The sequence below is a fragment of the Carassius carassius genome, chromosome 47 (genome assembly GCF_963082965.1).
Source record: "Carassius carassius chromosome 47, fCarCar2.1, whole genome shotgun sequence".
Taxonomy (NCBI): domain Eukaryota; kingdom Metazoa; phylum Chordata; class Actinopteri; order Cypriniformes; family Cyprinidae; genus Carassius; species Carassius carassius.
Genome location: NC_081801.1, coordinates 25935123 through 26079301, shown reverse-complemented (window position 1 = coordinate 26079301; position 144179 = coordinate 25935123).

The window sequence follows — 144179 nt, the reverse complement described above, 5'->3', positions numbered from 1 at the left end:
TTATGGATTATTAGATTGGTGTGATGAAATGTGGAAAGACATAGAAGCTTTCATGCAGGGAACAAGCCTCTCGCTGAATAAACTCAATTTCCACTAGTAATACAACAGGGACATGGCGCTAGCATCAGAGCTAATAAAAAAGCTAAAAAGTAATTTGTTCTTTCCCCCCTAGAGGTGAATATTCTCATACATTTTTTTTTCTTATACTTGTTGGGAACTATTTAACATATAACCCCAGAAAAAATTCCCAAAAGTGCAGAAGTGAGAAGTCTTATGATTACTAAGGAATTAGGACAATATCTTATGAAATGTTAACATTTATACTGTTTACAGTGCACATGGAGATTTATCCTCATGTTTTCCAGGAAAGGGAACAAAGGGATTATCCATTGCCAGTTTGTGGCCCAGAACTGGATTAAAGACAAGGACCACACATGGGCCATAACCGGCCCAAATCTCAGCCATTTAATCACCCTTAACTGGCTCTGAACTGGGCCAAAACAGATTTTATTATTGGTGCCAACTCTCAGCCTTTAGTAAACCAGAATCCCCAAAGCTGAACCACACCTGAGCCTTATTTATATACCTGTCTTTTGTAATTATTTTTTATTTATTAATACTACCTTTTTCTCAAGTATTATGTAAATACTAAATTTTATATATATATATATATATATATATATATATATATATATAAAATGGTTAGAGAGTTGGACTTGTAACCCGAAGGTTGCAGGTTCGAATCTCAGTGCTGGCAGGAGTTGTAGTGACAAATGTCACGACTTTCACTTTCAGCTCTATATATACAGTAAATAAATAAAATAAAATAAAAATAGTTCTTCACATTTGTTTTTATTTATGTTATTTATCTTAACATTTATTAGACTTTTATAAATAACACAAACCCATTATAATAAATATCATATTTAGCTACCTGTGCCCTTCAGTAATTAGGAAATATACAGAAATGGAATAAAAGTATCAAACACTAAATAATAAAATTGAATACAGATGAATCCTTAAAGCTACAAAAGTTATTGATTTCCTCTTTTGTTCTTTGATGAAGAGTCATCACAGCAGCTGCTTATCAGGTTATTACGGCTGCTTTAAGAGCTGCTGCTGCTGAACATGACGTGGCTCTGACACGCATCATAGTTTCTCATAACTCTTTGCCTTTTCTAAATGCCGCCGCATTTGTGCATGCAACTGAATAAGCACACGCAACACAGTATTACCGGATGACAGGACAGGAAAATTGTTTTTTACTGGCATACAGTACGTCCTGACAATATCTCATCTAACCGCAGTTCACAGTAGTTCTACTGAAGCTCCTTGTCACCTGTAGCTTTTCTGCACCTGTTTGACTTGTGCCAGTGCTTAGGTGAGTTGGAGTGCGGGTTTGAAAGTCTCCCATTTACTGTGGTCTTAAAGATGTTCTGCGTCTAAATAAATGTGATTCTTGTCAAGATAAAAGAGACAGCAGCAGTTGTGAGTGTGGTGGCCAACTCTAGCTCCGCATTAAACTGAAAAAAATATATAATTAAATAAAATAGTTGCATGCGTTAACGTGCTAACATATATATCATCCTATATCCTTTATGGTTTCATCCTATATTTTTCAGTTACAGTAATAATTTATGTACATATTTATACAAGCACATGTAATCTGGATGACGTAATCTGATTCCAAAAATGAAGTATGTGCAGTTAGATTATGTTACGTTTTAAAATACTAGTAATCTTTTTTATTGATGACAGTTTTGATTACATATTAGTCAAACAATAGCAAGAGCATCAGGCTTAGGCTTTACTTGTAGAACACCTGAGATTTTCATGTAATTATTACATTTGCATGTTCACTATTCTCTAAGGTTAATAATCACATAACATGACATTTTTAGCAAGTGTATTACTTTGTTGTTATTTTATTATTATTATTATTATTATTATTATTATTATTTAATTCATAGCTTTCCATTAAACTCACAAAACCCCTGCAGTTCCTTCATGTAGTTCCTTCACCCCCAGTTTGGTAAACTTTGATGCAATATAATATTTTATATTATTAGTTAATAACAATGCATGGTAAATATTTTCTTTCTTTTTTATTTTTATATCAAGATTATCTTATTTAAATAAATGTGATAAGCTAGTTAGGTCAAAGTAATTTAAAAGTATGCGCAATGTAATGGATTACTTTGCTAACTACAATTTTAGTCATTTAATCTGGAATCAGCACCCTGGACACAAATCCGAAAAGCATACTGTATTCTCCTTCAAGTGTGCATTTATTTATATTCCTTTTTTTATTTGTTTATTTATCAGGCTTGTACCTGCAAAACCGAGCTGCCTTGTTGAGCTGATCATGTCTAGCTCTCGATTAATGTGCTTTCATGCTCAGTGCTTTCATATGACAGTAAAAGTCATTAGCATGCTGCTGTTCTGATCCATTTTTAGAGAGTAAGGAAAAACATTGATTTTCCTCACCCACGTATTGGCTCCTTCATGACACATGAAGTTCTGCTAATGTCTCAGTCATTATGGAGACTGAGGGATATCACAAGAGACAGACAACACTACTGACAGCAGCAGTAAACCCCGCAGCCAAAAATGATGAGCTCTAATTCACAGTAACAGTCTTGGACATTCATATATATTTGCTTTTATTTAAGCTCATTGTTTATAATATTTAACATTTCTTTTTAAGAACTCTGTTTATGTTGTGCTGGATTTTGACTGCAGGTATTTACTGAGGCTGAATGAAATTAAGTGAATGAAGTAAATATATAAAAATAACAAAAGTTATCCTTTATTTGACATGTAAGTAAAGTCTGTCAACAATTAGAAATGAGAGACCTGAAATGTACTTTCCAAATTGAGAAAACTATTTGGCCTGTGGTGTGCATTTTGACAGCCTGGATTAGACGGAAATGAACTTCCTTTGAGAAGACAAAGGATGGTATCTGAATTAAACATGAATAGGCAACATTACAACAATACGATTTTAATTCATTCTATAAATTATTAATTTAATGTATTCATGGAAGCAAATCAGCTTTTTATTTACAGATTTTATGCAAGTTGCTTGTCATGTTTTAATCAGAATTAAGTCATGTTTAAAGAACTCATTTATTTACTATTAATTTATTTATTAAGTGACACTGTCTGCAATCATCATTAAACCATCTGTGATCTGATGAGCAATATCATGAAACTGAATACTAATATCCAATGTTAATATCAACAAATTAAAAGAAATGTGTTTATTTGCTTACTATCTCGCTGTAGTTTAATTCGAAGCAATGGGTTTTAATGTGACTTAAAAGATCTTTTAAAGATTTTAAAATATCAATGTCCCAATTTCTCGAAGTGTATTTAAACTTTTGGCTCTTGGTGCACAATATTAAACTTCTTTACATATAAAAACAGAAAGAGTAATCTAGATCAATATCACTCCATAAAGTGCAGATGTTGCAGTTATTATCTCTCAGTATGCAGCATGTACTGCTAATAAAATTATCTATGAAGCATTTAAGAACGATCTCCCCATTTTGACATGGTATCAGAAAAAGAAGAAGAAGAAGAAGAAGAGTCAGGATGTTCTGCTCCTTCTCTGAGTTAAAGAAAATCTTTATGCATATTGCCGTGACTATTACAGGATTAAGTGTTCAATGTACCATAACAATTTCAGAACACATACGGTACATCAAATAAACAACAGGACAAACTATGGGTCAACAAATAAACCACAAAAAGCAAATAAACAACAGGACAAACTAAGGGTCCAGAAACAACCTTCCTAGCTGTAATGGGACAGGCGAAGCGGTCTCCTTGGACATGTCAGGGTAATCAAAGAGCTCAAATAATAATAGAGCAAACAGAGAGTTCAGGAAAGGCCTCATTGAACAGGACAGTCACAGAGTTCATTAGTGGGCACCCCTGTCTTAGGAAGAGCTAAAGCAAGCACCACCACCACCAATGGAAGTTCTGCCGCAGTAGAATTAGGAGCTATAACAAGCACAGGGAGTTCAGAGACAGCACTTTTGGGGGGGGGGGGGGGGGGTGCTGCTTTGGTCTCGGAAGGAGTTGGAGTGGATATTTCCACCGTGTAAGGTTTGCCACCTTAGAGAAAACTGGAATGGACTCAGGGACAAGAAAGGCATCTGCAGACACTGGGCATTAGGAGCTTTTTAGGACAAACTCGGGATCAGGAGCTCTCTCTGGGCTAAACTCGGGAACAGGAACCCTCTCTGGGTTGAAATTGGGAACAGAAGCCTTCTCTGGACTAAACTTGAGATCAAGAGCCTTCTCTGGGCTAGACTTGGAATCAAATTTGGAGAACAGAATGGTCACCACCTCTTCGGGAGGTTCTGCGGTGATGTGAGAGGCCCAAACACACAGAACAGAGAATACAATGTCTATTACTGGGACTGACTGCTAGATCGATATAAATGTCCAAAGTCCAATTTGGGTCTGCTAGGCCACTCCAAAAAATATTATCAGTCAAGTAACAAAGACCACAAAAATAATCCTCAATAGGATGATTTCCTTGGCAAAGACGCATTATTTGGACTACTGTAGTCGTACCTGGTCTGGATAAAGCCATAAAAGCTGCTGGATCTGGGTGTGGCTGATGATTCTGTATCGTTGGAGTCATGACTCCAGAGTTGTGGATCTGAATGCTAGCTTTATAAAAAGAGTGTGGTCAAACAGGCAGGGCAAATCACCAGCAAAAATTAACGTAAAAAAATAATCCAAGAGAGTAATCCAAAAAATCCAACAAACAGGCGCAAGGTCAGGGCAGGCAGCAAACAATCAAAACACAGAAACAGTCCAAGAACAAAAAAACACTAGGGAAATAAGGGAACACGGAAACTGGAAAAATGTTACAGGCTTATGCTGTGTTCACACCAAACGTGAATAGAGCGTCTGGCGTGAATGATTTCAATGTTAAGTCAATGCAAAGGCGCGTATACGCGCGTCTGGAGGTCTCACGGCGTGAATGAGGCGTTTAGCGCGTCACGGAAGATGCGAATTCGCCTCATTCATGCATCTAGTTCGCGCAAATTGTACTTTTGTGCATTTATGTGTTTGACGCGAATTCGTAATTCGAATGTTGTAAATACACATTTAACTTTTGAGTCACGTACACGTTTATCGACCCGCGGCCTTCCCGCTGTTTTTTTACAACTATTGTCCCCCTAATATAGCCTACAGCTACTTTTCGCTAACAAGATAATGTGTTTATTCAGAGGACGTGTGCAGGAAAAAGTGGAAAAGACCCGAGTGCTCGATCAACATCAGCCATCTTGCAAACAGACAATCTCTAGTACTTGCCCTTCCCACAAGAAGTGAATTTCGCCACACAGACGCACGTCAATTTCGCTTCAAACTTTTGCTTTCTATGCGTGTCTATTTCGCTCTAGATGTGCGAATGCATTCAAAATGTTTAAGTGGCAAACTAGACGCGGTAGACGCGAATTTGACGCTCTATTCGCGTTTGGTGTGAACACAGCATTAGAATCATCAGCAGTGTGTGTGTGTGTGTGTGTGTGTGTGTGTGTGTGTGTGTGTGTGTGTGTGTGTGTGCGCGCGCGTGCGTGTGTGTGTGTGTGTTTGTGTGTGTGTGTGTGTCATTCTTTTGGTGAGTGACTGATGAGGTGATGAGAGACAGATGCCTGCAATCGATGAGTGCTGATGAGTCCAGACAAAGAATTATGGGAAATGAAGTCCAGGGTAAAATGGCAAGAGTCTGTAATGGAAGGCCATCTAGCAAAACTCGCGTCAGATGTTCAATGTTTATGTAAAATCCTGTCAAGTAAGATTCCTCCATGGAGTGGGTAAAAGCATACAGTTACATGAAAGGTTTATTTTTTTTATTTTTTTTTATAATGATTATTTTTCTGCCAAGATAATATGTTGAGTTGTAATCAAACACTTATTTTAGTGTCCTTGTTCCATATCACATGTGCTTAGCAGTAAATTATGCCAGCCTGATCTCACAATCAAAACGTACATATTTAGACGTACATTAAAACTGTCCAATACGTATGTGCCTTTACGTATTTACAGTGTCGTTTACGTATTATCTGGAAGTAATTACAGGTTCGATACATATCTACATTTACGTAAAAACAACCTCAAATACGTACAGATAGAACGTGTTCTCTGACCTGTCAGTTATCCATAGAAATTTGCTCATGAAGCTGCTTTTCAATGCGTATCTGATTTTTTTTTTTAAATATTTATGTATATTTTCCCTTTTTATAATTTTTTAAAAAAATGTAAGATCCCTTAACCCCACCCGAACCTAAACCTACCCATTTTATAAAGAATGTTAAAAGAATAAAACATAATAAAACACAATTTTAGCAAAAATATAACATTAAAATGTTATTTTGAGCCACTAACCTTAATCCTACACCTAAACCTACCTATAACCATTTCTTAAAACTACATAATGTTACTGTTATAAATAAACAAATAACAGACAAGTAAATGTAACGTTAATCATTTATTTTTTGCGAAAATATCAAAAGTGGTACCAAAAGTAGTTCTAATGATAATGAGTTCCAGTCGCAGTCCTCTCTGGAGGTAAATTTTTATAGGCTACAGAGCAGAATCTAATTTATTAATCCGTGAAATTATGTATCTGTCTTCTCTCCATGAAGGCGCACTGGCTTTCAAATGTCTATCAACTGAAACACGGCATGTCGCAATCTGTGACGAATTAGGTGAGAACCAATGAGATTTCGATATCAGTGCCGTAAACCATGTCGTAACGTTTCTCGAGGGTGGCGCACTGGCGCTATTTTCAAATTCGAATCATAACGAGCGCAGGCTTTGACTGTGACGGTCGCTGTTGCTGAGAATGAAGATGAAGATCGATTGATAAAGAGCTGAATTTAGATATGTTCCTTGCAAACATCTGGATTCTAAAGATATGGAGTACAGCAAACAAATAAAATGGATGTGATGTTTTATGCTGTGCTTTTGTGTATCTATGGTTGTATTGTCAGTCATTGGATAGGAGAAAATCGCACAGCAAAATATTACAAAATGGTTAAACAATTACATAAATTGTATTCATTTTAAGGTTTCAAGGTGTAGTCTCGTTTAACATTATGTAATTCCCCGAAAGGAGTTTGCAGCATTAAATGAGTAAACTGCTTTCAATAAATTCAATAAAAACATGTATTGATATGACCATTAAATACAACAGATTTAAATCATTAAAGCCACGATTTTAATATTAATACATGGGAATTCATATACATTCACACTTTACGTTAGATTATTTTTAGCTGCTAACACGTAAGTATTTGTATGTTTTACTACTATAAATACGTCAAATTTGTCCGTTTTTATGTGCATGAAAACGTAAGGAAATGTATGTATGGTAGAACCACATTTACCATAAAAATACACACGTATTCTCATGAGATCACGTTGATTATGCACAATTACATGCAACAACCTTAAACCAGACCCTAATTCTATCCCTAACCCTATAGTTAGTACACGTTGTTAATTAATATTACTCAGTACTTGTACAATGTAACAAGAACACCGTAAAATAAAGTGTAACCAATATTTGCTTGGTTATGTCTAAAGCTGATTTTCTTTAAGATCATTTGTCACAATGATAATGTGTACATATTAATAATGACAATAATAATGGGTCTTGCAGTTTTCTCAGGAGAGGCCTTTCATACAAAAAACACAATCTGTGACTGAACAGCAAGGCATCTGCCTTCGTGTTTTGTCACAGTCTTCGGGTGTCTCACTAATCTGACACACCAAATTCAAGTCATGTTGCATTTACTAACGAGTTGAGCTGAAACACTTTTGTCATATCCAATGTGCAGAGCTGAGGAACAGAGAAAATGTATGTCATATGACAGTGATTACATGCACCATATTCTAATTAAGGTTAAGCCTTTATTATTGAAAAAAATAAATACATTGTCTGCTCTACTGCTATTGGAATATTCCTGAAGCCTACATGGATTGTTATTTTATTTTTATTTTTTTTTACCTTTCACTTCCAGTGTCTCATACCTTTGCTTAAACATTCACAGCGTTGACTCTTTTACAATTGATGCTCGAAATAAGGTGTTTACATGACAGTAATACAGGCATATGCCAGCTGTTTTATTCATAAATATTCAGTTGCATTATCTGTTTAGCAGTCAGATGAATGCATCCAAATGCCATTTAATATCACATTCTTGTTCAGGTAAAAATAGTCATTGACTCACAGACACATACTACTTATACAACCCCCCCCCCCCCCCCCCCCACCAAAAAAAAGACTACAGTGTGGCATTATGCATATTACATCCACAACAAAATGCTGATACTAAATTATCAATAAATAAATAAAAAGGAAAAGTATATGCATACTTCTGTCAAAGTATTTATGACTAACACAGTGCAAAGACACCACTTAAGACATTACATAACCAGGTTGATTGATTATACTTAATTGGTGTAAGCTTGTGCATGCAAATGTGTTCACTGTTAATCGGCAGTATTATTGAGCTGTAAAATACATCTGTGACGAGTGGGGCGGGGCCGATGGACATGGGAGCGAGGCCGGGGGAGTGATTGGAGATGAACTACACCTGTTCGTCCCACCGGTCTCGAGGCCCATGGAGGAGATGGAAGGATATAAAACTGGAGCGACGACAGTGAAGGACGAGAGAGGACCAGGCCTGGGCTTTTAGTTGTGTTTTGGTTTTTATTTTATGCGCACCAGTCGTCCGTGAGGGGCTGGTGGGCTGTTTTGTGTTTATTTTGTTATTAAAATGTTTTTGATTGTCCGCCGGTTCCCGCCTCCTTCTTCCGGATGAATATGAAGGTTTTTATCGTTACAACATCATTTATCACTTTGATCTGTGCAATTTGTTAGCAACTTGAGGCAACATAAGGCCAAAACGTCAGTGGGCAGTCAGTCTCATGTGAATAATAAAGACTGAAGATTGCACTACAGGACCAAGTTAAGCTTAGTTCATCTGGTGAAGTGTATTATCAAACTTACTGTAGGTTGAACAAATGTAAGTGCATATTTTATTACAGGTAATTATGACGGGATGCTGATGTTAAACTGCGGTTATGCTTGCAGGCAATATTTAATGACTTCTGTTTTCAAACCCAACACAAACTCACAAATCCATCACAGTGCAGCTGTAGCTAGGACAATGGCATGATTTGAAATGATCTTCGTCCAACTGAAGGGTAGATTTTTTTGAAGCTATATATTTACTGTTTATGATGCTAAGGGTGTTGTCCAGTGACACACAGAATCATTGAGTTAAGCGGTCATAGCCGTGCTTTATCATGCATAAAACACAGCATTTGACCAATCAGAATCAAGAACCATAACTAACTATTTTATAAACATTGCTACAGTATTGAAATTGCTACAGTATTGAAATGCCTGCACATTTGTGTTGTTTTCATGCCTGGCTTTTTTGAAACATTTGTTTCAGAACCTGACTCATGTTCTCCTTTACTTTGGTTTGTTTTGGAAAGTGGCAATCATGCTTAAATCCACCCCAAAAATCACCTGAATGGGGTGTCTGTAAATTGATTGAAAACTAACTCTGATGTGGTTCACTTGTGGTGAGAAAAAGTACTCTGACCCAACAGATCAATGAACAAAGCTGTAAAATAAATCATAATAAAAATGCATGCAATAAAAAGCAGCAGTGTCTAATTCTGTGGGTAAGCACATTAATTATTGCAGATGAAAACCAACAAAGCATTGATTCCCATTCTAACTGATACATTTTGAACTGTTGCATTGTGAGAACCAAGCCAATCAGAAATTGCAACATTGTAACGCTGCAATATTGAAATTACTGTTTTATAACAAAGCAAATGATGTCCAGGTCTGGCCAGTTCTAGATAACACCTTGTGCTATCTATTAAAGAGTTGTCTAGACAAGACTACAATGAATTTTCTAAATAAGACTTGTGAATTGGTCATAGGCCTCTGGAATTTGTGCTGTGCAAAACATCTGTGCATCTGTGTCTTCATCCAATCACTCTGTTGATGATCACCGTTTTGCGCTGTGATCAATATACCATTTTTAATCAACATGCGAATGTACAATCATCTCAAGTCAAGCCAGCTATTCTCATCAAATTTGCATGTGTGTTCAATTAGCAAGATAGGAATTGGCAAAATTAGAAGATCTTGCATGATTCATTCGATCCCACATTTCATAAGCAAAATACAAAAAAGAGGAGCAAGGTTGGGCTTGTTTGGTTTGTTATGTTGTCATGTATCTACAGTAATAACCTATTTTGAAGAAAGTGCTGAAGGAATGTGAAGTGAATTTATACCAATCGCAATCGTTTCACCTATTGATGGGAACTAGTGTTATATTAGGTCGCTCCTAATGTTGTGGTAATTTCAATCACAATCAGATTACTTTTTCAAGTTTCTAGTAAAGTAACAAATTACATTTTAGTTTTATTATCATTTGGATAATTAGGAAAATATCTAATATTAGTGATGCATTTGTTTTAAAAATAACTTTCCCCAAATCTGGTTACTATTATGTGCTGTTATGTTTTGTACGGTCTTATGCTATGAAGCCAGTATATTCTGAGGTTTTTTCTGTGTCAGGAAAGATCATCTTCTACTCACCGCTCTAACTATTAACACTTCTCCTTAACTCTCTTTTAATCGATTTTTTTGTTAAAGCCCCTTGGTGAGCAGCCCCTTTGAAATGACCTTTTGCAAATTGGATATGACTGGGAAAATGTTGCTTGTCAAAATCTGCAGGACTTTCTTAGATGGAAGATAATTTTGAAATGTTCTTTATTACAATATGTCCAAAAAAAAAAAAAAAAGAAGCCATTAATGCCATTTTACAGAGAGAAACCTTTGGAGACGGGGTCAGACTGGGAGAAGAGTTTTAGAAATGGGACTGCACACCCATCCTCAGTAATCCATCAGCATCTTTGTCTCCACAGCTGTCAGGCTGCCATTTCTCCAGTGGACGGCAATGAACAGATGCAAGCAGATCCCCTGAGATGCAAGACTTCCTTTGAGTTATAAAAGTCAGGAAGCTTTGGCAAATGTCTCAGAGCAGTGATTCTGGAGTCAAGTAACCCAGTGAAAGGAAGGCGTGACTATTATGGGCTGTATCCAGAGATGCTGTGTCCCATGAGTGGAAGACTCAAGTATCTACTGAATGGGGTATGTGCTTCACGATGTTTGATAAATGTATAGAAGGATATTCCTGAATGTTTTTTTAAAAGGAATTGCAAAATGTATTTTCAATTGCATGTTCCATGTGTGGACGTAAAATTGTGACATAATCCAAACGCAACTGCAAATTTTGCATTTTTGTTTGCGTTTTCGCTTTTGTGAACACAGAGTGACTGTCAAATTTCCAATGCAAAGGCAAACTCCATTTGCATCTGTATTTCCCATGTCATAATTACCACGAGGGTTTTTCACTCTCTCTGCATCCCGCATGTAACCTGCCAAAATTAAATGGAATCACAATTGCTTTAGCATTCAAATTTTTGATGCCTCACACAAAGACCTGTTAACCAGTGTCAGGGGGAAGACTAAACTATGGGGCGTGTTTTTATTAGGCAGTGCAGCGACTATCCCCTGCTAACAGTCTGACTTCAGAGGATCATGGCCACTCACTATAAATGCAAACCTGCAGACAGCTGCAAGCCCCAACCAATCGGTTTTGACCCAGACAGAAAGCAAAGGATCAGAAATGAAATGATCAAACTCTCTGCTGCAGCTTGTGAGTGTGCAAATCCTGTTAACATGCTAATGGAGAATCAGTCCAACCATTCAAAGAGCTGCAAGCAGGGACATGAGCAAAACAAGCCTAAATACAACTCTAAGAAAGATTAAAGGGTGGTTCACTGGCACTTTTTAAATAGTTATTGATCAGAGATGCATTTAGTCTGAGGAAATACATTTGTGCTTCTCGATTTTAAATGATTAGGAAGTATATTTCAAATTCTCCTATAAATAAAAGAAAATAAAGGACTTATATTTTTGTTAGTGCAAATTGAAGTCAAAATAATAATCTTTCCAGCAGCATCAGATACAGCCAAAGGTCGATTCAATTTCAACCACTAAAATCTGAACCATTAAAGAAGGATTTCTCAAGGAGGATTAACTTATTGATCAGTGAGAGTCTGACACTCAAAAAGGAATACTTATCGGACCACAGCAAATCTTCTTGGAGAAAGAGTTTCAATGAGTTCCACCAGACTTTGTAACATCAGGAAAACTCGATGAAGGCCTGCTCTGAAACTATCGGTTTCTAAAGGCCATATATTGAAAACATTTAACTCCATATGGTGTATTAGTTTTTATGCAGTAAACGTGAATCTATGTTCTTCTGGTCTTTCGACAGATATGATCCACAGACCTGGTCTGGAAGCGTTTCTGTGTGTGTGGGATATAAACTTCTATGTTGTGCTAAGCCTTCAGAAGTGATGCCAATTGGAAGGTAAACTGCAGAGACCATCTGCTTATGGACTCATTCAGGAGAAGCGAATCATACAGCATGAGATGACAAAGGCTGTATTGTGTGAGTGAGAGCAAAATAAATCTCACCAAATGACAGTGAGTGGGTGTCTTTGAAACTCTTTTGACGTTATGTGTTAGCGTCTGCCCACAAGCTCCGCGGGGTGGATCTTCACAATTATTTGACATATTCTCTCTCTTTTGAGAGGAAAAACTGACAAAAAGAACAAGAAACTGTAAGGATTAATTGTGTTGTGCAGTTTAATGACGTCAAATTGTGCAGTGATTGTGAGGCAACATACAATACAGTATTGTATCAAATGCAGTAACTAGGTCTGCATGTTTTGGTATATGATTATTTAATTAGTTATTTAATTGTCATAATAATAATAATATTAATAATAATAAATTTAAACATACAGGTTCTGAAAAATATAAATAAAAACAAAAAGTTTTCATAAAGGAGGTCAAGATTGATTATTTATGCATTTGTTGTTTGTTAATGACATGTAATAACTTGGCAGTCAATGGATTAGTCAAGATGCTTGATTTCATATTATAGAAAAGACAATTATATATTTGCAAAATATATTATTTTTTTAATTACTATTTAAATAATATTTTTTTCTTATATTAATACTTTAGGTATTCACAATTTTTTAGCTGTATTTGGAATTATTTTTGTCAAACTATAATATCTGTCTATCTATCTATCTATCTATCTATCTGAAAGTTCATTCTTAATCTCTAGGGAAAAAAATCATTTTTATCTCTCATTCAGGTCATACATTTTTGGGTTAAATTGGTAATTTATTTTATTTTTTTTTTATTATATTTTTATTTTATTTATTTATTTATTTATTTATTTTTTTTGAGGAAAGGTAACAACAAATATTGTCATATCAGTAACACAATTTGTGCCAAAGTTGCAAGTGAAAAAAAGAACAATAAAATGCATGTGCAATATTTGTAAATATTTGTATGAGTACTAAAGAGGGACACAGACAACACCAAAACAATAAATAAACAGTTAGCTTTTAGTTAACATCAATACTCACAGAAAGTTAACAAATAAATTAATAAAATCTTCAGCTAAATTACTCTGACTAACCAAAGCACAAACATCTAGCCTCTAAGTTAGTGTGTGTAATATATGAATCCTGAATGCTGAATCCTGCATGTTTTCACTTTATTTTGATTAGTTGTGCAATTCTAGGATTTAAAGTTTTACAAAAAGAAAACAATTTAAACCCGGACATTCGAGTCTGCTTTTTGCTGACCTACTGCTGCTTTTGAAACACTTCTAGGTTTGTTTGTTTTGGTGTTTTATGGCATCAGATGTATAAAGTGTGGAGGTTTCCTGTTTTGTGTCCACATTATTTCAGCTGATTAAGAACCTTTAGTCCCGGTGCACTTTGAAGACATTAAAGTTAGATGTGTTTGCAACTTTTGGCTCAGGTTTAGCCGGAGTGATCAATGGGGGCTGCCGGCATCTGTGACATTATGTCCTGAGCTGTAATTTTCTAGTTTCTCTGGGGACGCATTACACAGATATAATTACCAGCTTGAAGACACACATTACTGTTTGCACCTATGCTAAGCATTCATCATGCTGCCGTTTGCCTGTGGTCTCTGTTGACGTCTTGCGTTTGCGAGAAGCATTCAGCGTTAGTAATGGGATTGCGATGCTTGACAGAGGTTTGGTTCATAATTTATTGCGCCACTGCATCCAGTCTCATGTTTTATGAACCTTGCCTCTCTTATTTAGCTCAAGGGTCGATGCCACACTTTAGCATTTAATCTTTTTGCTACTGATGATTTTATACGGCTGTTTGGCAGATCATCCGGTTCAATAGCGGGCCATTCCCAACAACGTGTCAGTGTTACGAAGTACCTTTTGAATTACCGAACTTAAAAAAAAATTACAAAACAAAATATGGTTTTGTTGAAATGTAACATGCAGACTGTGGTCAAGCTCAGGCACTTTACTAAATTGATATACTACTGTAAGAAGGAATTTCTTTACATAAGACTGTCAGATTGAAGGTATAGCATTATTATTATTTTTATAAACAGACGTGAAGGTAATACTAAGCGATGACTGTACTTTTGTCACCAAAAATTATGTCACTTCCTGGATGATAATTATGGTCATTATTAAGGGCCAGGCTATTGAACGTTAAGGGGATATTGCAAAAATAGCTATGTTTACATCCATCAGAAGAAGCCATTAATAATTGAAATGATGGCTCAATCAGACTAAACAGCCTTCATGTAAAAACTGCAGTCAATCTCATTGAGCTCAAGCTACAAATTTATTTATATATATATATATTATTTCAAGGATTGTGAAAAATGTTGATGGTAATTGTTGGAGTTAGCATTTCCTGGAAAGGACATCAACTGCTGAAGAGTTTAATACAAGCTAACGGTCTCCTCTTTGCCCTTTTCCCGGTGGCATGGCCATCAGATGACCACCTCTATAAACACTGATGCCTAAACCACTGATTCCTAGACGAAAACTCTGCTCCAATCCTTTTTATGTCAGGCTAGGGCAACAGCCCCATTTATTGTCTCTATTTGTGTTTCCCTACCCCACTTTCTTGTCCATATATAGCGTGTAGTCTAAACCAATCCATTGAGGAAAAGCCACAAAAAGTATTGTGAAAACTGTTGAATTTTATTAGCAGCATCTGCTTAAAGACCATAGCTGGTTTTCTCAAAATAATTGTAAACCCAAGTATTACCATTGACACTAATGGTCATCAGCATATCAGTCACTAGTTACCAAAAGAACTAAAGACCATAGCTGGTTTTCTCAAAATAATTGTAAACCCAAGTATTACCATTGACACTAATGGTCATCAGCATATTAGTCACTAGTTACCAAAAGAACTAAAGACCATAGCTGGTTTTCTCAAAATAATTGTAAACCCAAGTATTACCATTGACACTAATGGTCATCAGCATATCAGTCACTAGTTACCAAAAGAACTAAAGACCATAGCTGGTTCTCTTACGAGAGCTCTCTCGTACTGCGTCTTAGCTAAGACGCTACGGGAAAAGTCTCTTTTCACGAAATACTGAAGCAAAAAATTATCCTTAATTTTGTATTTTTGTAAAGCGCATTTGCAGCAGTACACAGCCATAGGCGAGACGGCTCGTTCGGCTTCGCGCCCTTCTTGCCACTTCCCGCCGAAACGGGTGTGGCCCAACCTATAAAAGGAGCACGAAAAGGCTGACTCACCTGATTTTTCATCCCTTCAGCGAAGCTCACGCATCGCTGGATCACGGAGGAAGCAAGCGCCGTCTGAGAAAGCATATCAGCAGGACGAGCCATTCTGAAGCTGCTGGCATCGCCGCCTTCCACTACCGTTCCTGCTGCGCTATCCGGCGCCTATATCCTTTCAATTCTGTTATATCCAGCTGTTCTTTATGTGTGTGTGTGTGTTCGCCCTGCGACACACACTCGTAAAAGAGCTCGCGTCTTTTTTAAGATGCCTTCCTGCGGCTCGTCAGAGCCCCACTCAGCGAGGGAGACCGGTACGTCATCTGTTTCTCCTGCCTGGGTGAAGATCATGCAGCGCTCGCTGACGGCGGATGCCCCCACTGCGAGCTGTTGCCGTGGTGACTCTGAGGACTCACCTGGCCTTTTTCTCTGAGCCTGCATTCTCCGCTGCGCTGAGGCACCATAAAAGCATCGCTTCCAGCGGATTCCGGAACCGTCTTCAGCTCAACCGAGCTCGCCGGTTCGCCCTGCTTCACCGCCCCCCCCTGCATCGCTTCCCGGTGGGAAGCGCCCGCTGTTTGCCGGCGCGTCGTCCGAGGAAGTCGATCTCAGGGCCGCGTCGGGGGAAGAGGACATGCGCTCTCTGCTAGCTTCGGGCAGTGAGGGCTGGGCGAGCTCCGAGGATCTCGCGCCTTCTGCTCAGAAGCCCAGCAGATGAGCTGACATCGAGAAGGAGACGGGGCGAATGCTCGCGTTGGCTGCGATGAGTCTCGGCCGCGAGTGGTTTGCACCAGCGCCCCCCCTCTCGTTCCTGGCTGGATGGTATTTCCCTTTCGGATGAGCGTACTTCTCAAAGCCCGCCTCATTTCTTCCTGAGCTTCACGAAGAGGTGGCGAAGGCTTGGAACGATCCATATTCAGCGCGAACTCGTTCGTCTGTCTCACTAGCATTCTCCACACTGATAATGCTAAAAAACAGGAACTACCAGTCACTTCCGCCGGTGGAACAGGCGATAGCGAAGCACCTTTGTCCGCCCTCTGCTGGACGGCGGCAAAAGCGGTGTTGCCATCTAAAGCCTGCTGTGTGACGCTGCGGCTGCACTACTCGCGATGGCTGCTTCATCGAAGCGCAGGTGTACGAGTTCCGCTGTGGCCGAGCTCTCACCCAAGCGCGCCGCTGTTTCAGTTCCAGGAATTGTGACTGTCTCAGCGTTTTCTGCAACGCGCAAGCCTGCACAGTTGCCCGCTTGCCTGCACACAAAAGCCGTTATCACAACAGCTTCAGCAACGCAGCTCGAGACCCCCGTTCTCGGTCTACCGGCCGTCGCCCCGCGCCGCGGGGACCGCGGCAGAGGATTACGGTGAGGCCGGGAGCCCCGAAGCCGTCCTAGGAAAGCTATCTATGCATGCTGCATGACGCTGCGTCTGCACTACACACGATGGCTGCTTCATCGAAGCGCCGGTGTACGAGTTCCACTGTGGCCGGGCTCTCACCTAAGCGCGCCGCTGTTTCAGTTCCAGAGATTGTGACTGTTTCAGCGTCTTTTGCAATGCGCAAGCCTGTACGGTTGCGGGCTTGCCTGCACACAAAAACCGTTATCACGGCTACCCAGATATTTCCCGAAAAGGTGTAATTTCTGGTGTCCCGCCCACCGCCGATGGTGCTATAAATGTAGTGACGATGCCCACTGCTCAGTGCCCATCTCCACATATAAGCACAGCCCTTCACACAGGGCTCGTGCCCATAAAAGCGACTCAAGTCGATCGCGCACACTGCATAGTAAGCGTGCCCACCCCTCAGTGCCCACAATTACTATGTCACACGCGTCATGTGGTTTCTGTAAAAACAAAACCCGTGCACGCTCATCCGGCCACGGCCGATGGTGCTATAAATGCAGTGATGATGCCCACTCCTCAGTGCCCATCTCCACATGTAAGCACAGCCCTGCACACAGGGCTCGCGCACATAAGATCGACACAGATCGGTCGAGCGCGCCGCATAGTAAACGTGCCCACTCCCCAGTGCCCACATACACTATGTCACATACGGCGCGTGGCTTCTGTAAAAACGAGGCCCGTGCACGTACGCTCTGCACAGGCAGACAGCGAGTTGAAAGTGGTAAATGTGCACATATGCAGCCCACAGTTACTCGCAGACATATCGAGTCCCACGGGACCTGCTCAGCCTTCCCCCAGTCGGTTAAGCGCCGGGACGGGGTCGAGGAGGAGCGATCTGCCCGCTGTGATCAGCGCGCTCCCCGCCTCAAATGCGCAGCACACCCGAGCGCCGCCGTTGCCCAGTCAACAGAGCGTGCTTCGCATCCAGCCCTTAGCCATTCATGCAGATGCATGGTCACCGCTTCCAGGGGTTTCGGATTGGGTGCTAGGCATTATAAAGAGAGGCTACTCGCTACAGTTTTTTCGACGCCCTCCGCGCTTTTCAGCGCGCGTCGAAACTACGGTTAAAACAGAAGTAGCACGCATACTTCGGGCCGAAATATCAAAACTGTTGAGCAAAGGGGCTGTAGAACCTGTGTCTCAAGCTCAAAGCGAGGGGGGGCTGTACAGCAGATACTTTCTGGTGCCCAAGAGAGACGGGGGTCTCAGGCCCATACTGGATCTAAGACAGCTGAACAAGGCATTGATGAAAAGCAGTTTCAAAATGCTTACTACCAGGAAACTCCTCGCACAGATTCGCAGAGGAGACTGGTTCATGTCAATAGATCTGAGGGACGCGTATTTTCAAATACAGATAGCGTCAAACCACAGGCGATATTTGAGATTCGCCTTCGAGGGCCAGGCATACCAGTTTACAGTCCTCCGTGGCTCCTCGTACGTTTACGAGGTGCATGGATGCAGCGCTCGCTCCTCTCAGACTCAGAGGCCTGCGAGTGCTGGATTATTTGGACGACTGGCTGGTTCTGGCCCGATCACGAGCGGAGCTCGTGGACCACAGGGCCGTTTTACTCGATCACCTCGAGAAGCTCGGCCTCAGTGTCAATTGGGCGAAGAGTTCGCTGAACCCCAGTCAGACGATTCTGTTTCTGGGTATAGTTCTGAACTCGTGTTCCATAACGGCGCGGCTGTCACCACAGCGCGTGATGGGCATTCAGCGCGCAGCGAGTTCTTTCCGCTGCGGCACGACCCTGTCGCTCAAACACTGTCAGAAGATGCTGGGCCTCATGGCCTCAGCATCTCCGGCTCTGCAGCTGGGCCTGCTCCGCATGCGCCCCCTGCAGTTCTGGCTGAAGACGCGGGTGCCGCGCAGAGCGTGGGCGTCTGGCCGGTGGCATCTCAAGGTCAATCAGAGCTGTGTCACAGCTCTGGCACCTTGGACAGCGAACGGCTGGTACCGATCAGGTGTAAGCCTGGGGACTTCCCCGAATGTGAAGATGGTGTCGACGGACGCCTCCACTTCGGGATGGGGAGCGCTGCTCGAGGGCAGACCGTCCTTTGGCCTATGGTCAAAACGGGAAAAGCTCCATCATATCAACTGTCTGGAAATGCTGGCAGTGGAGAACGCGCTGATGCGCTTTTGTCAATGTCAATGTCAATGTCACCTTTACTTATATAGCGCTTTAAACAAAATACATTGCGTCAAAGCAACTGAACAACATTCATTAGGAAAACAGTGTCAATAATGCAAAAATGATAGTTAAAGGCAGTTCATCATTGGATTCAGTTATGTCATCTCTGTTCAGTTAAACAGTGTCTGTGCATTTATTTGCAATCAAGTCAACGATATCGCTGTAGATGAAGTGTCCCCAACTAAGCAAGCCAGAGGCGACAGCGGCAAGGAACCGAAACTCCATCGGTGACAGAATGGAGAAAAAAACCTTGGGAGAAACCAGGCTCAGTTGGGGGGCCAGTTCTCCTCTGACCAGACGAAACCAGTAGTTCAATTCCAGGCTGCAGCAAAGTCAGATTGTGCAGAAGAATCATCTGTTTCCTGTGGTCTTGTACTGGTGCTCCTCTGAGACAAGGTCTTTACAGGGGATCTGTATCTGGGGCTCTAGTTGTCCTGGTCTCCGCTGTCTTTCAGGGATGTAGAGGTCCTTTCTAGGTGCTGATCCACCATCTGGTCTGGATACGTACTGGATCCGGGTGACTGCAGTGACCCTCTGATCTGGACACAGACTGGATCTGGTGGCCACGGTGACCTCGGAACAAGAGAGAAACAGACAAATATTAGCGTAGATGCCATTCTTCTAATGATGTAGCAAGTACATAGGTTGCTATGGGAAGTGTTTCCGGTTCCGGTTTAACTAATTAACGCATAATCCTTTAACGGATTTGGATAATAAAAGCATATTAGTATGTTATGTGTATGCCAGGTTAAAGAGATGGGTCTTTAATCTAGATTTAAACTGCAAGAGTGTGTCTGCCTCCCGAACAATGTTAGGTAGGTTATTCCAGAGTTTGGGCGCCAAATAGGAAAAGGATCTGCCGCCTGCAGTTGATTTTGATATTCTAGGTATTATCAAATTGCCTGAGTTTTGAGAACGTAGCGGACGTAGAGGATTATAATGTAAAAGGAGCTCATTCAAATACTGAGGTGCTAAACCATTCAGGGCTTTATAAGTAATAAGCAATATTTTAAAATCTATGCGATGCTTGATAGGGAGCCAGTGCATTGTTGACAGGACCGGGCTAATATGGTCATACCTGGTTCTAGTAAGAACTCTTGCTGCTGCATTTTGGACTAGCTGTAGTTTGTTTACTAAGCGTGCAGAACAATCACCCAATAAAGCATTACAATAATCTAACCTTGAGGTCATAAATGCATGGATTAACATTTCTGCATTTGACATTGAGAGCATAGGCCGTAATTTAGATATATTTTTGAGATTGAAAAATGCAGTTTTACAAATGCTAGAAACGTGGCTTTCTAAGGAAAGATTGCGATCAAGTAGCACACCTAGGTTCCTAACTGATGACGAAGAATTGACAGAGCAACCATCAAGTCTTAGACAGTGTTCTAGGTTATTACAAGCAGAGTTTTTAGGTCCTATAATTAACACCTCTGTTTTTTCAGAATTTAGCAGTAAGAAATTACTCCTCATCCAGTTTTTTATATCGACTATGCAATCCATTAGTTTTTCAAATTGGTGTGTTTCACCGGGCTGCGAAGAAATATAGAGCTGAGTATCATCAGCATAACAGTGAAAGCTAACACCATGTTTCCTGATGATATCTCCCAAGGGTAACATATAAAGCGTGAAGAGTTGCGGCCCTAGTACTGAGCCTTGAGGTACTCCATACTGCACTTGTGATCGATAGGATACATCTTCATTCACTGCTACGAACTGATGGCGGTCATATAAGTACGATTTAAACCATGCTAATGCACTTCCACTGGTGCCAACAAAGTATTCAAGTCTATGCAAAAGAATGTTGTGGTCAATTGTGTCAAACGCAGCACTAAGATCCAATAAAACTAATAGAGAGATACACCCACGATCAGATGATAAGAGCAGATCATTTGTAACTCTAAGAAGAGCAGTCTCAGTACTATGATACGGTCTAAATCCTGACTGGAAATCCTCACATATACCATTTTTCTCTAAGAAGGAATATAATTGTGTGGATACCACCTTTTCTAGTATCTTGGACAGAAAAGGGAGATTCGAGATTGGTCTATAATTAACTAGTTCTTTGGGGTCAAGTTGTGGTTTTTTGATGAGAGGCTTAATAACAGCCAGTTTGAAGGTTTTGGGGACATGTCCTAATGACAATGAGGAATTAATAATAGTCAGAAGAGGATCTATGACTTCTGGAAGCACCTCTTTCAGGAGCTTAGATGGTATAGGGTCTAACATACATGTTGTTGGTTTAGATGATTTAACAAGTTTATACAATTCTTCCTCTCCTATAGTAGAGAATGAGTGGAACTGTTCCTCAGGGGGTCTATAGTGCACTGTCTGATGTGATACTGTAGCTGACGGCTGAATGGTTGCAATTTTATCTCTAATAGTATCGATTTTAGAAGTAAAGTAGTTCATAAACTCATTACTGCTGTGGTGTTGGGAAATGTCAACACTTGTTGAGGCTTTATTTTTCGTTAATTTAGCCACTGTATTGAATAAATACCTGGGGTTATGTTTGTTTTCTTCTAAAAGAGAAGAAAAGTAATCGGATCTAGCAGTTTTTAATGCTTTTCTGTAGGATATGTTACTTTCCCGCCAAGCAATACGAAATACCTCTAGTTTTGTTTTCCTCCAGCTGCGCTCCATTTTTCGGGCTGCTCTCTTTAGGGTGCGAGTATGCTCATTATACCATGGTGTCAAACTGTTTTCCTTAACCTTCCTTAAGCATAAAGGAGCAATTTTATTTAAAGTGCTAGAAAAGAGAGAGTCCATAGTTTCTGTTACATCATCAAGTTCTTCTGAGGTTTTGGATATGCTAAGGAATTTGGATACATCAGGAAGATAACTTAAAAAGCAGTCTTTTGTGGTAGAAGTGATGGTTTTTCCATACTTGTAACAAGAAGTAGAATTTACAATTTTGGCTATATGAATTTTGCAAAGAACTAAATAATGATCTGAGATATCATCACTTGGCTGAATAATTTCAACACCATCAACATCAATTCCATGTGACAGTATTAAATCTAGAGTATGATTTCGACAATGAGTAGGTCCTGAAACGTGTTGTCTAACACCAATAGAGTTCAGAATGTCTATAAATGCTGATCCCAATGCATCGTTTTCATTATCAACATGGATATTAAAATCACCAACTATTAAAACTTTATCTGCAGCCAGAACTAACTCGGATGTAAAATCACCAAACTCTTTAATAAAGTCTGTATGGTGCCCTGGTGGCCTGTATACAGTAGCCAGTACAAACATAACAGGGGATTTATCATTAACATTTGTTTCTTTGGATAATGTTATATGAAGTACCATTACTTCAAACGAGTTATACTTGTAGCCTGCCCTCTGAGAAATCCTGAAAACGTTGTTATAAATTGAAGCAACACCTCCACCTTTGCCTTTTAGACATGGCTCATGTTTATAACAGTAATTTTGGGGGGTGGACTCATTTAAAATAATGTAATCATCAGGTTTTAGCCAGGTTTCTGTCAAACAGAGTACATCTATATTATGATCAGTGATCATATTATTTAAAAAAAGTGTTTTTGTAGAAAGGGATCTGATATTCAATAAGCCAAGCTTTATCATTTGTTTATCCATATTGCTTCTGTTTTTTATTTGTTGAACCTCAATTAAATTGTTAATCTTAACTTGGTTTGGACGTTTTTTGTATTTTCTAGTTCGGGGAACAGACACAGTCTCTATAGTGTGATATCTAGGTGAAAGAGTCTCTATGTGCTGAGAATTAACTGACCTCTGTGACGGGAGGCAGCTAGAAGACGGTCGGTTTAGCCAGTCTGTCTGCTTCCTGACCTGGGCCCCAGTTAGTCAAGTATAAACACTAAGACTATTTGCCATATTTCTAGAGAGAAGAGTGGCGCCACCCCAGGAGGGATGAAGACCATCTCTTTTAAACAGGTCAGGTCTGCCCCAAAAGCTCGTCCAATTGTCTATGAAACCTATGTTATTCTGTGGGCACCACTTAGACATCCAGCCATTGAGTGATGACAATCTGCTATGCATCTCATCACCACGGTAAGCAGGGAGGGGACCAGAGCATATTACAGTGTCTGACATTGTGCTTGCAAGTTCACACACCTCTTTAATGTTATTTTTAGTGAAGTCGAACATCATTAGCGCCGGCATGAATAACAATCTTACTGTATTTACGTTTAGCATTAGCCAGCACTTTTAAATTTGCCAAGATGTCAGGCGCTCTGGCTCCCGGTAAACATTTGACTATGGTGGCTGGTGTCTCTATATTCACGTTCCGTACAATAGAATCACCAATAACTAGAGCACTTTCATCAGGTTTCTCAGTGGGTGCATCACTGAGTGGGGAGAACCTGTTTAATGTTTTGATCGGAACAGAGGAGCGGTGTTTTGACCCACAACTACGCTGCCTCACCGTCACCCAGTTGCCCTGCTGCTGGGGCTCTGTTTTTTCGGAACCGAACAATGTACAGGAATCCCTGAGCTAGACGCATCCAAAGCCGTATCTAGAGCCCTAACATTTTTACTGTCCTCAATTAAAGTTTGGATGCGTGTCTCTAATTCTGAAATCTTCTCTGTCAGCCTAACTATTTCCCTGCATTTATCACATGTGAATCCCTCATCAGCGACAGAGATAGATAAACTGTACATGTGGCAAGAGGTGCAAGAAACAATGATAGGAGAAGCCATTACTCACCGTGCTTGATGAAAATTCTTACTGCGGTTGTTTGATGAACTTGTGAAAAACTGGAGCGAGGGAGAGGAGAAAAGAAAACCAAGGATCAAGGATCACCACGTCTTAGTCCGTTTGGGCAACATGTCTGTGGTGTCCTACATAAATCGCCAGGGCGGTCTCGGGTCCTGAAACCTGTACAGGCTAGCGGAACTCCTCCTGGTTTGGGCTCAGCGCAACGTGCGTTCGCTGAGGGCAGTGCATGTGCCTGGGCTACAGAATCTGGGTCCAGACAGGCTGTCCAGAGGCAATGTTCCTACGGGCGAATGGTCTGTACACCCGCAAACTGTCCGGCTGTTGTGGGAGAGATTTGGCAGGGCGGAGGTGGACCTCTTCGCGTCCCACGAAAACTCTCACTGCCCTGCGTTCTTTTCCAAGAACGAAAGCGCGCTGTCACGGGAATGGCCGTGCTGCCCGCTTTATGCTTTCCCTCCCGTCTCCCTCCTTCCGCAGGTGATAGAACGGGTGAGAGAAACGAGATGTTCAATACTGCTTGTAGCACCTCTTTGGATGAACCAACCATGGTTCCCAGATTTGATGCAGTTAGCAGATATCGCCCCATGGCCGGTACCGTTGAGGAGGGACCTCCTCTTGCAGGCCAGGGGCTCGATTTGGCACCCTCAACCGGAGTTGTGGTCCCTCCATGTGTGGGCGCTCAACGGTTACCCGCTGATCTCGCAGTGGGAGTGCTAAATACCATCACTCAGGCTAGAGCTCCGTCGACACGACGTCTGTATGCCTCGAAGTGGTCGGTGTTCTCCAGCTGGTGCACAGCTCGAGGTTATTCACCCCTTAGTTGTGAGGTGACGGAGGTCCTCTCCTTCCTACAGGTGCTGTTGGATAAGGGCAGAACCCCATCCACGCTCAAAGTTTATGTGACGGCCATCACGGCGTTTTCTGAAACGGCGCTCAGTCAGTCAATAGGAAGGAATGATTTAGTCATCCGGTTCCTCAGAGGAGCTAGGAGGCTGAATCCTCCCAGACCCCCGTCAGTCCCTATGTGGGACCTCGCGGCGGTTTTGGAGGCCTTGAAGGGTCCCCCTTTTGAGCCTATCCAATCGGTTAGCCTTCAGCATCTGTCATTCAAGACAGTATTCTTGTTGGCTCTCGCTTCGGTGAAGCGTGTGGGTGATTTGCACGCACTCTCGGTGAGCCAGTCGTGCTTGGAGTTTGGGCCCAATGACTCAAGGGTCATACTCAAACCTAGGCACGGTTATGTGCCGAAATCCCTCAACACACCGTTTCGGGCTCAGGTTATTGCCCTGTCTGCCCTGCCGGTGTCAGGAGAGGATAGAGACTCGAGTCTTCTTTGCCCTGTCAGGGTTTTAAGAGCTTATGTGTCTCGCTCTGCTGCCTTTCGGCAGACGGAGCAGCTGTTTGTCTCGTTCGGTGGACGTTCCAAGGGAATGGCTGTTTCGAGACAGACTCTATCCAGATGGATAGTTGACGCCATAGCGTTAGCTTACGCTTCCAGGGGCCTTCAGTGCCCGTTGGGCGTCAGAGCACACTCCACAAGAGGCGTCGCCTCGTCGTGGGCGTGGTCTACTGGGATCTCCTTGCAGGATATATGTATGGCGGCAGGCTGGGCCTCGCCGTCTACATTTATCAGGTTCTATAACCTGGAGGTTCCCGCCTTGCAAGCAAGGCTGCTGTCGGTATAGTCGAATCAGGGCCCTGAGGGGAATTCTGAGTTCACGAGCGCTATGCGCTGCCGACTGTTATATGGGCAGTATTGCGTAATACCCGCATTGCCACATTGGTCAGGCCTTGCCTCGGCTGTGTGATGTCATATTGCCGCATCTACGGATGCTGCTAGATATGGGACGGAGGGCTTTCCCCCTTTCTGTCCTGGACTCTTTGTGAGTCCCTCAGGTGACTGTGCACTGTAAATCCTGGGCGTTGCTTCAGGTTTATTGGTGTGATCCCTGCGCGCACGGCGTTTTACATTGGGTTCCCGTAGTGTCTTAGCTAAGACGCAGTACGAGAGAGCTCTCGTAAGAGAACGTACTCGGTTACTAAACGTAACCTCGGTTCTCTCTAGAAGAGCGAACGAGTACTGAGTTCTCTGCCGTGCGTACGATTCACTCTGGTTCGGTTCGGCGATGAAATAAATCCGGTGAGTCAGCCTTTTCGAGCTCCTTTTATAGGTTGGGCCACACCCGTTTCGGCGGGAAGTTGGTCTCAGTGGTCTGATGTTGCATCAGCCTGCGCTCGATAGACTGTGCAGTTGCCGCAGAACAAGCCAATGAGCGAACGAGCCGTCTCGCCTATGGCTGTGTACTGCTGCAAATGTGCTTTACAAAAATACAAAATTAAAGATACTTTTTTGCTTCAGTATTTCGTGAAAAGAGACTTTTCCCGTAGCGTCTTAGCTAAGACGCAGTACTCGTTCGCTCTTCTAGAGAGAACCGAGGTTACGTTTAGTAACCGAGTACGTTTTCTCAAAATAATTGTAAACCCAAGTATTACCATTGACACTTATGGTCATCAGCATATTAGTCACTAGTTACCAAAAGAACTAAAGACCATAGTTGGTTTTCTCAAAATAATTGTAAACCCAAGTATTACCATTGACACTAATGGTCATCAGCATATCAGTCACTAGTTACCAAAAGAACTAAAGACCATAGCTGGTTTTCTCAAAATAATTGTAAACGTCTCAGGTTACGAATGTAACCATGGTTCCCTGAGAGGGAACGAGACACTGCGTCCTCTAGGGGCCGCTATGGGGAACACCTTGTTGTGACCCGTGTCTGAAGCATACTGTACTTTGAAAAACTCCAACGTGTTGGCCGGCGACAGCCTCTGACCCGTAACCTGAGACGTTCCCTTTCAAGGGAACTTCGAACTGCGTCCTCTAGGGGCCGCTATGGGGAACAGTACACCCACGCCACCGTGCTAAGGGGAGTGCAGGCCAGAATCATGGCAAACACTAAGTACCAACTCTATCATTTCACTGGGAGTTGCCCCTGGGACGGTTGGACGGCTGTCCATGACATTATCCCTTACGGCCAAAGGTCTAAGCTACATACCCAACTTACCTGTAGGGCCTCGGCCCGGGGTAGAGCTGAAGGCTTGGAATCACGACAGATTCCTTTAAAGGGATACGGCTAAGAACCTAGCATGTTATACCAAGTCTTGCCTGTCACACAGGGGCTACCACTAGCTTTTGCATAAGCTTGCCGAAAGAGCTGTCTCAACAGTTCTCTAGTAACAACGCCCTCTTTTAGATAGGTATCAGAGGATACATGGGTGGAGTGGCGCCCAAGATGAACGGGGCTTTAACAGACTCAAGAAAGGGCACGAAGCAACCGTGCAAAGCCCTCACCATATAGGATTTTAGAAAGAACGCAGAGTACTAGCGTGCTAACTTACCACATTGTGGATTTCAGAAAGTGTGCAAAGACTTCACGTGCACACTTACCATAGCATGGATTTACAAATACTGTTCTAAGGAGGGGCTCTCGTGGCACTCTGATAGAGCAGCTCATAAATGCAATGGCCTGGGAGCAGAGCAATTGGAGGAAGAAATGTACAGATGAAGCCTCGGCCACGCCTGTACCATGGCGTCCAGCCCCAGTGGAGCTGGATGAGTCAGAGGAAGCCATAGGGGCGATGTTCGAGTTGCAAACAGATCCACCTGAGTCTGGCCAACCTCTCCAACTCTGCTTCATCACCTCGGTGTGCAGCCGCCATTCCCCTAGCCTCAGCCCCTGCCTCAACAGGATGTCTACTCTCACAGTGCATCTCAAAACAGTATGTTTGAGAGTCATCAACTCAATCTATGGAAACAATACTGGAGCGCTCTGGTGAAAAAACAGAGAATTCAGTCTAATATGATGTTTTATAACAAAGTTCGGGAGGAGCAGTCGCAGTTCATAAACCTGATTAACACAAGTGGACACAAATCAGTAATCAACTCATGACAAGGTATAAATAACAGCAGAACCTACCTCTGTTCATTGACAGTTTTCAGCATCCCTCCTCCACCCCATTTCTCTTCACTTATAGATCCATCTACTCTTACCACAACCGGGGGGAGTTCTCTGGGTTCGGGCCACATCCCGAGCTCGGAGCCCTCCACCCGGACAGCACGCCAAATACGCATAACCTTACTGTATTAAATATACGTAGATGTGAACTCGTGAAATGAGAGGAGGACTCCGAGCTCTGAGTAGCGCGCTCATAATAGACCCTTCTTGAAAAAAGGGGAGCGCTGATAAACTACCACGAGAATCGCCCAAACAGCCCCTCATGTTGAGAGAAGCGATGTTTGAGGTGTATAACAAATACACACTGGCTTAATGAAGCCCAAGGAACCCATCTCAAAAAAGGGAACGAAGTGGAGCGCATAACCCTTACCATACAGGATTTCAGAAAGTGCGCAGAGTCTTGCGTGCACACTTACCACTTACGTGGGTTTCAAACAGTGCGCAAAGTGTTCACGTGCACACTGACCACCATGTGGTTTTGAGAAAGTACACAAAGCTTAGCGTGTGTACTTAACCCTTGTGGATTGTTCAAATTCACTACCCTTTCGAGTTGTTCGGGATGAAAACATCCACTCAATTAAACTGCTGTAAAAATGTATCAGATTCGTATTTTTTTTTTTCAATTTTTCTTGCATAAATCTGTTAATCAACGTCAGTCCTGATCAAAACTACCAAATGTTTTTAAAAAAATCCAAGATTTTAACTCTTTAATTGCCAAGTTCATAAATGTAATTGATTTGGGGGGAAAAAAACACACAAAATGACTTATTTTCAATATAAATGTAATTGTGGCTGGATTTTTTTTTTTACTTTTTATAACAGTCTTGGGCATGTCAAAGATTAGTAGCAACATTGGCTTTGATGCATTTTTAGTTTTTGTGCAACATTACATTTATTTTTTTTCTCCCTAATTTGTTGTAGGTGGCTGTTTTTGCCCTATTGACTTCCATTAAAACAACATTTTTTGATTGCAAAGCCATGACACCATGTAATCATGCATTCTTGATTGTTTGTGGTTTTCCCTTTTGGGAAGAGGTAAAATTTGTTAATTTTACAGTTGATCACTAGGTGGGACCATTAACCCTTTAGATAGGCCTGTGCAAAAAAAGGCTTAGTTTCTGGCTTGTATATGGAGTTTTATGGAGTATAACAGCAAATTATAGTGTTTGTGTGTGTGTGAGATTCTTGATTGTTGGTGGTTTTCCCTGTTGGGAAGAGGTAACATTTGTTATTTTTACAGTTGATCACTAGGTGGGACCATTAACCATTTAGATAGGCCTGTGCAAAAAAAGCTTAGTTTCTGACTTGTATATGAAGCTATATGGAGTATAACAGCATATTATATTGAGTGTGTATGTGTGTGTGTGTGAGAAAGAGAGAGAGTGTGTGTGTGAGAGAGACCTTTGCGCACTTACCTTAATGTATTTCAGAAAATCACAATGTACACCTCAGCTCTTAGAACTACATGGAGTAAACAAAAGTGTATTTATGCACCTGCTGCCTTTTAATGGTGGTGAAAGTATTCGGTTGTTAAGTGATGACGTAAGAAGCGCTGTTTCCGGGTCCAGGCCTCAACTCACTTCACTTGAGAATATGACCTCAGCAGCCGTTTATGAGCACTGTTTATTCATATTTATAATTTAAGTTGAACGCTTTCAAACTTACGGTATACACTACAGTCTCCGTGCTCACAGCGTCCCAAACACAAATTATTTTTATATATTTTTTTTATATTTATATTTTCATTGTCTGGCTAACTGGTACTTCGGTATGGAGTTAAAGGTTAATATTATAACTTTTTCGCTAGTATTCTATCACATTGTGAGTTTATATTAGCACCTTTTGTTGTTTTCTCGTGGTAACTGATAGAGCGTTTGGACACTGAAGCGCTGCTATGTGACGTCAGACTTAACAAGCGAATAGACTAAACAAAAGCAAAGTACGTGGATTTAAACACTTGCATGCCATCGTGCTGGATATTTAATGGTGAGAAGAGCAGCAAGCAACACGAAAAAGGGCTTGACTTGTACCAAAGTTTTAGAAATGATTATGTAGCGTGACCTCTCCAGCGAGCTGCAGTTTATTTGAAGTTGGTATTGCATTTTGGTTCATAATACATTGTTCATAAATTTGATGCGAAGTAGCTTTTTTACAGGATTTTAAGGTTTTAAACTGGCTTTACCATCAAGAAAAGAGGAGCATTTCACATATAGGCCATCTGTACTTTTCACCATCAAAAGGAGGCAGGTGCATAAACACACTTCTTTTTTTATTGTTTAATCCATGTAGTTCTAAGAGCATGAGGTTTATATTTTTATTTTTTCAGATACTGTACATTAAGGTAAGTGCACAAAGGTCTCTCTCACACCCTCTCTTTCTCTCTCTCTCTCTATCACACACACACTATAATTTACTATTATACTCCATATAACTCCATACAAGCCAGAAACTAAGCCTTTTTTTGCACAGGCCTATCTAAAGGGTTAATGGTCCCACCTAGTGATCAACTGTAAAAAAAAATAACAAATGTTACCTCTTCCCAACAGGGAAAACCACCAACAATCAAGAATCTCACACAAACACTATAATTTGCTGTTATACTCCATATAACTCCATATACAAGCCAGAAATCAAGCCTTTTTCGCACAGGCCTATTTAAAGGGTTAATGGTCCCACCTAGTGATCAACTGTAAAAATATATTTTTTTTTAACTCTTCCCAAAAGTGAAAACCACAAACAATCAAGAATGCATGATTATACGGTGTCATGGCTTTGCAATCAAAAAATGTCGTTATAATGGAAGTCAATGGGGCAAAAACAGCCACCAACAACAAATTAGGGAGAAAAAGAAATTTAATCTAATACTGCACATAAACTAACAATGCATCAAAGCCAATCTTGTTACCAATCTTTGACATGCCCAAGACTGTGATAAAAGGTTAAAAAAAATCCAGTCCACAATCACTTTTTATATTGAAAATATGTAATTTTGTGTGTTTTTTTCCCCAAATCACTGACATCATTTATGAACTTGGAAATTAAAAAGTTAAAATCTTGGATTTTTTTTTTATTTGGTAGTTTTGATCAGGACTGAGGTTGATTAATAGATTTATGCAAAAGAAATTGAAAAAAATATTTATCTGATACATTTTTACAGCAGTTTAATTTAGTGGATGTTTTCATCCACGAACATCCCGAAAGGGTAGTGAATTTGCCCACAGTGTACTGTTGAGTTTTTGAAAAATTTCAAAAGTTGTGGCCAAAATAAGACTCAACTTTACCCCCTAGTGGACAAAAACGTCCCCAACAACGCACAAGGGTTAAAGGTTCCTAAGCATCGCAGAGGCGCTGGATCGCACGGGAGAGGCCAGCTCCAATTTTACAAACCTCAAGCGAGGGGAGCATCACCTGAGGCAGTATATACAGGAAAACTTCTGTAACTACCACCTCCAGCTTCCCATTGGACGTTCCATCTGCTCTCATATTCACACTAAGTGGCCAGGAAGCCCCTCAGAGTGACCTGGCCGAACATCCCGCCGGATGCGCTAAGCGGCCAGGAGGCACCTCAGGGTGACCTGGCCGGACATCCATGAAATTCCCTGCAGTGCTGTGCCAGTTCTGATGATCAGCCAGGCTCCCGCAGAAAGCCTGTGATCTCAGCCACCTAATATACCAGAGCACGAGGCAGAACTGGGTAGAACCCAGCAGAGCACTAACTTCAGTATCAGAGAGAGTTAATGACAACGCATCTTCCTCCTGAAGTTCAATCTCGTTTGCCGCCAAAGAGTGTGAAAGGAAAAGTCCCTCTCTAAACTCCTCTGCGAGATCCACCTGTGATCCCCATGAGCTCATTCTCCTCCATGCCTCGGCAACGGTGGGTCCTGAACTGCGGGAAACAGATGGCTGTCCCGCTTTCCTCGAAAAGAGAGACAAACGAGAGCGGAGCTTTTTCATAGAAAAACTCTCGCAGTGCACTCAGATTGCCCCCTCAAGGACATCGCGTGCATGCTCTTCGCCCAAACAAGAGAAGCAAAGACTGTGTGTGTCATCAGGTGTCAAATAACGCCGACACGGATGTTCACACTGTTTAAACGCCTTGCTAGTGGATGCCATGATAACAATGAAAGATCGCTCTTACCGTGGTCGTTTCTCAGATGTACGCTTCAAACAAAACAGTCAATGAAGACGAAGAAGATAAATGACGGGTCCTACTGGCGCTTATTTATAGTCACGCCGGTAGTGACGTCAGAGGCTGTCGCTGGCCAACACGTTGAAGTTTTTCAAAGTATGCTTCAGACACAGGTCACGACGATGTGTTCCCCATTGCGGCCCCTAGAGGACACAGTTCGAAGTTCCCTTGAAAGGGACCCCAAGTATTACCATTGACACTAATGGTCATCAGCATATTAGTCACTAGTTACCAAAAGAACTAAAGACCATAGCTGGTTTTCTCAAAATAATTGTAAACCCAAGTATTACCATTGACACTAATGGTCATCAGCATATTAGTCACTATTTACCAAAAGAACACCTGGTGTCGGTGGCTTCTTGTCAGTCTTATTCAGCAAGACTTACTTGGTGTCACGGGGGACACAGACCAGAGAGATGGTAAGTAAAGCGCGCAAACAAAACCCGTTCTCGTCTCAGGGCGTCATATAAGGCCGTTTTGTCACGTCCTTCTGCGTTTTTTGCCCACGCATATAGCACCCTTTTACGTATAGATGACACGCATATGGCTTTCAACCAACTTCAATGTAAAACCATCCGCGATGTTATTACACGCTAAGGGCTTTGCCAGTCATAAATTCACCTCATCACTGACTAAACGTAACAGGCGTTTCCAGCAACGACTTACGTTTGCTCTATGATTAGGATTGCCTGCACCTAACATAAGAGGTCAACGTTTTCCATTATTTATCTTTCAAAAGGAGTCTATTTGACATTTCCAACGCCCTTTGTCGTCTGTGAGAGACGCTCGGCTTAACCACCTCTTAATGCAACCCACCCGCGTATTACAGGATGCAGTTGGACTTTGCCAGCCAATCCAAGTGCGTGATATCAGACGCTTTCAGCAACAGTAGAGTGCGTAGGCTACAATTTCGTTTAGTTTTAAATTAGCCTGTGGTAGCCTACTCAATTTAAACGTGAACGTGTTCTAGGTATCCTAACTAAAAACACGACAATATAGGTTCCATCATCCCTTAATTTCCCGCAGGAGTATATTGGCCAAATTCAACACACGCCCTTTATCGTGTGTGAGAGACTCTCATGGCTTTCAACCATCAATGCAACCCACAGGCGTTTAACAGGACGGAGTTGGACTTTGCAAGCCAATTCAGGTGCGTGATATCTGACGCTTTCAGCAAATGCAATGTGCAGAACATTTGTTTTTTAATAACCTGCCTACTTTATCAGCCTTTGGCTTATCTGCGGCACTGCGGACAAAGAAATACACCTTCATTGTTGGCAGTAAGCTAACTTCATTTATTTCTTTTGAACGTTTCATATTAGCAAAAGTGTCTGTGTCTGTCTTGAATGAATGATGTCCGCCAACGTCATTCATTTCATTGGATCACTTGCTGGTGACGGTGCAGAGTCCACACGTGGGTTAGAAGCCGCTGATTGGCTTAGAAGCTTTCACTCAAAGCTTTCCTCGGGCTGCTTATTGGATGAACCGCTAGAATGAAAATCACTCACTACTCATAGGCCTGGGCCAAAATGTGTGCTTGGTAGGCCTACTTAAACTCTACCATATTATCCCTTAATAGCGAGACTGTCCTCCTCCTAAAAACGACCACATATGTCGTTTGTGCAAGCAGCGTATTACGACCTATTATTACGTTTTCAAATCAGGCGTCCTCTAACGGCCTTATTACGACAGTCTCATTTGTTGGTTGTGTCGTCATCAAATGACCTTTGACTGTCGTTACCATCGTTACCACTCAAAAAAAGGAGTGACCCAACAGTTCGCAGAGCGTTGTTGTCCAAGTGTGTAAACCATTTTATTTTATGGTTTATTTTTTAAGGTACTGTTCTGATTTTCTGCAATTAATGTGGAAGTACGTTATAAGTGCAGTTTGACGTTTTCTTTACAAATCTGTTGCGAATGCCTGTAAACTAATTTGTGAAATGCCCAGTGACCACAACACTTACCATATTATAAACCATGATACTATATAGTTTTGCTGTGGTATTTGTAGTTAAAGAAAATTAACCACAGTGCCATGCCTTTAATACCTTTTTGTAATGTAAGTGTAATTCAGTGTTTTTCTTTTCTTTTCTGTTTTGCAGTTTCTTCATATCATACACATCTCCAGCTCCTACAACATTCAGTGTCCAGCAGCTCTTTATGAAGCTCTCTCTCTCTCTCTCTCTCTCTCTCTCTCTGATGTTCCTTCCCTATTTTTCTAAACTGTAATTTTATAATTCAGTCACACATGTTTATTTCTTTCTCTTGTTCGTCATGGCACATTTCCAAAGCTCAGAATCAGATTTGGATCAGTTCTGTCAGAAAGCTGCTAGTATTAACAGGGAACTTGAACTCAAAGCTCAATGCTGAACTTGAAGAAGTTGTCAGGGAAGCTGAAGTCCTTCACAGGTTCAACACTTGACAGGTAATATTGAAGACATTTAGTTATACCTAATTTACTTTAATTCATTTATTATGTGTTAATAACCTTCCTTATAGTCCTTCCTTTCAAATATTTTGTTCACAGATAATTTCTAACACACTGTCTCAACATGTATGTATTAAAACAACAACAACTTTTCCTTTTTCTGTATTTCAGTTGAAAAGGAAGACCAAAGGAAGACCTGTAAAACTCTTTTCAAACTGGTCTTGTTTGTAGAGAAGGATGAATTTGACCATCTTGTGTGTTTATGGAGAAGACCAAAAGCTGCTAAACCAGATATTTCCAGTGGTACGTCTGTGTCGGTCTGAGCACCTCGACAGAACTTTACTGCAGTTACATTTTGCACCGAATTTGATGTTTTTTTTTACATACCCCACGACCCCATCTGTACGAGCCCTGAGCTTTTTCTCCTGCTGTCATTGATCATCGCCTCGCCTCTCATGCAGCCTGTGTCCATTGATGATACTCAGCTCTATATTTCTTCGCGGCCCGGTGAAACACACCAATTTGAAAAACTAATGGAATGCATAGTCGATATAAAAAAACTGGATGACGAGTAATTTCTTACTGCTAAATTCTGAAAAAAAAAACAGAGGTGTTAATTATAGGACCTAAAAACTCTGCATGTAATAACCCAGAACACTGTCTAAGACTTGATGGCTGCTTTGTCAATTCTTCGTCATCAGTTAGGAACCTAGGTGTGCTATTTGATAGCAATCTTTCCTTAGAAAGCCACGTTTCTAGAATTTGTAAAACTGCATTTTTCCATCTCTCAAATATATATAAATTACGGCCTATGCTCTCAATGTCAAATGCAGGAATGTTAATCCAAGGTTAGATTATTGGGTAACACTTTATAATAATGTTCTGTTATAAATTATTTATAAATTCTTAGTTAATGATGAACTAATAATTTACAAAACATGAATATACTTTTATAAATTAATAATACGTAATAAGTTAACATTTTAGTAATGTTTTATTAATTCTGTTATAAGTCACTTATACGTAAGTTATTAATTAATGATGAATGAATCATTAATAAAACAATAATAATTTGTAACAGGTAATAAAGGTCTACAAGTGATATGTAACACATTTACAAGTGATGAACAGTTTACACTTTAGATTAGGGGATGCAGAAAGCTTTGTAAATTATTTATTCATGCATTTACACATCATCTATAACAGGTGTTGAACACTTTGTGGTGTGTACTAAGTACTGACTGGTGAGGGTATAGACAGCTGTCTTCTCTGACACACATGAAGTCTTTAACTCTGTGCACCTGATGTGAGCTTCAGTGGAAGGTAAATCTGGTCCAGAGGTTCACTTTATCACTAGATCCCACACACTCCACACAGATCACAAGTCTGTGCTGATGAGTGAAAGGATATAACACAACTCACTGGAATCACCTGACTAAGGCATTTATAAATGTTTATCCACTTCAAAACAAATGAATTACTCTTCTTAAAAATAGTGCTTTAGCATACCTGCATGTTTGTGCTTAATAACACAAACCATCTTAAAACATCATCAAATCATAATTTACTAATGGTTTATTCATCATTTGGTCATGATTAACAATTGTTTACTGAGACAATTACACAAAACAATGTTGGCATAAGTACTTCAATGATTTATAAGTGATAAATAATGTATCAACTAATAACTTATAAACAATCTACTAATGATCAGTTTGATTTATTTCATGATTTGAACTTTTTAAGATAACTTATAACACATTTGTAAATCATTAGCATACCACTCATAAATCATTTATGAACATATAGTCATGTTTTGTAAATGATTTGTTCATCAATAATTTATAATTTATAAGTGACTTATAACTGAATTAATAAAACATTACTAAAATGTTAACTTATTACTTATTAATCATTTATGGAAGTATATTCATGTTTTGTAAATGATTACTTCATCATTAACTAATTATTTATAAATGACTTATAACAGAACAGTATTATAAAGTGTTACTGATTATTGTAATGCATAATTGGGTGGTTGTTCTGCACGCTTAGTAAACTACAGCTAGTCTAAAATGCAGCAGCATGAGTTATTACGAGAACCAGGTATGACAACCAAGTATGACTATATTAGCCCGGTCCTGTCAACCCTGCACTGGCTCCCTATCAAACATCGTATAGATTTTAAAATATTGCTTATTACTTATAAAGCCCTGAATGGTTTAGCATATCAGTATTTGAATGAGCTCCTGTTACATTATAATCCTCCACGTCCGCTACGTTCTCAAAACTCAGGCAATTTGATAATACCTAGAATATCAAAATCAACTGCAGGTGGCAGATCCTTTTCCTATTTGGCGCCTAAACTCTGGAATAACCTACCTAACATTGTTCAGGAGGCATACACACTCTTGCAGTTTAAATCTAGATTAAAGATCCATCTCTTTAACCTGGCTTACACATAACATACTAATATGCTTTTTATATCCAAATCGGTTAAAGGATTTTTAGGCTGCATTAATTAGGTAAACCGGAACCGGGAACACTTCCCATAACACCCAATGTAAAAGATCCAGATCAGAGGGTCACTGCAGTCACCTGGATCCAGTACGTATCCAGACCAGATGGTGGATCGGCACCTAGAAAGGACCTCTAAATCCCTGAAAGACAGCGGAGACCAGGACAACTAATGCCCCAGATACAGATCCCCTGTAAAGACCTTGTCTCAGATGACCACCAGGACAAGACCACAGGAAACAGATGATTCTTCTGCACAATCTGACTTTGCTGCAGCCTGGAATTAAACTGCTGGTTTCATCTGGTCAGAGAAGAACTGCCCCCCCAACTGAGCCTGGTTTCTCCCAAGGTTTTTTCTCCATTCTGTCACCCTTGGAGTTTCGGTTCCTTGCCGCTGTCGCCTCTGGCTTGCTTAGTTGGCGTCACTTCATCTACAGCGATATCTTTGACTTGATTGCAAATAAATACACAGACACTATTTAAACTGAACAGAGATGACATCACTGAATTCAATGATTAACTGCCTTTTAACTGTCATTTTGCAATATTGACACACTGTTTTCCTAATGAATGTTGTTCAGTTGCTTTGAAGCAATGTATTTTGTTTAAAGCGCTATATAAATAAAGGTGACTTGACTTGACAAATGTCAGTCTAACGTCTTGTTACCACCCACAAGCAAATGGACAGGTTGAATGGCTAAACCAAGAACTGGGCCGATATTTCCGATCCTACTGCAACCGAGAACAGCATCGATGGTCAGAATTCCTTCCATGGGCAGAATATGTGCAAAATTAACTGACTCACTCATCGACACGTCTGACTCCTTTCCAGGGTGTCCTTGGCTATCAACCCCCTATGTTCCCGTGGTCTGGCGAACCTCTTCGGTCCCTGCCATGCATGACTGGATTCGGCATAGTGAGAGGGTGTGGAATAGTGCACACATACGCCTTCAACAATTGTGCGAGTACAGGAACTCCAGGCCAACAAGTGATGTCAGCCACACCCTCCCTACCAACCAGGACAGCTGGTCTGGCTCTCCACAAGGGATGTTGATGGATTGCCATCTTATAAGGTCAATGAGTTACTGGACTCTAGAAGGAGAGGGGGTCAGCTCCAATACTTGGTGGACTGGAAGGGCTATGGACCTGAGAAGAGGTCATGAGTAGCTGCCAGCGACATTCTGGATCCCTCTCTCATGGAGGAATTTCATCGGGCCAGACCCAATTGACCATCACCACGACCATGGGGACATCCGCGTCGAGTGCCAGGAGGCACTCATAGGAGGGGGGATTCTATAACGCCGCACCAGCAGAGGGAACCCTCACCTGAGTACTGACTGTTCACCGCTCCCTATGCTTCTACAGTCATTTCCTGTTTGTCTGTAATTAACACGAGTCAGCGTGTTTGCCCATTGCGAAGTATTGCCAGTTAACCTGTCTTACCATGTGTTTTTTCATTGATATTCTGCCTGCCTGTTTGTGTATGATTCTGCCTGTCTTCACATTCTTAATTCTTAGATTTCCCCTTTGGATTTATAGCCTCATTGGACTGATGTTTGTGTTTGACCCATTCACCTGCCTACTCGTCTCTACCCTTGTGGATTCCCTTTGTATAGGTTGAAAGATCGGACTGCCATTACGGTACTGACTCTCTGCCTGGTTTAACGATTCTGTCTCTTCTAATTTTTCCCTAATAAACTTCTGTAAATGGATTCTAATACCACCTCAGCCTCCTTGTTACACACATTTGCTTTCTGTGGCTTTTTTCCCACTAGCCTCTAGTCATCATATAAATTTACTGGTAAAAACGTATTGCTACTACAACAAAAAAAAGCAGTGGATTCAATCATACATACATTAAATTAATAAAACCAAATAAAATCCAGGTCAAACCTAGTCAAATTTACTAATGTCACTTGGTTTAATGTATGCTTTCAATATCAATAACTGGCCACAGCTATTGGTTTTTCAGCTGGAACTGGAACAAATACAGTTTTCCCAGGATTAGAAGATTAAAGGGAAAAGGAAAAGAAGTAATAGAGATGTTTGAGACGTCATTGGCAGCAGGTTTGTCCTCATCCTGGCACCCTCAACAGTTTCTTTTTTTTCTGTGACACAAATGCAGTCAACCCAGACTGTTTTCAGGTTTCTCTGGATTCAGGTCCTTCAGTAATTAAACCTTAAACTATGCTTGTCAACCTGTATGCCACTTATTGTGACTGGCAGAAGACCACTAGAACAAATTGTTCCAGCAGGGTGACTGTGTTTCAGATAACTGAGGATCGACTACATCTCCCACCCATCCAGACGCCCCTGCTTTCAGTCGGCCTGCTGCAGAGAGCTAATCCGTTCGGGAAGAAAGCTCTGAAATTTCTCTTGCCATTCCTCTCAATGCAGTAGTAACACAGCATGCCTGGAAACTCACATTGCAGTGGGAAGAACCAGTTGTGTACTTCTGCCAGCCAGGAGACCATCACAAGCATCATTGCACAATTGTAATTAGTTTTAATTGTAAAGTTTATTTTTCCAAATTAGGTTTAAATGAAAACCAGTATTTAAAAAAAATAAATAATAATAATTAAAGAAAAATGCAGATTTGAACTTGTCCATGAAAAACAATGCTAATGTGTTGTGGGGATTTTACAGTATGTAAGTGATTTAAGTGTATTGAGCTATATGGTTTCTACGGAGTTGCTGACTTTACTTGTCATCCACGAATTTGTCTGTAAGTCACAACCCTGGCTTATAACAACCCTATTCTTATTAAATTATATCTTCTTTCTTTCTTTCTTTCTTTCTTCTTCTTATTGATAGTATTATTATTAAACAATTTTACTAAGACACAATTCTGTAAACCCCTCACAAACTTTGGCAATGAAAACAATTATTTTTACAACTTAATTGCAAAATAAAGTTCTAACAATGCGAGAGGTTTTTTTTTGTTTGTTTTTACACTGTGGACAGTATTCTCGTAGAAAAATAAAAAGAGATCCTCATCAAAAGTGATAAATGCACTACCGCTCCACTCCTGGCACATACTGACCCCAATCGGCCCTTCATCGTCGAAGTCGACGCCTCCACCACCGGAGTAGGAGCGGTCCTATCCCAGCAGCAGGGGAATCCCAGCCGCCTCCATCCATGTGCCTTCTTTTCTCGGAAGTTCAACCTGGCAGAGGTCAACTACGACATCGGTAACCGAGAGCTACTGGCCATCAAATTGGCCCTGGAAGAGAGGAGGCATTTGCTGGAGAGAGCCAAACACCCTTCTATAATATCATACCATACCATACCATACCAACTTTATTTGTTAAGCACTTTACAAAAACCAAAGTTGACCAAAGTGCTGTACAGAAAAATAAATAAAAATAAAATAGATAAAATAAACATAAGTACCATTAATAACCACACAATAAAAGCATTCAAAGTAACAAATTGAATCAAGTAAATAAAGTCGACTTCTTACTAGGTGTCAAAAGCCAAAGAGAAAAGATGGGTTTTAAGAAGGGTTTTAAAAACATAAAGAAGAGGCCTGCTTAACATGCAAAGGCAGATCATTCCATAGTTTAGGGGCAGACACAGCAAAGGCACGGTCCCCTTTGATCTGACTGTCAAATTTAAGCTCAGGGTCCACTTTAACTCCTAGGTTTGTGATAGTAGGTTTAATATAGGGTGCTAAGGAGCCCAGATCTACAGGTGGGGTCCCAGTGGTGCCTCCAAAAACCATCACTTCTGTTTTTTTATCATTAAAATTTAAAAAGTTTAGAGCCATCCAGGCCTTTATGTCGTCGAGACAATTGAGTAGTTGTCCAACAGAGTTATAATTTTTCTTTTTAAGAGGTACATAAATCTGACTGTCATCTGCATAACAGTGGAATGAAATGCCATACTTTCTAAGTATGGAACCAAGTGGAAGCAAATACAGAGAGAAAAGTAGAGGGCCGAGGACTGAGCCCTGTGGGACCCCACACAAGAGAGGAGCAGAGGAGGATACAGAGTCACCTAAGCTAACACAAAAAGTTCGATCCGCTAAGTATGACCTAAACCAATCCAGTGCTATGCCACTGATGCCAACCCACTGCCTTAAACGTGAAATCAATATTTCATGATCCACTGTGTCAAATGCAGCAGTTAGATCTAAAAGCACAATGATAACACAGTCACCAGAGGCAGTAGCTAAAAAGATATCATTAAAAACTCTTAAAAGAGCAGTTTCGGTGCTGTGCAAGGTCTTAAAACCGGACTGGAAAACCTCTAGTATATTATGTTCTTCCAAAAAGGCCAATAGTTGACTGTACACAATCTTCTCCAAGATTTTTGAAAGGAAAGGCAATTTGGAAATAGGCCTGAAATTAGCAAGAACTGACGGATCTAGAGCAGGTTTTTTAATCAGAGGTTGAACTACTGCATGTTTTAAAATTTCAGGGACCACACCCGAGGTCAGACTACTATTTATAACTGCTACAACAGATGATCCTACAGTGGGGAAAACCTCCTTAAATAGTCGAGGGGGGACAGCATCATATGGAGAACCTGAGGGCTTCAAATGACCAACAACCTCCTCTAAAGAGGAAAAAGTCACCAGCTCAAAATGATCAAAGACAGCCGAGCAGGGGACAGAGATTGTAGGGTCTGAAGCTGAAGGGACAATTTGAGACCTAATAGAAGTGACCTTATCAATAAAAAAGCAAAGGAAGTTTTCACACATAACAGGGGATGCTTCCATACAAGCATTCTGCGGGGCATTTAAAAGTGAGTCAATGGTGTTAAACAAAACACGAGGCTTGTGACAATTTGCCAGAATAATATCTGAGAAATGTTTTCTTTTGGCATCTTTCACAGTTTTCTGGTAATGACGCCAGCAATCCCTTAACATTTGAAGAGACACCTGCAGTTTGTCCTTCTTCCACTTGCGCTCAGCTCTACGGCACTCACGTCTGGCGGCACGAGTCATGTCATTTAACCAGGGCTCAGATTTAGTTTTAGGCTGCCTGGATTTTAATGGAGCCACAGTGTCTAAAACAGTTTGGCAGGTGGAGTGAAACCATGAGCAAAGCTCATCTGTGTGCAATACAGACTCGGGAGTGATGGAGTTCTGTTTGAACGCAACCGAGAACTGAACAGCAGTGGAAGGGTTAATCATACGACAGCGCCGTGCAGCAGCGCGAGGTTTAACTGTATGACAGGCAAGAGCAGTCTCAAATAAAACAGGCATATGGTCAGAAAACACTGCGTCACATATCTCTAGATTAAGAACAGGCAAGCCATATGATAAAACAAGATCAAGTGTGTGTCCATGTTCTTGTGTGGGTCCAGACACAGATTGCACAAGATTAAAAGAATCAATGAGGTTTAAAAACCCCTTTGCCATTGGCTTATCAGGACAACACACATGAAAATTAAAATCCCCAACAATAAGAACACGATCATATTTAGGCATGATTTCAGCCAAAAAATCTGAAAAATCATTTAAAAAGTCCTTATTGTACTTAGGGGGCCGATAGACCACAGCACACAACACTGTGTGGGGGTGACCCATCTCAAATAAATTCAGCTCAAAGCTGCTGAAAGCGGAGGACAACAAAATCTGTTTACATTTATAATGACTCTTATATACAGTCAGATGTTCGCGGGGAGTTAAAGTAGCGGCAATCTTGGTGTACAAATTCAGTGAAAGCGCTAGACTCACCATCGCTCAGCCATGTCTCAGTTACACAGAGGAAATCCAATCCTCGGGACGTGAAAAAATCCTTTAATACAAAAGTCTTATTTGCTAGAGATCTAGCATTTACCAGCCCAAACCTGACAGGAACCGGGGGGTCCGCGGCAATGGATGTTCGTGAAACCCGACACAGAGAGCGCAAGTTGCTGTGATTCACTCCGCGCCAGCGGAGACGAGGAGAGCAGGGGCCGCGGGGCTGGAACACCTCTTCCGGGGCGACGACAGGTACCAGCCAGGCATCGACAGGGTCCAGCGAGCGTCGAGGTATAGGCACGACTCCAAACTCAGTCCAAAAAGGCGTAGAACAACATGCAAGACGGGCCTTCAACCTCACCAGCCGGCCGCTGCGTTTTCCCTGGCGGCGGGTGCGCTTTCTTCGGCGCTTACTTCGAGAAGGTGGAGCCGGGGCACACCAAAGGTGAGCCGGGAGCCTCGCCAGGAGGGGGGGCAAAGTTTCACGTCCACCATCATCCAATTTTACTATATTTCCAGCAGAAAATCGCAGATCCAGCAGTGTTTGACGATCGTACACCAGTAGAGAGTCGACATCCCAGGCAAAAAATAAAACAAACAGCAAAAACACACACAGCAATGACAGTGACAGACGGCAAGCCACGCACAATGGCGCCATCTTGTTTTCTATTTTCTCAGTGAATATCAGTGAATGGTGCCCCATGTTTTAAAAAAGCCGAAAAAAACTGCATCCATCCATTATAAAACTACTCACCATGGCTCTGAGGTGTTAATGAAGGTCTTCTAAAGTGAAATGATACATTATTCTAAGTAAAATATTGATTTAAATTATAAACTGTAATCTCCAGCTCATGAGCGCTCAAGCAGGCATGTTCATGACAAGGCGCTTGAGTGTATGATGTAGACGTAGCGGAAGGCACAATATAAGCTCTAGGGAAAAGAGTGTAGTCTCGCGGCTACCAAGTTTTTGTTTACAGGGAAACCACATGAACTACATCTGTAGTGTGTGCTGCTTCACTGCAGCCTCCTTCATCTCGCAGAGTTGCTGGTCGGTGTACTCTGGATCAAACAAATATGGCTGGACAAAAAACTCATTCTCCCCTTCCCTTATATTTGCACTTATTTGGCTTCAAAAACAGGTGCACCATTCACTGCCAAAGTTCTTCAAACAATAAATGGAGGACGTTGCATGCCAGCTTTTCTTTTTATTTCATTTTTCCCAAGTCAAAATAGTGCAGAGTGCTCACAGGCGCAAAACATAGAAAAAGTTCTTGAAAATGAAAGACTTCTTGACTTAAAAAAAAAAATGGATCAGGTATAACAATGTTTCAATCAGAGTATTTCTCAGTAGTTACTGCACTCACTGCACCCCAGTCAAAGACTCCCTGACTGCTTCATTACATGAGAATTTATACACATGAGTTCAACCATTTCTCAGAAGCCTTAATATATCACATGAAAATGATATGAAGTACTAACACATAAAAAGGATTAAAATTATACAAAAACTCATGAACAGTTTCCACCCCTTTCCACGGATACTTCCACGGTATCTCGCAGTCCCCATGATGCAAAACAGCAAAGGTATAAAAAGGCTGACAAAAATCATTTTCGGGTTTTTTTACTCAGTTCAAGATGGCCGCCACCATATATGCTGATCCAGGTAATAGCCAACAGTTTATGAGAAAAACTTAAATGTCCAATGGTTTTAGTGTTCAGGTGGCCAGTCTGAACACAACAGTCTAGTTACAGGTGTGTAAGTGTGTGTGCTTGTGTGTGTATCATCTTCTCTCCACCTCACTGACACATAAAAGTAAATAAAAAGTTTTAAAACCCAAGTATGTGTTCATGTGGTAATGCTAAAAAAATGTCTAGGCAGAGGGAACAGATGGCAGCTCTGTGACACCTGTGACACTTTTGTAGATGACCACTGTTGTCCTGAGACTCCACCCATCCAAGAATCAATGTCGAAAAGCCCATTTCAGTATTTACTTGCTCTGGGATATGGGACAAAAAAATGTTGTTATCTTGTTATCTGGGCATTGGAGTTCTTCATTCTATCCAACCATTGCAGAGCTCAATGGTCGGTTTCTAACACAAAGGGTCTCACCAGAAGGTAGTACCAGAAGGAATCTGTGGCGCATTTTATGGCCAGGCACTCCTCCACTGTCAAATAACAGTTTTCTCGCGGGAACAGTATCCAACTCAAGAAGGCCACTGGTCTACAGTCTCCATCCACTTCCTGCAGTAACACCGCCCCCATTCCAACTCCAGAGGCATCCATCTGCAGGATGAACGGTTTCTGGAAATCTGGGCTCAGCAGAACGGTGTCTTCACATACTGTCCTCTTAAGTCCTGGAAAGCTCGCACTGTTCTGTCCAGACCACCTTGTTGGGAACTGTAGCTCTAGAGAGATCTGTAGCACAGAGGCCCTGCCTGAAAAGTTAGGTATAAATCTGCGATACAATCCCAACAAGCCAAGAACAGATCTCACCTGTTTCTTAGTGGTAGGGGGACGGTTCCTTAGGATGGTTGCTACTTTATCCAACTGCAGGCAAATGACCCCTCCTCCAATCACAAATCCCAAGTAGCCGATCTCTCGTTTACCTATTGTACACTTCTTTGGGTTGATGATAAGACCTGCTGCCTTAATTCTCCCTAGGACTTGCCTTAGATGTTGGCAGTGGTTTTCCCAGGTTTCACTGAAGATGACCACATCGTCCAGATAGGCTGCAGCAAACTCCAGAGTGCCTTGCAGGATCTAATCCATTAGGTATTGGAAAGTCGCTGGTGCCCCCTGCAGGTCAAACGGCATAACCCGGAAATGGTATAGCCCAAAAGGGGTTTTAAAAGTGGTCAGTCCTTTATCTCTGAAGGTAAGGACTCTAGCCGCTGCATTTTGGACTACCTGTAGCTTGTTTATTGAAGAAGCAGGACAACCACCTAGAAGTGCATTACAATAGTCCAGTCTAGAGGTCATGAATGCATGAACTAGCTTTTCTGCATCAGAAACAGACAAAATGTTTCGTAGCTTGGCAATGTTTCTAAGATGGAAGAAAGCAGTTTTTGTAACATGGGAAATATGATTTTCAAAAGACAAGTTGCTGTCTAATATAACACCCAGATTTTTGACTGTAGAACAAGTAACAGTACATCCGTCTAGTTGCAGATTGTAATCTACAAGATTCTGTGTACTGTTTTTGGTCCAATAATTAATATCTCTGTCTTTTCCGAATTTAATTGGAGAAAATTATTGGTCATCCAATCTTTTACATTTTTAACACACTCTGTTAGCTTAGATAATTTAGAGGTTTCATCTGGTCTCGTTGAGATATATAGCTGAGTATCATCAGCATAACAGTGGAAGCTAATTCCGTATTTTCTAATAATATTACCAAGGGGCAACATGTATATTGAAAATAGAAGGGGACCTAGGACGGATCCGTGTGGCACTCCATATTTTACTGATGATAAATGAGATGACTCCCCATTTAAATAAACAAAATGGTAGCGATCGGACAGGTAGGATCTAAACCATCTTAGAGCCTGCCCTTGAATACCTGTATAGTTTTGTAATCGATCTATGAGTATGTCATGATCTATGGTGTCGAACGCAGCACTAAGATCAAGTAAAACTAAAAATGAGATGCAGCCTTGATCTGACGCAAGAAGCAGGTCATTTGTAATTTTAACAAGTGCCGTTTCTGTGCTATGGTGGGGCCTGAAACTTGACTGAAATTCTTCATACAGATCATTTTTGTGCAGGAAGGTGCTCAATTGAGCAGACACAACTTTTTTTAAAATTTTAGACATAAATGGAAGATTTGAAATAGGCCTATAATTTGCCAGTTCACTAGGATCTAGTTTTGATTTCTTAATAAGAGGCTTAATAACCGCCAGCTTGAATGGTTTTTGGACGTGTCCTAAAGGTAAATAATAATATTAAGAAGCGGTTCTTTGGCTACAGGTAACAACTCTTTCAGTAATTTAGTGGGTACAGGATCTAATAAACATGTTGTTGGTTTAGATACAGTGATAAGTTTATTTAGCTCTTCCTGTCCTATATTTGTAAAGCACTGCAGTTTATCTTTGGGTGCGATGGATGAAACTGAAGTGTTAGACGCTGTTGAATCTACATTCGCTATTGTATTTCTAATGTTATCTATTTTATGAGTGAAGAAATTCATTATGTCATTACCATTTACATGGTAAATGGTAAATGGACTGCATTTATATAGCGCTTTCAACAGACCACATGGCCATCCAAAGCGCTTTACAAGTTGCCTCACATTCACCCATTCACACACTCATTCACACACCGACTGCGGTGTCAGCCATTCAAGGCGCCATCCAGCTCGTCGGGAGCAGCTGGGGTTAGATGTCTTGCTCAAGGACACCTCGACACTTGGTCAGGTGGAGCCGGGGATTGAACCACCAACCTTCTGGTTTGTAGACAACCTACATGAACCACTGAGCCACTGCCGCCCATTTAACATTGGTGGAATATTTGAATCAGGTGGCTGGTCTGGTAATTTCTTAATTTAGCCACTGTGCTAAATAAAAACCTTGGATTGTTTTGGTTATTTTCTATGAGTTTCTATGCTCTGCCATAGCAGTTTTTAGAGCCTGTCTATAGCTGGAAATACTGTATTTCCATGCAATTCTAAAAACTTCCAAGTTAGTTTTTCACCATTTGTGTTCAAGACTACAAGTTACTTTCTTGAGAGAGTGAGTATTACTGTTATACCATGGCACAGTACGTTTTTCTCTAACCTTTTTCAATTTGATTGGGGCAACAGCTTCTAATGTATTAGAGAAAATAGTGCCCATGTTGTCAGTCATTTCGTCTAATTCATGTGTATTTTTGGGTACAAATAGCAGTTGAGATAGATCAGGCAGGTTATTTGCGAATCCGTCTTTGGTGACTGGAACAATAGTTCTGCCCAGACGGTAACGCTGAGACATAGTTAATATCAGTAATACGCAGCATGCACGATACAAGGAAATGGTCTGTAATATCATCACATTGAGGTACGATATCTATAGCAGTAAGATCGATTCCATGCGATATAATTAAATCTAGTGTATGATTAAAACGATGAGTGGGCCTGGTGACATTTTGCTTGACTCCAAAAGAGTTTATTAGGTCAGTAAACGCAATTCCTAATGCATCATTTGTATTATCAACATGCATATTAAAATCTCCCATGATTAGCACCTTATCAACTGTAACCAGAAGGTCTGAGAGGAAATCTGCAAATTCGTTTAGGAATTTTGTATACGGCCCTGGTGGTTTATACACAGTAGCCAGAGCAAGAGATACATTAGATTTCTTTTGCATGTCTGACAGTGTAACATTAAGCAGAAGTATTTCAAATGAGTTAAAACTGTATCCCGTTTTTTGGGTAACAGTTTGTTGCAACACCTCCGCCACGACCAGTCTGACGGGGCTCATGCTTATAACTGTAGTTTGGTGGAGTCGACTCATTTAGACCAAAATAATCATTTGGTTTTAGCCAGGTTTCAGTCAAGCAGAGTACATCAAAACTATTATCTGTGATCATTTCATTTACAATAACTGCTTTGGGTGTGAGTGATCTAATATTTATGAGCCCAAACTTTAAAGATTGTTTTTGTTCATTTACTTTACATGTTTCTGGTTTAATCACGATAAGATTTTTTCTAGATCCTACATTTGAGAATTGTCTTACTAGTCAGATGGAGCGAAGTGTCCTGGAGATATTGTCAGAGAGCAGCTCCGCTCCGACTCTGCTGGTGTGCAAGCCATTATCGCGAAACAGCCTAGGACGCTCTCAGAAAAGATTCCAGTTATTAACAAATAGCAGTTTCTGTTCTTTAAACCATGACAACAACCATTCATTTAAAGCAAAAAGTCTACTGAACTTTTCGTGTCCTCGTCGATACGCGTGGGCAGTGGTCCTGACACGATGCTGCGAACCGTCTCGATCAGGCTGCTGAAGTCCCTCTTCAGCGTCTCCGTCTGCCGCAGCGTGGTGTCGTTAACCCAGGCGGGAAGCACGACCACTCTGGGGCTCTCTTCGGCCTTCAGGATCGTGGGTATCTGCGCAGAAACATCGAGAACACAAGCACCAGGGAAACAATGAGTGTGCATTTTACCTTCGGCTAACGTAGCATGGACGTGTCGGACGATGGAGTCTCCGATGATCACAGCGTCGCGTCCTGTCTCGCGGAGGGGAGCGAAGCGGTTCTGTGTGGAGATCTCAAAGACCGGAGGGGGAGAAGTCATCGTCCGGGGCCTGGCTCGCGCCCTCCGCTGTGGATGCACCCACGCTCCGTGGTGTCCCGGCGCCGGAGTGAAGGACATCTGGGAAGATCGCGTCCTGAGTGCACTGGGCCTGTTAGCAGCATGCTGTATACTTACCCCAGACTTGTGAGCGTCAGCCCGGGATGATTCCAGCGTGGCTTTCCGCTCTCTCAGCTGGGCCTGCCTCACCTCCAGGTTGCGAATCTGCTTCCCCACGGCCTCGAGCTCGAGCTGCACCGAATGCAGCTCGAACGTGTCCTCGCCTGCAATCAAAGGTAGACATTCATCCACCATTATACCAAGTAACAGTGAGTACAGCAATGGTAATGTAAGCAATGTAAGCGTTTTTAGCAGTAACCACGCCGCTGATGCTAACGGGCTATAAGCTAATAGTGGACCCAGGAGCTCAAAATAAAACTAGTGATAATGAGGCGCTCTGATTGTATTTGTTGTAGAATACAATAGAGTATACATTCACACGTTATATAAACGGAAACGATGGTGTATAAAATTGATTTTTAAGATAAACATGGTAGATAAGAATATAGTGACGGAGCTCAAACGCAGTACGGGCGCCAACAACAAACAGGAAGTGACGTCATTGAATGAACTCGGTTACATCTGTATACATCTTAGGCCAAGCGAACCAACTTACAATCCTTGCTAATGTTTTATGCTTGCCTAAGTGTACAGCCCATAGAATAGAATGTCCCAGAGTCATAATGGTATGGCAGATTGATTTCGGAACTACTAATGCCTCAACTTCCCCTTTCACCTGATAGAGTATACCCTTCTTCATGATGTACTTTATCTCCATTAAACAAGAGACCATGTCATTTCGAACCCCATCTACCTCAGACACCTTCTGGAACCAGTCCTGCCAAGTAGAATCTTTTTGTCTGCAGCTCCATTATGATTTCAGGGATAATCCCGTTTAGAGGCCCTTTGGATAATGGTAGCTCCTCAACCTGCCTACTCTCCACTTTTCTCACTGGCTAATCTCAATGTCATCATCAGCAAATGGCAACTCATTAAAGTCTGCTCTAGCACTCTGAGCCTGGATAACCGCATAACAGGACTGAACTTGGGACACCAGATCACAGAGAATGGGGAGATCCTGCCCCAGGACTACCTCCTGAGGTAAGTGGGATGAGACATTCACCTGCAACAAGAAAGTCTGCCCCAGCACTGTTAAGTAAACCTCAGCAGTAGAATACTCCCTAATTTCTCAAAGGGGCTTAGTAAGTCCTAACTCACCACAATAGTAGCATCTACCTTCCTCCTTGTTAGTTCTATCCCCTTGCCTACTAGCCAAACTCACTTTGAATTGGGTATGACCATCCTCACCCCCAGACTTACTTGACGCCAACCTCCAAAGCTGCGCTAGGCATCTCGGCATGCAGCCAGGAATTTCTCTGCAAGCTTGGCTGCTTCTTCTGCTGTGGCCGGATCATGCTCCTGATGCATGACCTTTGCCGGTAGATCTCTGCATTAATCTCATATTTTATAAGGATGACCTCCTTGACTTTGCCATATTCCTTAGCATCAGTGCCATCCATGGCCATATAAATATTTCCTGTTTAGAGGGGAACCAGTCTTATTGCCCAATCGGCTTTAGGCCATCTGCATTCGGTGGCCAACCAAGTCATCAGGAACTGCTCAATGTCATAATTTCTTGTCAAGGGATGAAATCTCGGCTCAATGCTTCCTGCTGATGTACCTTCTCCTCTAGGCACTGGACTTATGGTTGGAGAGGTGGTCTGGCTTTCCTGTCGATCACCTCCAGCCTGGATCTCCAATACCTGGTGCTGAATTTGCTGAAATTGGTGTTGCATACTCTGCCAGCACTGGTCTTGCTTTACCATTACTTGCTCCATTCGATTGTCACAGGCGGCTTGTGACTGCAGGAGAACTTTAACCAGGCTGGCCAGTTCTGACACCATTCCTTCTGACGAGCCAACTGCAGGGAAATATGTAATAGGGTCACTCGCTCCCTCAGCAACTGTTTTTGCAACCTCAGTAGAGCTGGGTGCCTCCTTACTTATCCCCGGCTGTTCTTGTAGCACTACACCTCGGTCTTGTCTGGTCTTGGGCGGCATAATGATTCCACTTCTGACACCACTTGTCAAAGGTCCACTAATGGTACCATCTAAAGTTCTTCAAACAATAAATGGAGGACATTGAATGCAACTTTTTATTTTGTTTTACCCAAGCTTATAAAGTACAGAGTGCTCAGAGCTGCAAAACATAGAAAAAGTTCCATAGGGAAAAATCCAACTTCAAAATACAATAAATAAAAATAAATAAATAAATAAAAAAACAACCTTGGTTCAGGTATAACAATGTTTCAATAAAAGTACTTCTCAATAGCTACTGCACTTACTGCACCCCAGTCAAAGACTCCCTGACTGCTTCATTGCGTGAGAATTTATACACATGGGTTCAACCATTTCTCAGAAGCCTTAAAATATCACACGAAAATGATATGAAGTACTAACACATAAAAAAATATTAAAAATCAAGTAACACTATTTCCTTTCAACCAAATATCAATAGCACAATATACCATAACTTCAATCCAGCAATAATTATTAAAAGTATATGAACTTTTTATACAAAAACTCATGAACAGTTTCCACCCCTTTCCTCAGATACTTCCACGGTATCTCGCAGTCCCCAAGATGCAAAACAGCAAAGGTATAAAAAGGCTGACAAAAATCATTTCAGGGTGTTTTTGCTCAGTTCAAGATGGCTGCCACCATATATGCTGATCCAGGTAATAGCCAACAATTTATAAGAAAAACTTAAATGTCCACTGGTTTTGGTGTTCAGGTGGTCAGTCTTAACACAACAGTCTAATTACAGGTGTGTAAATGTGTGTGCTTGTGTGTGTATCGTTCATCTCTCCACCTCGCTGACAAAGAGTTTTAAGTGTGGTAAAAAAAAAATTCAAGGCACTTCAGTGTCTATAACTTTTAATATATTTTTGAGCATTATCAAATCTGGTTGATAAAAAGAAAAGCCCAAAGGGTCTTCTTTCCAAAGGCACCAAAATTATGTTTGTAACACACTGAAGTAGGAAACTGTTACAATTATAAGTTTGGTAGAGCACTTTCAGCTGTGAGTCCCATAATGTGGGGTGCTGGCTAACAGGTTAAAACATAGGTATGTATTTGTGACGAGTGGGGCGGGGCCGAGGAACGTGGGAACGAGCGAGGCCAGTGGAGTGATTGGGAAATGAACGACACGTGTTCGACCCACCGGTCTTGAGTCCCACGGAGGAGATTGAAGGATATAAAACCAGAGCGACGACAGTGAAGGACGAGAGAGGACCAGGCCTGGGCTTTATTTTATGTTTTGGTTTTTATTTGTGCACATCAGTCGTCCGCGAGGGGCTGATGCTCTGTTTTGTGTTTATTTTGATTATTAAAGTTTCATTTTGATTGTCCGCCAGTTCCCGCCTCCTTCTTCCCGATGATTATGGAGTTTTGATTATTACAGTATTCATGTGTTAATGCTAAAAAAAGACTAGGCAGAGGGAACAGAGGGCAGCTCTTTGACAGTCTGAAAGAGGAATGTCAGATACGCCTAGGATATCTTGACGGATGAATAAATCATGGGCTAATTTTCATTTTGGGGTGAACTATCCCTTTAAATATAGACATACTACATTTAAACAGTTTAAATCATCCAATCCAGAATAAATAAAATAAAATAACTTATTTTGAGGCCCTTCATTGGAATCCCGCAGCTGTCAACTGTGTTTTGATGGCTGGGTTGGTTTAAAATTTTCCTGGGACCTGGCAACCCCATATGTGACTGTACTGTGTGATATATTGACAATATTGTAATTGTATCTCTGATATGGGTTTGCCTTGCAATAGTGATACTTGCCTTAGCAGACACTACTAATTTGCTAACTGCACAACCACACTTTTTAGTACTGCATATTAAACAGAGTTCAAATTTTCTTCTTTCTTCCCAACCCTCCCCTCTCATGGTCTTGACTAATGGAAAAATTTTATCTCAACTCACTTGACAATCTGTTTCATGTGATGAGCCAAATGTACTGTAGATAAAGTCGGAAAGAACATTATGCATTACTGTGGGGCAGTGGAGAGCTGAGAGGCTTGTGGAGAATGGCGACTCAATTTGTCAAGGAAGATGAGACAGACACAAGAGGATGGCTTGAGCTTCAGTAAGGATCTATGGCTGGTGTATCTTGTCCCACAAAGATCACATATGACCCGTCTGTCTTGATGAAATACTTAGGTGTCCAGTGTTGGATGTTAATAAGTGATTCAGCATGAAGGAAATGCACCAATAGTGTGCTTAGTGTTTTAGCTGAGAGGATATGCCGATTTCAATACCGATATTTTGGTTTTCAAAAGCTAAAACGATACAGGGAGCCTCTCATGCGGTACATTATTATAATATTAGAGGTTAAAAATAAAAACAGAGCTCAAATTTTAAAGTATTATATTACATTTATTTTCATATATATATATATATATATATGTGTGTGTGTGTGCATGCGTGTGTGTACAGAGAGAGAGATCATACTGAAATGTTTGTATAATCGATTGCACATACTTGCCTTCATGTCAGAATCATTTATACATACAAATATAAGCTCCTTCTAGTGTTTTTATAGCCAATTAACAATCTGTGTAAACTGGATACTTTTAAGCTAGATGATACATTAAGTTGGCGTCTTTCCACAGTTGAAGTGCTGATTGAGTGATTATGAGACGTGAGACATGATGCATTTCCGTATTTTTTCATCATAAATGTTTATACATGCATATTTATTTCATGCTATAACTTGTATTAAAGAGAAATGCACTATGTGATTTGTCACACTACATTTAAGAGTGTTAAAACAGCATTTATTGTTTGAATTTTGCAGTACATTGGACATAATTTGAATGCTCAGACATGGTTTTTTAAAAGTAACAAAGCACAAATCTCTTTGCAATAACTGGATGGGACGTTTGCTACAAATAATGTTTGGAAAAGGGAAAACTGTGAGCCTGGCAACCCTGGCTTGAACTACAGGTGATGTATGAGGACAAACATGATGATATTGATTAGACCTGTTAGTGCCAAAAAAAAAAGAGTAAATTTACCAACAAATGTATATTTCTTTATTTATATTTTATTTATTTGTGTGTGTGTGTGTGTGTGTGTGTGTGTGATACAAAGTACAGCTAGTCTAAATACTGGAGATAGATAGACTGAAAGAAAAGTGTACTCCACTGATAAACAAGACACACTACCACAAAAGTTAGTTACACTACAACTGCTGTTGTGGTTGCAGTACAGAGTATTGTCAGATGCTCTAGGGAACCATTCCTCCACACAGCATAATGTGAGACACTGTGAATGAGCAGTATCCCAGTGTTGGACTCCGTATCTCATAAACCAATATTATGCACTTTTCCCTCAAGGCTGAAATTCAGGGTTGCACCCATCATTTATGATCAATGATGACAGACTCTCACTGAATGTCAAGACTGTCATGTTCCTTTCAGAGATGCACATGTAAAAAAAACCAAAAAAAAAACAAGGCCAATCAGACATCCAATAGCTTTCAATATTCAATCTCAAATCGGAAGTCACTTTACCAGTCGTTTGCAATCTTTACACGCTTCAGAAAAATGGGTTTTAACTCCAATGTTTTTCACTCTCACAGGAGTTTTATTCTTCTCGGTTCTGCAGTAACTATGGTTACCTTGTCTAAGAGATATTCTGATATGCCTTTTCCCCCCATCACATTAGCAAGCCCCTTTTCTTTCATTATGTCTCCTTCTTAATAATGAGCAGTTCACACACCTGGCGGTCAAAATTTAGATGAAATTATCACTGTGACAAGTAACCAATTATGCAAATGATGATGGTGCATAACTGTGGTCCTGGTTTACAAATAAACATTTACAGAATGGCCCTATGGAAAAGGAAAAATAATTAAATGCATGTTATAAAGTGAAAGCTAAGATGAGAACGGATCTTTATCTTTTTTTTTTTCTTTTTTTCTTTCTTTCATTGCAGCCTTGTCAAGTGGTAGGTGTATTTTCAGCTTGTAGGTGTTGCATTAACTTATGCAAACCAAGATATTTTTACTGAATAACTTTGTGATGTTTTATGAATACACACACACACACACACACACACACACACACACACACAAATGTATAGGCAGAAAAATGTACAGTGCCTATAATTAGACAAATATTTAATATTTCCTTGTATATGCAAATATAAGCAATGCATAAAATACATAAAATACTCATGAGATCAAGTTTAAATATCAGTCAGCATTAGAATACAATAAGTAAAAAACAAATAATAAAAACACATTAACTCTTCACAGCTAATTAAACAATAATTTGAAAATTACAGTGACAATGAACCCCCCATTCGCTCTTAGCATATTAATGTATTAACAATGTAGAGATAAAAATTTATAAACTAATAGTTTGCAAAAATGTTTTATAAGTACTTTATTACTGCATTATTACTATAAAGTGTTTACTGCTTTTCATAGCAAAAAATACAAATATATTGTATAGTGCTTTAGAAATCAATAATTTGTGTCCTAGTTACATTTGTATTTACTATAGTATTTAATATATAGTTATAACAGTAAGTTATGTGTAAATGCAAGCAACTAACACTAAGGCCTTATCCCAATTCTACCACTTAGCCCTTCCCCAACCCCTACCCCTCTGTTTCACGCCTTCACGTGAAGGGGTAGTGGTGTCTCGATTCACCTTTGGTTTGAGGGGTAGGGGTAAGGAGAAGGGCCAGACAGCCCTTCAAACAAAGATTTTTTCTCGGCAACATGGCTGCCTGAGCGAACAAAAAGACACAAAAATGTAAAAAATTGGGGCATTAATAAAGATTTTAACAAAAAGTAATCATTTGTTTTATGTTACATTCAATTGTGAGTTCATATTAATGGTCATGTTACTCAAAGAAATGTTAGCAAAAAAATCACTAATATTTGCTAACGTCATATCAATATAGACTGCACGATAGTACCACAACATATTTTCTTGTCTGGTCAGGGCGATAACCACCATAGACACTGAGGGGGGACAGTCCTCCCAATAATTAGAAACCACTAATCCCTTTTCTCAAATATTGAGAGAGAGAGAGAGAGAGAGGGAGGGAGATGGAAGTTGCGTGTATGTGCGTCTGTGCTTTTCTCTTTTTAGAGTGAGTTTACTTAAAAACAGCGATTTTATCCTCTCGTCGCTGGAAAATATAATGTAGCTATTCAGTATTAAAACTTTATTTAATAAGAGTTATAGTTAATTATATAATAACAGTTAATGAACAGTTTATAAACAGTTGTTAATACATTCTTCATTCATTCATTGTCACTGTAATTAACACAATTATTATTGTTTAATTAGCTCATAATAAAGAATTAAATAATGCTTTGCTAAAAACATATGAACCAGAAATAGATCCCACTTTAGGTCACGAAAAATGGGAAAATGTCACCAAGTGCCCACTAATTGTATATTAATGCATTAACTACGGTTTGTAAATTATGTATTAACTATAAACTAATAGTTTGCAAATGATTTGTAAGTACTTTATTACTCTATACTTATTATAAAGTATTCCCACATATTGTTAATAGATATTACTCAATACTTGAGTAATTACACTGTAACAAGGACACATTAAAATAAACTGTGACTGAAAATTTCTAAATGTTATTCCAAATTAACAATGATTTCAGAAATCATGCAGTTGAGAAGTTAGAAGTTCATGCACACTGCACAGCACAGTCCGAAACACTCTGCTCCACACCGATACTTAATGTCCCTTCACAGATCTTGACAGTTTGAAAACAGCAAGAAAGCCCATAACCATACCAGCCCTTCCCAATCCAGAGATTTATAGAATATCATGACCTTTCTAAATGTGCAATATAACTGGTGAATATCTTGAGATCTGCGCCTTTGTTATTTCTCATTTTTGTAATCTCAGTTTAAACATTTTCCTCAGAGAGAGGTATCTTTCTAAAGGCCAAACTTTCTCAATAGGATTTCCTTCTCATGTACTAACAGCTATCAACTTGTGTTTACTCGCACAAAATAAAGATTTTTGATGCAGACCCAGCGGATTTCACAGCGTTAAAGGTCATTGTGAAAACAGTCATCAGCCTTTTATTGTGCTGCAAAAACAATATTGCACCTGTAGAGCTGCACATCACAGAGTCTGAGGCTGTGAAACTGTCAAATAAATTCTGTTTTAGTACTATTCCAGATTAAATTATAGAGTGTGGGATATACAGTTGTACAATTAGGTGGGTTTAGTTTTTCTTCATGTACATAATTATTAATGTCACAGATCAGTTGGCAATTGGCATTTGTTTTGTGCACTTATAACCTAATGTGGTGGCTAGCTCTCTAGGGGGGTTATATCAAGGAGGTTGACAGGGAGTTCTGGGTGGATTTCCATTAGTATAAATCAAGTTCAGGGCAGTTAATAAACTTGATAAATGGACAACAAGTTACATTAACCTATTAGCTTAAAAGTAAATGGTGCAACCAAAACACTGTCACTAGTGTAAAAATTACATTCTAATTTAATGTGTAAGAACTTACAATCTCATGCTAGTCATTATATGGTCTATGGGATTTTTTCCACTGCTTAATCATCCACCAATCTGATCAGTTAGAATAGTGATAGGACATCTTTTCTTTCTGAGTATGATTTGTGTCCATAGTACAAACAATTTAAATCACTAACCCCAATGAAAAATAGTAATTGTGATAAAACTGATAAATCTCTGCCCAAATTATCATAACATGATTAAATGAATCTAGACTTTTTTTTTTTTTTTTGCAATCAGCCAAATATGCTGACATGAATATAATAGCATGATGCCTTCATTAGCCCTTCAAAACCCCAGAGAATTATCTCAATTTTATGGCATGAACGAGACAACAATACAAAAAGGCACATGGCCATATTTCATTTAAAATCTAATCTGCTTTCTAATAATATCTTCTGAGTGCTAATGTTATGAAACAATCTCCCAAGTCATTTAGGTTTGAAATGGAGAGTAGCCCATGTAGCATTTGAATGATACTTTACATATTTTAAGGTTTTAGCGGGATTGCTCAGGGAGAGCATATTCACATCAATACTTGTAAGGTGCAAAACCCAGTGGTCCCTCCCAAAATAACAATAATTTCAAAAACCACTGAAACAGCATGACAGATTCCACGATGAATAATTCACACTTGCGAATATAATGGTTTTGAGGAGGGCTTGTTTTTCAAGTGTTACTTATCGGGACACAATCTGGTATAATCAAACTCGACTGGATGCAGTACGCTGGTTGTCAATCAGGTTACCGTCGTGTGTCCCACTTCTGGAAAATAACAAGCCACATGCTCGGAGCATCTTAGCACACAACTGCAGAAACATTTTTAATATGGCCAGCAACAGGGAAAGAAACGTGACTATTGTTTGACAAGGACATTATGCATGGATGGCCTAATAAGGCTGTAACTTTTGCCTGGGGTCAAGTGTTAAACCTTTTAGAGATTATGACTTTACATCATTCTCATATACACCATAATTCAGTCGCAAAACATATAGGTCTTATGATTAATGCCCCTGTGGGCCAAACAGCACCATCGGTTGAGAAAACAATGTAATTTAGGGCTGGTCAAACGAATATTGAGTTTAATGGTGTAGAAAACTAGCTCAGATGGCAAATTTTAATAATTAATCATAACATGTTATGATTCATTCTAAATATTTGGATAAGCTAATAGAATTTTTGGTAACACTAGTAAAAGCTTTTATGTAGTATAATGCAATATAAAAGTAGTTTTAATGCTTTGATTATGCCTTGTAATACACCTTATAATCCATTGTACAATCTCATGAATAATTGTAACCACAGTTAATACATTATAACACTTATCTATTCATTGTTACACTATGCATTTCGAATTTCGAGTTATAATTATTTAGGATATAATGTATTACAATGCACATTGTGAATGATTATAATGCCTTACACCCTTTAATAAGCCTTTATATTGCATTATACATGAAGGCTTTAAGTAAAGTGTTACCAAATTTTCGTTCAATCAACAAAACTGTTCTCCCAATATATTCCAGGTATTAATGGTTTATTGATTTTGAGAAATATTTATTTCCGGGGTATATAGAACAACATCCTTATTGTACAATACTACTCAGAGGATTTTGCCAAAATCTGCATGATTAAGGACTCCATTTATGAGCAAAACAACATACAACTTTGAGTGCGACTCAAGCAAGACTTTGTTAAATTTACTAAACACTTAAACTCTTCTAACAGACACATAAACACATACATGCATACATTTTAGCAATGGAAGGAGAGCCTAAACAGAGTACAGGAATGCACAAAGTTATCATATTGTTTGAGATTCAGCAGACTGATGGCCTTGAGCAAACCTTCAGTTTCTTAATTCTTACACACAGGAGTGGGGATACTGAATTGATCAAACAATGAGACAAAGGCTCCAGTTGACTTGGCTGATGTTGCCTTGATGAGAGAGAACCAGCTGAAGTCTGAGGATCTTTGGTGAATGGAAAGACAAGGCCGCAGATGGGCACAAACTTAGGGCTTCTTAGAAGACTTCTAGCTCAGCATCCTTCTCTTCTCAGAATCTAAAAGAACCGCCTGATCTTGTGATCAGTGACCTTTAAAGTGTGGGGAAACCAAACCGTCGGGATTTGAGTGAGCCAGTGAGGAATGGAAACTTGGGAGGGAAATGTTACGATCATTTGTCTCAAGCAGAGTGTTTTGCATATGAAACAGGATTGGCTATTCAAGAGAAGAATCTTCAAGATTCTTCAAGTTGGCAAAATATAGCGTAAATTAACAAATAGGAAAATGTAATTTCGTAAGCTCATTGATACCAGGCATGGCATATGTCCGATCTTGCTTAATTAAGTAATACTAAAACATTAATTCAAGGTTTTATATATAGGCAAAACACTTTAAAAGACCACATGATTACATAGGATACATGATTGTACGTGTCTCAAGTGAAAAGAAGAAATAATTTCCTGAAATATGCATAGACAGGTTTGTATATATATATATATTAGTGGTGGGCCGTTATCGGCGTTAATGTGCTGCGTTAACGTGAGACTCTTATCGGCCGATAAACAAATATAGCCGTTAATCTATTCTCAAAGTTGGGTTGGGAGCTGGGTCTATACTACGCGAACTATGATGACCTTCACCTTGATATTTTAGCGTGGATGTATACCTAGCTGAATCTGTAAGGGGCGAGAACGAGTCTTTAAACCTGTGTGTATGCCTACTGTGAAATTAACATGGATGCAGCTGAAGCTGCCGGGTTTGCTTCAGGGAATCCCAATGGAAACCTTGACATGGTGCTCTTGGGACTGGTGGTCTTTAATAAAAGACAAAATAAAAATGTTATCACATGTAACAAATAATATTAAAATGTTAAAATTATGCTGAATCTATAGAAATGCACCGAACTAGCTCCTACATTAAATTTATGTAAGTCTAGCAATGCTATCTATATACTAAAACATGATAAGCATAAAATGGGTAACTGAACACTTTGAAACTGACATGCACATGACCGAGTCACAGAATCCTGCTTCTGTCGGATAGATCTAGAGTAGCTCTACTCATCCAGCCAAAAATCACATTAACATCAGTTAAGCAGGAAACTTGCGTTGATAACACTAAGGAGCCTATACATTACTAAGAGCAAAATGATGTCTATCTGTTAATGTAAGTGGGTTTCATTTCTATAGGTGCAATCCTTTCACAATAGAGATATTCAGACACTGTCAAATATGCATGCAGTTGTTGCACCGTGGCATAATGTGCATAGCAGAACACTGAGTTATATGGTTAATTCTAAAAAAACAAAAAACAAAGAGAGTGAATGTGCACGCTGAGAGACAGGTGATTGAAAGCCGCTACCTCAAGTGGGTTAGACGAAATGTAATTGGCATGGCCTGAAATTTTCCATCTATGTCAGAAATTCTCAAGACTTTCTCATCCGGGGTCCATGTGCTTCAGATGTATTTGTAGCTGCTAGTTTGGACTGAAGAGTGTTTTCAATGCTCCAGTTTAAATTTCAGGTAATGAGTGGGTTTTACCATACATAGGAGAGGAAAAATAAGAGGAACTGAGCTTATTAATTAAGGATATTTTATGGATTATATTATATTATATTATATTATATTATATTATATTATATTATATTATATTATATTATATTATATTATATTATATTATATTATATTATATTATATTATATTATATTATATTATATTAATTATATTATATTATATTGCCCTTGAATCTATGTCTTTGATCTTTTAGAACTTTCTACAGAACTATTTCTATTTAGCGAAGATGATTTTTCTTCCTTAATTTTTATAATCGTTGTTTGGCAAAGTGCATTACATGTATTACACATGATTGCAAAAATGCATTAAAATATTGAGTTACTCCATGAAAAAGTACCTAATATTAAGTTACTTTTAATGGAAAGTAATGCATTATGTTACTTTTGTGCTATTTTTTTGTCACCTGACAAAATTTCTAATAACAACGATCCCAAAAGTTATATTTTTAGCAACTATAAAGGGCCTTTCACACCAAAAGTGAAATTCGCATGCTGAAGCTGTCAGTCAATAAATGGGGAAACAAAGCAATTTGCATTACTTATTTAAAAAAAAAGTAACTCAGATATTTTCTTGTAAATTTAAAAGCAATGTTAAAAAGTTACTTTACTAGTTAGTACTAGTACTACAGTAAATGGTGTGTAATTTCCACTCCACTAGTGCCACCAAACATAACTGCAAAAAATAAAAAAATAAATAAATAAAATACTGCCTTGTTTTCAACAAGGATGTCTAGAATACCTGGATTCCTATTCATCTCAGTTACCCAGCTGGTACATTTTTATACATTTGACAGGAATTTTTGTTTCACTGCATTCAAGGCATGCACATTATTGTTCATATATTCCCTGGAATGAAACCTGTGGGCTTTAGCATGACTAGTGCTTTGCTCTACTGTTTGAGCTACAAGGACTGGCTAAGCCACAGACCTGAGCCTTTCAATAGTGACTCTCCTGAGCAGAAAGGGAAAAAATAAGGTCCATTTCATGTTCCGTTCGCCTGCTCCAAACTCACACAGTTGTTTGAGCCTGTATTTTGTTGTGTTGGGTTAAGGATGACTGTATATAAATAGTGCATTGTTTAAACTTTACAAGAGAATCAACCTACAAATGGATAAATCTAAAGGAAGACTCTAAAGCCTCTAGAAACTGGGATAGGATAAAGTATCGCCACACTTTCCCCATAACAACAATCCAAAGCTGTAAAATTTTGATTGCAGAAACGTTCTCTATGGCACGTGTCTCTTTTTGATAAATGATATGCAACAACTACATCTGTGCTTTCTGAACCGTGGTCTTTTGTTTACATCTGATTAGGTGAAAAAGAGTTTAATTGGAGTGGTCACTGAGCAGACGGAGAGGACTGAGACTCCATGCCACGGCCCAGCACAGCTGTGAATTGGTGCTGTAAGGTTCATTTGTGCTTGGCAAAATCCACTATGTTTTCCATGGCACAGCTGGGCAAGTGTGTAACAGGAATATGCATTTCGAGAGAACCATAGTACCCCCTGCTGGTACAAAAAAAGAGCATAATTGCCCTCAATCTCACTTAATTCCCAACTCTTTCCACAAACACAAGCATATGCACAGATCATCTTTGCACAAGGTCACCACCCACACTGTTCCCACCGCTCTACTGCCTACAACGCCCAGCAAGCACTATCAGCTGCTTTATTTTTTCATGATTTCCCTCATTTGAACAATATTAGGGCCAATGGATGTAATAATTGAGTGCATGTGATGATTTGAGGAAGATTGCACTGTCATTTTGATCACATTAGCAAAGTGTAGCAATGTGCCGAAACATAAAACTAATGAAGATGTTGTAATGCTGGCTGTTCTTTTCATGAACTGAACTGCAACTGGCTTTCTGCACGTTTCTATGTGGTTGTTAGGGTTTTCTGAGTGGTTGCAAGAGCATTGATAAGGTTGCTCAATAAACACACACAACAATTTATTTAATTAATTTATTTATTTAATAAATTACCTACAAATATAATAAAACTATGCACTCTTTTGAAGACATTTTTAGGGCTGAATAAATATGGATGCAACTCTATACAACCCTTAATTTCAACAGTAAGCCCTACATATACATGTAAATTACTGTAAACACAGTGCTCGTCATTGTCACATTGACTGTCTAAGAGATTCAAATAATGTACTACACTAATATGTACAATAAAAAATGATTGATGATGATATTATATAACATTAAGAAAAATAACAGTTCTGTAAAAACAATTGAAATATCAAGTGAATTCATCATAAGTGATCATGGGCATACGTTTATGTTAGGCATCTTCAATTACATTATACAAAAATAAGCATTTGATACAATGTAGTTACTGTGTAACTACATAGTACATACATTTAAAGTAAATGTATATTCATTTTTGTATTATGTATTTATAATGTAATTATAAATGTATTAACCTTAATGGTAATGAGCAATTCATTTTTATTTTTTCCTTATGAATGGAGATTCCTGCAGCCTATAAACAACAGCAAGTAATGCCTGCAAACATTAAATATATATATATATATATATATATATATATATATATATATATATATATATATTTCCAATTAGTTTGTAGTATATGAAGTGTCACACAGAACAGTTACCACAAGTTTCAGGTTTCAACAACACTGTAAAACACAATAAAGGATTAATTAAAAAGAGAAGGACACTGACAGCAACTTCTAACAGTAGCAGTCACTGTTTTATCAAGTTTGTTCCCTTGTAGTTTACAAGAGACAACATGATCTCAAACTGTCTGAATGCCAAACAGTAACCAGCATCAAAGCAACATCTCACTTAATCACTCCACTCAACCGACTAAAAGAAGTAGCACATCAGTAATCAACATAATGTAATTACGATCCCCAGCGATCTCCTTCCATGATTAACAGCCCGATTCAATATGGCTTGATTGTTTGGGCAGAACATTGATTATTGTGTTGTCCGAGTGACTGACAACCACTTTCAGAAGCTCACAGCATTAATCACAAGTTAATTGCACTGAAAATGATAGATTCTGTTAAGTCTTCCATTAGTATAAGGTTTAATAAGCCTCCAACCTCTAATTTTATTCTGCTTGCCAAATAAACATAAGGTTCTCTCAGTGAGGTTCAACCTCATTGTCATAAATACGTAGGTAGGCTATATATGCACTAAACTGGTTAAGATGTTTCTCAACCACTGCTCCAAACATGCCCAAATCAAGGGCTACACTTATTTTTTTGTTTACACTTTATTTTAAGGTCCAAATCTCGCTATTAACAATCTATTAACTATGACTTTTGCCTTTTTGATTTGCTGCTTATTAATAGTTAGTAACTTAGTTAAGTTTAGGTATTGGATAGGATTTTGTAAAATTATAAGATTTAAGTCATAATATGTTGAGAGTAAAGTCAAATTTATGAGAATAAAATTAGAGCAATATGAGATTAAGTTCTTAATATTGGGGGGGGGGGGTCATAGTATTTTAGTATAGTATTTTTAGAATAAAATCTAAATTATGAGAATAAAGTCATGCAATGAAATATCAATCATCATAATATTTTGAGAGTTAAGTAGTATATTGCATGAATAAAGTTAATTCATGTGAAAATTCCACAACCTATTCCACAAATAAATAAATAAATAAATAAAAATAAAATGTTTGTGTCAACCAATGATTTAACATTAAAAACAATAATGAAAACATTCTAAAGGTTAACTTAATTTACAATGTTGTCTTTCCTGAGGTAAATAAATTATTATTCTTCACGTAATCTCATAATGCTGCAATTTAATTAGTAACATTTTGTGACATTAATCTCGTAATCTTAGATTTATTTTGTATTTTTGTGTTGATTTTATTTCATGTGGCACTAAAATGCCATTGTACATCTGAATGTCTACACTGTCAAGTTTTTAAGCATTTGATTACCTTTCTTTTTTTTACACTCTGATGCAGTCGACTGGAGATGTGGAAGCTGAAGGACACCTCATGTTTCCATTGACATTTCAAAGTGTTTATGGCAGTTCTCATAGAATGACCTTTTTGCCTGTGAGCAGAGAACTATTTCTTTGTGCTCCCTAAGGCTTATCTCATCTTTTTCATGTGCAATTCACTCCTGGATATAAGAAATGACATGCCATGCGTTTGAAGAAAAATGAGAGATGTCAGAGTAATCACGGGAATCCTGCTCCTCTAAACTGGAGATTTAACCATGTATTCGCACATAGGCATTCTTCATTTAGGATGGATAAAACAACAATAAATGATAAATCCACAATAGAAAAAAAAAAAAGTTAAATGTCAATCAATGCAAATGAGCAATTAGCAAGGAACATAACTGCCTTGGATTTGTCTTCAGCCACAAACACACAGTAAAGTTTCAGGAGTAACAATCTTGCTTAATGGATAGTTTACCTCAAAATGAAATTTCTGTCATCAGTCACTCCCCCGCATGTCATTCAACAACCATAAGAAATTTGTACCATCTTTGGAACACAGATTATAGAAAGATATTTTTTTCAACAAATCTGAGAGATTTCTGTCCCTCCATTGAAAGTTTGTTTATCCAAAACATTTGTGAAGAGATCAAAAAATAAATCCATATGAACTGAGCCATTTAATCCCAGTCATCTGAAGACAGATAATCATTTTATATGATGAACGGATTTAATTTAGGCTTTGATATGTAAACATCAATCTCTTTATGAACATTTTGAAGCATAAATGTCATTGCACACTGAGTCTGAATATTTTATCCGAAATATTCCGAAATGTTAAAAAAATAAATATGACCTCATGTTACGTCAATCACGTTAAAGGTCTTTACACACATAGTCTGAAATATTTGCATGCGTTTTCCAGTTTTTTCGTATTCACCCTGCTTTCGTATCAAAATGCATGATACAGATGTGAAAATGCAAAAAATCTAACCTGATCCGAATTTTTTTATGACGGATGAAAGTTTCACAAGTTTCACAAACTGCCTCCGAAATATTTCACTGTCATAAAAAATGTAATGGGGTTTGATTTTTTTTTTTTTTTTTTTTTTTTTTTTGCATCTGTGGCAAGGATTTTGAGAGGTGTTTTCTATTTTGAGCAAACTGCAAAATCCAGAATGGAAACTGTCAAGTTCATCAACTTCGTCTCAGAGCACAAAGCACTGTATTTAAATCCTTGAACACTGAGTTCACAGAAATTGGTGGTCTTCTTTTTTAATATGTGGCTCTAGAGTCGCTAGCAAAGCATCAAACTGAGCCACTGACACCCTGAAGTAAACTTTAAATAGCCGTGATAATCCCACTGTTACCGCAGGGAACTCTCTGTTCTCTCTATATATCAGAATTGGATGGACCCAATAGTTCAATTTGATCAAGGCATTTTCAGCCAATCAGGATTAGCCTTCTCTTTTAGATATTAAACAAATTCCTTTTGTGTGACACTTTGAGCTTTCTTTGCAGATCTTATACATGCTCAAACATACTAAATAAAAAGGAAAACATGAAAACACATCATATGACCCATTTAAGAATGAACACGTTCCTTATGGGTTTTGAATGACCTGATGGTGAGTAATTAATGACATAATTTTCATTTTAAGGTGAACTGACTGTTGACACAAAATCAACTGGTCAACTCCATACTTTCAACATTGGGGCATTTCTTTCAACCATGTGATGCATGACTTTTTAAATGTGCGTATGTCACATGAGACCTAGGTGGGCATTTATAATTAAAAGCATCTTATTTCTTACTTTTTTTGGAAAAAGACTGTTCGTTTCTCTAGAGAAGACCTTTATTCATTGGCTGGGGGAGTCAGGAATAATCAGGAAATTTGCATTTTTGAAAGAACTATCTCTTTAAGTATGTGCAACCACTTACAATGAGTTGGAAATCCTGTGTCTGACTTGCATTGTCAGAATGTCAGATTAATTCAAAGGACTCTTATTTATGGCATATCCAGCTTTGAATTATCTTTTTTATAGTGTGTTGATTTTAGTAGTCCCTGCATTCACAAAATATATGGAAAGATCTTTGGAAGGCTCAAGGCACAGGCTGTAACTTATCATCATCATCATCCGCAGATATCACAACGCATAATATATAAACTGACCTATAAATTCTACTTATTCTGAGAGTCCAAGGCTGATTGAATTTGCCTTGTTCATTTCCCATCTTCATCTGCTTGCTTGGCACTTTCTGATCAAATGCTTCACAGTGAAGACGAATGACCTGAAAATAAATTAGCAACAGCATATGATCTTGTCCTTTTAATCATCTAGGCATGAACGCCTTGGTTTCAATAATTCTATAAATGTGTAGCAATAACAGAAACTGCAACCCACCACTGTATATGATATATATTTTTTTCTAGTGGTGTTTTTTTATTTTTGGGAAAATTGAAACTTTGTGACAGCAAAAGCCTCACCAATTTCAGACAACAACACGGAGGTGATCTTAAGTTTCCCCTCAAATGACATGTAAACACTTCTTTCAGAATACAAAGGGGCAGGTCTTCTTTCTGTGTTGATGCTGAAAACACTGACACATCAATTATGAAGATAGAAATGTATAGGCTCTGTGAAGAAACTCTCAAAATGGTCACACGGTGCCAGCCAATATTTCAGTCTTCCCTATTGGGCACAGAATCAGGAAAGACATCAATAGCAAAAAAAAAAAAAAAAATTATTATTTCCCCTTTAAGTTATTCACCAAGCAAAGCCGCCCATGTTACCTTTGTAACTGGAGTTGATGAGCTTGAAGGGCTCTCAGCTGTGCATGATTCTCCTTCTTTGTCAGTCTGCCATGTGCTTTTGTTAGGACTCCTGTCCTTGGTGCTGAAAATTATGCCCTGTGAGGAGGGATCAATGATGAAAGCAACACTGAAGGTTCACTACTATATGTCACATCAAAGCAAGGTCTATAAAATCTGTATAGAATTATCTGTTACTATTCTATTCAACTCAGTGGCAGCTGCCCAGCTAGAGCAGGACACCCAGGACATTTTATGTCTGCCATCTTTAATCAATTGCAATTCAGTTCTGCGGGAGGAATTTTTTAGGCATGTTGTAAAAAGTTGTTTTCAGTGACCGTGATCGTGGCATGATTGTTGGTGCCAGTCGGGCTGGTCTCATTATTTCAGAAACTGATGATCTGGGATCTGGGATTTTCATCCACAAACATCTTTAAGGTTTACAGAGAATGGTCGGAAAAAGAGAAGACATCCATTGAAAATGCCTTGTTGATGCCAGAGGTCAGAGGAGAATGGCCAGACTGGTTTGAGCTGATAGAAAGAGAACAGTAACTTAAATAACTTGTTACAAGTGAGGTTTGCAGAAGAGCATCTCAGAGACTTAAAACAGATGAGCTCCAGCAGCAAAAAACAACACAGAGTACCACTCCTGTCAGCAAAGAAAAGGAAACTGAGGCTACGATTCACAAGGGCTCACCAAAACCAGATGAGAGAAGAATAGAACTATGACATTTGGAAGAAAGCATCACAATTTGGCATGAACAACACGAGAGCATGAATCTGTCCTGCCTAGTATCAAGAGTTCAGGCTGGTCGCGGTTCAATGTACAATTATTTATTTATTTTTTGCCACATTTTGGGCCTCCCAGTTCCAGTTGAGCATCGTTTAAATTCCACATACTATCTGAGTGTTGTTTCTAACCACAGTGAACTCATCTTGAAATGGCTACTTCCAGCAGGATAACACATCATGTCACCATCATTTCATTGCATGAAGAAGCACTCTGTTGCCTTTCTTCCTTGTTGTTCTAATCTACTGGTTTTTTATAATTATTTATTCATAGATAGTTGTGCTTTCATAAGGGGTTCACTATACAAATATGCCGTAAATAGATTTATAAAAAAATGTGAATCTCATTTCCTTCTCCTTTATAACAGATGTGAAAGAGCGAGATAAACAGCATCTTGTTCTTTAGCAATTCCCCAGGCTTTAACCTGCAGGTGAGAATGCATTTGAGAGACACATGAATTGTACTCTGATATTACTTTCACAAGTTTGCAATTAAACAAAAACTCTGGAGTCAAAAGTTGTCTAAACTATCTTTCAAAATCTTTATATATGACTACATCTGGAAATAAGTGTACATGAGAAAAGATTCCATTCCTTTCCATTAAGATGAATTGGAATGGTAATAGCTTTTTGTCAAGTGTTCCAGACACAGAGGTTGGAGACAAAGATCACTGAAGATGAAGATAATTGAATAAATATTTCCAATCTCAATTATCATAAATTCTTAAATACAAACATAAATTGGTAAAAGACAGTTGCTATTGTCTAGTTGTGTAGTGACTGTGGTCAAGTCTTACTTCCTTATTTCCTGAATGTTGCACAGAACTGAGCTTGAGGTGATGTGCAGACTTCCAGTTTGATTTGTCAGGGAGGAATCCAAAGGTCATGCAGAGACAGAAAGGGAATGGGGTCATGAGCACAGCAGTGGTAAGAGAAGCCAGGCAACTCAGTGACCCCTTCAAGTGATCTGGTGTGAAGTAGAAATAAAAAAAAAAGAACACCAAATGGCATTGCATGACAACTTAGAAACAGTCCATTGCTGGCATGGTCTATTACTACTAACTAAATAAGTAGTATGGATTTGCTTGATACTGCTGCTGGTATGCTTTGTTGATAATAGAGTTCAAGAGTCAGAAGGCTCAACAGGGCTTTTCACGAGATATCATGTTCTATATACAGTGGTGTCAAAAGTATTGGCATTCATTACTCAAGTAGAAGTATAGATACTAGGGTTTAAAAAGACTTTTGTCAGAAGTTGAAGTATCAACTCAAGCTTTTTACTCAAGTAAAAGTGTAAAAGTACTGGTTTAAAAAACTACTTAAAGTATAAAAGTAAAAGTAATGTAAGGGAAAAAAAAAATGCCATTAAGAACAAAAGCTTAGGTCGCGCCACAGGGGCCTATTGTGCACTACCCAACCTCCTCAAAAAAAATATTTTTCTAAAGGCCATAGGCCATAATGACTATAATGTTATATTAAAATGTTCATGTTGAAAAAATTGGGATGAACTAGGCTACATGTTTCAGCCGCATATATGCCCATTGAAAATGAACGCACTTTAGTACAATGCAAATAGACTAGAGATATGATGACTAGTTGCCTATAAGTATTGTTATGGTGCAAAAAGTTAAACTTCAGAGGAATGTCATCAATAACCTTTAATGGAATGTAAATGTACATCCAAGCTCAGCTGCAGGAATCTGAGGGCAATGGACAAGAACATTGGTGCAGGCTAAGAAACAATTACCCTTGTATGGTTGTCTATTTACAATAAACATTAGGGCTGTCAAAATGAATGATTAATCCTGGAGAATTAATCAAAAAAATTAAAATGAATAATAACTCATAATCCTGATACCTTCTTGATTGATAGCTTCCTGTATTCGCTACATACGTCTGCTATGTCCAGTGTGGGGGGGGGTAACGAGTTACAAAGTTGGTATAGCCTACTTATCACAACATTGTGAATCGCGTCATCAATCGCAAACGATAATTTATAAAAACGTCTCACTACCGAACTACCTACAGTAGCTTAATTTGTGGAGGACGAAGAGAAAGCACCCATTTGGTAAATGAGCCAGTGAGAAATAATAACTTTTAAGTAGGCTCCAGTGCCTTTTCGATACTTTTAAAATGGTTCCGGTACCGGTACCTAAACGATGCCTGAACCGATACTTTAAAAAAAAGAATTATAAAAAAAACTATGGATAACATTAAAGAACATTACAAATATTTAAAATAAATCCATAGCTTTCACCTTGGATGCTCTCATCTCAAGTTGTGCTTCCCTTTCTCTAAGGCTAATAAATGTATTACACAATCTGGGTCATTATTTAATACAAAACCACACATAATGCTTCTACTGTATCTCTGTCACTCACTCTAATATTTAGTTGAGTGCTGTCCGTCACTGTCTTTAATCAGTTCTGTGAATTACTGTATGGTCATTCTTTATAAAGTCGTTTATAAAATACAGTACTGTGCAAAAGTCTTAGGCACATTAGTATTTTCACCCCAAAAAGATTATTCATTTTAACAATAATCTGGTTGCCCTGTGTGTGTGTGTGTGTGTGTGTGTGTGTGTGTGTGTGTGTGTGTGTGTGTGTGTGTGTGTGTGTGTGTGTGTGTGTGTGTGTGTGTGTGTGTGTGTGCAAAATGAATGTTTGGAAATGTAACTGATAGTTTATACTGACACACACTACAGCAAAATATATAAATAACTGGCCGAACACCATTATTTTAAGTGGAAATACTAACTTGCCTAAGACTTTTGCAGAGTAGTGTAAATACTTATGGTTAAATTAAGTATATTTAAATAAGTGTAATTAAAGTATGTGTTCGTTCATACAAACCAATAGGGTGTCGGAATGGTATATGTTTATACTTCTCATCCAACCACAATCAAATTCACTCCATCCGGATGGCGCGATTTATCTGGATAGGTTTATTTATTTATTTATTTTTTTATGATGACAAGTCGGAATGAAATAGCAGTAACGAAGCTATTTTTAAAATGTAAGGAGTAGAATGTACAGATACTTGCGTGAAAATGTAAGGAGTAGAAGTAAAAAGTTCTCAAGTAAAGTATAGATACCCCAAATTTCTACATAAGTAATGTAATGAAGTACTTGTACTTTGTTACTTGACACCTCTGCCTATATATAATATATAATACAGAAATGTGCATCTATCTATATATATATATATATATATATATATATATATATATATATATATATATATGTATATATATATATATATATATATATATATATATATATATATGTATATATATATATATACAGTACAGACCAAAAGTTTGGACACACCTTCTCATTCAAAGAGTTTTTATGAGATTTATGAGATTGTTTATATATATATATATATATATATATATATATATATATATATATATATATATATATATATATATACATAAACCATTACAATATAATATAAAACATTACAATATAAAATGTATGTATATATATATAAACCATTACAATATAATATAAAACATTACAATATAAAATTTATGTAATCTATATAGCCTACCAGTCAAGAGTTTCAGAACAGTAAGATTTTTAATGTTTTTAAAGAAGTCTCTATTGCTCACCAAGCTTGCATTTATTTGATCCAGAATACAGCAAAAGCAGTAATATTGTGAAATATTTTTACTATTTAAAATAACTGTTTTCTATTTGAATATATTTTAAAATGTAATTTATAAGCTGTATTTTCAGCATCATTACTCCAGTCTTCAGTGTCTCATCCTTCAGAAATCATTCTAATATGCTGATTTGCTGATTATCATTATTTAAAACATATGAGTACATTTTTTCAGTATTCTCTGATGAATAGAATGATCCAAAGATCAGCATTTATTTGAAATAAAAAGCTTTTGCAATATTATACACTATATCATTCAAAAAATATATATATATTTTGTTGCAAAAATAATTATGGAAATTAATACTTTTATTTAGCAAGGATTCTTTAAATTGATCAAAAGTAATGATGAAGACATCATTTTACAAAGGATTTCTATTTCATATACATGCTGTTCTCCTGACCTTTCTATTCATCAAGAAACCTTCATTAAGAAATCTACTCCGCTGTTTTCAACATTACAATAATAAGTGTTTTTGTTGTTGTTGTTGTTGTTTTTGAGCAGCAAATCAGAATATCAGAATTATTTCTGGAGGATTGTGTGAATGGAGTAATGATGCTAAAAAGCTTTGAAATCTCAATAAATTACATTTTGAAATATATTCAAATAGAAATCAGTTATTGTTTTGCTGTACTTTGGATCAAATAAATGCAGGCTTGGTGAACAGAAGAGACTTCTTTAAAAAACATTAACAAGCTTACTGTTCACAAAATTTTGATTGGTAGTGTATAGGCAAATTTAATTTTTCTCTAACTTCAGGCTTTTAATTGGCTTAGAAATCTATAACTGCTGGACAATAACAAAAAATAATGATTTGTTTATATACACTACAAACACTTTTTTCATCACATAATAAGGCAGAATAGTTTCTATACTGTAATAGCACTGCATTGTTCATATACTTTATTTATCACCTGCTGGAGATGACTTGAAAAACCATATTGTCGCAATCGTATGTTTGATGTGTTCGTGTTTCCAAAAGTGTCTATTTTCACACAGCATAGCTGGACACATTTGTCCATGTTAGGAGTTTCCTAGTATGAATTTCTGCGCGAGAGCGCCCTCTGGCATTGAGTATGAAGAAACACACATTGCAGGAGAGTTTAGCGCTCCGTGATGTTCATCTCGTCTTCTGGGTTCGAATAAAATATCAGATCATGCGCAGACAATCCTGTCTCTTTGAGTCTAAGTCCATATTTATTCACACCAGCTCCTGAAAACCTCTATGCGAACACACTTGAGTGAAAAAGTGCGGGGGACGAATTTCCGTGATGATAAAAGTGGGGGGGGGGGACATGTCCGGCGCGTAATCTACGCCCCTGAACAGGTTGCATGCTGCACTAATAGAATTAATGACACCGACGCCGCAATTATGCAAATAGTGAAAGTGAAAAAAGTGAAAGTCATGACATTTGCCAAGTATGGTAACCCATACTCAGAATTGGTGCTCTGCATTTAACCCATCCAAGTGCTCACACACAGCAGTGAGTAGGGAACACTGCAAAATAATCCAAGATAACTATTTCAACTGTCAAGTTTTTTTTAAGTTAAAAGTGTACCTTGCCTGATGTCAGGGGTCTTATTTGAAAGCTTATATAAAATGCAGTGATTGTCAGCTCTTTAATTATCAGTGCACGGTCTCATTGTAATGGTACGTTGCATCAAAAGCTCACAGAGTTGAATGATCAAGCAACAAGAGTATTTAATACAAGCTTATGGAAGCAGTCTACACAACACACTTAACATAGACAAAGATCCTGGATAGGGATATGGCTAGAGAAACTTCTGGCTTCGTGCAGATGTGATCAAAGAGAGAAAAATGAACTAAGGAAGCATAGGACTATAAATACTAACCTAATGGGCTCATCAATTGACAACAGGTGAACTGAGTAAGACGGACAAAAGAAAACTAGGTCAAACAAGGCACTCAAGACAAAGTAACCAAACAATCCATAGAACATACACGTAATACATATGGGCACTGTTTGTGATTTTTTTGTGAACAAATTTGATAGCCTGTTCCAAGAGCAGTGGATACTGGTTTCCAAAGGACAATTTCTTAATTCATTTGTTTATTTTTAGTCATTAAAAAATGGAATAAGATGCTGATATCTTGAAAATGCAATACTGTGAGGAATTCAAATCTTAAAGCGTTACATTGTTAAATAGTTACGTTTGTTAAAAAATTTATTATCATTAGAAGTAGTAGTAGTAGTAGTAGTAGTAGTATTTTGTGGATAAGGTGTTGTAAAGTACTTTTAATAAATTCATATCACAGAGCAATATTCTCAGAAACAAAAAGGTACAAAAGCTGTCCCTGGAGCGGTCCATTTTCAAAAGGTTCATTTTTGTACCTTTTGGGTAATAATAGATGCACCTTAGGTAGCAATATTCATCCTTTAGGTACAAAGGTATACCTTTTGAAAATTCACCTTCCCAGTGACAGCTTTTGTACCTTTTTTTCTGAAAGTGAACCCAGAAAGAATCAAATCTTTGAAAGTGCATTACCTCTTGGGCTGAGAAAAAAATAACAATACTGCAGTGACCTTGAGAATCACTTGTCTTCTCAAGCATGAGGGTTATGCCAAATTATTTCCATGTTTTATCAACTAACTTTAAAAATATCATTCTTCCTGGAGTGGTTTGACGCTATGGGACTGTGTGCTCAGTACAGCAGCTCTAATACAGAACACCAACTCCCAGCAGATTAGAACTCAAAGCAGTGTACTTTATGCAGCTCTGCACTTCGTAGAATCACTGTGTAATTATATGTAAATTATTTCAGCAGCACAACCCCTAGAGTGGTGCATTACCTCAGGTTTTGTAGATTAGCTGTGTTTTATATAATCCTACCCAGATGATAGACAGACAGACAGACAGATACATAGATAATGACACTGTTTTAAACATAGAGGCAATTATGCAGCTCACTTTGGAAAGAAGCTTATTAGGTTGCTTCCTGTAAAACCAGAAGTGTCTTGTATTGACTGACCATCTGTCTCTGTGTGAACATTTAAACTGAATTGACGAAGCCCTGTAGAGGGCCTGTAAATATTTTTTTTTTGATAGCCTTAAAATGATTACGTGTTATAACAACAGGAACATGATGGAGGTTTGGTGTAGGAGTGATATGTTGCTTCAGAAGTTTCTTGTATTTTTGTTTTCAAATGCCATTATAAGACACCAAAATGGTTTATTTTCCAAAGGATTCACGGAAATCAGACCTATCCAAACACGCTGTGTAATTTTGGTTTTGATTTTCTGCTACTTTCAGAAGCAAATGCTGCATAAAGCACAAGCTGGTGTGTTGCATATTCAGTGTTCTTTGATTGACGTATCCATTTACATTCGTGTTTTTAGGCAGATGCTTTCTTAGAAAAACTTGCATATTTTGTTTGTGGTCACACAAATGAACATGGCCGCAGTATCACAATATTTATACACTCCTGAAAGTCAGCCTACAAATGGTCCACTTGCAGTTGACTGCATATCAGGTAACAGTTTATTTTGATAGACCACATTCGACTAACTATGAGTAACTTTGCAAATACATATCAACTACCAGTCATTAGAGTATTAGTAGACTGTCTGCTTAATATTTGATCAAACTTTCTCACAACACACATTGAAGAAAGGTTTTAAATATTCAACTTATCCCTATACTATGTAAATCAGTGTCAAATATTTCTGTATTGTGATTTTTTAAATTAATTCACATGTCCTTGACATATTTGGTGATATTTAATCAAATTGGATGGACATCCTTACTACTAGAAGTGTGAAACAATCAAAAAACACCATGGCCATCAATATTTCATTCCAGCCTCTGAGTCTAGAATCTCTGCCATCTGCATAGTGATGGGAACATAGCCCTTTGGTACAAAACCTCTAGTGAACACACGGACAAGCACTACATCAGCATGTTTATTAATTGACTATTGTTAAACTTTGTTATCCTGTCTAAGCCAGTCCTCACTGTAAAAGATCTGGATTCATGCTGCTTCTCTTTTTCTAACAATAGACATTCAAACTCTCAGATGAATGGGGACATTTATCAATAAAATATCAAGTTAACATTACACAGTAAGTCTCAGTGCGAGGTTAAAATGGCTTCACTTTGGTCATAATTCTTAATAAACATAACAATATTATGGAAAAGGGTCTGACATTTCAAGGTTACAGCTGCTCTTAGACATTGAATTATTTTGTTGAATGCATCAATGTCAGCATCAGAGCATCAGAGCAGCTGACAGAGTCATTCTCATTCGTACATTTTCAGACAATGCTTATCCCATTGAGGGTTGATGTTAGGAGTGGAGCTTCATGCTTTCTTTCTACAAATTCCACATTTTTGTACAAATCTAATTGTACAAATTTATACACAATTGCTTAATGTGCAGGGATCACAATTTCAGATTGCCCAACTGTAAAACTGCATAAGATTTCCATTTCAACTGAACTCATAAATCTAGGCTATCCACCACCGGGTTCACAGCAAAATGCAAAATTGTGACATTTCATTCACTGATGCGCTTCACTTGGTATCACTAAAACTAACAGTGCATATCTTTACTTGCCAGCAACCTGCTAAAATAAAAGCATGTTGATTTTAGGTTGGAGAATGATGATAATTTATACAGAAAATAAAAAAGTCAAAAAGAAATTAAAGAAAATGAAAATGTAAAAAATTAGCATCTGTGTTTCAAAACAATTGTCTTCTTATTAAATACTAACTTTATATTTTAAAATATAATAGTAATAATGCACTTATAATGCATTTATTTTGCTTATTAATTTGTTTAAAAAAGTGCAATCACACTATTATTTTAACAGTTATATTTAATGGGTCACACTATGAACAGTATGTGCACCAAAACAAATCTCCAGGTGCTCTCATGGGAACCAGACGTTAAGGAAAATTCTCAAATACTGTAATCATCTTCACCCTGATTACGGGAGAACCACAAGGTTCATTTCTGAGCCCTCTTATGTTCTCATTCATCACTGATCATGTTCCTGCACAAAGTTCTAACCCACAGAGCACCTCAAATGACATAGACATGAAAAAGGATGGTATTGTTCTCAAAAATTAAAACTTTGTTCCCACAATTTTTTAAATGGTGGCCATGTTTTGTTAACTTGTTGTCTAGATTAGTTCAATCATGACCATGTTGTGCTAATTTGTTCACTCATTTTAATATAACTAAAATGAAGACACAAATTAAGTGTTGTGAACAAATTCTTAATTTGTGGTCACAATATCTTGTCACAAAATATATTTTGTTGTCCCAGAATGTCATGTAGGAGGCTCCATACTAATTCAAAATTCGAAGATGAAAGAATTATCACCAGCGGTGACAAGTCAGCCTGCAAAGAAGAGGTGCACAATACTGTTGGGTGGTGTGATGAGAACCATCTGGCTCTCTTTTTAATGAAACAAAAGGAACTCATTGTGGGCTTTGGGAAGCACAGAGCCACAAAAATACACCCCCATTTACCTCTGGGAGGACAAATGGAGAGGATCAGCAGTTCTTGGATCACTGGTATCAACATCATAAGGGGAACCTCTCATGGACCCTCAAACACATCAGCTCAAAATGCCTTCAGCTCCCCAGTTATCTGCTGTAAATTGTCTATAGATACAGTGAAGAGGACCCTGACTACTGCATCACAGTCTGATAGAACAGCTGCACAGTCTGAAAAGCCCTACAGCATGAAGCCAAAACTTCCTAACACATAACTGGCAACCAGCTACTGGCCATCAAAGAACTGAACTTCTTGCACTCCCAGACCCTTTTATTTTCTAGAAGGTGTTTCAGGTTTACTCCAGCCTCACCAACCCCAAACGGCTTCTTTCCCAAAGATATCTCCCAACTGAGCTCTGGTCACTCCTGCCACAACAAAACATCATAAACCCCACAGTCCCTACAACAAAACACCATCTTTAAACTGCACAAACAAAATCGCTGCCTAAGATTGCAACCTTATACTGCTCTGCTGACATTTTGCACATCCTCAGTGTTTGTACAACCTGACCACGTGGCACACAGTGTTCAAACTATACCGTGTCCTTTGGGGGAGCGCTTGCACGTGCCTCAAATAAGGACTTACAACAGCTACAAGTGTATGCACTATTATACATTATCGACACGAGTGCCTCAAAAAAGGACGTACAATGACTTACAAAGATACATAACAGCTACAACTGTATATGCACTATTATACTTTATCGACACAAATTGATAGGTCAGGAAGACAGCCTTTCCTTGGCCATCAGGCAGACCTGAATGACGTTGCGGTATCATCCATTACTTTAGAATTCACCTCAATTACTTTATTTGGCAGAATCGCCTTTTGCTTAGTCAATGCCACTTCAGTGGCCCTCTTGTGTGCAATGCTGTCCCTGTGTTTATATATATTTTTTCGCAACTTGTTCTGAGCAGCGCTGTTTATTTCCCCATTAATCCACTCCTCAGACAAGTGCGTGTCAGGTACCTTATCAGACAGAAGAAGCTTTTTTGCGTCCCTACAAGTGATGCACCCCAAGCTTCCATCCTTAACACACAGCTATGTGTATCGGCTCTTCCAGTCTCTCCACTGCTGGCTGTTCCAGTTTAACGGGAGAGAGGACTCGGAGCAAGAGGGGTTAGGATCGTGACCGGCCTCTGACAAGCTGTTACCATCTTCAGCCAGAGATGACTTTTCTTCAGCTTCTTGCGTTGTCACAGTGGGCGCGGCGGGAGGTTTAACAGTGCTTGCAGCAGGTGAATAAGTCGTGCGTCATCACTACACAATTTCTTAATAAAACCAAAATTAATTAAACTGCCTTGTTTTCTTTTTGCCATGCAGAATGGAAGGACTTTGCGTGCGATAAATAGCCTCAAACGTTTATTTTTTTCTACGAATCTATGACGTACTAACATATGTGGAATTTGCAGCGCATCGCCCCCACACCTTGATGCTCATTACAAGAATAACATGTATAGTAATCTTTATTGAAGTAAAATAGGTTTTAATCGCTGTCATGCATGAATGAATAATATTTTTGCTATTTTACACTTAATAATCCATCATGATTACATTACACAACTGAAATTGCACTTAAAAATATTCACATTGTCAGTATTTTTGAGACCCCCCAAAATTTCACATTTCTCGTTTTCAGGGGAGCCCATGTCTTATTAAGGGGAGCCAAGCTCCCCCTAGCTCCCCCGTAGTTCGCACTATGGTGGCACACCATATTCCGAGAATTTTCCTCCTACAGAAATATAATATTTGCACCAACTGAACATTTGCTTAAGTATTATACTGAGTCCTCCTATTTGATGCACACTGCACGTTGAAATTTATTTGTTGTTCTTTTCCATTACTTATGTGTACATTTTAGTGTAGTGTATAATTTACAGTTCACTTGACAAACCATGTTTTCATGTTGAACCCATGTTTATTTAGTCTAGGTAATAATTGATAATTATAATAATATTTTTTATTATTATTATTTTGCATTTAGCATTACTTCTCTATGCTGTCCATGACCGTTGATGATCAGAATGAACCTCTGAACTAGTTTGGAACTATTTGTAGAACATTTACAGTATGTATTATATTTACTCATAAATTATGTTTTAACACTAGTTTCTGCACTTCAAAACTTAATTTTAAATATCAAATTGGGGAATATCCTAAATGCTCTCATTTCAGAGTGTTGGAATTTTTTTTAAGGCAGCCTGCAGGTAAGCAGACAACAGATTAAATTAAAATCAGCAAAAGAACAGTAATTGGTATCCTGCTACAATTGCAGGATTCACTCACCTTTCCTAAGGCAGCTTTGTTTGCAACTATTCTGTTTTTGTGTGTGTTATTTTCCTCATCATTGATGCCTTAAACTCTCACCCATTTTCAGTCATCCTCACACTGTTGATGAAATGGCATAATTTTCATCACAAGAGCAAACATAACATGGTTTGAATTTAGAAAATGTTCTAAATATGATGCAGAGTTATAAGTGCTTTCGCTTTTTTCTTTATTGTTTTATGTCATCGTACATATTACAATTATAGTCCAGTTTTAGTTAAGGTGTAATGTTACTTACACATTTTACTTATGTTTTTTTTTCTCCAAAAATCAAGTCTTAATAGTTTAAATAAGATCTATCCAGAAAAATTTTGAGAATGATATATGTTATATGAGATATATATTTTACTGGTACCCATGGCAACAGTTCAGGCCTTTTTTAAAACTTTGTGTTGAGACTGCAACAGAGCTAACTTTAGCTCTCACAGAGCCTGGTAGAAGATCAAAAGCAGAAGAGATGCAGGGGCCTCAGCAGAAATTCAGAAATCAAGTCAGGATGTCTGAGAATGACTCCAGACCCCTGGTTACCATGGCAACCACAACACCGCAGCCAGACCAGATAACTTTTATGGCCTAAGAGTATGTGGAGAGTTCTCTCTTAAACATACTGCTATAAAAAATTTACTCTTCTCTAATTAATTCATAGAAAAACCTTTCTTTGAATGAACACATACTTCAGGTCAATGTGTATTTTGTTACTTTTCTTGTATATTGTCTTTTTATCTTGTAAACAGTTTTATGCATGCTTGTGATTGAAATTCTCATTCATGTAATTTTACCTGTATGTAATCTTACCATGATTAGTATCTATGAATTTGTCTTCTGATTATCTAAATTAGATTGTATATTATATGTTGGTACATAAGCAATATATTAGTATTCTAAGAATCTTGAAGATTCTTCTCTTGAACCCCCACTCGAGTTCCATTTTGCAAATTGTCATGCTTTCACAAAGGGTTTTAAAATTCTTCATTAGTTCCAACCTCCCGCTTGGAATTTCAGCCTTTATATAAGATAAGTGTAATGATGAGACACAGACGTTCGGATCCATGTGCAGAACTTTAATGATGAGAATGGTCAGACAGGCAATGATCAGTAACGGCGTCAGGTATGTAGGGATAACCAGAATCGATAACAGAAACAGGCAGATGTCGGGGGCAAACAGCAGAGAATCAGAGTCGGTATAAAGAATCCAAAGGTCAGGTACAGAAGGAAAACACAAGGAAAACGCTCGGAAATGTCAGACTGGCTGAACAAGACTTCGCAGAGAGTGGGAGTGAGTGTGCTGCTTTTATGTGTGTGTGTAAATGAGGTGCAGGTGTGACAAGGAAATTGGCTGATGAATGATGTGCAGGTGTGGCAGGGTGATTGTGATGCAGTGACTCATGGGGAATGTAGTTCGGGTGTGGTGCAACAGATGAGAGGTGCTAGAGTCCGAGTGACATCTGGTGGTTGATGTGGAATGGTCCTGATTGGAGTGCCCTCTACTGAAGTTCATGGGCACTCCATCTAATGATTGTGACATAGCCCCCCCCCCCAAAGGAGCGGCTTCCAGACGCTCAAAACCATCTAGGAGGGCGGTGGAGCGGAGGCGGAACAGGGGTAGGGACGGAGGGCCAGGTCCATGACGAAGTGCAGTGGTCGAGGACCGGGGCAGAGCAGGCAGAACTCGGGCTAACATGGAGATCAGGAGCCTCTCCTGGACCTGACATGGGAAACAAGGGCCCTTCCTGGGCCTGACAGGGGAAACAGGAACCCGCCATGGGCTTAACTCGGGAACAGGAACCCGCCATGGGCCTAACTCGGTAACAGGAACCCGCCGTGGGCCTAACTCGGGAACAGGGGTCCAACAAGGCAGAGCAGGTGGCGTGGGAGCCCACCAGAGCGGAGCAGGTGGAGCTGGAGCCCACCAGGGCGGAGCAGACAACCACCACAGCTGAGAAGAGGGGACAGAAGCCCACCAGGGTGGAGCAGAGGACCACCATAGTTGAGCAGACATGACAGAGGCCCACCAGGGCAGAGAAGAGGACCACCACAGTGGAGTTGATGGCACAGGAAAGCAAGTCTGGTCAGGTGGGACTGAAACAGGGAAAATAAACAGGTTAATAGCGGCCTCCATGGCCGTGATGAGATGGTAGCTGGCCTCCATGGCCGTGACAGGGCAGGCGGTGAGTTCATGGAGGACCTCCGTAGCGATGACCGGAACGAATGATAGCTCATAGATGTCTCCATGGCCATGACAGAATAGGACGAGAGCTCTGGAAATGCGGCTGAGATGTGACGAGGCTCTGGTAGATCAGTGGTGATTTTACTGGATTCATGAAGATCGACTGTGACTTGACTGGGTTCCTGAAGATTGACTGTGACTTGACTTAGTTCACGGAGGTTAATGGTGACTTGACTTTGCTCATGAAGATCATTGGTGACTTGCCTTGGTTCCTGAGGATCAACTGTGACTTGACCTGGCTCAAGAAGATCATTGGGGACTTGACTGTGCTCTTGAGGATCGACTGTGACTTGACTTGGTTCCTGAAGAACGACTGTGACTAGACTCAGTCCTTGAAGATCACCAGTGACTAGACTCAGTCCTTGAAGATCACCGGTGACTAGACTCAGTCCTTGAAGATCACCGGTGACTAGACTCAGTCCTTGAAGATCACCGGTGACTTGACTCTGTCCTTGAAGATCACCGGTGACTTGACTCTGTCCTTGAAGATCACCGGTGACTTGACTCTGTCCTTGAAGATCACCAGTGACTTGACTCTGTCCTTGAAGATCACCAGTGACTTGACTCTGTCCTTGAAGATCACCAGTGACTTGACTCTATCCTTGAAGATCACCAGTGACTTGACTGGACTCTGGAAGTTCCACAGGAACTAGCCCTGACTCTGGAGGGTCAACGGTGACTAACCCTGACTCTGGAGGGTCGACGGTGACTAACCCTGACTCTGGAGGGTCCATGAGCACATGACTCGACTTTGGAGGGTCCACGAGCACCTGACTCGACTCTGGAGGGTCAACCGGAACCTGACTCAACTCTGGAAAGTCAATGGGCACCTGACTCAACTCTGGAAGGTTAACCGGAATCTGACTTGATTCTGGGGAATCAACTGGAACGTGACTCGACTCTGGAAGGTCAACAGGAACTAGCCCTGACTCTGGAAGGTCAACGGTGACTAACCCTGATTCTGGAAGGTCGACGGTGACTAACCCTGACTCTGAAGGGTCCATGAGCACCTGACTTGACTTTGGAGGGTCCACGAGCACCTGACTCGACTCTGGAGGGTCAACCGGAACCTGACTCAACTCTGGAAAGTCAATGGGCACCTGACTCGACTCTGGAAGGTTAACCGGAATCTGACTTGATTCTGGGGAATCAACTGGAACGTGACTCGACTCTGGAAGGTCAACAGGAACTAGCCCTGACTCTGGAAGGTCAAAGGTGACTAACCCTGACTCTGGAAGGTCGACGGTGACTAACCCTAACACTGGAAGATCGATGGTGACTAACCCTGACTCTGGAGGGTCCATGAGCACCTGACTCGACTTTGGAGGGTCAACCGGAACCTGACTCAACTCCAGGAAATCAACAGGGACCTGATCAATGGTGAGCTGACTAGACTCATGAAGTTTAACTGTGGTTTTACTTGACTCATGGGTGTTAATGGTGACTTGACCTGACTCTGGAAAGTCGATGGGGACCTGACTTGACTCTGGAAAGTCGACGGGGACCTGACTTGACTCTGGAAAGTCGACGGGGACCTGACTTGACTCTGGAAAGTCGACGGGGACCTGACTTGACTCTGGAAAGTCGACGGGACCTGACTTGACTCTGGAAAGTCGACCTTAGCTGCCATCTTGCGCAGCGGCGCTGGGCTGGTGGCCATCTTGTGCAGCGGCGCTGAGCTGGCGGCCATCTTGAGCAGCGGCGCTGGGCTGGTGGCCATCTTGTGCAGCGGTGCTGGGCTGGCGGCCATCTTGTGCAGCGGCGCTGGGCTGGCGGCCATCTTGTGCAGCGGCGCTGGGCTGGCGGCCATCTTGTGCATCGGCGCTGGGCTGGTGGCCATCTTGTGCAGAAGCTCAGGTACAGGGACCACTGAATGGATAGGAGCTGGATACCTTGGAGAAGTGACCTCCTCAAGTCCTTTACCAGATCCTCATCCCCAGGCAAAAGGTGACTATACTGAATGAATTCCTCCACAAAGAGCTCAATTGGTCGGCCATCTTGAAAAATGGAGCAAAGCACACCTACAGGGTAAATTAACTTTTAGCTGGCTCCATACCTGGTCTGGGGTTCAATAAAGCTGCTGGATCCTGGTTTGGCGAAGTCTTCTGTAATGATGAGACAGAGACGTTCGGATCCATGTGCAGAACTTTAATGATGAGAATGGTCAGACAGGCAATGATCAGTAACGGCGTCAGGTATGTAGGGATAACCAGAATCGATAACAGAAACAGGCAGATGTCGGGGGCAAGCAGCAGAGAATCAGAGTCGGTATAAACAATCCAAAGGTCAGGTACAGAAGGAAAACACAAGGAAAACGCTCGGAAATGTCAGTCTGGCTAAACAAGACTTCGCAGAGAGTGGGAGTGAGTGTGCTGCTGTTAAGTGTGTGTAAATGAGGTGCAGGTGTGCCAAGGAAATTGGCTGATGAATGATCTGCAGGTGTGGCATGGTGATTGTGATGCAGTGACTCATGGGGAATGTAGTTCGGGTGAAGTTCATGGGCACTCCATCTAATGATCGTGACAATAAGGAATATTCCTATATAAGAGGAAATAAAGACAAAAGCAAACAGTTCAGTCAAACATATGCTACAAAATGTATGCTCATGTTTAATCACTACAGAGACATTAGAGCAAGCGCCAAATGTCAGAAGCCAAGCTAAGGCTGCTCTCTGTGGATACATGAGCACTGAGCACCCAGTGATCACCCGAAATTGGAATAGCAAATTTTCAAATAGGCGCTATATTTATAAATAAATTGCAGATCTGTGTTCTAAACAATTACATTATCTCCTAAAAAACTCTTAAAACTACATTTCATGACCGAGTGGCAACCTCCTGCTCTCACATGAAGCCAACAAGACTAAAACTGCAATTCATCGACTGGCCGCTTGAGGCTGGCTGCAAAAGGGAGTCAATCCCATAGACTCCACATGTTAAAATGCTCAACTTTACAGCAGAAAAAAACATGTTTACAGCCTGGTTCAAAAAAAGATTTTGGTCTATATAGCTAATTTTGCCCTTCATGACAACTGTGAGGGGGTGGATTTTTTTTATAACTCATCTGTTTAAATTAAATTAAGCCTTAAAGCTCTGCATAATTAAGGGCGTGGCCATTTGAGTGACAGGGGGATTGCCACTGGCGTTACTGCCGTCGAGCTAGGTGGGCGTGGCTTCAGGCAACCAGCTCTTACCTTTTTGCCCATTTTCAATTGTCCGGGAGAGTCGCGCATTGACGCGCTGCAAAGATGGTGACGGCCCGCTCTGCACACTTTGAGCTTCAAAAACGTTCTTCAGGAGTCTACAGGTGACGTCACGAATACTACGTCCATGTTTCTATACAGTCTATGTTCATTACACAATAACAGCAATATTTAGAAAAATAATATGGGTTTTTGGGCAATGACGTTTCACAAGTCCACAAAAACACATACTGAGAAATGGCTATTGTCTGTGTGAAAATATAAAATTACTAAATACACGGTCATATTTTTTTTTTTGTGTGTGTTTGCGCACTCTGATGTAAATAAGCCCAACACTCACAGCAGAGCAGAATGAGTGAAGGAAAAGCTTTATTACGTTGTATCAGGAAAAATGGGCCGATTCTATTCAACCAATCAACGTTCTGCGCTGAGTTTAGCTACACCCTTTTGGTACACTTTGCTGTACTAGGTATATAACTTCTGAACTTCAACTTCTGACAGTGGAAACGGAAATAATTTTGTACTGTACTGTACTGAACCGTAAAATGAGCCATTAGTTATTTTCACTTTCTACTGGGAAGAAACTCCCAATCACCATCGAGTCAGGACATCTTTGGAATTCATCACTCTTCAAAACCAGAAGAACGAGATTGCGAATCCTTAACCACTGAACCTCCAAACCATCAAGACTTTGCATCCAGACACTCATTCCAGGCCAAGGAAATGCAAGTATCATACATTTAACTAAAAGAAACAGAAGTTTAGTATAAGCTATAGACCCAGTTATAAACGGCATTGATGGTTTTACTCAGGTGGTTAACCGATTATTTTCATAGCTCCATTCTCTGGTTTTCCTGATGGTATCATCCATCAAATCTCATTTGCCCCCTCCCCTGTATGAGTGATTGTATGTATGTATGTTTGTTTGTTTGTTAGACTAGTTGATGATGAGTCCATGTCAGGAGGTAGGGGTTTGTGTGGGGTTTCAGAGAAGGGTGGGGTGGTTTGAGTTCAGGGCTCTCACAGCATGGGGGAAAAAGCTGTTGAGCAGTCTGGCGTAGTGGGCATTTGATGCTCTGGTGCCGTCTTCCTGATGGTGGCAGCTGGAAGAGACTGTGGGAGGGATGGTTGGGGTCCTTCCTGATATTGTTGGCTTTGCTGGAGCATCGTGTAAGGAAAATGTCCAGGATGGAGGGGAGAGGGGCACCAACGATCTTTGCAGCTGTGATCACAGTCTGCTGGAGGGTCTTGCGGTCTGCTGCACTACAGTTTCCATACCAGACAGTGATGTAGCTGGTCAGCACGCTCTCAATGGTGCCCCTGTTGAAAGTAGTGAGGATGGGTGGAGGGAGACTTGCTCTTTTCAGCTGGCGAAGAAAGTGTAGGTGCTGTTGTGCCTTCTTGGAGAGTGACATGGTGTTGGTGGTCCAGGTGAGATCCTCTGTGATGTGTACACACAGGAATTTAGTGCTGCTGACTCTCTCCACAGTCGAGCTGTCAATGGTCAGTGAGGAGTGGTCAACAGAGTTTCTCCTGCAGTCCATCACAACCTCCTTTGTCTTACTTACATTGAGGGACAGGTTGTTAGTGCCACACCATTCAGCCAGCTGTGCCACTTTGTCTCTGTAGTGCGTTTCATCACTGTTGCTCATGAGACCTACCACAGTTGTTTCATCTGTGAACTTGATGATGTGTTTGGAGCTGAACTTGGCAGTGCAGTCGTGGGTCAGCAGCGTGAAGAGCAGCGGGCTGAGTACATAGCCTTGTGGAGCATCTGTGCTCAGTGTAGTAGTACTCAAGGTGTTGTGGCTGACACGGACGGACTGAAGTCTTCCAGTTAGAAAGTCCAGGATCCAATTACAGAGGGGGCTATTAAGGCCCAGCAGGTTTAGCTTATTAATGAGCTGTTGTGAGATTATTGTGTTGAATGCTGAGCTGATGTCGATGAACAGAATTTCTAATATAGGAGTGTTTATTTTCTAGGTGGGTAAGAGCCAGGTGGAGGAAATTCCATCGTCTGTAGAGCAGTTTGGACAGTATGGAAACTGGAGCAAATCAACTGTGTTGGGGAGGCTGGTTTTGATGTTGTAAGTGTATTATTGTGAATTCTCAAATGCATTGAGAATTCTTTTAAAAAGTGGTTCCTTAACCAAAAAATATGCAAAATTACAAAAATAAGTTATTAATTTAGAGAGGTATTGTTAGGCAGAACTGAAATTAAATCGATGTAATGTGTAATTTTATAATTTTGTCTTTGTATATGGATGGATGGATGAAATAGAAGAATGAACAGATGGATGGATGGATGGATGGATGGATGAATGAATGAATGGATAGATGTATGGATGGTTGAATGAATGAATGAATTAATTAATTAATTAACGGACAGATGGACAGAATGGTTAGATGGATGAACGGAGGGAAGGATGGATGGAAGGAAGGAAGGAAGGAAGGAAGAAAGGAAGAATGGATGGGTGGAATGGGCAGATACAAGGATGGATGGATGGATAGATGGATGGATAGATGGATGAATGAATATACAGATAGACAGACAGAAGTATGGATGGAAGGAAGGAAGCAAAGAAATAAGGAAGGATGAACGAATTAATGGACAGAATGGATGGATGGATGAAAGGATGGATGGATGGATTGGAAGGAAGGAATGAATGAATAAAGGAAGGAAGGAAGGAAGGATGAATGAATGAATGAATGAATGAATGAATGAATGAATGAATGAATGAATGGGCAGCGGACGGACATATGGATGGACAGAATCTAATCCTCATTTGATCCTCATTCATTAACTCTGATTTTCTTTTGATGTGCTAAATATCCAAACTTTGATATTTCCAAAGTCATGAAACTACAGTCCAGATGAAGTCCAGATTTATTTCACAAATTATTTTAATAGTATTATTGTTCAGGTGAGCAAAGCACAAGCTTGTTTATTATCAGCTGGTTAATACCAATGGTAAAGCTACAGAAGCAGCATCATGCTCATCAAGACAAGTACAGAGGGGCTCTTAAGGACTCGTACACCTACAAACTAGAATGAACTCTTCTTCAGCATTACAACCAGACAAAACACACAGCGGGACAATGCTGGAGGGGCTTTAGGACTGTAAACATCCTTGAGTCACCCAGCCAACTGGCCCAGAAATGAACTCCACGGAAAATTTGCAAAGAGACCTCAGGTTTGCAGTTCACATACCATTCTAAAGAAATCTGAGAGAGCTTTAGGGGATTTGCAAGAAGGCATGGTAGAAGCTGCCCAAACCCATGTGTGGCTGAAGTCTGTAGACTCAAACATACTATAATCCTGCCAATGGCAGGCTGACAGAGAGTCGAAATACCAAAAGTAGGTAAATTTACAGGCTTTTTTTTCCCTTCTTTATTCTCATTGGGTATTGCGTGTGATGGCAAAAGGAAAATATATATATATATTTGAAGTCTACACCTAAAAATAATACCATCTGTGCTGTACGACTCCTGACCACTGTCATATGTAATTGCTTTCACTAAGGGCTTTCTGTCTTTGCTTTTTAATGTGCTACAGCTTACCACTGGATATCTGTCACAGAGAGCAGCTGCAAAACACCCAATTTCTCAAAGCTATTCTTTCAGGTTCTGGAAAACCAATTATTTCTGTTTGGATTCCAATTAGCATGAGCTTACAGTCATTTTATTTGCTGTTTCTCTGAATGGACTTCTACCCCCCCCCCCTCTCCTTCTCTCTCTCTCTCTCTCTCTCTCTCTTTCTCCCCCCATCCCTCTGAACTCACAGGTGTTCAGTAAATCTAATAAGAGGCCATTCTTTAAAGCTTTTGTGCACAGGAGTTCAAATACACAGTCAGCCTTTAAACGATCAGACCCAAAGCAAGCAGCTGACAGTTTTATTCTCATCATTATCTGCCCCGCTCAGTTTTCTGAGTGTAGATGTGGCTTGTTTGCTTTTCTCTGGAGGGTTTTAGGAGGTTACGTGCTGTGACATCAGCAATTGCTTCTGTTGCTTGCAGAGTGTTTGTGACTTCTAAATGTCTGTGCCAGCACAAATTCATAAGGGAAAGTGGAACTAAACGAGGAGGACTGATGTGTCAGCTATTCATTCAAAAAATAGGATTTATTTTTTGTCTTCATGCAAATTTTAAGAACAATTCCCTGTATCTTTGTGGCATATTATAAAGAGTGAAATATCTAAATTGTCTAAATGAATCTCAGTTAAGGATTAGGGCTGCATGATTAATCACATGCGATTGTCATGCGTGTCTCTTTAGTAAAACTGGTTCTGTGATTAGTACTAAATATTCATCACCTGCTTTCAAATGGAGCGGCACTTAATATTGAGTACAGAGCCATAGTTCGCTGACAAGCTACACAATATCGCATTCATAACCGTATGCAATTCATCTGCGATTATGAACGCGATATTGCGTAGCTTGTCAGCGAACTACGGTTCTGTATATTAAGTGCCGCTCCATTTGAAAGCAGGTGATGGATATTTAGTACTAATCACAGAACCAGCTTTACTAAAATCGAATGCGACTAATCGTGCAGTCCTATTAAGGATTGAACAACACCACTTCTGATCCAAAATGTTGTTTAAATATTTTGTTTCATATACAGTATGTTGAAGCCATAGCAAAAAGTCAAACATATTTTGTCCAATCTCTGAAGGCATTTGAAGTCATTTGCATTTGCATCCCTTTATATTGCAGTGCTGTGACATATTTTCAGTGACACAGGAGATCCAACAAATACATGTAGATCAGGACTTGAATTTATTTAGCAGAATATGATTGTATGCTGAAATGTTTCAGTATGACAAGTGGTTGGAGGAGAGGGCTTTGACGAAACATCAGCCTGAAAGCCCTCATTTTTCTTCAAGAATGTTTTCTCTACTAGATATGCATGTTAACTTTATGATATACACCTGATATACACTCTCTCATGAGTTTGGGTTTAGAAAGGTCTTTAATGTTTTATAAAGAAGTCTCTCATGCTTATTAAGGCTGCATTTATTTGATAAAAATTAAGAAAAAAATAAATATTATTTATTCCTGTGATCAAAGCTGAATTTTCAGCATCATTACTCCAGTCTTCAGTGTCAGAACCCTTCAGAAATCATTCTAATATGCTTATTTATTATTAGTGTTGGAGACAGTTGCTCAACGTTTTTTTTTTTTTTTTTTTTTGGAATCATTTATGCATTTATGCATTTAAGCATATATGCAAATTAAAAATATTTATGAACAATATGTCTTTATTATCTCTTTTTATCAATTAAACATCCTTGCTGAATAAAACAAAAATATTTGTGTTATATTATATTAATATATATTGATATATATTTTATTTGCATTTTTTTTATTCATCAAATAATCATGAAAAAAAAATTATCATTGGTTCCGAGAAAAATAATCATAAAAAAAAAAAAATATATATATATATATATATATATATATATATATATATATATATAAATCTTTGTGTGTGTGTGTGTGTGTGTGTGTTAAGCAGCACAACTGTTTCCAACACTGATAGTAAATCAGCAAATAAGAAATCAGCTTTGCAGCACAGGAAGATGGCATACAAGATGGCGGCACGTCCACAAGCAGCGGCTTCTCTCTGTCCCGTCAGCCACATACAATAACACCACAGACCAGAGTACTCAGAGACTGTCACTGCCTACATCAACAAGTGTATTGATGATGTAACAGTCACACAGACCATCACTGTCCGAGCCAACTAGAAGCTGTGGATGACAGGGGAGGTCTACAGACTACTGAAGACGCGGAAAGCTGCCTTCAGAGCTGGAGATGAGGTGGGCCTGAGAACAGCCAAGGCCAACCTGTCCCGCGGCATCAGAGAGGCTAAGAGATAGCACTCCAGGAGGATAGTCCATGAGACAGCATCCCCAGACAGCATCAGGAGATCCTTCAGCAGGATCAATGAACGCAAAGCTCTGGTTCCTGACAACATCCCTGGGCGTGTACTGAGAGACTGTGCAGCAGCTTTCTCCATCCTGCTTCAATGACTACCGTCCTGTTGCACTCACTCCCATCCTCATGAAGTGCTTTGAACGGCTAGTCATGCACCACATCAAGTCTGCCTTCCCCCCCATCTCTGGACCCTTTCCAGTTTGCATACTGGTCCAACTGCTCGACCGATGATGCCATCACTACTGCCGTCCACTCAGCATTCACAAATCTAGAGAAAAAAGACTCATACGTCCGAATGCTGTTCATAGATTTCAGTTCAGCATTCAACACAATCTGGACTGAAAACACCGCAGCACTGGCCAAGAAATCACAACAGCGTCTTTACTTCCTCCGCAAACTAAGAAGAGCCAGCGCCCCACCCCCCATCATGTACACCTTCTACAGAGGCAACATCGAGAGCATCCTGACTTGCTGCATCACTGTGTGGTATGTTGCCTGCAATGCGTCCTGCTGCGCATAGTGAGAGCAGCTGAGAAGATCATTGGTGTCTCTCTCCCCTCCCTCCAGGACATTTATGGAACCCGTCTCACACGTAAAGCCCTCTACATCGCAGGTGATCCCACTCACCCGTCCCACAGCTTCTTCCGTCTGCTGCGATCAGGGATGAGACTGCGTAGGCTGCAGGCCAGGACCAGCAGACTAAGGACCAGCTTCATCCATCAGGCTATCAGGAAGCTGAACTCACTCCCAAACTTGCCCCCCCTTCCCTCTTCTGCCTTAGGCACCACTGAACTATGACCACCACCCCCCGCAAGATCCCACATCCCCGCTACCTATCCAAACATTTAAATAAACCACTAAGCCAAGATATCATGAACCATATATCAACCCATCATCCTTTTGTATCTAACTAAACTCAACATTCACCATTCACAACAATCACCCACTTTTGTGTTTTCATGTGGCATGAACATGCATCATTCTGTCCCGATCCCTTGGAAAACACAGTAACACTTTATTTTAGGGTTTCTTAACTAGCTGCTTATTAGCATGCATATTACTAGAATATTAGCCATTTATTAGCACTGATTAAGCAAATATTAATGCCTTATTCTACATCCCTAATCCTACCAACTACCTGAACTTCACAACTACCTTACTAACTATTAATAAGCAGCAAATTAGGAAGTTATTGAAGGAAAAGTTATAGTTAATAATAGTGAATAAGTGTTCCCTATTCTAAACCGCTAAAAACTGCTTTGTTGTTATAGCAATTTGATTACTCACTTCATATGAATCTTGCATTCTTTCTACCTTATTCTGCATATCATATTATGACATTTTCCTCTTGTCAAAGTTGCAGAGCTAACCCAGTGACATTTACACATGCAAAGAACGTTGCTACTGACACACATAAGCAGTGCTGTTAGAAATGTCAGTGGTCCAAGTACATAGCCTAGAGGCACTCCTGACATACCATATTCCCAAACATGAAATTAAATGATGAAATCTATCAATTTAGCACTCTTAAGCCTTGGGTAAAGTAGACTTCATTTCCATTATATGCACACAAATACAGTAGAATGATATACGAATGATATAGCAGTAAAAAAAACGTATGAACTTCAAATTTATCAAATGGTATATTTGAACATTTTGAATATATTGTAACCCTAGAGCGTGACATTATATACTGTTGACCAAATTCTTCACGAGGTCTGAAGTAATGCAAAGTGACCGCAGTGTTGCTCAAATGCCAGGCTCTGCTTCAAGACATTACACCATGTGCCATGTTTTCTAATTTGACTAATCCTCTGCTATTTTAACTATGCACAATTATATGGTTAGTTGTATTATAAATTTTTTTGTTTTGTCCTCCTGTTCACAACCCAACTTAAACAGACGTGCCATTTGGGAATCTCTGCTCTTCTTAACAAATTTGTTTAAGCTTATAAGCAAGCGCTGCTGTCCCAACAGACCACAGCACAACAAATCATTCTAACCGTTAGTGGTGCAATGTGCATACTACATGCTCCTCAGAAGAGAACATCAAGAGAACAATCTGTATGTTCAGCTGTTCTTCCACCACAATGCAAAATCTTTCAATGTGTATTCTGATTCCCTTAACTGAAATGGCACCTTTCTTTTTAAGAAATTATTTTTTTTTTTTTTTTTTGATTTACTTATTTATTGTTGTTGTTGTAGATCACACTCTGTTTGAATTGTAATTGCAATACAGAACAAGGTGGGGAAATCAAATTTAATTATGAGGCACTTACAATACAATTGCATGTAAACATAATTTAATCTGTGAATGTTGCATGCTTTGAGAAAGACCTCTCATTTCTCACTTAAATGTTTGTATATGTTTACAGACACATAAATTGTGATAATATCAAGTTATATTGGACCTGACGGGGAAATTCTTTTGAAATTGCAGTGATTCTGATGTCCGTTTTTTGAGCTCTTTAATGCAAGAACACAAGAAAAAGAAGAACAAAGAAGATGCTTTAAACTTAACAATCAAAAGTTCCCTTACCATTTTGCTACACAGCAAGAATGTAGATATGTTGAATGTTGAAAAAATAGCAGATTCAAATAACTCTGCTGCACTACAGTAACATGTTACTGACAACCAACCTGAGAAACAAGCTATCCTGTTCATTGGATTTTGATCATCTTCATCGTCAAAATCATTTGTAAACATGAAGTATCCAATCATATACATCTTCCCTCCCCTGTCTGCTCTTTTGTAGTCTTTGAATCTTCTCAAAGATCATGTTGCAGCTTAGCAACTAGAAAGGAGAGCAAATGACATGTTGCAAGCTACTAGAGTAACACTTGCAAATGTGTGAATGAGTGGCTATTTAAATTTGTTGAGATATTCAGTGGGAGGAATTGTTTTTGTTATCTCATTGTTCCCACATCAAATCCACATAGCTGTGGTCATATCCAAGCATCTAGGTAAATACAACCCGAATTCCGGAAAAGTTGGGACGTTTTTTAAATTTTAATAAAATGAAAACTAAAAGACTTTCAAATCACATGAGCCAATATTTTATTCACAATAGAACATAGATAACATAGCAAATGTTTAAACTGAGAAAGTTTACAATTTTATGCACAAAATGAGCTCATTTCAATTTTGATTTCTGCTACAGGTCTCAAAATAGTTGGGACGGGGCATGTTTACCATGGTGTAGCATCTCCTTTTCTTTTCAAAACAGTTTGAAGACGTCTGGGCATTGAGGCTATGAGTTGCTGGAGTTTTGCTGTTGGAATTTGGTCCCATTCTTGCCTTATATAGATTTCCAGCTGCTGAAGAGTTCGTGGTCGTCTTTGACGTATTTTTCGTTTAATGATGCGCCAAATGTTCTCTATAGGTGAAAGATCTGGACTGCAGACAGGCCAGGTTAGCACCCGGACTCTTCTACGACGAAGCCATGCTGTTGTTATAGCTGCAGTATGTGGTTTTGCATTGTCCTGCTGAAATAAACAAGGCCTTCCCTGAAATAGACGTTGTTTGGAGGGAAGCATATGTTGCTCTAAAACCTTTATATACCTTTCAGCATTCACAGAGCCTTCCAAAACATGCAAGCTGCCCATACCGTATGCACTTATGCACCCCCATACCATCAGAGATGCTGGCTTTTGAACTGAACGCTGATAACATGCTGGAAGGTCTCCCTCCTCTTTAGCCCGGAGGACACGGCTTCCGTGATTTCCAACAAGAATGTCAAATTTGGACTCGTCTGACCATAAAACACTATTCCACTTTGAAATAGTCCATTTTAAATGAGCCTTGGCCCACAGGACACGACAGCGCCTCTGGACCATGTTCACATATGGCTTCCTTTTTGCATGATAGAGCTTTAGTTGGCATCTGCTGATGGCACGGTGGATTGTGTTTACCGACAGTGGTTTCTGAAAGTATTCCTGGGCCCATTTAGTAATGTCATTGAGACAATCATGCCGATGAGTGCAGTGTCGTCTGAGAGCCCGAAGACCACGGGCATCCAATAAAGGTCTCCGGCCTTGTCCCTTACGCACAGAGATTTCTCCAGTTTCTCTGAATCTTTTGATGATGTTATGCACTGTAGATGATGAGATTTGCAAAGCCTTTGCAATTTGACGTTGAGGAACATTGTTTTTAAAGTTTGCCACAATTTTTTTTACGCAGTCTTTCACAGATTGGAGAGCCTCTGCCCATCTTTACTTCTGAGAGCTTCTCTAAGACAAAGCTTTTATAGCTAATCATGTTACAGACCTGATATCAATTAACTTAATTAATCACTAGATGTTCTCCCAACTGAATCTTTTCAAAACTGCTTGCTTTTTTAGCCATTTGTTGCCCCCGTGCCAACTTTTTTGAGACCTGTAGCAGGCATTACATTTTAAATGAGCTAATTAAGTGGATTAAAGTGTAAAATTTCTCAGTTTAAACATTTGCTATGTTATCTATGTTCTATTGTGAATAAAATATTGGCTCATGTGATTTGAAATTCCTTTAGTTTTCATTTTATTAAAATTTAAAAAACGTCCCAACTTTTCCGGAATTCGGGTTGTACATTATTCATACGAAGTTTAGAAGGCCAGAGTTCCTTCCGAATATATTGGAATCAAATATTTATGTCTAGATAACACACCTGTCACACCTCATTTACTCCAGTGAAAACTTCTCAGGGCAGGTTTATATTTGAAAGTCATTTTCTTTATAGATGCATTTAAATCCAATGCAAATGCATTAAAGACCTAGCTATAAAAAAGCTAGGAGTTTATTTTACACACATTGATATTCTCACGCTATATGAGGAGGTTATTACAATCAGAACCTGTCATTAGAACCTGGCAGTATTTGTCAGAAATAGCAAAGTAGTTATGAATTCATAAAACAATTGGTTTAATTTATGATTCACATAAGGTCATGTGTTCTGTTCTACTCACTATGCAGTAGTAATGGATCAAACAAGCAGTTCTACTTTCATCTGCAAATAACTAGGGCTAGGAAAAACGACGATGATAAAAACATAGAATGTCAGAGTCAAACTGATCTTCATCAAAGCTGCAGCACTTCGGTTTTAACAAAATTCAGATCCTAAAACAGGTTCAAGATGGTCAGGACATTCAGTGCAGACCATTTAGAGAATTTCTCACCAAGTTTTCTAGTATCAAATTATGTTCAATTCAATTCAAGTTTATTTGTATAGCGCTTTTTACAATACAAATCATTACAAAGCAACTTTACAGAAATTTACGTTTCTACAGTATTTAGTAGAAGCTTATAATTGGTGACTGTCAGTTTGTGCGCATATGACAGGATTTTTCTGAAAAATTAATACAAGACGTAGTCAGCAAGACGATGAACATTTTTAACAGCAATTATTATATGATGCAGTCACTCTTGTAGCAATATTTGTTAGTTCTGTTTGTTGATTCAGGGTTAGCATCATCTGGGGTCCTCTGGGGGGTCAGCATCATCTCTACTCAGGTGTTCTGGATCCAGACTTGAGCGTGGTGTAAATCCTAGTTACATCCTGTGGCAAAACATAGAAAACAAATAGAGACATCATTAGCATAGCTGCTGTTCCAACAAAGTAAAATTAATTAGTTTAACCCAAGCTAAAGAATAAGAATGCGCATTTGATCAGATACAACTGCAGTCACAATTTAAGAGATAAATTATTTGAATGCTTGGCGAAAGAGATGCGTTTTTAATCTAGATTTAAACAGAGAGAGAGTGTCTGAACTCCGAACACATATTTTTCATTATGTGAAAAAGCTCTATCTCCTTTAGTGGACTTTGCTATCCTAGGAACTACCAAAAGTCCAGCGTTTTGTGACCTTAGGGAGCATGATGGATTGTAACGTGATATAAGGCTAGTTAGGTATGCAGGAGCTAAACCATTTAGGGCCTTAGGCCGGCGACACACTGGATGTGTGGCGCAAGCGTCTCAGCGGCGTGGTGTGACCGTTTTTAATTTGGCTCCCATGTTAACAGGTTAGAGCTTGCAGACTGCCTGCCTGAGACGCACGTCTGAGGCGCGACTCGAGCAGCGCGGAAAATGCGTGCATGCTAGAAATAAACCAAAGCCTATTTTTTAGTGTGGTCCAATTCGTGAACGAATATTATTTATTAATTTATCTTCTTAGTGAACCGGTTGAACCAGTTCCCCAAATCGAACTGAATCGTTTGAAATGGTTCACGTCTCCAATAAGCATTAATCCACAAATTACTTAAGCTTTTAACTTTTTTAACATGACTGACACTCCCTCTGAGTCAGAATAAACCAATATCCCGGAGTAATTCATGTACTCAAACAGTACACTGACTGAACTGCTGTGAAGACCGAACTGAAGATGAACACCGAGCCGAGCCAGATAACAAATGCACACACCCACTGCTGGAGCAGTTCTTGTACTCGAGTCAAGAACCGGTTGCATCGGTTTTCGGATCACCAGTACACTGAACCGAGAATCGTTTCTGTCGGACGCGTCCGATTTGAGAACCGATGAGCTGATTCTCGTTCTCGAGTCAAGAACCGGTTGCATCGGTTTTCGGATCATCGGTACACTGAACCGAAAACCGTTTCTTTCGGACGCATCCGATTTGAGAACCGAGGAGCTGATGATACTGCGCATGTGTGATTCAGCGTGAAGCACACTGACAAACAGAGCGTCTGAACCGAACTGTTTCTTTTGGTGATTGATTCTGAACTGATTCTGTGCTAATGTTATGAGCGCGGGTAAACCGAAGGCTTGAATGAAGGGCAATCTGGCGAAACGTAAATTCATTTAATAAAAAATACATCGCAATGGATTATGTATAGTAAGTGGATCATGGTTTCTGTGCTGATGACACCTAATTTATTTACTTTATATCTTCTAGACTTAAATCCTCGTATGCACATTATTGCTGTTACTGTATTTGGGTGAGTTGTTGCAAAACTCAAATGTAAACTTTTGATGATTATGAGGTTTTTAACTGACTAAAGTTATGATTACTGACTTGTATATATATATGATAGATGTGACGCCATTACGTCATCGCCAATGACATCATTCGAGCGTTAAAGAACCGCTGAACCGTTTTTTTTTACCGGTTCATTGAATCGAACCGTCCGATAGAACCAGTTCACGGAAAAGAATTGAACTTCCCATCACTACTATTTTTCACGCGACACGCAAGCGTGTTGGAAGCGTTTCCAGGCAAAATATAATAGGAAAATATGTTTATATGTCATTTTGTACACAAATACATATTAAGTCATGACATTTTGATGTTTGAAAGAACATTTACAAATATAAATGTAATTTAAAAAACAAATATTGCACCTGTTAAACATAGTCTATTTTGCCGTCAATACTGTTGACGGTGTCCTTTATCAGTAGCTGTATAAAAAAAAAGTTTTATTGTTGTCATGAAGACAAGAGCCTGGTCTTTCGGCGGCCTCCAATATGTCACCTACAGCAGCAGCAGTGCGCCAGCATCGCATCAGGCACGCTTCTGGTGTGTAAAGACACAGAAAACGCGAAGCAGCCACCACGCCACTGACACGCAGCAGAAACGCCACGCAGCCAGTGTGTCACCGCCTTATAGGTAAGTAATGATAATTTGTAACTGATACGGAACTTAATAGGTAGCCAGTGCAGAAACTGTAAATTTGGGGTAATATGGTCATATTTTTTTGACTGGTAAGGACTCTAGCCGCTGCATTTTGGACTACCTGTAGCTTGTTTATTGAAGATGCAGGACAACCACCTAGAAGTGCATTACAATAGTCCAGTCTAGAGGTCATGAATGCATGAACTAGCTTTTCTGCATCAGAAAAAGGTAACATGTTTTGTAGCTTGGCAATGTTTCTAAGATGGAAGAATGCAGTTTTTGTAACATGGGAAATATGATTTTCAAAAGACAAGTTGCTGTCTAATATAACACCCAGATTTTTGACTGTAGAGGAAGTAACAGTACATCTGTCTAGTTGCAAATTGTAATCTATAAGATTTTGTGTACTGTTTATTGGTCCAATAATTAATATCTCTGTCTTATCCGAATTTAATAAGAGAAAATTATTGGTCATCCAATCCAATTTAACACACTCTGTTAGCTTAGATAATTTAGAAGTTTTATCTGGTCTCGTTGAGATATATAGTAGTATCTTCATAGTATCTTTAGCTTAACAGTGGAAACTAATCCCGTATTTTCTAATAATATTACCAAGGGGCAACATGTATATTAAAAATAGTAGGGGACCTAGGACGGATCCTTGTGGCACTCCATATTTTACTGGTGATAAATGAGATGACTCCCCATTTAAATAAACAAAATGGTAGCGATTGGACAGGTAGGATCTAAACCATCTTAGAGCCTGCCCTTGAATACCTGTATAGGTTTGTATGAGTATGTCATGATTTATGGTGCTGAACGCAGCACGAAGATCAAGTAAAACTAGCAATGACATGCAGCCTTGATCTGACGCAAGAAGCAGATCATTGGTAATTTTAACAAGTGCAGTGTCTGTGCTATGGTGGGGCCTGAGAACTGACTGAAATTCTTCATACATACATTTTTTTTTTTTGCAGTAAGGAGCTCAATTGAGCAGACACAATTTTTTCTAAACTTTTTGACATAAATGGAAGATTTGAAATAGGCCTATAATTTGCCAGTTCACTAGGATCTAGTTTTGTTTTCTTAATAAGAGGCTTAATAACCGCCAGCTTAAATGGTTTTGGGACTTGACCTAAAGTTAAAGACGAGTTAATAATATTGAGAAGTGGTTCTTCGGCTACAGGTAACAACTCTTTCAGTAATTTAGTGGGTACAGGATCTAATAAACATGTTGTTGGTTTAGATACAGTGATAAGTTTATTTAGCTCTTCCTGTCCTACAGTTGTAAAGCACTGCAGTTTATCTTTGGGTGCGATGGATGAAACTGAAGTGTTAGACGCTGTAGAATCTACATTCGCTATTGTATTTCTAATGTTATCTATTTTATGAGTGAAGAAATTCATAAAGTCATTACTATTAAATGTTGATGGAATATTTTAATCAGGTAGAGTCTGGTTATTTGTTAATTTAGCCACTGTGCTAAATAAAAACCTTGGATTGTTTTGGTTATTTTCTATGAGTTCGTGGATATGCTCTGCCCTAGCAGTTTTTAGAGCATGTCTATAGCTGGACATAATGTTTTTCCATGCAATTCTAAAAACTTCCAAGTTAGTTTTTCTCCATTTGTTTTCGAGACTACGAGTTTCTTTCTTGAGAGAGTGAGTATTACTGTTATACCATGGCACAGTACGTTTTTCTCTAACCTTTTTCAATTTGATGGGGGCAACAGCTTCTAATATACTAGAGAAAATAGTGCCCATGTTGCCAGTCATTTCGTCTAGTTCATGTGTATTTTTGGGTACAAATAGCAGTTGAGATAGATCAGGCAGGTTGTTTGCGAATCTGTCTTTGGTGGCTGGAACAATAGTTCTGCGCAGACGGTAACGCTGAGCCATATAGTTAATATCAGTGATACGCAGCATGCACGATACTAGGAAATGGTCTGTAACATCATCACTTTGAGGTACGATATCTATATCAGTAAGATCGATTCCATGCGATATAATTCAATCTAGAGTATGATTAAAAAGATGAGTGAGCCCGGTGACATTTTGCTTAACTCAAAAAGAATTTATTAGGTCAATAAACGCAAGTCTTAATCCATCATTTGTATTATCAATGTGAATATTAAAATCTCCCATGATTAGCTCTTTATCAACTGTAACCAGAAGGTCTGAGAGGAAATCTGCAAATTCTTTTAAGAATTCTTAATCTTAAACCTGTATCCTGTTTTCTGGGTAACATTGAGAATATTACTATATATTGTTGCAACACCTACCCCACGACCAGTCTGACAGGGCCCATGCTTATAACAGTAGTTCGGTGGAGTAGACTCATTTAGACCAATATAATCATTTGGTTTTAGCCAGGTTTCAGTCAAGCAGAGTATACATCAAAATTATTATCTGTGATCATTTCATTTACAATAACTGCTTTGGGTGTTAGTGATCTAATATTTATGAGGCCAAACTTTAAAAATTGTTTTTGTTCATTTACTTAAATTTTTTTTAGTTTAATCACGAAAAGATTTTTTTCTAGATCCTACATTAAATTTATATTTTGACCTCACTATTCGGGGGAACAGGCGCAGTGTTGGTAGATTGTACAGCCCAAGTACTTTTATCATTTAAGTGGGTGGAACAAAAGTCATCATAATAGTTATTTGAGAATTGGCTTACTAATCATATAGAGCGAAGTGTCCTGGAGATGTTGTCAGAGAGCAGTTCTGCTCGGACTCTGCTGGGGTGCAGGCCATCAGCGCGAAACAGCCTAGGACGCTCCCAGAAAAGATTCCAATTATTAACAAATAGCAGTTTCTGTTCATTACACCACGACAACAACCATTAATTTGAAGCAACAAGTCTACTGAACCTTTCGTGTCCTCGTTGATACGTGGGCAGTGGTCCTGACATGATGATCGTTGCCGCGGGCGTCGTGCTGCGAACTGTCTCGATCAGGCTCCTGAAGTCCCTCTTCAGCGTCTACAGCAGCATGGTGTCGTTAACCCCGGCGTGAAGCACGACCCCTCTGGGGCTCTCGTCGGCCTTCAGGATCACAGGTATCTTCTCAGAAACATTGAGAACACGAGGGAAACAATGAGTGTGCACTTTACCTTCGGCTAACATAGCATGGACGTGTCTGATGATGAAGTCTCCAATGACCACAGCGTCGTGTCCCATCTCACGGACGGGAGCAAAGCGGTTCCGGGTGGAGATCTCGAAGACAGGAGGGGGAGAAGTCGTCGCCCGGGGCCTGGCCCGTGTCTACCGCTGTGGATGCACCCAGGGTCCGTGGTTTCCCCTGAGCCAGAGTGAAGGACATCTGGGAAGATCACGTCCTGGGTGCACCGGGCCTGTGCAGAGAAACACACGGAGTAGACGTGGTGGGACTGTTAGCAGTGCACTGTATACTTACCCCGGACTTGTGAGCATCAGCCCGGGAGGATTCCAGCACGGATCTCCGCTCTCTCAGCTGGGCTTGCCTCACCTCCAGATCACGAATCTGCTTCTCCACTGCCAACGTGTCCTCACCTGCATCACCATTAAAGCAAGTAACAGTGAGTAAAGCAATGGTTATGTGTGTGAATAGAGTATTAGCAATGCAATCGCGGTTAGCAGCAACCATGCTGCTGATGCTAACGGGCTATAAGCTAATAGCGGACCCGGGAAATCAAAATAAAACTGGTGATAATGAGGCGCTATGATTGTTTTTGTTGTAGAATACGATAGGGGATATATTCACACGTTATAGAAGAGGAAACGATGGTGTATAATATAGATTTTTAAGATAAAAAATAGTCGATAAAAAGAAGATAGCGACGGAGCTCAAACACGGTGCAAACTCCAATAAACACACAGTGGCAATAAACACACTGTCAGAGGAAAGACATGGCTTTAAGTCAATCTCCAATAAACACACAGTGGCAATAAACACACTGTCAGAGGAAAGACATGGCTTTAAGTCAATCTCACTTCTTTAAATTCCCTGTGGTGTTGGAATTGTAGTACAGTCCCTATACTCTGCATAAGGCTTAGTATAACTTTTTTATTGATATTTTCAGAGCAGAGACATATGAGATGAAAGACAATATAGCATGTTTCAATATGTTGAGCAAAAAATCAAATACTGTACTTTAAGACAAGTCTAAATCATTAACTGTGTAATTTTTCTTATAAAATTTCTAAGCAGTGCTGTCAGTTAATGGTTTCACTCTTTACTGAAACAAACGTCTTGGTTACGTATGGTAACCCTCATTCCCTGAAGGATGGACAGAACCGCCACGTTGGTGACCGACGCAAAATGGGATATCACTTCGATAGACCAATCTACTAAACTAAATGAGCCAATGCACATTGGCATGCAATTATTGCATCCAGCTGCCGCTGATCAGAGTATAAGAAGGCAGCAGGTGGAATGCATACCAGCTCCGGAGACTCGGCAGCTCAGCGGCCATACAGCAACCATGGCGACGGGACGTGGCGTCTTTGTTCCCTCCTTCAGGGAACGGGGGTTACCATACGTAACCGAGACGTTCCCTTTCAGTCCTTCATTCTCGACGCCACGTCGGTGACCGACACAAAATGGGATCCCTACCAAAGCACCATGGGTGCTGCCCCTTCCAGTGCCCTGCGCGAGCCAGCTGCGTCCCTATTATGTGTAGGCCGGGACTCAGAACAAGTAGTTCCACTCACCATTATCAAAGCAATATCTCACTGGGTGAGATTGGATAACACTTAGAAAACGTACCTGTTCCGCTTGGAACAGGGATGCTGCGGAAGCCCCATCCTTCCCAAAGGAGGTCTCGGGAGCAAATACACATATAACATCCGTTTAGGTGTATATAGAGAAATTTGAGGTGATTAAAACCCTCTTGGGAAGGCAGAAGTCTGCCGGGGAAAAACGGCCTCTAAGGCTATAACGTGGACTATACACATACGAGTACCGCTTAGGTCTCAATATGGAAACCAGCCTTCCATGGTTCTCACAGATTCATCATGAAGGCCTGGCGCTGGATATTAAGCCACGTCCAGCTTCCTAGGGTGATGGAGGATCTCAACAGGGTCTACAGTACGGACACTCTGGAGCAGTTTTAGCAAGCCGACACTAACCAGAGCGTCTCGGTGCCACTACCCATTTGAAGTGAGAACACAGGAGGATACCGGCTCTACATGAAGGGTATAGAACCTAGCGAATGTGTAAGGGATCCTCTGCATTGGCGAGAGTTTGCTCTTTTCCCAGTTGACCTAAAGGCCCAACAGGCTGAGGTGCCGGAGCACCAGGTCCCTGTGCTCGCACAACTGATCCCGAGATTGTGCTAGTATCAACCAATCAGCGGAAGGATCGACACATGAAAGTGCGTGTCCTTCAGGTCGATCACTGCAAACCAATCTCGGGGACGGACGCACCCAAAGATGCGTTTCTGCGTCAACATCTTGAACGGTAGCCGATGAAGGTCCCGGTTCAAAACTCGCAGATCCGAGATCGGTCGTAACCCACCGCCTTTCTTGGGTACAATGCAGTAAGGGCTGTAAAACCCCGTCCTCATATCGGCTGGAGGGACCGGCTCTATCGCGTCTTTCATCAGTAGGACTGCGATCTCTTCCCGCACAACAGGGGCATCAGACGCTTTCACTTTAGTGAAGCGGATACCGCTGAACTTGGGGGGACGCCGGGCGAACTGAAACGCATAGCTTATCTGAATCACAGGTGCTTTGAAACTGTACAAGCGGGACCAGCGGAACCACAGCCGTACCCGCAGTGGGGCAGTGAGGTGGAACACAGGGACCCATCTCAGGCGGCTTGTGAGCAGGCCTGAGTGTGGTGCGAGTGTGGGGTGCAGGGCTCACCTGGTTCCACAGGTTGGCAGAGGGTGCGTGAGTTGGGCCTTTGTTCACGCTCTCGAACCGCCCGCTGCTGCCATCTGGCGAAGGAGAAGGATGAGTGAGGTCTGGTGTTGCCGTGAGGCCAACGGCAGGAAAAAATGAAACAAAAGATCCTCCACCCGGCCCTACTCCGGGGAAGGAAGTGGTCAACGACGGAGCCAGAGATGGCACAAAGCAATCGATCCTTCAGTGCCTTAGCCTGCTGCACCTGCAGTAACACCATGGCATGTAAGGCAGAAACAGCTTCCCTGCAAGCCACCTAGGCACTGCTGGTCAGACCAGACGAGTGCCTACAGGCACGGGAAGGAAGCACCGGATCTCCACGCCAAGAGGAGGTGGACTTAGGACACAATTGCATCGCTACCTCCCACTTCACCGACTCCACCACCTGAAGGTAGCAGAGCCTGGTTCACAGCTCCGAGATGGTCATCTTCCCACAGTAAGAACATGACTCATCCACGAAAGCCACCTCAGCTTGCTTGACGCCCAGACACGTGAGGCAGCGATCGTGGCCATCACTCGGTGCCAGGTAACGACCGCATCCAGAAATGCACAAGTGAAATGGCATCCTTACAAGGACGATCCTTCATCTTTATAAAAAAGCACCCGTGGAGCTCTTTTAGAGGATATTTGCTCTTAGGAAATGCTCTTTTAGTGCTGAGACGCACAGGGGAGATGGATATTATAAGAAAACGATTGAAACTGTTAGGGTCATGTGATACTGATTGTTAGATGTGGTTTCAAATCTATTATAGCACAGATTGCTTGCTATTTTGCAAATGATTTTCACTTTTTTTGTTTGCTACAACTGCACTCTGATCTCTCCAAATTGTGTGGTATTTATACACAAATAAGTTTTTCTCTCTCTCTCTCTCTCTGTAATCACTTTGTTTTACTATGTTCATGATATTGCTACTATCATTTATTCCTATGTTAATAAGAATACCTTTTGTTACCAGCAGCACATAATTACACAATAAAAGCATCTAGTTCAGTAGTAATACTGTGTAATTACTAAGTTGATTACAGAGTCAAATGAACACTAATGCAAAGTTTTGCCTTAGTCCAATAGTGATGTAGAAGGTTTTTTTTGTGTGTGTGTGTGTGTGTGTGTGTGTGTTTAGTGCGACAGAAAGGATGTCTATCCATCACCTTAGTTTTCCAACAAGCCATGTGAATTTCAACAAGCCATTTGTAAACAAATTAATTCCATAGTGTAATGAACTGCCATGTAAAATGTTCATGCAATTTTGTGACTCGTGCAATATTTCCTTTCATCTTGCAAATGGTAATTACATTCAGAATGCTTCTGCAAATATACAGGTGCATCTCAATAAATTTGAACGTCATGGAAAAGTTAATTTATTTCAGTAATTCAACTAAAATTGTGAAACTCGTATTAAATACATTCAATGCACACAAACTGAAGTAGTTTAAGTCTTTGGTTCTTTTAATCGTGATGATTTTAGCTCACATTTTACAAAAACCCACCAATTCACGCTCAACAAATTAGAATATGGTGACATGCCAATCGGCTAATCAACTCAAAACACCTGCAAAGGTTTCCTAAGCTTTCAAAATGGTCTCTCAGTTTGGTTCACTAGGCTACACAATCATGGGGAAGACTGCTGATCTGACAGTTGTCCAGAAGACAATCATTGACACCCTTCACAAGGAGGGTAAGCCACAAACATTCATTGCAAAGAAGCCGGCTGTTCATAGAGTGCTGTATACAAGCATGTGAACAGAAAGTTGAAAGGAAGGAAAAAGTGTCGAAGAAAAAGATCCACAACCAACTGAGAGAACTGCAGCCTTATGAGGATTGTCAAGCAAAATCAATTCAAGAACTTGAGTGATTGTGTAGGATTAAGATTTATCATTTGTTTAAACACCTCTTCAACCTTTTATAAACTTTCCCTGCGCTATGAGAGAGAAAGTGCAGAAATTGTAACTATATCTCATCACTGTACGTTACATGCCCCCTAAAAAAGGTTATCAAGTTAAATATCATGTTCAATTTATTCAGTGTAAATGCCTTTTTTGAGAATAAAGAAAAAAGTTAAGACTGTGACTTTCTTATTCAAACCCTCTTTTTCCTGCTGACGTGCACATTAATGTAGATAAGCAGTTTAGAGCAGTAATGAGCTCCTTTTTCTAGTTTCATCCACGTTTCACCAATCTTCCTTCACCACACACAAACCCTTGAAATCTTCAGACACTGTCAGGAAACCATCAATACTTGTCACAGCACCCTACTCCATTGCAAACAATAAAAAATGAACTCAAACCAGTCTCACAATCCCTCCTCCGATCCCAGGCATTCTGGCACTCTGCATTTTAGCTTATTAGTGGGATGCGTCCTCTGTTGGAGAGCGTTCAGATGGCATTTGCAGTGTCTTCTTAGCTCCATGATACACGTGCAGCCACACTCTGTCCACAGCTGGACCAGTGGAAATTAAGCATGCAAAAAAAAAAAATAATAATAATAATAATAGTTTTCATGGACCCAATCGAACAGTACACTGAGGACGGATAATATCAGCCTTCAAAAACAGTCCACTTCCTGTGATATATTCTCTCATTCTATCTCCTCTTTTTTATTTATAGTAACAGCAAAGAAAATTAGGGGGGTTGTGATATACCAGTATTTAAAAATGAAAAGCACAAAGAGCAGAACTCTCACATGTAATTTATATTTCATTCATCCTCGACACTAGAGGGCACATTAGCAAAAAAAACTCTACAAGCGAGACTCACAGGAGTAATAAAGCAAATAAAATACAAAGACGGTTCATTCCTGTTACTTATGAATGGGAGAAACTGCAACCTGCAATATGGGAGAATAGTCCCGCCTACTGGATAAAACAGCATATATATATATATATATATATATACAGTACAGACCAAAAGTTTTTCTCATTCAAACAGTTTTCTTTATTTTCATGACTATGAAAATTGTAGATTCACACTGAAGGCATCAAAACTATGAATTAACACATGTGGAATTATATATGGAGTTATATACATAACAAAAAACTGTGAAACAACTGAAAATATGTCATATTGTAGGTTCTTCAAAGTAGCCACCTTTTGCTTTGATTACTGCTTTGCACACTCTTGGCATTCTCTTGATGAGCTTCAAGAGGTAGTCACCTGAAATGGTCTTCCAACCGTCTTGAAGGAGTTCCCCGAGAGATGCTTAGCACTTGTTGGCCCTTTTGCCTTCAGTCTGCAGTCCAGCTCACCCCTAAACCATCTCGATTGGGTTCAGGTCCGGTGACTGTGGAGGCCAGGTCATCTGGCGCAGCATCCCATCACTCTCCTTCTTGGTCAAATAGCCCTTGATGCCTTCAGTGTGACTCGACAATTTTCATAGTCATGCAAATAAAAACTCTTTGAATGAGAAGGTGTGTCCAAACTTTTGGTCTGTACTGTATATATATATATATATATCATTTTTTTATGACTTCTGTTGATGTCATAATATATTGTTTTCATTAATTATTTTTGCCATGATAATTGCACAGTGAAAATTTGGATATTGTGACAGCCATAGATCAAATTCATATCTAGTTTTCAGGATACCATAAAATACATGATCAAATAACATGGTGTTGACATGTTTAAGATGATGAAATGCACTTTGCACTTTGACCAACATAAAAGGTCCATGACGTCTTAAAACTTAGTAATGTAACTCAATGTGTAAGACGTGAAAGTCTAGTGGTGTAGTTTTCAACAGAATCCAGATTCATATCCCAATTTAATGCTACAACCTTTTTAACAAATCATGCAAAATTGCAACTGAATTTGACTGAACATGATGCAATTTGGTTGCATGAAAATTAAGTAATTTCTCTAATTTCATTTGATAGAAAATAATGTGGTAGTTGTGACTCAAATGAACAGACTCAAATTTAGACATACTGTATATCGGTGCAGTTTGATTACTATTATGGTTTGTTATGTGAGGGTCATGCTGTGCATCTTTTCGACCATCAATCTTGATTACTTGCTGCAAATTTGACAATCTCCTTTCTGAGTTGGAATTGTCAATGTTGCCTAATGGTGTTAATGTTGAAAGCTGTTCTGTGAAAGAATTGCTTGATTAGCTTGTTTCAGACTGGCTGGCATGCGGATTTGATTTACGAACATCCTGTGTCTTGAGCCTTTCTGTGGAATTCGGCTCCTCATGTTTCAACCATAATCTTGATCAAATCTTAGAGCATCTGATTGGGGTCTGATACCCTACACTACTATCAATAGATTTGGAGTTTAGATCACAGCTCTATATTGCATCAGGTAGGCAGATTGGTTCAGAAATGAGAGGCAACCCCATTACTTTGATTACAGCTCAGCTGTGATCACCTCACACTGGCCTAATCACGACTGGAAAGGTGGTCAGCAACAGCAAGGGATTTCAAATGCAGGGTTGGCTTATAACAGATTGAGAGACTGTTCTGTTCTGAGTTTTAAACTCTTTCCCTGTGGAAAGCTGCCAGTTCTGTCTTCACCTCCGTTAAACTTTAAATGTAGACTGAGTGGCAGGGCTCAGGAGGGACCCTCTAATACGCTGTGCTAACTGCACAACTCATCCAGGCAGAGATAAACACTAATGTGTGAGTATTTTTGTTTTTGTGTGCATTTGTATCCGTGTGTGAAAAAGGCAAGCTGCTAACTCACCTCTAATCCATCTGAAAATAAAAAAAGCTTGGGGTAATTTCAGCCGTGAAATAAATAGCTCTTCGTTTTGCTTTGAAATGAGGAGGAACTCGCTGAGGCCTGAATTCAGGTCATGTTTGAAATGCTAATCAGGAGATGAGGGTGGCTGCACACTAGCTAGAGTAACTGACAAGGAGCAATCACATCAGCACTCCTTCTTTTCCTCATCATTAAAGCTATATTTGGCTGCGAATCTTAATGATCTAGTATCTTTAACAATACTTTTCCAGTCCCATATTCATTCAGGGGTGTTTGACAACATCTAGGGCTTAGACCAAAACATCTGTTATGAGATGGGGTTGGGGATTGACCCAAAAATGGATCTTATAAAGTATATTAATGGGCAATTTAGTCATGAAGTCTACTTGATTAATCAACAGATAGATCAAACTGCTGTACATCATCAGTATGTGTGCATACTGTAAGCAGCAGACCAACAGATGGACTATCCATAACCAGTGCTGGGGAAAGTTATACTTTTAAAAGTAGTGCATTACAATCAGGGCTTGAAAACGAAAAAAAAAAAATTCAATCGGTTCACTCCGAGCAGAATCGATATTTTAAAGTTTCTGTTCTGCGTTCCTCTGATATTATTACCGCTCCAAAACCGGTTCAGCTGGAAGAAATACCGGTTAATAACGTTATTTTTTAAAACAATATTCTTTGCCTATAGTTTGCATAATAATAATAATAATAATAATAAAGTACAGCGTTTTCTTTACTCAAAAAGAAAAGGAAAAATAGACATCTAACGTTTGCCAATAACCCGCTGTGCTTAGTCACAGCCAATACAGCATCATCTTTTCTATATTTTGACCAAATATAGGCTACTAAAAAAAAAAAAAAAAAAAATCAACACTTGATAGACATCAAAGTATGTTTAAGATATTTAAAAATGTCTGCTGCATTGTTAAAAAAAGAAAAAGAAATTTGTATAAGATTGTGTTTTGAGAGTGAAAAAAAACACTTAAATCGCGGCTCACATCGCATTTTATTAGCCCTATTACTTTCCGAAATAATGAAGGCTAAAATGCCTGTAGTCTAAAGCAAAATGTTTACAAACATTATAAAAACAGTTATTAGTTTGATGAGTTATGATGAGTTCACAGCAGAGCGCACACTTCACTCATTGGCTTCAGCGCAGCACTGATGAGGGGGCGTTTGAAGTGACGAAAGGGGGCTATGAAATACCACAGAGTAAAGGTAAAAAAAGAAATAAAAAAGAAATTAATAATAATAATAATAATAAAATAACCTTTTGTGGCCCAGTCACATATTTTTTGTAACGATATTACTACAGCTATTAGAATACATGGTTCACACAGATAGAGATTTGGTCGCGAGGCAGGGACATGTTTCCCAAAAGCTTCATAACCATAAGAAGTTCATAAAAACGATCGTACGACTGATCTTAATATTACAGTTTCCCAAAAGCATCTTAACTTAAGTAGCACTTGAAAATCATCGTAGATCTACGAGTGCTCTGGAGTAATCGTTAAGCCCTAAGTGCATCGTAAGAAGACAGATTTATGCAGTCACCTGCAGGACAATTGGCAGATTACACCTTTAACTTGATTCAAGTGCAATTTGATTATAACATAAGGATTTGATTGTGCTTTATTGTACACTTTATGATTCGTTTTCTTATTTTTGTTTTATTAATTTATAAATGAAATAATTAAAAAGGGCAGAAATATAGAAATACACATTTAAATTAATTGACTGAACAAAAAAGAATGAAAAAAAGGAATAAAAGAAGTAATGTAGGAAATGCTTAAAAGACATGGGGGAGGGTATGTCAATGACTTGCTGAAGTGCACAAAAACCAGCTATGTATTTGATCCGGAATAACGTCTCACTCTCTCTCTCTATACTGTGTAAGCTATAAATTAATTAATTTTAAAAAAATTATCCAAAGCAACTTACAGTGCATTCAGGCTAACATTTTTTACCTAACATAATATAAATATATAAAGTTTAGTATATTGTATATTATTATGTAAAGTATATTGTATTTTATTATGTAAAGTATAATATAATAGACTATAATATTGTGTTGTGTTATAGTTATTATATCCAAGTCGTCTGTCTGGAACGCACCATTAGGTTAACGTCAATAAACGATAGTGTAATACAATTAAGAGCCATTCTATAACGTGACATTTCAGCACTTGACAAACGGATAGTGACTCCTAAGAAGCACTTAAAGCACAGCTACGTGCAACTGTGTTAAGTGCATTGTTGGGAAACTCAAGTGAAACAATAACGAACGATCGCAAAATTACTCGTAGAAAACGTTCTTAAGCTCTAGGATCAATCGTTATTGGGAAACCCGGCCCAGGTCAGTGCAGTGTTTTTTTTTAAGTGCAAGGTCTAGAGACATGTTTTAGAAGCTGAATTTCTTTGAACTTGAGCTAGAGCCCTGCACGGGCCTCAAATTTAGGCCCAAGGCCGGCCCTGGCCCGAACGCTTTTTAAAGTAACGACCAAGCGGCTAGTGAGAGACAGTAAGCCGATTATATACGTTTCATCAATTTAGCCTTCTCAAATCATCACGACTTGACTAAAATAAAATGTATAGATATACTAAAACAGTTCAAGCATATAACAACGTTAAAACATTAGACCAAGATAAATGTGCGCTATATCCAATAATTTGTGCGAAGACGCTTCAGGACATGGAGACGCCAGTGTGGTCACTTGCATTTTTTCCATGGATACGCCGTCATTTCTGCTCATAAGGTAAGAGTAATTCATCATTCGTTACTGTAAATGGTCTACTTTTATTTTTGTTCACTCACAATATCAACAAAACATTGTGCTTTTATAAAATAAATATAGCCTAACAAACATGATGCGCTTTTTGCCGTCTGGTCTTAAACAGGAGCGCTTCACAAAAATGAACCGAAACTCAGTGAATACATGCCTTACAGACATGATAAATATATCTATAGAAAACTTTAAATTAGTACTTAACGAAATAAAACAAGTCTAAATCAAAATATAAAAAAACATAATTCGTGAAGATGCATTTCTTAAAGGCTCGTCTAATGACTAACGCCTTGCGTATTGTGTAGGCGATGTATAATATTTATAATAGCCTATATTCATTATAACAGTATGTCATACAGTAGCCTATGTGTGCTCTGCGCGTATGGGCACAATAAAAGGAGATACGCTAAATGAGCCTGAGCCCGAGCCCCAGCCAGATATGTAAAAAAATAATAATAATGGCCCGAGCTCGGCCCGAATGGGGCAGCTGTGGCCTAATGGTTAGAGAGCCGGACTAGTTACCAGAAGGCAGCCGGTTCAAGTCTCGGTGCTGGCAGGAATTTTAGGTGGGAGGGAGTTAATGAACAGCGGCTGAAGTCAATACCCATAGCTGAAGTGCTGAACCCCAAATTGCTCCCCAGCCCACTGCGCTGGGTGTGTGTTCACGGTGTGTTCAAATCTCACTGCTGTGTGTGTGCACTTGGATGGCTTAAATGCAGAGCACCAATCCTGAGTATGGGTAACCTACTTGGCAAATGTCACGACTTTCCATTTCATGGACTCGGGACCTGACGGGCTTGCAGACCTCTAACTTGAGCGCAGTGTTTTAGAATGCTGTAGGCTATTAAGCACGAGAATTATGCGCGAGAAGCTGCTAAAGACCTGATATGAGAGCGCAGAGTTCAAGACGTCGGGTAGTGTATTTACATTGAAATACAATGGAAAAGTACAGCAGGGAATGGAAAATACGTTCTAAGTGATTTAACCTATTAAAAGCTACTTAGCAAATACAGATGGCAAAGTATTGATTAAAACAGAATCGCATGGCCACCATATTCACAAATCTAACATCCAGGAAATAAAAATGTGAGCAGTTTTAGGCAGCTGTTTTACCACAAATATTAATACCACCACAACCACCAGAAAAATACTTAATTATGTCTGCTTTACAATGAAACACAAGCTCATTGCGACTGAATCCCTGACATAATACATTCATTGCGACCCATTTAACAGATCATTTTAAGTTAGAACAACTTGAACAGCAACAAACAATAACAATACAACTAAATCATCTCGCCCTCAATTAAATATGAAAAAATATTTTATCATAGCTTACTAGTTCTGCTTTCTTAGTTGCAGAACTTGCGCAGGAATTTGTGTCAGAGTAACAATTAAAATGCGATTTTGTGAAACTGATAGTCCTAAATTGTTGCTATAGTATAGCATCATAATGCTAGAAAGCCCATGCATTTGGCAACTATATTTTTTAAATAAACCATTATATTTCATTCATTTCAGTTAAAACCTATTTTCACATATTGGGTGAGGAGGCGGGATAGTTACATTATGAGCAAAAAAATACAAGTGACTCTGGACCCCTTTGGCGCTTCAGCGTCACATTTGCATGCAGAACTACTGGAATTCGTGCTTGGTTGACAGCAAATTTCAAATATTAAATGGAACGATAAAATAACATTATTAAACGGTATATGGCCATTTAAAAATTTCGATTCTGTTCGTAACTATAAAATTTCATTTAGTTTCTGTTTCTGGTTCTGGTTCTGTTCCTGTCAAAATTTTGTTCGTTTCCGGTTTTCGTTCCTTGAACTGGTTCAGAGCCCTGATTACAATATTGCATTACTCCATAAAAACTAACAAACTGGGTTACTAAGTTACATTTTATGGAAAGTTTTTGCACTACTTTTTTTTTTTCTCATCTGGGCTGGGCTTGCCCGTTTAATATAAAAAAAAGTTATATTTTTGGCAAAAGAAAAAGCTCTTTCACACCAAAGTGATTTGAATGAGCCTCAAGCTGAATTCAATGTAAATTCACATCTGTACAGTAGAGGATGCAGCTCAAACAAACCTTCAGCTGTGCTGCTAGATTACATGAAGAATATACGGTGGCCGAGAGAGCTCAACGCGCTGCAATTTAAGAAAACACATGCAAATTGAAAAAACACCAGCGAATTAAAAAAAAACATCAATCTGACAACACAAATGCTGCAAATCCTCACAACACATGCATATAACGAAAAGCGCTGCAAAATCTCACAACACATGCATATAACGAAATGCGCGGCAAATCCTTCACAGCACATGCATTACAACGAAACGCGCTGCAAATCCTTCACAACACATGCATATTAAGAAATGCTGCAAATCCTCACAACACATGCATTAATGAAATGCGCTGCAAATCCTCACAACACATGCATATAGCGAAACGAGCTGCAAATCATCACAACACATGCATATAGCGAAACGACCTGCAAATCATCACAACACATGCAATTAACAAAAGTGCTGCAAATAGCACTGACCAAAATGGAAATGTTTCAGGGAGACCTCAAAAAGTGTCGAACCCGGCTTGGATTTGTTTATCGTGCAGTGGCTACTGGTTAGTTGAGTTGTTGGTGAACTGAAAGGCTAGTTTTTTTTTTTTTTTCATGGTGTTTTTTTAAACACCATGATTCCTTTATCTTTTGGATATTATTAGACTAAATAAGCTGAATAATTACATGATTAAATGTAAAACATTACTTAAGATGGCTAACTTAAATATTCTCAGCTAAATATAATTTCAAGGTTAATGAAAATAAATTTGCAATGCTTCAGTAATTGTTTCTTAATGTGTATGTGCTGTGAGGATTTGCAGTGTTTCTTAATTTGCATGTGTTGTGAAGTATTTGCAGCGCATTTCGTTATATGCATGTGTTGTGATGATTTGCAGCGCATTTCGCTATATGCATGTGTTGTAAGGATTTGCAGCGCGTTTCATTATGTGCATGTGTTGTGATGATTTGCAGCGCGTTTCGTTATATGTATGTGTTGTGATGATTTGCAGTGCGTTTCGTTATATGCATGTGTTACGATGATTTGCAACACTTGTGTTGTCAAACTGATGAAGATGTTTTCTTCACTTGCTGATGTTTTTTCAATTTGCATGTGTTTTCTTAAGTTGCAGCAAAAAAGAGATTGGATAGGGAAAGCTATGGCTTCGTGTGGATGTAGCCTTAGTCTTCTTCAATGGAGGCGGACGCATTTCTCTCCCTCTCCTCCCCTTGCCTTCCCTGCTTGCTCTCACGTCTCATCTATTCTGAGAGACTCTCTCTGCACTGCTCTCCAAAACTGGAAATCATGGATTTGATTTGATCGACTGGTCTCTCAACGCAATTGACACCATCTTCTCGACAAGAAGCTTGGGTTCGGGGGAACCTGACTGCCCTGCCGGAATGTTCGCAGCTGGCTACATGATGGACGCGTGGGGGAGGTGGCGGGTCGTGTGTCTGGCGGCTCTTTCCGTGGAGGACATTGAAGACATCTACCTATTCGGAACCATGATGCAGGTCTTCTGCTGATTGGAGTAGGCTTTGTCCTGGGTTTTCGAAAAATTCTGAAAACGGGAACAGCTGTCCAAAGCCTCACAATGCTGCCCGTCATGATTTTGAGACCAGAATGGACAAAGAGGGTGACCATGAAATTGTAATGCGGCTACTCGCCCCAAGACTAAACAATTAGAATCTTATCTTCTTTCGGCTCCCTCTACCAACTATTGGCCAAGGTCAATGTTGGAAATAACAACTCTTCCAGAGGGGCACTGCAGTGGGAAGCTCTTGCATTCCTCCCCCACTTCCACAGATTGTTGACTCTGTCTAGAACCTGAATCTGTCTTCGCCGCTTTGTTCCGCCAGTCTGACAAGAAGGTCTGTGACCAGCGCCGTAGGGCTGATGGACCGGACTGCTGCTTGCCTGTGCTGGATTACCTCGACCCCCAACTTTCTGTCCCCAGTTGCAAATTTGTGTGTTTGTATCGATTATGTGCTTTGTTGCTGCTGTGTTTTTCCTGTTCTCACACTGTACTCCGAAAGGAGCATAGTCTGGGTGTTGTTTTTTTTCTCCTCACTTTCCTAATACAGTAAGATCATGTTCACACAGCACACACAATGCCTCTGAACTCACTCCTGATTTTTCTCAGCATAAGGACAGGAGGTGAGCTGACAGCAGGGATGGGCATATTGATCATGAAGTATTGATATATCGATACTTATTCAAGTATTGGTAATCAAAAAAAAAATTATAATAATTCCAGGGCAGCACCCATTCCCGGACCCATGGCGGATCCGACAGCTCTGGGCGCCATGGAGGAGTAGGGAACACAAGTGGTCATGGCAGAGCAGCCTCCGAGGCTGTCCCTGTCCCCGCCTCCCTAGAAAAAAAATAGACCCTCCGTGGGCTATGACAGGGGATCAGGAGCCCTCCGTGGGCTACACTCGGGAACAGGAGCCCTCCATGGGCTATACTCGGGAACCGGAGTGAGCTCTGGGGCTGGCAGGCTTGACTCTGGAGTAGCCAGCAAACTTGACTTCTGAGAAATCAGCAAGCTTGTCTTCAGTGCTGCCAGTGGGCTGGAGTAAGCCGTGGCTGGCAGGCATGAACAAACGACGCGGCCAGTATGCTTCTCTGAGGAGCAAAACACGTAAAACCTGGACCAGAGTCTGACACATAGAGGGTTCACTCACTGCATTCAAACAGGTCTGTGTTTCCCAAAAGTATCATAAGAAACCATTGATGCTTTTGGGAATGGCAGAACAATGTTCATCAGAAGACAGAAAAAAAAACATATATGTTTGTGTTATTTCAATAAACAAATAGAAATTGTAGCCTGCACAGTTTTTGCAATTACATTTATTTAAATTGAAGGTTAAAAGTTCATATTGATCATGTTCTATTCTGTAACGTTAATATAAATCATAGCTGTCAGAATTAAAAGTTTGCATTTTATGCATGCAACAGCCTTTCACTGGCAGTTCCTTGAGAAAATGAACCATAGTGGTTTTACTAATGTTACCATAGTTTAACTACAGTTTTTTTAGATTTCCATGGTTACCACTACAGTAAAGGTATTTTAACCATGTGTAAACAAAAATATAAATATAAAGTTCCAATTAAGGGGTATTGAATGTTAAAATAAGTTTCAAATATAAAGTTAAGATGTCATTACCCATTTTACTCTTCATAATTTCATAATTTAAAAGTTCAGTATAGAAGTATAGTATTGATGTCGATGATACTGGTCTTTAAAAGTATCGATATCGTATTGGGAAAAAAGAGGTATCGCTCATCCCTAGCTGATAGTCAATACATGGAAAAACAATGTAAGTGGTGTTACTTATTTGAAAAAGTAATTAAGATATTTTCTAGTGAATTAAACAGTAATGTATTACTTTAGTCACTTGAAAAAAGGAATCTGATTACATAACCTGTGTTAATTGTAATGTGTTACCCCCAACACTAGCCATAAGAAGTAACAAAGTAATGTTAATAGTTGCTTTTATTATCAATAATGCAATACCCTTCAACAATTAATTGCATATAAATAGTTACAAGAAAGTCTTTTTTTTTATCAAATCCAATCATGTAAAAATATTTCTGTGAATTAGGATCATAAACAACCCATTGTCACGGTTGGTAAACAGTGATCTCGGGGTTTTCACTATGTGGGTGAAGTTTGTGTGTTTCGCGTCAGCACTGATTGTTTCATGTGGGCGTCTCCGCTAATTGTTATCAGCAGCAGCTGTCACTCATTACTTCTCCCTATATATTGCCCTGTCTAGCGTCTTGTGTTTGTCAGAGCATTGTTTCAGTTCCTCGTCTCATGTTCTGCTCTCCTTTTGTTGTTTTCTTCATTGGATTGTCTTGTCTCCCCGGAACCCCGTCCACTCATCTCATCTCACTGTTGGATTCTTCACTTACCTTCTCGGCTCGCTTCCCTGCAGTTCCTGTGTCACCCTCTCCTGCTGCCAACTCACCACCACACTTCGGATCCTCTGCACAGCAGCATCTTCCCGGACTGTGTATCCCCTGCCAAGTATCACCTGTGTTCCTATCTTTATATACGGTGTTATTCATTCCATTAAAAAACCACTAACTCTCACTTGCTTTCTGCCCCTTCTTTCACCAGTTGTTACAGAACGCTCTGACTCATGGAAGCAGCGAGCACCACTTCACTCTCCGAGTTCATCCACCACAACATCACCCGCATGGATCAGCAGCAGGAGAGTATTGTAAACACCGGACGCGCGGTCCAAGTGCTGGTGACACAGGTGCCCGTTGTGCCACCCGCAACGCCTGCACTGCCCGCCCCCCGGGACGTCTCCCATGACCACTTCCGGCCTGAACCACGACTTCCGGCGCCAGAGAGTTATTCCGGTGAGCCTGACTTTTGCAGAACTTACATTAACAAGTGTTCCATGCACTTTGCCTTACAACCCTGCACCTTCGCGACAGAAGAGTCCAAGGTCGCGTTTGCTCTCACTTTGCTCTCTGGCAGGGCCGCCTTATGGGGGATGGCGGTATGGGAGAACCATCATCCGTGTTGCACCTCGTTCCACGCCCTCTCCGAGGAGATGAAGAGGGTATTCGACCGGGCCGCGACCGGCAAGGAAGCCGCTCATCAGCTATCAGACCTCCGACAAGAGGACCTGTTGGTGGTGGACTATTCCATCCAGTTCCGCACCTTGGCGGCCGCGCCTTCACAACTCTCCTGAACGGGGTAACTCGAGTCGAGAGAACATGGTCGGTCCCGTCTATGATCACAAACCCATGCAGGTGGGTAGAGCTTGACTATCCTGGGAGGAGAGAGAGAGGCGGAGGTCCCGAGGACTGTGTTTATATTGTGGTGGCTCGGGTCATACCCTTCGTTCATGTCCGGTAAAAGAGCCAGCCCGGTAGTAAGTTTGAGGCTACTGTCGGGTGGGATCTCCGCCGGGAAGTCCTAAACCACATCATCAACTCTCCTTCCGGTGAAACTGCGGTGGGAGAACCACACTCACGACTGTTACACCCTTCTGGACTCTCGAGCCGAAGGTAATTTCATTGACACTGTCCTTGCACGTCACCTGAACCTTCCTGTCCTTCCCTTGTCTGTCATATCCATGTCACCGCACTCAATGGCCAGGAACTCACTATACAGGTAATCACTATAAAATTTATTTCCTATCTTCATTTCCTTACTAGTAAGCCTTTTATATCAGAAAAAGACTGTAATGAAACATTGCATTCAATATGAACACGTTTCAGCAATTTGGTCAATTAAATAATGTAGTTTTTTGCACAATTATATTGTCACAAAATGTTGGTTTGTGTCCCCATGAGCAAGACAATGAATGAGACAAAGAACAAGGAAATAGCAAGCTAAATGTATTAAGGGAGAGCCAGTAATGGAGGTAAAAGCATTACGCTTCAATAACAACAGATGATATTAGATGATTTTGTTCTCAAATGTGTTAGCTGTATGCTACATAAGTGCAGTGCAGTCGCTATATGATGATACATCGACGTTGTGAGTGTGACAGTATGAACAGAGAGCAAACGCAGACAAGTGCTAAAATCGTCCTAGTGCTGTTATATCAGTTTGTAACAGAGGTCAAATCCCATTTATCATCCTCCTGTGACCCTCATCAGCCACATAATAGGAGGATGGATATTACATCCCATCTGTTCTATGTTAATTTAGAAGGTCTAAGACATGAAGCTACAGCTAGAATTGAAAAAAGAATGCCAATGGAAAATAAATGTCGTGATGGAAACCCCTGGCAGCGAGCTTGTCTTGCTTCAATTACTGGGGCGGCATTGGTATATTTGGAACAGACTAAACTGATTGGTACATTCTTAAAAAAAAAAAAGGAGCACATATAATCAGGACTGGCCTTTGTTCCTGAAAGTTGTACTTAGCTCCTAAACACTCTATGCTTTACAAAAATAAAGCATCATGTTAACTGCACCTTTGATATCTCCCAGCTGCCCCCTTTCAACAGATTGGAGATACTTTGATCAGTCTGGCCTGTCATTCCTCTTTTCATCTGATTTTCTTAATTTTTTATTCCCTCCATCTTTCTTCATTTGCCAACAGCAGCTGCTGTGTTTGCATACAGACAACCAGAGTTACTCTCACAAATTCTCAACACCACCTGCTGTGTAGGTTTCACCGCAATTAAGAAATTCATAAAAAATATTCCCAGCTACTCTTTAATCTTGCTGATGCGAACAAAAGCAAGTCTTCAGTCACTGGGTTCAGTAATTAGCGTGGCCTACAATGGATGACTGTTGCGATGTCTAATGAAAGGCAAATCGTTACCCAGATAACAACTCATCTGACTTAATGAACGCTTGCTTGTAGTGGATAATTTCATACAATATTAAACTCACACAGGAGGGACACCTTGGAGCCTGATGGGTTATGAAGAAGCCAATACATCATTCTCAGCTAATGCGGTATGTGGTTACAGAGGGACCAATTGAAATGAGTGGCTGGTTTTATGAATTGTGACACATAAACTCTGGGGCAAATTACATACTCAGTTTCACTATATTAGTGTGTAGTATTTAAGTTTAAAAACCTGTCTTATTTACTAACCACCCGCAATCCAGTCAGTGTAGGTGATATCTGTGCTGGCATAGCATTGCACCATCATTTTTTTCCCCCCAAATGCAAACCCGCCTCCTTTCTGTGTAAATGAGACTTGGTTTAGAAGGTTTTTTAATTGTTTTTTGCCGAACTCACAAATCACTAAGCAAAGCAAGCAGGAAACTGAATTTATGGTGTATTTTTTTGGTTATTCATCAGATGATGGACAACAACTTTATGAAAAATCCTTTTCCAGACAATCAGGGGTGTTTTACCACTATGTAACTCAATGCAGTATTTATGTATATTAGTATTAGTTTTTGTCTTTAACATTTTGTATTTTAGTGGAGTTTTTATGGTACTAAATATTTACTCTAAATTATGCAACATGGTGTAACCACTACATGGCTCTATAGCCCTATATTTAAATATATAAAAAGGGCTGTGTATTCTCTAGCTGCTGAGAACATTGTCGTCAAGCATAATTACTTGTATTAGATTATGTACAGTGTATTTGGATATATAGAGGATTTAAACTATTAAAGACTACTTTTTGTAAAAGTTCACATTTAAAGGTTAATTTGAAGTGTCAATATTTGCATTATTATGGCAGTCAAATGTGGACACAGGGAACACATTTTGTTATTCATACTTAGCTAGATATAGTAACTTGATCAGTCACACGAAAGTAATCAGAATAAATATTGACCCAGCATGGGCTGGGTGTTATTTCAAAATATACTGTAATCACATTCAATTGGGGATGGGGGTACTGGGGTTTGCTGGTGGGGGGGAGGGTTCAAGAGGCGCACCTCTGCCAATTACGACAAAAGGGAACAGGGCTGTGTACACCGCTGTGTGTACACACAACTGACAGGGTTTTAGTACAGGGATGAGGCGAGGACTCAATGGTGCAGGAGATAGGGGCTTTTTATTAAAAATAAAACAAAATAAACAACAAAAACTACCCTGTGGGAGAAAAACAGGCTAGCAAGGCAAGTCAATATCAGGACACATCCAAGGTTATATGATGACTGCAAGCACAAAGAGTATAAATAGGAAGCAAATGAGAAGGGTTACATGGGAAAACATGGGGCAAATTAACCAATAATCAGTAAACAAGATGGGTGGGGTCAAGACAATTGACATGAGAGCAAGAACACAGGAAACAATGACAAAAGCCATGTGCTCACAAAACAAACAAAAGCACATTAGATTAGATTAGATTAGATTAAACTTTATTGTCATTATGCAGAGTACAAGTACAGAGCTAATGAAATGCAGTTAGCATCTAACCAGAAGTGCAAGAATATAGTGTTTTATATACATAAAAGTGCAGAGTAAGTGAAGCTATGATATACAGAATGGACAGTGGAGTTGCTATATACAGTATTGAGCAGAGTATATAAAGAATATAAATAGGAATGCAAATGTAGGGATTGTATGTACATTATGAACAGAGCAATGTAGGATTATATACACATTATGAACAACAGGAACGTGAGAACAGTGGTAATAAATACAGTTGGATGAGTGTGCAAAGGTATTGTTAAACAATGTATCATATGCAAAATAACAGTAGTGCAATTATATTTTTATAGAAATAGTTTATTGTGCTTTGTACAGTAACAACTTTAGACAATTTACAGTAATAGCTAGAATAGTGTGCAGTCTGTGCAAAATATGAGTAGTGCAAATACATGTATGTAAAGTACTGTGACCAGTGCAGTAAAAGAGCAGGTGCAGGTTCGATTGGTGGTGTGGCATTCAGAAGTGTCACAGCCTCGGGGAAGAAGCTTTTCCTGAGCCTACGTGTGAGAGAGCATAGGCTCCTTTAACGCCTGCCGGATGGAAGGAGGGTGAAAAGTCCATGTTTAGGGTGAGAGGCATCCTTAATGTTTCTTGCCCTGCCCAGACAGCGCTTGTGATAAATGTTCTCAATGGAAGTTAACTGGGTGCCGGTGATCCGTTGAGCAGTTTTCACCACTCGCTGGAGTGCTTTGCAGTCAGATGCAGAGCAATTGCTGTACCATACTGAGATGCAGTTCTTGAGTATGCTCTCAATGGTACAGTGGTAGAATTCCACAAGGATCCTGGGATTCTTTTTTAAGGCTCCGTAAGAAGTAAAGGCACTGCTGTGCCTTTTTGACCAGGGTGGAGGTGTTATGGGACCATGTGAGGTCATCTGAGATGTGGATGCCAAGGAACTTGAAACTCGACACATGCTCCACTACAGCTCCATTGATGTAGATGGGTGTGTGTGCATGACTCCTAGTTCTCCTGAAGTCCACAATGATCTCCTTTGTCTTCTGGGTTTTTAGTTCTAGATTGTTGGTGGCACACCACACAGCCAGGTGCTGCACCCATCCAACTCATCATCATCCTTGATCAGACCTACCACTGGTGTTGGAGCCATAAACAGGAACACAGTCATGGGTGAAGAGGGAGTACAGGAGAGGGTTCAGTACACAGCCTTGTGGCACCGGTGTTCAGGGTGATGATGGAGGATGAGAGGTTATCTAACTTAACAGACTGAGGTCTGTTAGTCAGAAAATCTAGAATCGAGTTGCAGATAGGTGTGCTGATTCCAAGCTGTCTGAGCTTGGAGATCAGCTTGGAGGGAATTACTGAATTAAATGCAGAACTGAAGTCTATGAACAGCATTCTAAAATTTTTGTTTTGACTGTCCAGGTGGGTGAGGGCAGAGTGAAGTGCCGTTGAGATGGTGTCCTCTGTTGACCTATTGAGGCGAATTGGAATGGGTCTAGTGAAGCAGGGAGACAGGATTTTAAGTGGGATGCAACCAGTTTCTCAAAGCACTTGGCAATGATGGGGGTGAGTGCAACAGGACAGAAGTCATTAGGGACTGAGGCAGTGGAGTGTTTCTGTACTGGTACGATGGTGGAGGTTTTGAAGATAGTGGGGACAGTAGTTTGGGCCAGGGACAGATTGAAAATGTCCGTGAAGACCTCAGCCAGCTGCTCCGCACAGGCTTTAAGCACACGACCAGGTATTTCGTCAGGACTAGCTGCTTTCCGTGCATTCACCTTATGCAGAGTATGGTAAACATCTGATGTGGAGAGTGTGAGAGGCAGTTCACTGGGTTGATGCTCAGCTTTGAGTGAGATCTACTTATTATTTTGATCAAAACGAGCATAAAAGTGATTGAGCTCGTCTGGGAGGGAGGCAAAACTGGAGGGGGGCACAGAGTTAAGTGGTTTGTAGTCTGTGATAGTTTGTATGCCTTGCCACATATGCCGGGGGTCTGAAGAATTAAAGTGTTCTTCAATCCTCTGTTTATGTGTGAGTTTGGCCTGGCAGATACCCTTCCTCAGGTTGGCTCTGGCTGAGCTGTAAGCCTCCCGGTCTCCAGACCTTAAGGCTGCATCTCTTGCTTTGAGCAGGAGGCGAACCTCTCTGTTCACCCAGGGCTTCTGATTGGAGAAAAAATATTTTTTTGTGTGTGTGTGGTCACTCTGCCCACACATCTGTTGATGTGCTCCAGGACAGAGTCCAAAAAAGCATGTCTTCAGCCATTTGGCTGTGTCTGTTTTCTTCAGTTGCATTGTGCATTGTAAGGAGATCAATCAAAGAAAAAATAGCAATTACCTCTATTTTTATTCAAAGGCAGAAACCAGCTTCTATAACAAGTTGTTACAACAACAGATAATACAACATTACATGCAATTTTGTAGACACAAATTTTGGCTTTTTAAAATATTAGGATTAAAAGGTTCGTGTGTGCATTTTTGACCAAAACTTTTTCAGATGAGGTCACAAAATGATCATTTCATATAAGCCTCGTTATCCTAATTCTAATTTGCTTGGAATCCTTTTTTTAAAAGATACAGATGTTCAATCGGGTGATGGGACAGAAGCTGCCAGATGTTTGCTTTTGTTTTACAGCAATGTTCAAGTCATATATTAGGTACATTAGGCAAGTGGTAGCACTGAAGTGTTAAAAATCCAGACGGTGTTCACAATGGTGTTTTTGGTGTTTCATGAGAAATGCAGTACTAGAGCCGTACTAATTTGCCATCCATATATACAGATTTAATCATCATTTGCTCACACTCAGCTTGTTCCAAATTCATATGACCTTCTCTCTTTAAAAATGCATATAAAATGCCAAATAAAAGCATCATAAAAGTGATCCCCATGATGCACGTCTGTTTTAACCGGATGAACAGATAGAATTCTGTTAACATAATTGACCATTTCTGATGTCCCATGGAATAACAGTCATCATACATTAGGTTTGTAAAAGACCATAAACATTAAAACATTACAAATATTTTTAACTGTATCAAAGGAACCACCAACTTCAGCATGTCAGTTCAATCAGGACCACTTCCGTCAAGTATATTTATGACAATTATAATTGCATACAGTTAGTGTTGGCAGTATGGTTATGTTCTGGGCAACACTCCACATGCCTGTCCATGCAGCCATGCTTGGACAGAGCAGGGAGAGCAGCTGTAACAAGGAGTCGGAGGCGTTCGGATCCATATGCAGCATTTTATTAAAGAATGGTCAAACCGGCAGAAATCAGGAATGGCGTCAGGTGTGTCAGGGATAACCAGAATCGTAATCAGAAACAAGCAGGGATCGAGACAGGCAGCGGAGAATCAGAGTCGGAATAAACAGTCCAAAGGTCAAAACACAGGAATAATAAACACAGGGAAAACGCTCGGAAATGTCAGACTGGCTAAACAAGACTTCGCAGTGAGTGAGAGTGAATGTGCTGCTTTTATGTGTGTGTGTAAATGAGGTGCAGGTGTGGCAAGGAAATTGGCTGATGAATGAGGTGCAGGTGTGGCAGGGTGATTGTGATGCAGTGACTCATGGGTAATGTAGTTCGGGTGTGGTGCAACAGTATGAGAGGTGCTAGTGTCCAAGTGACATCTGGTGGTTGATGGGTGGAATGGTCCTGAGTGGAGTGCCCTCTAATGAAGTTCATGGGCACTCCATCTAATAATCGTGACATAGCCCACCCCCAGAGGAGCGGCTTCCAGACGCTTAAAACAATCTAGGAGGGCGGTGGAGCAGAGGCGGAACAGGGGGAGGGATGGAGGGCCAGGTCCATGAGGAAGTGCAGTGGACTGGGGCAGAGCAGGTGGAACTGGAGCCCTTCCTGGGCCTAACTCAGGAAAACAGGAGCCCCTCCTGGGCCTGGCATAGGAAACAGGGGCCCGCCATGGGCTTAACTCGGGAACGGGAGCCCGCCTTGGGCCTAAATCTGGAACAAGGGTCCACCAAGGCAGAGCAGGTGGCGTGGCAGCCCACCAGAGTGGAGCAGGTGGAGCTGGAGCCCACCAGGGAGGAGTAGAGGACCACCACAGCAGAGCAGACGGGACAGAAGCACACCAGGGCGGTGCAGAGGACCACCACAGCCGAGCAGACGGGACAGAAGCCCACCAGGGCGGAGCAGAGGACCACCACAGCCGAGCAGACAGGACAGAAGCCCACCAGGGCGGAGCAGAGGACCACCACAGCCGAGCAGACGGGACAGAAGCCCACCAGGGCGGAGCAGAGGACCACCACAGCCGAGCAGACGGGACAGATGCCCACCAGGGCGAAGCAGAGGACCACCACAGTGGAGTCGATGGCACCGGACCGCAAGTCTGCTCAGGTGGGACTGAAACAGAGAACATTGACAGGTTAATAGCGGCCTCCGTGGCCGTGATGAGATGGTAGCTGGCCTCCTTGGCCATTACAGGGCAGGCGGTTAGTTCATGGAGGACCTCCGTGGTCATGACAGGACAGACAGAGAGTTGGTGGATGGTCTCCATAGCCCAGACCGGAATGAATGAGAGCTCATTGACGGCCTCCCTGGCCGTGACAGGATAGGACGAGAGCTCTGAGATGTGACTAGGCTCTGGTAGATCTGTGGTGATTTGATTGGGTTCATGAAGATCAGCTGTGACTTGACTGTGCCCATGAAGATCGTTGGTGACTTGACTTGGTTCCTGAGGATCAACTGTGGCTTGACTTTGCTCATGAAGATCGTTGATGACTTGACTTTGCTCATGAAGATCGTTGATGACTTGACTTTGCTCATGAAGATCGTTGGTGACTTGACTTGGTTCCTGAGGATCAACTGTGACTTGACTTTGCTCATGAAGATCATTGGTGACTTGACTTGGTTCCTGAGGATCAACTGTGACTTGACTTAGTTCACGGAGGTTAATGGTGACTTGACTTTGCTCATGAAGATCGTTGATGACTTGACTTTGCTCATGAGGATCGTTGGTGACTTGACTTTGCTCATGAAGATCGTTGGTGACTTGACTTTGCTCATGAAGATCGTTGGTGACTTGACTTTGCTCATGAAGATCGTTGGTGACTTGACTTGGTTCCTGAGGATCAACTGTGACTTGACTTTGCTCATGAAGATCGTTGGTGACTTGACTTTGCTCATGAAGATCGTTGGTGACTTGACTTTGCTCATGAAGATCGTTGGTGACTTGACTTTGCTCATGAAGATCGTTGGTGACTTGACTTTGCTCATGAAGATCGTTGGTGACTTGACTTTGCTCATGAAGATCAACGGTGACTTGACCTTGCTCATGAAGATCAACGGTGACTTGACCTTGCTCATGAAGATCAACGGTGACTTGACTTGGTTCCTGAGGATCAACTGTGACTTGACTTTGCTCATGAAGATCAACGGTGACTTGACTTTGCTCATGAAGATCAACGGTGACTTGACTTTGCTCATGAAGATCGTTGATGACTTGACTTGGTTCCTGAGGATCAACTGTGACTTGACTTTGCTCATGAAGATCAACGGTGACTTGACTTTGCTCATGAGGATCAACGGTGACTTGACTTTGCTCATGAAGATCAACGGTGACTTGACTTTGCTCATGAAGATCAACGGTGACTTGACTTTGCTCATGAAGATCGTTGGTGATTTGAGTTAGTTCATGAAGATCGTTGGGGACTTGACTTTGCTCATGAAGATCGTTGATGACTTGACTTGGTTCCTGAGGATCAACTGTGACTTGACTTTGCTCATGAAGATCGTTGGTGACTTGACTTTGCTCATGAGGATCTACTGTGACTTGACTTGGTTCCTGAGGATCAAAGGTGACTTGACTTTGCTCATGAAGATCAACGGTGACTTGACTTTGCTCATGAAGATCAATGGTGACTTGACTTTGCTCATGAAGATCGTTGGTGATTTGAGTTAGTTCATGAAGATCGTTGATGACTTGACTTTGCTCATGAAGAACACCAGTGACTAGCCTTGGCTCTGGAAAGTCCATGGTGACTAGCCTTGGCTCTGGAAAGTCCATGGTGACTAGCTCCGGCTCTGGAAAGTCCATGGTGACTAGCCCCGACTCTGGAAAGTCCATGGTGACTAGCCCCGACTCTGGAAAGTCCATGGTGACTAGCCCCGACTCTGGAAAGTCCATGGTGACTAGCCCCGACTCTGGAGAGTCCATGGTGACTAGCCCCGACTCTGGAGAGTCCATGGTGACTAGCCCCGACTCTGGAGAGTCCATGGTGACTAGCCCCGACTCTGGAGAGTCCATGGTGACTAGCCCCGACTCTGGAGAGTCCATGGTGACTAGCCCCGACTCTGGAGAGTCCATGGTGACTAGCCCCGACTCTGGAGAGTTCACTGGAACCTGACTCGACTCTGGAGAGTTCACTGGAACCTGACTCGACTCTGGAGAGTTCACTGGAACCTGACTCGACTCTGGAGAGTTCACTGGAACCTGACTCGACTCTGGAGAGTTCACTGGAACCTGACTCGACTCTGAAAATTCAACGGTCAACTGACTCGACTCTGGAAGGCCAACAGGAACTAACCCTGACTCTGGAAGGTCAGCGAAGACTTGACCTGACTCTGGATGGTCAACAGTGACCTGATTGGACTCTTGTTCTGGACGGTCAGTGGAGACTTGACCTGACTCTGGAAAGTCGACGGGGACCTGACTTGACTCTGGAAATTCAACTGAGGCGGCCATCTTGTGCAGCGGCGCTGGGCTGGCGGCCATCTTGTGCAGCGGCGCTGGGCTGGCAGCCATCTTGTGCAGCGGCGCTGGGCTGGCGGCCATCTTGTGCAGTGGCGCTGGGCTGGCGGCCATCTTGTGCAGTGGCGCTGGGCTGGCGGCCATAACAGGACAAGGCTCAGGAGTGGTGGATACTGCAAAAGTGCTGTGTTCCTCCTCCACAACACCCACAGTATATGCAGAGTTGCTCAGTTGGAGTGCCAGATCAATATAATACTGCAGAGTCCAGTGAGGATCATGCAAAGGCATGAGTGAGCCAAGCGGCTCAGATAGGCCACCACGAAAAAATATCATCAGGCACATCTCGTCCATGATAGATAAATGGGCAAACTCAATAAAGTTCTTCACATAGTCCTCGATGGGCCTAATTCCCTGACGTAAACGCATAAGTTGGCTTACTGGATTCATGGCTGACCTGGATTTACTCCTTAATGCTGCTGGATCCTGGTTTGGCGAAGTCTTCTGTAACAAGGAGTCGGAGGCGTTCGGATCCATATGCAGCATTTTATTAAAGAATGGTCAAACCGGCAGAAATCAGGAATGGCGTCAGGTGTGTCAGGGATAACCAGAATCGTAATCAGAAACAAGCAGGGATCGAGACAGGCAGCGGAGAATCAGAGTCGGAATAAACAGTCCAAAGGTCAAAACACAGGAATAATAAACACAGGGAAAACGCTCGGAAATGTCAGACTGGCTAAACAAGACTTCGCAGTGAGTGAGAGTGAATGTGCTGCTTTTATGTGTGTGTGTAAATGAGGTGCAGGTGTGGCAAGGAAATTGGCTGATGAATGAGGTGCAGGTGTGGCAGGGTGATTGTGATGCAGTGACTCATGGGTAATGTAGTTCGGGTGTGGTGCAACAGTATGAGAGGTGCTAGTGTCCAAGTGACATCTGGTGGTTGATGGGTGGAATGGTCCTGAGTGGAGTGCCCTCTAATGAAGTTCATGGGCACTCCATCTAATAATCGTGACAGCAGCAAGACAAACCCCCCTGGGGTACAGAACAGAACCATTATAAGCATATATAATTACAATTCACAATTACGTGAGTTGTAAACAAAATGTGAGAGACTGCTTCCAATGAAGAGACTGTAAGGAAAGAAGAAGGTTAGATCGGATTACAGGTTCTGTTGGTGGAGTTGGGGTTGGAGGAGGGAGTTAATTGCAAGCAGCGATTCGATGGAAGAGACACTGAAGAATGGGAATTTAAATAGACTGCATGTGATAGGTGTCAAGACTGGATTGATACACGTCAGGAACAGCTGAACTAACTGACTGAACTAACGCGATGCCCGATTTCTCTCCACTCTAAAAAAAAAAAAGAAAATATTTTTTTTTTTTTTTGAAAGCTGGAAGGAGCGAGTAGGAGAGAACACAGCAACTGTTCTGTCCTAGTTTTATTTTGCTCCAATAAAGTTTTGGTATGAAAATGTTGCATGCTGCAATGAATAACTGCATAACTAAATGCTTTATGAAAACCAATACAGACTTGTATTTTTCATACATACACAATAATGAATAAACAGTAAATAAAATGAAACTTTACAAACTATAAACAAATTATGATTAATTGTATGACCATTTGTGATGATAATGTCCTTTCGAAAGATGTACAACATGAATGTGGACGGAACAAATTTATGCTGATATAGCACATTTAAACTATAAGCTTAAACAGACTGCTAATACACACAGGTAAACAAACAGGAAGACACGCTGACCAAGCGCTCCAGCAATGACTTCACATCAAATGCAAATTTTATAAATAATGATTTGTGTCATAATACTGCACCCCTATTTACATTATGCAACTGTTTTGTAACTACATGCGTGTCACTTTCGAACAGCATTAAACAGAACATAAATGCAGTAAATGACATGTCAGATGCAGCTTGAATCTGAAGATTGCTTTTGTTGATGTTGATTAAATGTTTTTGGGAAAAGTCTATCGTATTCTAGTTGACTGACGTAATCGGTTAACTATGAATATTTGACATAAAAGGTAAAAGTGCAACAATAAATCAATCCTAGTGGTCAAATATTACTTATCATTTGTGAAGATGTATACGAACCATCAGAATCTAACGAAAAGCCATGCAAAGTGTTATTTTGGTCCATACAATGCACACTTGGGACACATGTATCCGGATGGTCTGAAGTGCCTGTGAAAGAAAAGGTTCACTCAGAGATTCATAAAAAATTATGAGGCAGCGCATTCTCATTGGATAAGGCCGCTCTGCCTCATAAATAATTATTAGACGTGAGCTATAGTGCACATATGTGTTGCCATAAGAGGGTCATACTATCGGTGTTATGCAATCCATTGCCCTGAGATGGCAAAGCCAATAATATAGTCATCCAGAATCATTAAAGAGAGAAGGACAGTGTAATTCTATTTGTCTGTTCGGACAATGCTAAGCATTAAGGGGTGAAGGTTCTGGAAGGGCATTCCACAGGCAGGGCTCAAAGTCCACTTAATTACATGGATGGTGAACATATTGATTCAAGCAGGCGCCTCTAACTTCTCTGTCTCGCATTAGGCATTCATAAACAAGCTCTCCACCTTCCTGATCTCGTTCCTCTGAGGAGAGCACTGCAGCTTCATCCAATCCAATTCCAACTCAAGATTAGATAAAGTCCAGGTCATAACAATGAGAACTGAATGTCCTCTCAAGCTCCTGCTGAAAAGGGGGGAATGGACAGTCTCCATCAGCATGAATAAAGTACTTCTTCATTGGTACCAAACCTGAAATGTGTTCCTATTAAACTGGACTTCAACCCATTATCCTTCCCAAGGCGGCAATTTCAGAGTTAGTATAGTTTGTGGATTTTATTACAAAAGCACTAAACATGTTGCAAAGCATCATAAAATTAATTGTGAATAATTGTTTAACCTTTAAACAGAGATTTTGGCAAAACATCCTTCCTGAAATCCTCATGAAAATAAAGCAAATGATCCTAAACACAGGGTTCATTTGAAAGCAAAATATAATTGGGCTTCAAGCTGAAAATGAATCTTGACAGGGTTAATGAGATTTACACATTTATGTTTTTTTTTTTGTTTTTTTTTTTTTTTACATTTTTGTTATTTATTTCACACTGCCACCTACTGTGTTCCAAATTTGGTGAAACATTCAGTAAATCAAAGTGTGTCTGTTTGAAATTGCTGCCAAATGGCATAGTGGCCCAAAACAACAAAAGAGGACAGATTTAAGGTTTGAAGGATCGCAGCAGGAGGCCTACATGGCCCATTGTGATATGCAGAGACTGCTGGATATTGGGACTTCACTGATGCTCACAGTGGATCATTGTGCTGTGATTCGATTTTGTGTGTGGCCTGTAAATTCCCTGGGGAAATAAATGAACACTTCATGTCACAGACTAGTGGATATCTTCTTAAAAACACATTTGTCAAGTGCAAGACCAAAAAATCCTCACTGTCAGTATTTGGGTCTGTACGAAATCACTGGTAAAGGTCATCATGGCCAAAAGTGAAGGTAAAATAATGTTTACTGGTTTTGCCAGCTTTTTGCCTCAGGCCATCCAAGATGAAGACGAGTTTGTATCAGATTTGGTAAAATGTAGCATTGGATCAGTGTCTCATCAATGGATGCTCTGCAGTGAATGGGTGCTGACAGAATGAGAGTCCAAACAGCTGATAAAAACATCACAGTAATCCACAGCACTCCAGTCCATCAGTTAACATCTGGAATAGACAAAAGCTGCAACAAATCCAGCATTAAGATGTTTTTAATTTCAAACCATTGCTATGTTATTAGCAATTATCAGCAGATTAAATACTAATGGCCTGAGGATGCTGTAAGTTTTCACCAATTTGTCATTTTTGGGTGACCTATGCCTTTGAGAAAGAGGCTTTTGTAAACAATTAGTGAGACCATTCTGCATACAATCTGGACAACAGCTGCAAGTATATGTAATTTAAGTGATAACACTTTATTCTAAGGACTAATTCTTACTATCAACTAGCCTGCATATTGACTGTTTATTAGTACTTATAAAGCACATATTAATGGCTTATTCTACATAATCATATTTTAGATCCTTTAATCCGGCTACATACCTAAACTCAACAACTACATTACTAACTATTAATAAGCAGCAAATTAGGAATTTATTGCAGCAAAAGTCATAGTTAATAGTGAGAATTGGACCTTAAAATAAAGTGTGACCATTTAAAGTTTTTTTATTTAATTATTTTAAATATAGTCATTTTCGCAATCCATTCTGTTTCAAAGCAGCTTTACAGAAAATGATGTTCTAATGTCTTACAGTCCTCATTGAGCAAGCTAAGGGGGAATATGGGAAATGAAAAGCACACAGAAGCTTTAGATATTCAATATTACAAATATAAATTTTTATTAATGTTAAAAAATAAAGGTTTGCTTGATATTCAGCCAGTATGTTTTAATCTTACTCTAACAGAACAGTGTTTTAAACTCCATACATGTCATTCCACAACATCTTACTTTTCAGCGGATTTATCTCGAAGAACATGTGTTTTTTCTCTTTAGTATTCAGGAAATGCTGGTTTTTTACTAAATGTCTTTTAGTTCCTGATAAAGACGTGGATAAATTGTACAGGAGAATCTTCTAAAAGATTTCCATTAAAGAGGCTTTCAGAGTGCCGGGGCAAGATAAGAACAGAGAATATCTGCTGATGTCCTTGGCATTGGGGACAAATTCAATCCCATAAAAAACATTTCCATTAGCCCAAACCTGACTAACCTGCTCTCTCGATTCCATACAGCTCAGTTTCTTGTCAACTCCTAACCCTGCCGCCTCAAGCTATTACTGTTCTCTTTATTAACAAATTATTCAGTTCAAAATTTGATTCCCTCATCTGATGTAATGCTATTAACACTCAAATTAAAAAAGAATTAGAACAGGTTAAAAAAAAAGTTACAGAAAGCACAAGCACACAGGCTTCGGTCCTAAAATGTCTTAGTGCACATATGTAATTCTCATGTTCAGAAATCCATAAGTAACGGATTATGTAGAATCAGCCAGCCATTATACCAGACTAAACAATGACAGGGTGATCAGTCTTGTGTCGCTATAAGCATAGCTTATAGTCAAGAGTTCTCTTGTCATCCAGTTTATTGTACGTCTTTGCACAGTTTGTAATTCTTAGCTGATAATCTTTTTCACTTCACTGCTTTAATTTGCAACGTTTTACTTTAATTGGAGAATTATGTGATATGCAAACATTAAACTTAAAGGGATTGTTCACACAAAATGAAAATTTGCTGTTAATTTACTCATCCAAGATGAAGGTGATTTTTTTCTTCAGCAGGACAGTAAAGAAAATTTTTAGCTGAAACCATGGTGCTTGGTGATGCAAGCCAGCATTTACTGGCACTTTGAGAGTCAAAAAAGCATGTCAGGCAAGACAAAAGTAATACATGCGGCTCCTAACAATATACTTAGGTCTTATGAAGTGAAAAGCTTGGTAGGTGCAAGAAAAGTATTATTTACAACATTATTAGCTGTAATCCAGAGGCTCATGCAAATGGGGAAATCATCTCAGGTTACTTATATAACCATGGTTCCCTGAGTAGGGAACGAGACACTGCATCCTCTAGAGGTCGCTATGGGGAAAGCCTCGTCGTGACCCGTGTCTGAAGCATACACTGAAAAACACCAACATCACGTTGGCTGGTGACAGCCCATGAAGTCACTACCTGTGTGACTATAGTATAAATAGGCGCCGGGAGAACATGTCATCCACTTCTTCGTCTGAAGCTTGCGTTCAAAGCATGGCAGGAAGCTAGAGGACGCAGTATCTCGTTCCCTACTCATGGAACCATGGTAACATAAGTAACCTGAGACCTTCCCTTTCAAGGGAAGTTCTACCTGCGTCCTCTAATGGTCACTATGGGGAACAATATGCCCACCATGCTGAGGAGAGTGCAGGCTGAACGGGGCTTTTACCAGCTCAAGAAAGTGCACAAGCAACTGCACAAAGCCCTTACCATATAGGTTTTTAGAAAAGAATGCAGTGTACTAGCGTGAGAACTTACCACAGTGTGGATTTTAGAAAGAGAGTGGGTTCAACCTACATGTTCCTATACTGTTCCAATGCTGAAATGGCTAGCAGTAGGTTACCTAGCTGAGGGAGCATAAACCCAGCTCTCAAAGAGAAAGGGGGCTCTACCTAGTGATGGAGTGAGTGAGTGAGTGAGTCATGCTCTGTATTTAACTAAAGCATGATCGTTAGAATCAGAAGGGTAAGCGTACTGCAAGCTAGCAAAAAAAAACATAAAGCAACCCTTTAGGTCAAGGGGAGCACGAGAACAGCCCAAGGAGCGAGGATTTCAACTTCTCAGAAAGGGAGAGAACTCGAGCGCCCAAAAGGAAGCACCATACTCACAATAACCCTCAATGCTGAGGGGAGTGATGCTTCAAAGTATGTTAATAGAGACACACTGGTTGAGGGGAGACCAAGGTACCAGGGTCTAACCAACTCAGAGAAAGTGAACAAAGCTAATACGCATAACCCTTACCATTCAGGATTTCAGAAAGTGTCTTGCGTGCATACTCACCATTTATGTGGATTTTAGAAAGTGTGCAAAGTGTTCAACGTGCACACTTACCACCATGTGGATTTCAGAAAGTACACAGAGTTTAGCATGTGTACTTAAAACTTCCTAAGCATCTGTTCACAGATTAGTGTTAATAGACACACTGGTTGAGTGGAGCCCAAGGTACTGGGCTCTAACCAACTCAGAGAAAGAGAACGATAATACACATTAGCCTTACCGTACAGGATTTCAGAAAGTGTGCAGAGTCTTACGTACACACTTACCACTTACGTGGATTTTAGAAAGTGTGCAAAGTGCTCAGCATGCACACTTACCACTTTATACGGGTTATAGAAAGTGCACAAAGTGTTCAACGTGCACACTTACAACCATGTGGATTTCCGAAAGTACACAGAGCTTAGCATGTGTACTAAAAATCCCAATTATCTGATCACAGATTAGTGTTAATAGACACACTGGTTGAGTGGAGCCCAAGGTACCGGGGTCTAACGAACTCAGAGAAAGAGAATGAAGCTAATACATGTTCAATTCAATTCAATTCAAGTTCAATTCAAGTTTATTTGTATAGCACTTTTTACAATACAAATCGTTACAAAGCAACTTTACAGAAAAGTACTTACTGTGCAGGATTTCAGAAAGTGTGCACAGTCTTATGTGCACACTTACCACTTATGTGGATTTTAGAAAGTGTGCAAAGTGCTCAGCATGCACACTTACCACTTATGCGGGTTATAGAAAGTGCGCAAATTGTTCAACGTGCACACTTACAACCATGTGCATTTCAGAAAGTACACAGAGCTTAGTGTGTGTACTTAAAGCTTCCCAAGCACACAGATTAGTGTTAATAGACACACTGGTTGAGTGGAGTGCAAGGTACCAGCGTCTAACTAATTCAGAGAAAGGGAACAAAGCTAAAATGCGTAACCCTTACTGGACAGGATTTCAGAAAGTGCACAGAGTCTTACATGCACACTTACCGCTTATGTGGATTTCAGAAAGTACACAGAGCTTAGCGTGTGTACTTAAAGCTTTCCAAGCATCTGTCACAGATACCCAGAAGTACTGAGCCAAATGGGAGACGCAAGCTCAAATACAACCCTCTGCGGTAAGAGGAGCTCTACCTGAGACAGCATTACCCAAGAAGGTTCTCGCAAACACCACCTATACTTCCCGCTCGATGCCTCAGCAAGAGGGGATATCCTGGTGACCAGGAAGCCCCTCAGGGCGACCTAGCTGGACATCCAGGAAATGTTGCAGTGCTGTGCCAGGGGACTGATGATCAAGAATGCTCCCTCAGAAGCCTATGAGCTGGCTACATGATCCAGGAAGCATGAAGCAGGAACCAGGGCTATAATACTAGCTAGACACAATATTGATGGGTGAAGTAACACTGCAAGTCAAGCACCTGGTTTCTGAATCCGGCCAAGGGGGGTGCTCACAGAAGACCTACTTAGAAAGGATAGAAACCCACAGGTCCCAGAAAAACTAACACTGCAAATAAATCTCACAGAAGGATTATACACACATAACCACCAGCACATTAATACATCACTCTGATAACCCTGATGACTCTGATCACTCTGATCTGGAATAAAGCGATGGCGCGTTTGTCCGGATCACATCCCTTAGGCCTTGCCTAACTTCCTTTGACCTGTGATACCTCCTACCCCTAGCCACAGGTGGGAACCAAGGACCATGGTTTCAGCTAAAAATCTTTACTAGATGGCCTGAGGGTGAATAAATTAACATCACATTTTTATATTTTGGTGAATTGTCCATTTAAAACTGAAACACTCCAAGGCAGTTTTTACCAAAGTTTGTAACTAATTTTGGTAAGTGGCGAGATTTGAAATTTACAGTCTGTGCCATTATTCAAAAATACTGGATTGCTTAACACTGCAATTGTCAAATCAGAATCAAATATTTCTGAGTTGTGTAATGGACATCACAGCCCTTCACTATCATATTCATTATTTAACCTTGTCTCTGCTTGTTTAAGCTGAGGAATCACTGCAGTGAAGATTAAACGATCACACACTGTCCTGAAGAACTCATCAGACCAGGAAAAGAAATCAAGAATCATTTAGTGAACAATCTGAAGGAGAAAGGAGGTGACAGGCATGGCCTGATGCTTTAGCGCATTATAAAGATTGGATAAAGTGCTCAAGGACTCACTGAATGAAGTCAGAGGAAATGATTGCCTGCTGGCTGCCAGTGTTCAGTCAAAACGTATGGCTGCCTAACTCAGTATTTCCACCACACTGCCACCTGCCTCTTGGGCATCTAAACCTCTGTTAGAGATTTATTTTGTTTGTCTCATCAGGAGACCCACAGCCTGTTCTCCAGTCCCCATGTCCCATTTATGAGCCATATATAAAATGATAAGTTGTTATTGCATTGTTCATGTTAAAATGGTTAATGATGTTAAATGGGAAGTGGGTAATTTTGTGAACATTAAAGTTATTTCTCCAGTCCCAGTTTAGTTTGCAGAAACAATTATTAGGAAGTCATTTGTAGGTTTATTCATCCAGAAAAAACAGTGATTTGGTGATGCTTTCAGAACATCCTGATGCAGCAACAAAAAAAAGCAGATGTTTCTGTCCAATCAAAACAAAAGGGAAACCTGTTTGAAAACAGTCATTATTTTTGCAATTATTTTGTTAGCACAGAAATTACACCTTCATTGCTCATTCATTTCAGTAATACATAACTGCCTAATAATAACTAGGTACAAACCCTAAATCTAACCTTAACCCATGTAGTTATACCTTATATTGCACAATACTTTACACTCTTGTTTACATTCATATAAGTCAACATATATTGAATTGCAAAAGTGTTCATTTACTTGTGAATGAACATGACATATTTTGTCATATTGCAACACCTCTAGACTTGAGGCTTGGAATTTAGATAAAAAAAAAAAAATATATATATATATATATATATATATATATATATATATATATTACACTTTAATAAAATCAATCGAATTTAGAAGACAGGCGTTATTAAGTGATCATACGTGGACCACTATGACATGTTCCCCAAGTTTCTTGTTTAATCTACTCCCACTAGGCCAGATGAAAATAAATAAATATATACAATACAAACATAAATGATACAGTTGACAGCTAGATCTAAAACGAGGGGGAGCTTTTACACCTATAATATTGCATATTATAATATTTAATAAATATTTATTAGATAAATATTTAATGAAAACTTAAACAATTCTTAGCTTTACCCTACAGGTTCTCTCTTAGAGTGTATTGAGAATTGCGTAACCCTTTCTTTGCCCGGTGCCGAAAGCCAAACTCCAGAGCAAATGTAATATTTTATTGATTGTTCAAACACTATAACTAATAAATTCAGCCCAATTTCCCAAACCATTTATTCAGTTCTCAAATCAAAGACACGTTTCTCAGTTCATCTCACAGTTCACATTAATTAAATTTTTATCATTATTTTCTACAAACCCCACAAAAATTCCATCATTTTGTACAGGTTTTACAATGTTTTAATTCAGAAAACACAAAGCACACAGTATAATTAGTTTAATTAAATGAATTAGCTGTCACAAGCTGAACTCAATTATCATTTGTTTATCCTTCTGTAAGCACTGACTTGCAAAACTGATGACACCAATCAGAATCTCAGAACAATACAAGAGAAAGAAGAAAGCATTTAGCTGAAAATGAGCCATTTATCAGTTGCATCTATCCCTTGAATATTTACAAAGGATATGTAAAAGATAACTACAGCAGGGGGAAATTACCACGGACACTGCTTTGTCTGTGGTATGGGTTTTTATATTACTTAAAGGAGTAGTCACTTCCAGAATAAAAAATTCCTGATAATTTATTCACTCCATTGTCATCCAAGAATCGTTCTTCAGTCGCAAAGAAATTAAGGTTATTGAGAAAAACATTCCAGGATTTTTTTCCACATAATTGACTTCAATGGGGGTCCAAATTGCAGTTTCAGAGCATTTTGTCTACCTACTGCATTCTGCATTATAAAGATCTCACAGTGAAAAAGGCATGTAGGGTTTACATACTGTCAGTGTTTGGAATAACGGCGTTTAAAAGAACGGCGTTAGGTAACGATGTTATTTTTTCAGTAACGGGGTAATCTAACTAATTACTTAATAAACTAAACTCTTAAAACTCTTGCTGTCTGTTGACGTGCAATAAATCTCGAAAGTTATGTACGAACACCTGTCTGTTCTACTTATTTCAACTGACTTGTGAAAACTGCTAAAAAAAAAAAAAAAAAATCTTTGACATATAGCAACTTTTTTTTTTTTTTTACAGTAACGCAAATAGTTACTTTCCCTGGTAACGAGTTACTTTTATTATAGAGTAATTCAGTTAGTAAATCAGTTACTTTTTGGAACAAGTAGTGATAAACTATAACTAATTACTTTTTTAAAGTAACGTTCCCAACAGTGCATACTGTATGTACTGTGCATGTGTTACGGTATTCAGGGACAGGAGACTGGAATAACAGGAGAACATGGTTTATTTAGGCACAAGCAGAGGAGCAGGTAGTGAATAGCGCTGGATGTTGGAGAGATGAGTGGATCCAGAGGTGATGGACACAAGATGCTGGAGGTAGCTGACACACACTGTAACGCTGTCAGAGTTTAAAGTCTGCCCAGGACGAATAGAAAAGACAGCGAAAACGGATGGTAGTTTCACGAGTCTTTATATAATTCCTCTCCGTTAAATGCACTCTTCCCATACATGTCATAGAGCGAATATTAACAGGGGAAAAACACTCTGAAAACATGCTACAAATAAGAGTAGAACGTAAACACAGTAAATCAAAGGAGCAGTCGGTAGAGCGGTCATCTCTCTCCTCGCGAGCAATACTCTCCTCTCACTGCGCACGCGTTCACTGGAACAGCGCGCATACAATAACGTGTCATCTTAAAGGCATACAACATTCATGTCATGAACACTATAACATTAAGTGGCCGTTACAGATCCCCCCCAGGAAGGTAAAGGCTGCCCTCAGCCGTGCACAACTGAGTACAGCATCACTTTAAACAACCTCATACATGAAAAGTTGTCAAAATAACAGAACCATACTGGAGAATGTATTACTAAGGTACACACTGACATACATGACAGCACAGATGGACCAAAATACATTGTCTGCAGCAGCATTTTTCAAACAAATGAAAACAGCATGTAATCAAACAGAAACAAAACATAGGACATCCTTTTTTCCACTATTCCTATTAGTGTACAACATTGTAACAAGCATGTCAACAGACTAAGTATTAATACTAATTCTCAATTTTCCTTTTTTCTCAACTTTAAACCTTCCACCTTCCACAGTGACAAATCAAGCAAATGAACACACAATGACATAATCTAAACACTATTTAAGGTCCAGTCTGTCTGTGTGGTACACATTCGTCCACCTATTACTCGACCAGTCTGAGGTGATTCTTGGTGCGCGTCGAAGTCTCAAGTCATAATGGTGTCTATCAGGAACATTATCACTAACAGTCATGTCATCGTCTCGAGACCCAACGTCAACCTGTAGGTCAGGCAACTCATCAACACTGTCAACATTTCCTGACACATCATGAGCACTGGATGTTACAGGGAGACATAGGTCCGTTAGGTTTACGGCGGTAGCACCAGCAGTATCCTCTGTTTCTTCCGGCACTTCATCAATCAAAGAACCGTCAGCTGATGTTTCTACAACAGAAAACCCTGTGGGCTCAGTCTCTGACTCAAGTGGTTCCCAGGTACGAAAAGGAAGCAGATTTACGACATGAAATACACCTGCGTCTGCCCCCGTACTCGCATCAATGAGTCTGTAGTTCACTTCCGACAGTTTTTGTGCAATTTGGTAAGGGCCAGCATATAGAGGTGCTAGCTTAGCCGTGAAATTCTCCAGTGCATCCGAACGGGGATGAGTCTTAATTCTGACCCACTCATTTACTGAGTAAGACACAGGCCGACGTCTCTTGTCGTAGTACTTCTTTCTTTTGTCATGGTTCTCATCCAAAACGGACCTAGCATGATCATGTGCTTCTCTGATAGATGACTCCAAGCTTTCCGGGTATGGGATACCAGGTTCATCCCCACCATCACTATTCAGCTGAGTGATGAGGTCAAGAGGGGTATTCAATTCTCGTCCATACAGCAACATGGATGGGCTTTGGCCAGTGCTTTCATGTGGAGCAGTCCTCAAAGCAAAACAAATTTGGGGCAGGTAACGATCCCAAGCAGTGTGCTTGTTACCGACGTAAGCACGGATGGCAGTTTTCAACGTCCGATTCACCCTCTCCGTTGCATTCGTCTGGGGGTGATACGCAGTTGTAAGTCTGTGTTCCGACCCCAGTGTGGTGAGAACATGCCTGAATAGTTCACTCACAAATGGTGACCCTCTGTCCGAGATCAGGTAATTAGGCACCCCATGTCGTGCGAACACCTCGCTAAGCAACTTGCTGGCAGCAACTTGCTGGCAGCAACTTGGGCAGTCGCTTCTCGTACTGCACTAACCTCCACCCACTTCGAAAAATAGTCCACAAAGACCAGAATGTAAGCATTACTGCAGGGTGTGCGCGGTAAAGGACCCACAAAATAAACTCCAGTATACTCCCAAGGTCTTTGAGGGCGGATCGGAACCATATACCAAGCAGGTTTCCTCTGGCTTGGCTTTGTGAACTGGCAGACAGTACAGGATGCAACATACTTCTTAGCGTCAGACGACATTTTTGGCCAGTAAAACCGAAGTTTCAGCCGCGCTATAGTCTTCGTCATGCCCAAGTGACCAGCCATCGGGTGATCATGGTAATACTCCATCAAACTTAATACTTTTCATAGCCGTGGGTACGTACAGTTTAAGGCGCTTCATAGGGTGGAGATTACAAGCCACTTTGTCATCCACAAAGTACAGGAGTCCATCCTGGATCTCATACTGAGACAACTCCTCAGTGCTATTCTCATCCTGTGCCTCCAACATCCGCAGCAGCTTTCCAGTTTCTGGGTCGTTGAGCTGCAGCTGCCTAATGTGCTCCCGATCTGAAAACATTACAGGGGGTAAAGCACGCAGGTCCAGCCCCCCAATAATGGCATAATCAGGGAGAAGTCCCAAAGGTACACTGCCAGAAGGAACAGGGTTACGTGAAAGTGCATCGGGGACACTGTTACTTGTCCCCGGCTTATGGACAACGTCAAAGTCGAAGTCCTGCAATCTGAGAGACCAACTAGCCAGCCGGCCAGAGAAGTTTGGGCGCGACATAAGCCATTTTAAACTGCTGTGGTCTGAACAAATAGTCACGTGTAGACCCTCGATATAAGGCCTGAAGTGTTCGAGGGCCCAGATGACCGCTAAGCACTCCTTTTCCGGAGTAGAATAAGGTTTTTCAGACTTATGGAGGGCACGACTTGCATAGGCCACCACAACATCTCTGCTATTTTTGTCCTTCTGCATGAGTGCGGCGCCAAGTCCACTGTCGCACGCATCCGCATGGATAGAGAAAGGAAGAGAGAAGTCCGGGAATGTCAAAATAGGTGCGGAAGTCAGCTTTTCTTTGAGATAATCCATGGCCGTCTGACATTCATTTGACCATACAAAGGGAACATCCGTCCTGGTCAACGCAAAGAGTGGCTCAGCATGTCGGGCATAATCCTGGATGAAACGCCTATAATAGCTGGTCATTCCCAGAAACTGTCGGACTTGTTTCACATTAACTGGTGTATGAAAATCAATCACTGCTCTCACTTTTTCCTCATTTGGCATTATACCATTTGGGGTGATTTTGTAACCCAGAAAGGTGAGTTCGCTCCTGCAGAACTGGCATTTTGCCAGCTTGATAGACAGTCCAGCAGATCTCAGCCTGGTGAGAACCTCTCTCAGGTCCACAAGGTGCTGTTCGAAAGTAGGCAACGCCACCACAATATCATCTAAGTAGACGGCACACGACTTATAGATGAGACCCGCAAGGACTGTGTTCATGAGCCTTTGAAATGTGGCGAGCGCATTGCACAATCCAAAAGGTAAGACCCGAAACTGAAATAACCCACAGTGGGAAATGAAAGCAGTCTTTGGCTTGGAGGTCTCTGCCACTGCCACCTGCCAGTAGCCTCTTGCCAGGTCAATGGTGGAAATGAAAGTCCCTCTAGCCAG